The sequence below is a fragment of the Lissotriton vulgaris genome, chromosome 11 (genome assembly GCF_964263255.1).
Source record: "Lissotriton vulgaris chromosome 11, aLisVul1.2, whole genome shotgun sequence".
Classification (NCBI taxonomy): Eukaryota; Metazoa; Chordata; class Amphibia; order Caudata; family Salamandridae; genus Lissotriton; species Lissotriton vulgaris.
In genome coordinates this window covers 780,574,939-780,718,520 of record NC_141699.1, presented here as the reverse complement: position 1 = coordinate 780,718,520, position 143,582 = coordinate 780,574,939, and positions in this window count along the sequence as shown.

The window sequence follows — 143,582 nt, the reverse complement described above, 5'->3', positions numbered from 1 at the left end:
CTGCTCGATATGTCGGCTGCGTTCGACACGGTCAGCCATGCAATCCTGGTCAGGGGACTGACGGAGGCTGGGGTGTCGGGCTTGGCCCTTGAATGGCTGGTGTCATATCTCGATCAAAGGCACCAGGTAGTTGCCATGCCACCCTTTAAATCCAACATCAGGAGGGTTGGTCAGGGAGTATCCCAGGGCTCGGCCATCAGCCCCATTCTTTTCAATCTTTACCTCCGTCCCTGATCACGCTGATTAAATCTTTTGGCATAACAGTCACCAACTACGCCGATGACACCCAACTTATCTTCTTGTTTGAGGGTAAGGACGGGGTGTCACAGGAGGTCTTCCATCGATGCATGAGCACCACGGCAGAATGGCTGGGTAACAACTCCCTACAATTTAACAGCTCGAAAACCGAGGTGCTACATTGCTCTATGGATCGGACCCCCAGACCCCTACCGCAGGGTTTTTGGCCTCCTGATTTCCAAGGTACTAGTCTGCCTGCCGAATCGGATCAGAATTTGGGGGTAATGTTTAGTTCCGACTTACAGCTGGACACATCAGTGAACAAAACGGTGGCCACTTGTATGGCATTACTTGGATCATTGCGAAAGATTCTACCCTTGCTCCCGGTACAGGCCAGACCAGAGGTAATGCGGAGCATAATTTTAAGTTGTCTCGACTACTGCAACGCACTGCTGCTGGGGGCACCAGTTACTCTGCTAGGAAAACTCAGAGTACAGAATTTTGCTGCCAAACTGGCACTCTCGCGATGCCGCCTGGACTCTTCTGCCAAGGCACTTAGGGACCTTCATTGGTTGCCAATCTCTCAACGGGTGAACTTCAAAGCTTTGTGTTTGGTTTTTAGGGCTCTACACGGACAAGGCCCGTCTCCTCTGCAGGACCTTTTCTCATGGTACATCCCTCCAAGACCACTCCGGTCAGCCTCGGCTTACTTGGTGGTAGTACCCAAGTTTCTGAGGTCCCGGATGGGTGGTCGGTCCTTCAGGTTTACCGCAGCGCGGCTGTGGAATTCTCTACCGGTAGGCCTGAGGGGCCTGGAAGATTTTTCTTCCTTTAAAAAAGCATTAAAGACCCATCTGTTCCCCAGAACAATGTAAATAGATTGGAAGCTGGAAACATCATGTATTGGGTCATAACAGTCTAAGCGCCAGGATGCCAGTCGGGTGACAGTTATAGTGCTATAAAAGAACGCCTATACATACATACATACATACATATCACATGTAAATTATTCTTAAGTATTTAAATGTTGCCTGTCTCTGCCGGCTTCGGAGTGAGGGGGATTTCGTTAAGGAGGCGGGTTTCAGAGGGGTGAAGAAGAAGCTCTCTAGTCTGGGGGTTGAGGTGGTTTGTGTTGCGCCACATGCCGGGACTCCTTTACCCTGTCACCCGGGATGCTCAGCTCATGCATGCCTCCTTGTGCGCCGGCTCGGGTCCGTTGGCAGTGGCGTGCCGGTGCTTGGTGCTTCTATGGATGTTCTGAGCTCTTCTTGCGGCTGGGTTTGGCAACCCGTGCCTGACTGTGATGGGGCAGGTGGGACTGCGATGTCGCCGTGCCACCTGCCCTTGCTCTGGGAAGAGATGGTCCTGTGCAGTGAGAGCGCTCACGCCTGATTCTTAGTTTCCCGTTCTGACTTCCTTCCCATGTGGTGAGTGCCATTGTGCATGTGCATACATAATAATTAAAAATGAAAACAATATAACATCGAATAAACTCTGAAGACTGTACATTGTTGGCACGTTCCTTGGGTTGCCTTAAATAAGGGCCTCTGTGACTGTGTGTAAATGAGTTGTAACATGTAACCCAATTCAGCCGAAAATACAGTCATGCTTTGCATTCTGTATAAAAGTTCAGAGTAAATAAAGTGCGAGTTTCTCTCATCCGTTTGTGGCAGTAGTTTGTATGTTTGTTTCCATCTCTCATAGTCATAGTGCCAGTAAGCAGGCACAAACGCGTGTCTCGTTAATTCACTGACACAAGAGAACTGGCGTTCCCCTGCACACCGAACAAGTAGGGACATCAGAGGAGTGACTGGCCTCTGACTAGACACGAACTTGTCAGCACCAGCACCTTCGTCACTCGCCTGATTCACACAGTTTAGCTCAGTCATGCTGGTGCCAAATTGTATATTTGGGAGTGAGAGGATAAGGAGGGGTTGACGATCGACGGAGTGTTAAAAACAGTATCTACGATAGGTTAAACATTAATTAAAATAAGTTTAAATGGCGTCACTGGAGTCAATTGAGAGGGCTGCTACGGTTTGCACGGCGAGCACGTTATGTAAACAGCTCCGTGTGAGTGCACCTCTGACCCAGCAAGAACTCCCTCAGTTCGGAGTGACACTGGACCAACAGGGCAATTGGAGCCACTGGGGGTTGAGTCATGTGTTATTTATTGATAAATTCACTCGGAATACGTGGAACAGCCAGGGTCGGACTAGCACAGCAAATACATCTGGGCATTAAAATTAACCCTGGGCGTCCGAATCGGCTACGCCCACGGAGTAGGCGTAGTGTTGCCTCCTACGCATTTTGCGTAGACAGCGTAGCCGGCAACACTACGCCCACTCCGTGTGCGTAGCCGAGTCGGCCGCCACCCGCCTCCCTCCCGCCCTCCCCTACATACATTATTTAAGCAAAATACCCTAAATAAACAAGTTTAAAGCAGTTACCGTGTCCGGGGCTCCCTATTGGAATAGCGTCCCGTCATAGATACCAATGCGCATGCGCGGCCGCCCGCGCATGCGCATTGGTATCTATGACGGGACGCTATTCCAATAGGGAGCCCCGGACACGGTAACTGCTTTAAACTTGCTTATTTAGGGTATTTTGCTTAAATAATGTATGTAGAGGAGAGCGGGAGGGAGGTGCGTAGTGGGGCTACGCGGAGTGCGGGAGTGGGCGTAACTTCTCGCCCATTCCGCGTAGCTCCGCGGAGCCCCACTACGCCCACTATGCCCGGGGTTAATTAAAATGAAAGTGGCCCTCATTAGCGTGTTTCAGCTGAAAAAAAAAGTATCCCACATTTTCAAATCTGGCCAGTGTTCATCTCATAAATTTACCCTGTATATGTATTTGCAAGGTATGGAATATACAATGCATTGGTGCCCACTGCAGGCAAAATTTGCTGTAATACCTGTTTTGTGTTTTCATTCTATTTGAAGCTACTCATAAGCTAAGCCTCTAACACTGCATGATGGTTTCACGAAATGAATATTTTCTAGAATATGTGATCACTTTATGAACATGCTGAGTTCACTTTCACATAGCGCGCTGCATTAGTTTTGATGTGGGGTTGGTTTCTATTCTTTGTATGGTACTGTGTGGTGTTTGTTCCTGTATTTTTTTCTCCACCGCCAATTTTACGCCACACCAATTTCAAATGTCACCAGCCGCCACTGGTGACTCTGTCCGCAGATCGCGAACTATTACAGCTACGACAAGGGAATAGAGACCTTATTTCCTATTTGTCACATTTCAATAGGTTAATTGCAGAAACCTTGTGGCCTGAAGAAAAGAGGGCAGCACTCTTTTATCAAGGGTTAAAAGATGATCTGAAAGACGTTCTTGCGCAAATCAATCCTCAACCAACTACTTGTTCAGAGTTAGTCAATATAACTTTACGTCTGTGTGAGAAGTTGGCCTGATATATAATGTTCACTATTCTAGTGAGCACTTTGTATCAGTCCAAACAACCCTTATTGATGATTGGTTGTAAGTCAACCTTATAGACCAGCTATCCTAGTAGCATGGATACGAGCAGTCTTCGGGCTAAACTCTAAAGGGCGTGTTAAGCCAGCTGTTATACCATCACATATACCCCTTGAACACCAAGTGAAAGGACACCACACAAGTGTTATGAAAATAAACAGTGTATTTATTTAGATCACAACAGCCCTGTACTCTTTATGAGGACAGGGTACTAAGCACACAACAAAACTCTTACGAAAATACTTTAAGTTGCACAATTTACACAAATGCCCGAGGGGCACGAAAAACCATATACTCTAAAAGTGGAATGCGAAATTACTAGCAGGTAAGTACTAATCTCATAGGGTTTGGAATCGCTAGGACTGGACTACTGAACCTTCAGATTACTAGCAGGAGGCCTAGGGGACTCGGGTGCAGAGTGTGCACTCTCACGCGGGATGCGGGACAAAGTCTATGGATACTAGTAATTACAAAGTTAGTGATATCGGACGAATCCGACTAGGTAGAGCTGAAACGAAAAAGGATCTGGACCCTTGGATAGTGAGGCTATGCTGTAGCACCGAAATGCTGAGTTTACCTAGCCCAGGGGCTGCGGGTGCATAGGTCTGGAAAGACGTCGGGAATCCTCGTTGCAGTCTATGGAGCCTGAAAGAAGAAGTTGCTGGCAGGCGACCAGTGAAGAGATTCGGAGGGATCCAAGCCTGGATCGGAGATGGAAGACACCTGTAAGCAGAGGGGACCAAGTTCTGAATCACTAGCCAGTGATTAGATGGGCACCAGGATGGCACCGGCTGAAGTCACCTCGACCAGGTGAGTGGGCGACGCTGGGCTCTGCAGTCTCACGGACCAGGAGGCGTTGTCGGCGACCAGGATGGAGGTGCGAGCTGTCCCACGACGGTATCTGCTGTCGACGTCGCTGGACCCAGGATTGGGGCAACAAGTCTTGGCAAATGCAAGCCCACGCGGTGGACTCAAAATGGCGTCTGGAGTGGACCAGGAGGGTCCGGGGGGCTCCTCTTTTGAAGGGGAGCAAGGGCCAGTCTGGAGCAGCCAGACCAGCAGTGGTGATGTCGTCGTTCGTCGTCGGGAGGGCCACAAGCCAGCGGGCTAGTAGCCAGACAACGCGGTGAGCAGCAAAAAGCAGAAGGGCCCCACGCAGATCTGGTGGATGCTGGAGGGATGAACTTCGGTGCTGGAGCTGCTCAGGGTTGGGGCTTCTCGGACCCCAAAGCACTCACTCGAGGATCCCTCGGCGGTCGTGCTGGGCAAGAGTCGTGCAGTCTTGAAGATGGCCGGTCCCTCGAGGTCTCGTCGCACCCACGGATCTCAGCCGACGATGTGGGTAGAGGTCAGAGGTGCCAGGGAAGCCGGGTCTCGTCGTGCTGGTCAGTCGGATTCCGGAGGAAGGACGTGCAGCAAACCGCAGTGTTCTTGGATGGTGCCTGCGGGTGCAGGGTGACTACTCCTTAGTCACAAGGGAGAAATCTTGAGAAGAAGTCGAGAGTTCCTTTCGTAGAAAGTAGTTTCAGGATTCAAAGATGATCTAATCTGGAAGGGGGCCCGCTCCTATCTTTATACTAGGAAAAGGGGCTGGCACGCGACTAGGTCCTGCCCATGGGTGGGACCAGGAAGGGGGGTGGTTACACCCCTCTCCCATGCCGGACTTTCCCCAGCTCAGGGGCTGGTGTGCCCCTGGATCTGGTTCTAGCCGGCAGATGCATAGTGAGGACCGGGGTGCCACTTGCAGTCACCTTCCTCTAAAGCCCTGCCTACCCAGGATACACAAAACCCTGTCTGGGATGGTGCTAGCACCGCCCCTGACAGGAAACCCCTTTGTCCAGGCCTCCCTCGCTGGAAGGACTCCCAGCAGCAGGTCAGACTTGTGTCTGTGGTGGCAGCATCCATTTTGTGATGCTGAGGCTTGAGTTAACTTTAACCGGGGTTCACAGTTACATACATGTCGTGTCCCTCTAGAAGGGTGGAATGCAAACCCCGTCGCCAGAATTGGCGAGGGGTTAGTATTCCAATTCGTATGACACCTTACTCGACATGTTTTGATAAAGCGATACCAAAGATAGCATATAACCGCGAGGATTATAATGCACTTAAGAGTATGTGGTATGCGTTATCATGGAACAGCTATTAGGACTTGGTTCCGCAAGCTGCAAACGTGCTCAGCTCATGCCAGAGCACCATCTCACATGATTCCAAGCACTCTGCCTTCAGGATTGTCAAGGCCTGCCATAGGAGTGACTGATAGGAATCTGTGTGTCCATTTTAGGGTTAGATATAGGTATACTATATCTAAAGCAAAGGGTGATTACACCACCTTGCCCCAGCTGTCGTGCAGCCAGTTGTGTCAGATTTAGATGGCCAGCCAGGGGTGGCATAGTACATGCTGCAGCCCCTGGTAGGCCCTGGGTACACCTATGCCCTGGGTACCTAAGGTACACTGTACAGGGACTGATAAGGTGACTCAGTATCCAATTAGATATGTACCTAAGGTACATGGAATCCATTTTATAGAGAGAGCAGTAGGCCTGGGGCCCTGGATAGCAGGGTCCCAGGTCATCTAAGTCGGAAAACCAGCAAAACACCAGGCAAAAAGTTGGGGGCAACCATAGTCAGGTATCCACCTTCCTACACCATCCTGGATGCATTTGCGAAGGCCTCTGGCTTTAAGGTGAACATGATGAAATCAGTAGCACTTGACCTTTCCTTGGAGGCACACACGCGGGCCTCCCTAGAAGCACAATTCCCCTTCCAATGGGCGGACGGTGCAGTCCCCCACCTGGGCATACAATTGGCGGCCACGCTACAAGAAACGGTGCATCTCAACTACGCTAACCTTAGTCGCACTATCCGCGCGGAGGTCGGGCGGTGGCGGCACCTCCCACTATCTTGGCTGGGCCGAGTGGCAGCAGTAAAGATGACAATCCTCCCGCAAGTTTTATACGTTTTTCGGGCTAGCCCGTTCCGTCCCCCGGAGGGATGGATTCGCCGCACGCAATCGGAGCTGGCTCAGTTTGTGTTGAACGGGAAAAGGCCCAGACTCAAGCTGAGGCTAGGGATGCTTCCCCGGAGAGTGGTGGGCTGAGCCTGCCAGATTTGCGTCACTATTACCAGGTGACCCAACTCAGAACCCTAGTGGAATGGAGCAAATGGGAATCGGAGCGCCATTGGTTGTTCCAGGACCAAGCGGTCGCGGGGCGTCCACTCCAGGAGGTGCCTTTCCTACGGCAACAACACCGGCCCCCTAACCTATACGCCTCCATCGTCACGAGGGTACCGCAAGAGGTATGGGATCGAACATGCGTCTTACACGACCTGACGACCTTCCCGTCTCCCCTCACACCCCTGTTAGAGAACCCTGACTTCGGCCCGGGTAGGGATGTCCAGGCCTTTGCACGGTGGCGCCCAGCAGGATGCCGATGCCTCTTTCACATGTATTCAGGTGCGGGAGTGACGCCTTTTGAGGAATTCCGGAAGACCTATGACCTCCCGGAGGCTGAACACCTTAGGTATCTACAGGTCCGACATTGGGCGCTTCAACCCCAGATCCGTGGAGACGCTACACGCAAGCTCAGTAAATATGAATACTGGCTTCTCTCGCGCACCACAGATAAGCGACTCATTTCAGACATAAATCGGCGCCTCTTGGACAGATACTCGCGCGTTTATAATGCAGGACGGGCTAGATGGGAGAGGGAACTGGGGCGGACTCTGCGCAAAAAAGAATGGGAGGACATTTACCACCGCGCCAGACACTCACGAGATGCGTGAGGTTTGGCACCTCACGCGAGATGCGTGCGATTCGGTATCTCACGCGAGATGCGTGAGATTCGGTATCTCACGCGAGATGCGTGATGATTGGCACCTCACCCGAGATGCGTGAGGTTTGGCACCTAACCCGAGATGCGTGCGGTTTAGCACCTCACCCGAGATGCGTGAGGATTGGCACCTCACGCGAGATGCGTGAGGATTGGCACCTCACCCGAGATGCGTGAGGATTGGCACCTCACCCGAGATGCGTGAGGTTTGGCACCTCACTCGAGATGCGTGAGGTTTGGCACCTCACCCGAGATGCGTGAGGTTTGGCACCTCACCCGAGATGCGTGAGGTTTGGCATGTCACGCGAGATGCGTGAGGTTTGGCACCTCACCCGAGATGCGTGAGGTTTGGCACCTCACCCAAAATGCGTGAGGTTTGGCACCTCACCCGAAATGCGTGAGGTTTAACACCTCACCCGTAATGCGTGAGGTTTGGCACCTCACGCGAGATGCGTGCGGTTTGGCAGCTCACGTGAGATGCGTGAGGTTTGGCACCTCACCCGAAATGCGTGAGGTTTGGCACCTCACCCGTAATGCGTGAGGTTTGGCACCTCACGCGAGATGCGTGTGGTTTGGCACCTCAAGCGAGATGCGTGAGGTTTGGCACCTCAAGCGAGATGCGTGAGGATTGGCACCTCACGCGAGATGCGTGAGGATTGGCACCTCACTCGAGATGCGTGAGGATTGGAACCTCACTCGAGATGCGTGTGGTTTGGCACCTCACTCGAGATGCGTGAGGTTTGACACCTCACGCGAGATGCGTGAGGTTTGGCACGGGGCGTGCCTACGATGTCAGCGGCCGCACCCAGTTCCCCGTGCTCACTATTCAGCGTCTTTTGGTGAAGGAGGAAGAGGATCTTGGGGCTCCGTTTCTCTGCAAGGCCAGCTTTGTTCTTTTGATCGGTGGAGAGTTCTGGGTGCCTGAAATCTGCTACAACGCTCGCTGAGCTGCAGGAGGAGTTTAGAATCTGCAGAGACTTCTCTTCTTGATGGGCTCACGGTGAGGCTAGGTTTTGGGGGGGATTACCTGTCACTAACCCAGATTCAGAAGTAGAGTCAATCCATCAATCAGGAGTTTGTTAAAGCGCAACTACTCACCCGTAAGGGTCTCAAGGCGCTAGGGGTGGGGGGCGCAGGTTCCATTCCAACAAGGAGGGGGTCTGTCGAAGAGCCAAGTTTTGAGGTTTCTTGCGAAGATGGGGAGCGATGTTGTCTGTCTGAGGTGGAGTGTAAGGGCGTTCCATGCTTTGGCGGCGAGGAAGGAGAAGGAGCGGCCTCCCGATTTGGTCTTTCTGGTGCGGGGGACCACGGCGTAGGAGAGATGGGCTGATCGTAGGGTCCTTTGGGAGTGCCTGGAATTTGAGCCGGCTGTTCAGGTATGCCGGTCCGGTGCCGTGGAGGGCCTTGTGTGCGTGGGTGAGCATCTTAAAGGTGATTCTCGCCTCGACGGGGAGCCAGTGGAGTGTGCGCAGGTGCTGCGAGATGTGGCAGTGTTTTGGCAGGTTGAGGACCAGTCTTGCGGCGGCGTTCTGGATGTTCTGTAGCTTGCGGATGATGTTTTTGTTTATTCCGACATAGAGTGCGTTGCCGTAGTAGAGTCTGCTGGTGACCAGGGCGTGAGTGACTGTCTTTCGGTGTTCGAGGGGGATCCATTTGAAGGTCTTACGAAGGAGGCGGAGGGTGTGGAAGCAGGAAGATGAGACAGAGTTGATCTGGCGGTCCATTTTGAGCTCGGAGTCCAGGATGATTCCCAGGTTGCGTGCGTGGTCTGTGGGGGTTGGCGGGTTTCCAAGGGCGGTGGGCCACCAGTTGTCGCTCCACGCGTCGGGGTTTGGGCCCATGATGAGTGCTTTTGTTTTGTTGGTGTTTAGTTGTAGGCAGCTGTTTTTCATCCATTTGGCGACTGCTTTCATGCCTTCTCGAAAGTTGCGTCTGGCGGTGTTGGGCTCGTTGGATAGGGAGAAGATGAGCTTGGTGTTGTCTGCGTATGACACGATGTTGAGTCCGTAGGTTCTGACGATGGGGGCAAGTGGAGCCATGTAGACGTTGAAGAGCGTCGGGCTGAGGGAGGAGCCCTGGGGGACTCCGCAGGTGGTAGGTGTGGGGTCTGAGAGGAAAGGGGGGAGTCTGACCCGTTGCGTCCTGCCGGAGAGGAAGGGCAGATCCAGTCGAGGGCCTTGTCCTGGATTCCTGCGTCGTAGAGTCTGCGTATTAGGGTGCGGTGGGAGACTGTGTCGAACGCCGCTGATAGGTCTAGGAGGATGAGGGCTACTGTTTCTCCTTTGTCCAGTTGGGTGCGGATGTTGTCTGTTGCGGCGAGGAGGGCGGTTTCCGTACTGTGGTTTTTTCTGAAGCCGGATTGGGAGGAGTCGAGGATGTTGTGTTCTTCAATGAATGTGGCGAGTTGGCTGTTGATGGCTTTCTCTATGACTTTCGCTGGGAAAGGGAGCAGGGAGATGGGTCTGTAGTTTTTGAGGTCGGTGGGGTCCGCTGAGGGTTTCTTTAGGAGGGGGTTGACCTCCGCGTGTTTCCAGTCGTCGGGGACGGAGTCGGTCGCCAGGGAGCGGTTGATGGGGTGGTGGAGCATGGGTGCGATGGTATCGGTGGCTCTGTTGAAGATGTGGTGGGGGCAGGGGTCCGTGGTGGCCCCTGAGTGGATTGACTTCATTGTCTTCAGTGTGTCTTCGATGGTGAGGGCTGTCCAGTCATCAATCGCTGGTTTCCGGGAGTCGGGGGTGGTTCGTGAGGGTTCAGTGTGTTGGTTGTCTTTGTCGAAGTTGTCGTAGATGCTCTTGATTTTGTGGTGGAAAAAGGTGCTGAGTTTGTCGCAGAGGTCTTGTGAGGGAGGGATGTCAGTAGACTCGCTGGTGGGTTGGGCGAACTCCTTGATGATGCTGATGAGTTTCTTGCTGTTGTGTGCGTGGGTGGAGATTCTGTCTTCAATCTCTTTTTTCCTCGTTTCTCTGATGAGTTGATGGTGGGCGTTGGTGGCGGCTCTGAAGTTGTTGTGGGCTTCTGTGGATTTGGTGTTTCTCCAGGACTTTTCGAGGCGGCGGCATGTGCGCCTGGACTCTCGAAGTTCGGTGGTAAACCATCGGGCTTTCTTGGCACGGGTATTGTTGTTTTTCTTGAGGGGGGGCTATGGTGTTGGTGCTGTCCGAGATCCATCTATGCAGGGTTCGAGCTGCGTTGTTGGGGTCGTCGTTTTCCGCAATGGTTGGGGTGGAGTTGTTGAGTGAGGAGGTGAGCTGGTCGTTGGTTATTTTGGTCCAGTTTCTTTCTGGAAGCAGGTGCTGGTGTCTGTGGATGGTGTGTGTTCTGAAGGTGAAGTGGACGCAACGATAGTCGGTCCATGGGAGTTCGGTGGTGTGGCTAAAGGTGATGGAGTTTCCTGTAGTGAAGAGGGGGTCAAGGGTGTGTCCTGCTGAGTGCGTGGGCTCTGTCACGATCTGGCAGAGTCCAATGTTGTGGAGGTTGGCCAGGAGGCATGTGGTGTTGGGGTCCAGTTGATTGTCGAGGTGGAAGTTGAGGTTTCCCAGCAGGGTGTAGTTGGTGGATGCGATGGCCTGCTGGGAGATAATGTCCGTGATGGAGTTGGCGAAGGGTCCGCGGGGTCCAGGGGGTCGGTAGATGAGGGTTCCTCGGAGGGCGGCGCTGGGGCTGGCCAGTATCTTGAAGTGAGGGTGTTCCATCAGTTTTGTGGACTCGTCAGGTAGTGTGCTCAGGCGGAGGCTGGATTTGTGGACGATGGCGATTCCTCCTCCTGGGTGGGTGGGGTGGTCCTTCCTGGAGATCTTGTATCCTTGCGGGATGGCGATGGCGATGTCCGGTCCCGAGGTGGCATTGGTCCAGGTTTCGGTGAAGAATGCTACGTCCGGGGTGGTGCTGTCGAGGAGGTCCCAGATTTCTGTGGCATGTTTGTGGAGGGATCGGACGTTGAGGAGGATGCATTGCAGGGTCTTCGGTTTGGTTGTGTTCTTGGGGGCGGGTTGTGCTGGATCCGTGTTCTTGGCGGTGCTGCAGGTGTCCCGGCAGCGGTGACAGCTGAAAGGTCCATGGGTGTCGGCTGGTGATGCTAGCTTGCAGTTGTTGTTGCAGCCTGGGTTGAGTGCGTGGAGTGCTGCTGGGTCGTAGCGTTGGCGGGGCGGAGGTCCAGGGTTCCTGGTGCTGGTCGCGGACGGGCGCAGATGTGCTAGCCTTTGACGCGCCTTCGGTGCACCAGTGGCCGCCATTAAGTAGGGGTCGGGGAGGGCTGGACAGCTGGGAGGCGGGAGCGGGGAGAGGAGCTGGATTGGGCCGTCGCGCTGGGGGGGGAGGGGCCGCGGGGGCAGCAGCGGCGGGGAAAGGTAAAGGGTGGAAAGAAGGGATAAAGAAAAAAGGGAAAATAAGCAGAAATAAGGCACAAAAGAGTAGAGATGCAGGAAAGGGCAGAAAGGTGAAAGATGGAAAGGGTAGAAAAACGAGTGAAAACGAGTGAAGGAGCGAAAGGGAAAATGGGCAGAAATAAGGCACAAAAGAGCAGAGGTGCAGATAGGTGAAAGATAGAAAGGGTAGAAAAACGAGTGAAGGAGCAGAGGGAGAGAAAGGGAAAATGGGCAGAAATAACGCACAAAAGAGCAGAGATGCAGAAAGGTGAAAGATAGAAAGGATAGAAAAACGAGTGAAGGAGCAGAGTGAGAGAAAGGAGACAGAGGTCCACTCTACAGGTAAGATTGCGAATCTTGTTAAAACCATTTCAGTGATTTATTAGGAACATTCAATTTGATTTTCAAGATCATTTACCATATTCACGAGTGCGATTCTTGTTCTATAGTAGTTCCATGAATGTTTTTGGGAACACATTTAAGTCACATAAAATAAGGAAATATAAGACACTGATTGTTTAGGTGATTGAAAACCTAGTCATAGAAAGACCTAAACCAAATTCTGCCGCTTATGCCTTTGAGCAGTTGATACTGAAGTGAAGTATTATCGCCACAATATAGCGGATCTAAGAAAGGTCAACTAAGAGTCTTATTGTCTGAATAAACGCAAGCCACAAAGCTCTTAAGCTAGTTCCTGATTGAAGGACAGAATCTGATGTCCTAATTTACGTCTTTGTGCGAAGGAAAGTGCGTGTATTTTTGTTTGCGAGTAACTTTTCCTTTTCAGATCTCCTTCCCAGCTGGTCCCTTCCTAATTCCCTTTCCCCCGCTTAATCACTTCAATACTCTGTGTAATCATTACAATCAGAGTTGGAGGTATTGAGAGGTGGGCCCCTTATATCATCACTCCGGACCCTGAGGAAGAAGCAACCTGACAGAATAGTGAGCCCACGAATAATATTCCTCCCGGTCTGAGAGTTTTGACTTTATGGCCACCATGGATGATTTAATGAGGGTTATTGTTCAGATGCAAACAGATTTAACTGAAGCTAGGAATGCCACTGCAATGCTCTCTGATAAAGTAGATAGGATACAGCGATTAAGTACTCCGCTTCCTCCTCTCCGTTCTCTGCAGCATACAGACTGAGAGAAATGACGCTGTTGGGGCAGCCGTCCGAACCAAGCGGTGCTGGCTGCGGTGGAGGGGAGGGAGGTTGCCTGCAGCCTTCCTGTTGACGAGAGCCCAGACCACGTCAGACGCATTCAAAATCCAGGACGGCGGGAGTCGGAAGTCTGCAGTCTCGGGAGTCAGCGCGGGAAGCCAAGGTAAGTTTTATATAATATTTTATTATGTATTATCGCATATCGCAGACTTACATGACCATTGCGCGCTGCAGAATCTATTGCCGCATTGCTGTTTTAATTATTTTAAAATTAATCTACTTTACTGCGGGCTCGCTCTGTCGATCTTGGCGCTAGGCGCTACCTCTCTCATAGCGTGTTATTAGTACCTCTCTTACCCGCACTATAATTGTGACCTCATTCCGTACTTTGCGGGAATTTGAGCGCTTCAGGGCACCTTAGGGCTCCTGGGGACATCGCGCTGCGGTTTTGGTAGCCGCCATCTTGGGTGAGGGAGGGAACCAGGGAGTGCCGAATTGCTGGCGCCATCTTGGTTGGGGGGCTAGTGATCGCACTACAGGACTCTTGCGTCTGGAAGTGCATAAAAGCAGAACTTCCCCATCGACAGGTCAGACTTACATGACCATTGCGCGCTGCAGAATCTATTGCTGCATTGCTGTTTTAATTATTTTAAAATTAATCTACTTTACTGCGCGCTCGCGCTGTCGATCTTGGCGCTAGGCGCTACCTCTCTCATAGCGTGTTATTAGTACCACTCTTACCCGCACTATAATTGTGACCTCATTCCGCACTTTGCGGGAATTTGAGCGCTTCAGGGCACCTTAGGGCTCCTGGGGACATCGCGCTGCGGTTTTGGTAGCCGCCATCTTGGGTGAGGGAGGGAACCAGGGAGTGCCGAATTGCAGGCGCCATCTTGGTTGGGGGGCTAGTGATCGCACTACTGGAATCTTGCGTATACGGCTATATATGATGGACACCCCTAAAGCGTGCAGCGTAGGCGCGCAGCAGGCGCGCCGGCGGAGCGCCGGAGGTGCGCCAGAGTTAAGCCCGTTTGCGCCCGTTCGCGCCGGGCGCCGAAAGTTCTGCCTCTCGGAACCAAGATGTAGCTTCTTACTCTTATTCCCGCGATGAACTTTTACGCCTTAATCTCGGTTCACTCAGTAACCGAAAGTATATCACCACCAGTAAGCACCCAGTTGCCTTGTCCTGTGGCTTGTTAAATGTGAGATCTCTCATCAAACACTGTGAAGAAATTGCGTTACTTATCGATTCTTACCATCTAGACGTACTCTTCATGACAGAGACTTGGACAACACCGACTAGCTCGGTGGAACTGGGGACAGCTTGTCCCACTGGCTTCAAAATAAGGCATAATCCCAGGATGGGAGCCAGAGGAGGTGGAACTGGATTAATTTTTAGGCAGACTCCTGACGTCTCCCAGCTTATCATCAAGGCAATCGCTGGGTGCGAAACATTGGGTTTCTCCATCAAGGACCAAGGAGGCGTGCTATTCACGGGTCTACTATGTTATAGACCCCCGGCTAGCTCGTTATCTGCTGTACCTGAGCTCATAGACTTAATATAAGATCTCTCCCACACAAAGTTGATGGTGTGAGGGGATTTCAATCTTTGGTCAGAGAGACCGACCAAGACGGCCTATGTAGAGCTGGTCCAAGCTTGTCATAATATTGAGCTACAACAACTGGTACTCTCCAAAACCCATTCAAAGGGCCATATTCTTGATCTACTTTTTGCTGACGCTTGTCGAACGGCTATACGTGACGTCCTGCCTCAGTGTTGGACGGATCACGCCCTCGTCCAGTTCTCCCTCTCGTGCACTAGTGCTCCATTAAAGAAAGGGAGTGTGGGGGGCACTAGAATGGGGAGACAATGGTCTAGACTCCTCAAACAAACGATCTTGCCCTCTCTGCTGCCAGATGGCTTTGTATTGGGAGCGAATGTGGACGTAAGTTACGAGACTCTCTGTCAGCGAATCTCGGCTTCTCTGGACTCTTTGGCCCCGCTGCGAAAAATCAAAGATAGGACTAATCTTGCTATGCCATGGTACTCGGAAGAACTTCGGCAGCTCAAGCTCCAATGTAAACAGGCTGAGCGGACCTGGAGGAAACAGTACCTGGAATCACATAGAGTCCTCTTCAAACAAGCACTGGCGTCCTATAAAATCCAGATCAAGCTTGCCAAAGCTAGATTCTTAGAAGAATCTTTGATGGCAGCTGTAAATAAATCTCAGGCCTTATTTAAGATCGTAAAGGACCTGGCCCATCCTGGCTGTACAAAAATTGTCATCCCGGCCTCTCAAGCTCTCTGTGATTCGCTAGCACAGGCCTTTGAGGATTAGATTGCCAACATCTTAAACAATCTTCCCTCGTCAACTGGCTGTGCTGTGCACGATTCCATCTCGTTTGAGAATAGGAAGGAGTGTACTAAATCAGGTGAGCCGAGCAACTTTCCTCTACCATCTTTTGAGGACTTCTGCTCTTTGGCTGACGGGGTGTCCTCTGGCTCACCTTCTGATCCTCTTCCACCCAAATTCTGGAAACTTTTTCGTGAAGAGCTGTTTCCCCCACTTTTTTCCATCTGTCGCCAGTCTCTCACTTCAGCACGGGTTCCAGATTGCTGGAAATTGGCGGTGGTCTCCCCACTGCTTAAAAAGGAGAATCTGGACCCCACATGCCCAGCCAACTTTAGGCCCATCTCCCTCTTGCCATTCCCTATTAAAATTCTAGAGAAACTGGCCACAAAACATCTCTCCAACTTTCTTGAGACTACTGATTGTTTGGATGTGGCTCAGTTTGGGTTTAGACCGGCACATGGGACAGAGTCGGCATTGGTGACTGTTCTCGATGACCTTCAAACGCGTGCCGACCAGGGTCGAGCAGCCTTTTTAGTGCTGCTCGATATGTCGGCTGCGTTCGACACGGTCAGCCATGCAATCCTGGTCAGGGGACTGACGGAGGCTGGGGTGTCGGGCTTGGCCCTTGAATGGCTGGTGTCATATCTCGATCAAAGGCACCAGGTAGTTGCCCTGCCACCCTTTAAATCCAACATCAGGAGGGTTGGTCAGGGAGTATCCCAGGGCTCGGCCATCAGCCCCATTCTTTTCAATCTTTACCTCCGTCCCCTGATCACGCTGATTAAATCTTTTGGCATAACAGTCACCAACTACGCCGATGACACCCAACTTATCTTCTCGTTTGAGGGTAAGGACGGGGTGTCACAGGAGGTCTTCCATCGATGCATGAGCACCACGGCAGAATGGCTGGGTAACAACTCCCTACAATTTAACAGCTCGAAAACCGAGGTGCTACATTGCTCTATGGATCGGACCCCCAGACCCCTACCGCAGGGTTTTTGGCCTCCTGATTTCCAAGGTACTAGTCTGCCTGCCGAATCGGATCAGAATTTGGGGGTAATGTTTAGTTCCGACTTACAGCTGGACACATCAGTGAACAAAACGGTGGCCACTTGTATGGCATTACTTGGATCATTGCGAAAGATTCTACCCTTGCTCCCGGTACAGGCCAGACCAGAGGTAATGCGGAGCATAATTTTAAGTTGTCTCGACTACTGCAACGCACTGCTGCTGGGGGCACCAGTTACTCTGCTAGGAAAACTCAGAGTACAGAATTTTGCTGCCAAACTGGCACTCTCGCGATGCCGCCTGGACTCTTCTGCCAAGGCACTTAGGGACCTTCATTGGTTGCCAATCTCTCAACGGGTGAACTTCAAAGCTTTGTGTTTGGTTTTTAGGGCTCTACACGGACAAGGCCCGTCTCCTCTGCAGGACCTTTTCTCATGGTACATCCCTCCAAGACCACTCCGGTCAGCCTCGGCTTACTTGGTGGTAGTACCCAAGTTTCTGAGGTCCCGGATGGGTGGTCGGTCCTTCAGGTTTACCGCAGCGCGGCTGTGGAATTCTCTACCGGTAGGCCTGAGGGGCCTGGAAGATTTTTCTTCCTTTAAAAAAGCATTAAAGACCCATCTGTTCCCCAGAACAATGTAAATAGATTGGAAGCTGGAAACATCATGTATTGGGTCATAACAGTCTAAGCGCCAGGATGCCAGTCGGGTGACAGTTATAGTGCTATAAAAGAACGCCTATACATACATACATACATACATATCGCATGTAAATTATACTTAAGTATTTAAATGTTGCCTGTCTCTGCCGGCTTCGGAGTGAGGGGGATTTCGTTAAGGAGGCGGGTTTCAGAGGGGTGAAGAAGAAGCTCTCTAGTCTGGGGGTTGAGGTGGTTTGTGTTGCGCCACATGCCGGGACTCCTTTACCCTGTCACCCGGGATGCTCAGCTCATGCATGCCTTCTTGTGCGCCGGCTCGGGTCCGTTGGCAGTGGCGTGCCGGTGCTTGGTGCTTCTATGGATGTTCTGAGCTCTTCTTGCGGCTGGGTTTGGCAACCCGTGCCTGACTGTGATGGGGCAGGTGGGACTGCGATGTCGCCGTGCCACCTGCCCTTGCTCTGGGAAGAGATGGTCCTGTGCAGTGAGAGCGCTCACGCCTGATTCTTGGTTTCCCGTTCCGACTTCCTTCCCATGTGGTGAGTGCCATTGTGCATGTGCATACATAATAATTAAAAATGAAAACAATATAACATCGAATAAACTCTGAAGACTGTACATTGTTGGCACGTTCCTTGGGTTGCCTTAAATAAGGGCCTCTGTGACTGTGTGTAAATGAGTTGTAACATGTAACCCAATTCAGCCGAAAATACAGTCATGCTTTGCATTCTGTATAAAAGTTCCGAGTAAATAAAGTGCGAGTTTCTCTCATCCGTTTGTGGCAGTAGTTTGTATGTTTGTTTCCATCTCTCATAGTCATAGTGCCAGTAAGCAGGCACAAACGCGTGTCTCGTTAATTCACTGACACAAGAGAACTGGCGTTCCCCTGCACACCGAACAAGTAGGGACATCAGAGGAGTGACTGGCCTCTGACTAGACACGAACTTGTCAGCACCAGCACCTTCGTCACTCGCCTGATTCACACAGTTTAGCTCAGTCATGCTGGTGCCAAATTGTATATTTGGGAGTGAGAGGATAAGGAGGGGTTGACGATCGACGGAGTGTTAAAAACAGTATCTACGATAGGTTAAACATTAATTAAAATAAGTTTAAATGGCGTCACTGGAGTCAATTGAGAGGGCTGCTACGGTTTGCACGGCGAGCACGTTATGTAAACAGCTCCGTGTGAGTGCACCTCTGACCCAGCAAGAGCTCCCTCAGTTCGGAGTGACACTGGACCAACAGGGCAATTGGAGCCACTGGGGGTTGAGTCATGTGTTATTTATTGATAAATTCACTCGGAATACGTGGAACAGCCAGGGTCGGACTAGCACAGCAAATACATCTGGGCATTTAAATTAACCCTGGGCGTCCGAATCGGCTACGCCCACGGAGTAGGCGTAGTGTTGCCTCCTACGCATTTTGCGTAGACAGCGTAGCCGGCAACACTACGCCCACTCCGTGTGCGTAGCCGAGTCGGCCGCCACCCGCCTCCCTCCCGCCCTCCCCTACATACATTATTTAAGCAAAATACCCTAAATAAACAAGTTTAAAGCAGTTACCGTGTCCGGGGCTCCCTATTGGAATAGCGTCCCGTCATAGATACCAATGCGCATGCGCAGCCGCCCGCGCATGCGCATTGGTATCTATGACGGGACGCTATTCCAATAGGGAGCCCCGGACACGGTAACTGCTTTAAACTTGTTTATTTAGGGTATTTTGCTTAAATAATGTATGTAGAGGAGAGCGGGAGGGAGGTGCGTAGTGGGGCTACGCGGAGTGCGGGAGTGGGCGTAACTTCTCGCCCATTCCGCGTAGCTCCGCGGAGCCCCACTACGCCCACTATGCCCGGGGTTAATTAAAATGAAAGTGGCCCTCATTAGCGTGTTTCAGCTGAAAAAAAAAGTATCCCACATTTTCAAATCTGGGCAGTGTTCATCTCATAAATTTACCCTGTATATGTATTTGCAAGGTATGGAATATACAATGCATTGGTGCCCACTGCAGGCAAAATTTGCTGTAATACCTGTTTTGTGTTTTCATTCTATTTGAAGCTACTCATAAGCTAAGCCTCTAACACTGCATGATGGTTTCACGAAATGAATATTTTCTAGAATATGTGATCACTTTATGAACATGCTGAGTTCACTTTCACATAGCGCGCTGCATTAGTTTTGATGTGGGGTTGGTTTCTATTCTTTGTATGGTACTGTGTGGTGTTTGTTCCTGTATTTTTTTCTCCACCGCCAATTTTACGCCACACCAATTTCAAATGTCACCAGCCGCCACTGGTGACTCTGTCCGCAGATCGCGAACTATTACAGCTACGACAAGGGAATAGAGACCTTATTTCCTATTTGTCACATTTCAATAGGTTAATTGCAGAAACCTTGTGGCCTGAAGAAAAGAGGGCAGCACTCTTTTATCAAGGGTTAAAAGATGATCTGAAAGACGTTCTTGCGCAAATCAATCCTCAACCAACTACTTGTTCAGAGTTAGTCAATATAACTTTACGTCTGTGTGAGAAGTTGGCCTGATATATAATGTTCACTATTCTAGTGAGCACTTTGTATCAGTCCAAACAACCCTTATTGATGATTGGTTGTAAGTCAACCTTATAGACCAGCTATCCTAGTAGCATGGATACGAGCAGTCTTCGGGCTAAACTCTAAAGGGCGTGTTAAGCCAGCTGTTATACCATCACATATACCCCTTGAACACCAAGTGAAAGGACACCACACAAGTGTTATGAAAATAAACAGTGTATTTATTTAGATCACAACAGCCCTGTACTCTTTATGAGGACAGGGTACTAAGCACACAACAAAACTCTTACGAAAATACTTTAAGTTGCACAATTTACACAAATGCCCGAGGGGCACGAAAAACCATATACTCTAAAAGTGGAATGCGAAATTACTAGCAGGTAAGTACTAATCTCATAGGGTTTGGAATCGCTAGGACTGGACTACTGAACCTTCAGATTACTAGCAGGAGGCCTAGGGGACTCGGGTGCAGAGTGTGCACTCTCACGCGGGATGCGGGACAAAGTCTATGGATACTAGTAATTACAAAGTTAGTGATATCGGACGAATCCGACTAGGTAGAGCTGAAACGAAAAAGGATCTGGACCCTTGGATAGTGAGGCTATGCTGTAGCACCGAAATGCTGAGTTTACCTAGCCCAGGGGCTGCGGGTGCATAGGTCTGGAAAGACGTCGGGAATCCTCGTTGCAGTCTATGGAGCCTGAAAGAAGAAGTTGCTGGCAGGCGACCAGTGAAGAGATTCGGAGGGATCCAAGCCTGGATCGGAGATGGAAGACACCTGTAAGCAGAGGGGACCAAGTTCTGAATCACTAGCCAGTGATTAGATGGGCACCAGGATGGCACCGGCTGAAGTCACCTCGACCAGGTGAGTGGGCGACGCTGGGCTCTGCAGTCTCACGGACCAGGAGGCGTTGTCGGCGACCAGGATGGAGGTGCGAGCTGTCCCACGACGGTATCTGCTGTCGACGTCGCTGGACCCAGGATTGGGGCAACAAGTCTTGGCAAATGCAAGCCCACGCGGTGGACTCAAAATGGCGTCTGGAGTGGACCAGGAGGGTCCGGGGGGCTCCTCTTTTGAAGGGGAGCAAGGGCCAGTCTGGAGCAGCCAGACCAGCAGTGGTGATGTCGTCGTTCGTCGTCGGGAGGGCCACAAGCCAGCGGGCTAGTAGCCAGACAACGCGGTGAGCAGCAAAAAGCAGAAGGGCCCCACGCAGATCTGGTGGATGCTGGAGGGATGAACTTCGGTGCTGGAGCTGCTCAGGGTTGGGGCTTCTCGGACCCCAAAGCACTCACTCGAGGATCCCTCGGCGGTCGTGCTGGGCAAGAGTCGTGCAGTCTTGAAGATGGCCGGTCCCTCGAGGTCTCGTCGCACCCACGGATCTCAGCCGACGATGTGGGTAGAGGTCAGAGGTGCCAGGGAAGCCGGGTCTCGTCGTGCTGGTCAGTCGGATTCCGGAGGAAGGACGTGCAGCAAACCGCAGTGTTCTTGGATGGTGCCTGCGGGTGCAGGGTGACTACTCCTTAGTCACAAGGGAGAAATCTTGAGAAGAAGTCGAGAGTTCCTTTCGTAGAAAGTAGTTTCAGGATTCAAAGATGATCTAATCTGGAAGGGGGCCCGCTCCTATCTTTATACTAGGAAAAGGGGCTGGCACGCGACTAGGTCCTGCCCATGGGTGGGACCAGGAAGGGGGGTGGTTACACCCCTCTCCCATGCCGGACTTTCCCCAGCTCAGGGGCTGGTGTGCCCCTGGATCTGGTTCTAGCCGGCAGATGCATAGTGAGGACCGGGGTGCCACTTGCAGTCACCTTCCTCTAAAGCCCTGCCTACCCAGGATACACAAAACCCTGTCTGGGATGGTGCTAGCACCGCCCCTGACAGGAAACCCCTTTGTCCAGGCCTCCCTCGCTGGAAGGACTCCCAGCAGCAGGTCAGACTTGTGTCTGTGGTGGCAGCATCCATTTTGTGATGCTGAGGCTTGAGTTAACTTTAACCGGGGTTCACAGTTACATACATGTCGTGTCCCTCTAGAAGGGTGGAATGCAAACCCCGTCGCCAGAATTGGCGAGGGGTTAGTATTCCAATTCGTATGACACCTTACTCGACATGTTTTGATAAAGCGATACCAAAGATAGCATATAACCGCGAGGATTATAATGCACTTAAGAGTATGTGGTATGCGTTATCATGGAACAGCTATTAGGACTTGGTTCCGCAAGCTGCAAACGTGCTCAGCTCATGCCAGAGCACCATCTCACATGATTCCAAGCACTCTGCCTTCAGGATTGTCAAGGCCTGCCATAGGAGTGACTGATAGGAATCTGTGTGTCCATTTTAGGGTTAGATATAGGTATACTATATCTAAAGCAAAGGGTGATTACACCACCTTGCCCCAGCTGTCGTGCAGCCAGTTGTGTCAGATTTAGATGGCCAGCCAGGGGTGGCATAGTACATGCTGCAGCCCCTGGTAGGCCCTGGGTACACCTATGCCCTGGGTACCTAAGGTACACTGTACAGGGACTGATAAGGTGACTCAGTATCCAATTAGATATGTACCTAAGGTACATGGAATCCATTTTATAGAGAGAGCAGTAGGCCTGGGGCCCTGGATAGCAGGGTCCCAGGTCAACTAAGTCGGAAAACCAGCAAAACACCAGGCAAAAAATTGGGGGCAACCATAGTCAGGTATCCACCTTCCTACACCATCCTGGATGCATTTGCGAAGGCCTCTGGCTTCAAGGTGAACATGATGAAATCAGTAGCACTTGACCTTTCCTTGGAGGCACACACGCGGGCCTCCCTAGAAGCACAATTCCCCTTCCAATGGGCGGACGGTGCAGTCCCCCACCTGGGCATACAATTGGCGGCCACGCTACAAGAAACGGTGCATCTCAACTACGCTAACCTTAGTCGCACTATCCGTGCGGAGGTCGGGCGGTGGCGGCACCTCCCACTATCTTGGCTGGGCCGAGTGGCAGCAGTAAAGATGACAATCCTCCCGCAAGTTTTATACGTTTTTCGGGCTAGCCCGTTCCGTCCCCCGGAGGGATGGATTCGCCGCACGCAATCGGAGCTGGCTCAGTTTGTGTGGAACGGGAAAAGGCCCAGACTCAAGCTGAGGCTAGGGATGCTTCCCCCGGAGAGTGGTGGGCTGAGCCTGCCAGATTTGCGTCACTATTACCAGGTGACCCAACTCAGAACCCTAGTGGAATGGAGCAAATGGGAATCGGAGCGCCATTGGTTGTTCCAGGACCAAGCGGTCGCGGGGCGTCCACTCCAGGAGGTGCCTTTCCTACGGCAACAACACCGGCCCCCTAACCTATACGCCTCCATCGTCACGAGGGTACCGCAAGAGGTATGGGATCGAACATGCGTCTTACACGACCTGACGACCTTCCCGTCTCCCCTCACACCCCTGTTAGAGAACCCTGACTTCGGCCCGGGTAGGGATGTCCAGGCCTTTGCACGGTGGCGCCCAGCAGGATGCCGATGCCTCTTTCACATGTATTCAGGTGCGGGAGTGACGCCTTTTGAGGAATTCCGGAAGACCTATGACCTCCCGGAGGCTGAACACCTTAGGTATCTACAGGTCCGACATTGGGCGCTTCAACCCCAGATCCGTGGAGACGCTACACGCAAGCTCAGTAAATATGAATACTGGCTTCTCTCGCGCACCACAGATAAGCGACTCATTTCAGACATAAATCGGCGCCTCTTGGACAGATACTCGCGCGTTTATAATGCAGGACGGGCTAGATGGGAGAGGGAACTGGGGCGGACTCTGCGCAAAAAAGAATGGGAGGACATTTACCACCGCGCCAGACACTCACGAGATGCGTGAGGTTTGGCACCTCACGCGAGATGCGTGCGATTCGGTATCTCACGCGAGATGCGTGAGATTCGGTATCTCACGCGAGATGCGTGATGATTGGCACCTCACCCGAGATGCGTGAGGTTTGGCACCTAACCCGAGATGCGTGCGGTTTAGCACCTCACCCGAGATGCGTGAGGATTGGCACCTCACGCGAGATGCGTGAGGATTGGCACCTCACCCGAGATGCGTGAGGATTGGCACCTCACCCGAGATGCGTGAGGTTTGGCACCTCACTCGAGATGCGTGAGGTTTGGCACCTCACCCGAGATGCGTGAGGTTTGGCACCTCACCCGAGATGCGTGAGGTTTGGCATGTCACGCGAGATGCGTGAGGTTTGGCACCTCACCCGAGATGCGTGAGGTTTGGCACCTCACCCAAAATGCGTGAGGTTTGGCACCTCACCCGAAATGCGTGAGGTTTAACACCTCACCCGTAATGCGTGAGGTTTGGCACCTCACGCGAGATGCGTGCGGTTTGGCAGCTCACGTGAGATGCGTGAGGTTTGGCACCTCACCCGAAATGCGTGAGGTTTGGCACCTCACCCGTAATGCGTGAGGTTTGGCACCTCACGCGAGATGCGTGTGGTTTGGCACCTCAAGCGAGATGCGTGAGGTTTGGCACCTCAAGCGAGATGCGTGAGGATTGGCACCTCACGCGAGATGCGTGAGGATTGGCACCTCACTCGAGATGCGTGAGGATTGGAACCTCACTCGAGATGCGTGTGGTTTGGCACCTCACTCGAGATGCGTGAGGTTTGACACCTCACGCGAGATGCGTGAGGTTTGGCACGGGGCGTGCCTACGATGTCAGCGGCCGCACCCAGTTCCCCGTGCTCACTATTCAGCGTCTTTTGGTGAAGGAGGAAGAGGATCTTGGGGCTCCGTTTCTCTGCAAGGCCAGCTTTGTTCTTTTGATCGGTGGAGAGTTCTGGGTGCCTGAAATCTGCTACAACGCTCGCTGAGCTGCAGGAGGAGTTTAGAATCTGCAGAGACTTCTCTTCTTGATGGGCTCACGGTGAGGCTAGGTTTTGGGGGGGATTGCCTGTCACTAACCCAGATTCAGAAGTAGAGTCAATCCATCAATCAGGAGTTTGTTAAAGCGCAACTACTCACCCGTAAGGGTCTCAAGGCGCTAGGGGTGGGGGGCGCAGGTTCCATTCCAACAAGGAGGGGGTCTGTCGAAGAGCCAAGTTTTGAGGTTTCTTGCGAAGATGGGGAGCGATGTTGTCTGTCTGAGGTGGAGTGTAAGGGCGTTCCATGCTTTGGCGGCGAGGAAGGAGAAGGAGCGGCCTCCCGATTTGGTCTTTCTGGTGCGGGGGACCACGGCGTAGGAGAGATGGGCTGATCGTAGGGTCCTTTGGGAGTGCCTGGAATTTGAGCCGGCTGTTCAGGTATGCCGGTCCGGTGCCGTGGAGGGCCTTGTGTGCGTGGGTGAGCATCTTAAAGGTGATTCTCGCCTCGACGGGGAGCCAGTGGAGTGTGCGCAGGTGCTGCGAGATGTGGCAGTGTTTTGGCAGGTTGAGGACCAGTCTTGCGGCGGCGTTCTGGATGTTCTGTAGCTTGCGGATGATGTTTTTGTTTATTCCGACATAGAGTGCGTTGCCGTAGTAGAGTCTGCTGGTGACCAGGGCGTGAGTGACTGTCTTTCGGTGTTCGAGGGGGATCCATTTGAAGGTCTTACGAAGGAGGCGGAGGGTGTGGAAGCAGGAAGATGAGACAGAGTTGATCTGGCGGTCCATTTTGAGCTCGGAGTCCAGGATGATTCCCAGGTTGCGTGCGTGGTCTGTGGGGGTTGGCGGGTTTCCAAGGGCGGTGGGCCACCAGTTGTCGCTCCACGCGTCGGGGTTTGGGCCCATGATGAGTGCTTTTGTTTTGTTGGTGTTTAGTTGTAGGCAGCTGTTTTTCATCCATTTGGCGACTGCTTTCATGCCTTCTCGAAAGTTGCGTCTGGCGGTGTTGGGCTCGTTGGATAGGGAGAAGATGAGCTTGGTGTTGTCTGCGTATGACACGATGTTGAGTCCGTAGGTTCTGACGATGGGGGCAAGTGGAGCCATGTAGACGTTGAAGAGCGTCGGGCTGAGGGAGGAGCCCTGGGGGACTCCGCAGGTGGTAGGTGTGGGGTCTGAGAGGAAAGGGGGGAGTCTGACCCGTTGCGTCCTGCCGGAGAGGAAGGTTAGATCCAGTCGAGGGCCTTGTCCTGGATTCCTGCGTCGTAGAGTCTGCGTATTAGGGTGCGGTGGGAGACTGTGTCGAACGCCGCTGATAGGTCTAGGAGGATGAGGGCTACTGTTTCTCCTTTGTCCAGTTGGGTGCGGATGTTGTCTGTTGCGGCGAGGAGGGCGGTTTCCGTACTGTGGTTTTTTCTGAAGCCGGATTGGGAGGAGTCGAGGATGTTGTGTTCTTCAATGAATGTGGCGAGTTGGCTGTTGATGGCTTTCTCTATGACTTTCGCTGGGAAAGGGAGCAGGGAGATGGGTCTGTAGTTTTTGAGGTCGGTGGGGTCCGCTGAGGGTTTCTTTAGGAGGGGGTTGACCTCCGCGTGTTTCCAGTCGTCGGGGACGGAGTCGGTCGCCAGGGAGCGGTTGATGGGGTGGTGGAGCATGGGTGCGATGGTATCGGTGGCTCTGTTGAAGATGTGGTGGGGGCAGGGGTCCGTGGTGGCCCCTGAGTGGATTGACTTCATTGTCTTCAGTGTGTCTTCGATGGTGAGGGCTGTCCAGTCATCAATCGCTGGTTTCCGGGAGTCGGGGGTGGTTCGTGAGGGTTCAGTGTGTTGGTTGTCTTTGTCGAAGTTGTCGTAGATGCTCTTGATTTTGTGGTGGAAAAAGGTGCTGAGTTTGTCGCAGAGGTCTTGTGAGGGAGGGATGTCAGTAGACTCGCTGGTGGGTTGGGCGAACTCCTTGATGATGCTGAAGAGTTTCTTGCTGTTGTGTGCGTGGGTGGAGATTCTGTCTTCAATCTCTTTTTTCCTCGTTTCTCTGATGAGTTGATGGTGGGCGTTGGTGGCGGCTCTGAAGTTGTTGTGGGCTTCTGTGGATTTGGTGTTTCTCCAGGACTTTTCGAGGCGGCGGCATGTGCGCCTGGACTCTCGAAGTTCGGTGGTAAACCATCGGGCTTTCTTGGCACGGGTATTGTTGTTTTTCTTGAGGGGGGGCTATGGTGTTGGTGCTGTCCGAGATCCATCTATGCAGGGTTCGAGCTGCGTTGTTGGGGTCGTCGTTTTCCGCAATGGTTGGGGTGGAGTTGTTGAGTGAGGAGGTGAGCTGGTCGTTGGTGATTTTGGTCCAGTTTCTTTCTGGAAGCAGGTGCTGGTGTCTGTGGATGGTGTGTGTTCTGAAGGTGAAGTGGACGCAACGATAGTCGGTCCATGGGAGTTCGGTGGTGTGGCTGAAGGTGATGGAGTTTCCTGTAGTGAAGAGGGGGTCAAGGGTGTGTCCTGCTGAGTGCGTGGGCTCTGTCACGATCTGGCAGAGTCCAATGTTGTGGAGGTTGGCCAGGAGGCATGTGGTGTTGGGGTCCAGTTGATTGTCGAGGTGGAAGTTGAGGTTTCCCAGCAGGGTGTAGTTGGTGGATGCGATGGCCTGCTGGGAGATAATGTCCGTGATGGAGTTGGCGAAGGGTCCGCGGGGTCCAGGGGGTCGGTAGATGAGGGTTCCTCGGAGGGCGGCGCTGGGGCTGGCCAGTATCTTGAAGTGAGGGTGTTCCATCAGTTTTGTGGACTCGTCAGGTAGTGTGCTCAGGCGGAGGCTGGATTTGTGGACGATGGCGATTCCTCCTCCTGGGTGGGTGGGGTGGTCCTTCCTGGAGATCTTGTATCCTTGCGGGATGGCGATGGCGATGTCCGGTCCCGAGGTGGCATTGGTCCAGGTTTCGGTGAAGAATGCTACGTCCGGGGTGGTGCTGTCGAGGAGGTCCCAGATTTCTGTGGCATGTTTGTGGAGGGATCGGACGTTGAGGAGGATGCATTGCAGGGTCTTCGGTTTGGTTGTGTTCTTGGGGGCGGGTTGTGCTGGATCCGTGTTCTTGGCGGTGCTGCAGGTGTCCCGGCAGCGGTGACAGCTGAAAGGTCCATGGGTGTCGGCTGGTGATGCTAGCTTGCAGTTGTTGTTGCAGCCTGGGTTGAGTGCGTGGAGTGCTGCTGGGTCGTAGCGTTGGCGGGGCGGAGGTCCAGGGTTCCTGGTGCTGGTCGCGGACGGGCGCAGATGTGCTAGCCTTTGACGCGCCTTCGGTGCACCAGTGGCCGCCATTAAGTAGGGGTCGGGGAGGGCTGGACAGCTGGGAGGCGGGAGCGGGGAGAGGAGCTGGATTGGGCCGTCGCGCTGGGGGGGGAGGGGCCGCGGGGGCAGCAGCGGCGGGGAAAGGTAAAGGGTGGAAAGAAGGGATAAAGAAAAAAGGGAAAATAAGCAGAAATAAGGCACAAAAGAGTAGAGATGCAGGAAAGGGCAGAAAGGTGAAAGATGGAAAGGGTAGAAAAACGAGTGAAGGAGCGAAAGGGAAAATGGGCAGAAATAAGGCACAAAAGAGCAGAGGTGCAGAAAGGTGAAAGATAGAAAGGGTAGAAAAACGAGTGAAGGAGCAGAGGGAGAGAAAGGGAAAATGGGCAGAAAGAACGCACAAAAGAGCAGAGATGCAGAAAGGTGAAAGATAGAAAGGATAGAAAAACGAGTGAAGGAGCAGAGTGAGAGAAAGGAGACAGAGGTCCACTCTACAGGTAAGATTGCGAATCTTGTTAAAACCATTTCAGTGATTTATTAGGAACATTCAATTTGATTTTCAAGATCATTTACCATATTCACGAGTGCGATTCTTGTTCTATAGTAGTTCCATGAATGTTTTTGGGAACACATTTAAGTCACATAAAATAAGGAAATATAAGACACTGATTGTTTAGGTGATTGAAAACCTAGTCATAGAAAGACCTAAACCAAATTCTGCCGCTTATGCCTTTGAGCAGTTGATACTGAAGTGAAGTATTATCGCCACAATATAGCGGATCTAAGAAAGGTCAACTAAGAGTCTTATTGTCTGAATAAACGCAAGCCACAAAGCTCTTAAGCTAGTTCCTGATTGAAGGACAGAATCTGATGTCCTAATTTACGTCTTTGTGCGAAGGAAAGTGCGTGTATTTTTGTTTGCGAGTAACTTTTCCTTTTCAGATCTCCTTCCCAGCTGGTCCCTTCCTAATTCCCTTTCCCCCGCTTAATCACTTCAATACTCTGTGTAATCATTACAATCAGAGTTGGAGGTATTGAGAGGTGGGCCCCTTATATCATCACTCCGGACCCTGAGGAAGAAGCAACCTGACAGAATAGTGAGCCCACGAATAATATTCCTCCCGGTCTGAGAGTTTTGACATTATGGCCACCATGGATGATTTAATGAGGGTTATTGTTCAGATGCAAACAGATTTAACTGAAGCTAGGAATGCCACTGCAATGCTCTCTGATAAAGTAGATAGGATACAGCGATTAAGTACTCCGCTTCCTCCTCTCCGTTCTCTGCAGCATACAGACTGAGAGAAATGACACTGTTGGGGCAGCCGTCCGAACCAAGCGGTGCTGGCTGCGGTGGAGGGGAGGGAGGTTGCCTGCAGCCTTCCTGTTGACGAGAGCCCAGACCACGTCAGACGCATTCAAAATCCAGGACGGCGGGAGTCGGAAGTCTGCAGTCTCGGGAGTCAGCGCGGGAAGCCAAGGTAAGTTTTATATAATATTTTATTATGTATTATCGCATATCGCAGACTTACATGACCATTGCGCGCTGCAGAATCTATTGCCGCATTGCTGTTTTAATTATTTTAAAATTAATCTACTTTACTGCGGGCTCGCTCTGTCGATCTTGGCGCTAGGCGCTACCTCTCTCATAGCGTGTTATTAGTACCTCTCTTACCCGCACTATAATTGTGACCTCATTCCGTACTTTGCGGGAATTTGAGCGCTTCAGGGCACCTTAGGGCTCCTGGGGACATCGCGCTGCGGTTTTGGTAGCCGCCATCTTGGGTGAGGGAGGGAACCAGGGAGTGCCGAATTGCTGGCGCCATCTTGGTTGGGGGGCTAGTGATCGCACTACAGGACTCTTGCGTCTGGAAGTGCATAAAAGCAGAACTTCCCCATCGACAGGTCAGACTTACATGACCATTGCGCGCTGCAGAATCTATTGCTGCATTGCTGTTTTAATTATTTTAAAATTAATCTACTTTACTGCGCGCTCGCGCTGTCGATCTTGGCGCTAGGCGCTACCTCTCTCATAGCGTGTTATTAGTACCACTCTTACCCGCACTATAATTGTGACCTCATTCCGCACTTTGCGGGAATTTGAGCGCTTCAGGGCACCTTAGGGCTCCTGGGGACATCGCGCTGCGGTTTTGGTAGCCGCCATCTTGGGTGAGGGAGGGAACCAGGGAGTGCCGAATTGCAGGCGCCATCTTGGTTGGGGGGCTAGTGATCGCACTACTGGAATCTTGCGTATACGGCTATATATGATGGACACCCCTAAAGCGTGCAGCGTAGGCGCGCAGCAGGCGCGCCGGCGGAGCGCCGGAGGTGCGCCAGAGTTAAGCCCGTTTGCGCCCGTTCGCGCCGGGCGCCGAAAGTTCTGCCTCTCGGAACCAAGATGTAGCTTCTTACTCTTATTCCCGCGATGAACTTTTACGCCTTAATCTCGGTTCACTCAGTAACCGAAAGTATATCACCACCAGTAAGCACCCAGTTGCCTTGTCCTGTGGCTTGTTAAATGTGAGATCTCTCATCAAACACTGTGAAGAAATTGCGTTACTTATCGATTCTTACCATCTAGACGTACTCTTCATGACAGAGACTTGGACAACACCGACTAGCTCGGTGGAACTGGGGACAGCTTGTCCCACTGGCTTCAAAATAAGGCATAATCCCAGGATGGGAGCCAGAGGAGGTGGAACTGGATTAATTTTTAGGCAGACTCCTGACGTCTCCCAGCTTATCATCAAGGCAATCGCTGGGTGCGAAACATTGGGTTTCTCCATCAAGGACCAAGGAGGCGTGCTATTCACGGGTCTACTATGTTATAGACCCCCGGCTAGCTCGTTATCTGCTGTACCTGAGCTCATAGACTTAATATAAGATCTCTCCCACACAAAGTTGATGGTGTGAGGGGATTTCAATCTTTGGTCAGAGAGACCGACCAAGACGGCCTATGTAGAGCTGGTCCAAGCTTGTCATAATATTGAGCTACAACAACTGGTACTCTCCAAAACCCATTCAAAGGGCCATATTCTTGATCTACTTTTTGCTGACGCTTGTCGAACGGCTATACGTGACGTCCTGCCTCAGTGTTGGACGGATCACGCCCTCGTCCAGTTCTCCCTCTCGTGCACTAGTGCTCCATTAAAGAAAGGGAGTGTGGGGGGCACTAGAATGGGGAGACAATGGTCTAGACTCCTCAAACAAACGATCTTGCCCTCTCTGCTGCCAGATGGCTTTGTATTGGGAGCGAATGTGGACGTAAGTTACGAGACTCTCTGTCAGCGAATCTCGGCTTCTCTGGACTCTTTGGCCCCGCTGCGAAAAATCAAAGATAGGACTAATCTTGCTATGCCATGGTACTCGGAAGAACTTCGGCAGCTCAAGCTCCAATGTAAACAGGCTGAGCGGACCTGGAGGAAACAGTACCTGGAATCACATAGAGTCCTCTTCAAACAAGCACTGGCGTCCTATAAAATCCAGATCAAGCTTGCCAAAGCTAGATTCTTAGAAGAATCTTTGATGGCAGCTGTAAATAAATCTCAGGCCTTATTTAAGATCGTAAAGGACCTGGCCCATCCTGGCTGTACAAAAATTGTCATCCCGGCCTCTCAAGCTCTCTGTGATTCGCTAGCACAGGCCTTTGAGGATTAGATTGCCAACATCTTAAACAATCTTCCCTCGTCAACTGGCTGTGCTGTGCACGATTCCATCTCGTTTGAGAATAGGAAGGAGTGTACTAAATCAGGTGAGCCGAGCAACTTTCCTCTACCATCTTTTGAGGACTTCTGCTCTTTGGCTGACGGGGTGTCCTCTGGCTCACCTTCTGATCCTCTTCCACCCAAATTCTGGAAACTTTTTCGTGAAGAGCTGTTTCCCCCACTTTTTTCCATCTGTCGCCAGTCTCTCACTTCAGCACGGGTTCCAGAGTGCTGGAAATTGGCGGTGGTCTCCCCACTGCTTAAAAAGGAGAATCTGGACCCCACATGCCCAGCCAACTTTAGGCCCATCTCCCTCTTGCCATTCCCTATTAAAATTCTAGAGAAACTGGCCACAAAACATCTCTCCAACTTTCTTGAGACTACTGATTGTTTGGATGTGGCTCAGTTTGGGTTTAGACCGGCACATGGGACAGAGTCGGCATTGGTGACTGTTCTCGATGACCTTCAAACGCGTGCCGACCAGGGTCGAGCAGCCTTTTTAGTGCTGCTCGATATGTCGGCTGCGTTCGACACGGTCAGCCATGCAATCCTGGTCAGGGGACTGACGGAGGCTGGGGTGTCGGGCTTGGCCCTTGAATGGCTGGTGTCATATCTCGATCAAAGGCACCAGGTAGTTGCCCTGCCACCCTTTAAATCCAACATCAGGAGGGTTGGTCAGGGAGTATCCCAGGGCTCGGCCATCAGCCCCATTCTTTTCAATCTTTACCTCCGTCCCCTGATCACGCTGATTAAATCTTTTGGCATAACAGTCACCAACTACGCCGATGACACCCAACTTATCTTCTCGTTTGAGGGTAAGGACGGGGTGTCACAGGAGGTCTTCCATCGATGCATGAGCACCACGGCAGAATGGCTGGGTAACAACTCCCTACAATTTAACAGCTCGAAAACCGAGGTGCTACATTGCTCTATGGATCGGACCCCCAGACCCCTACCGCAGGGTTTTTGGCCTCCTGATTTCCAAGGTACTAGTCTGCCTGCCGAATCGGATCAGAATTTGGGGGTAATGTTTAGTTCCGACTTACAGCTGGACACATCAGTGAACAAAACGGTGGCCACTTGTATGGCATTACTTGGATCATTGCGAAAGATTCTACCCTTGCTCCCGGTACAGGCCAGACCAGAGGTAATGCGGAGCATAATTTTAAGTTGTCTCGACTACTGCAACGCACTGCTGCTGGGGGCACCAGTTACTCTGCTAGGAAAACTCAGAGTACAGAATTTTGCTGCCAAACTGGCACTCTCGCGATGCCGCCTGGACTCTTCTGCCAAGGCACTTAGGGACCTTCATTGGTTGCCAATCTCTCAACGGGTGAACTTCAAAGCTTTGTGTTTGGTTTTTAGGGCTCTACACGGACAAGGCCCGTCTCCTCTGCAGGACCTTTTCTCATGGTACATCCCTCCAAGACCACTCCGGTCAGCCTCGGCTTACTTGGTGGTAGTACCCAAGTTTCTGAGGTCCCGGATGGGTGGTCGGTCCTTCAGGTTTACCGCAGCGCGGCTGTGGAATTCTCTACCGGTAGGCCTGAGGGGCCTGGAAGATTTTTCTTCCTTTAAAAAAGCATTAAAGACCCATCTGTTCCCCAGAACAATGTAAATAGATTGGAAGCTGGAAACATCATGTATTGGGTCATAACAGTCTAAGCGCCAGGATGCCAGTCGGGTGACAGTTATAGTGCTATAAAAGAACGCCTATACATACATACATACATACATATCGCATGTAAATTATACTTAAGTATTTAAATGTTGCCTGTCTCTGCCGGCTTCGGAGTGAGGGGGATTTCGTTAAGGAGGCGGGTTTCAGAGGGGTGAAGAAGAAGCTCTCTAGTCTGGGGGTTGAGGTGGTTTGTGTTGCGCCACATGCCGGGACTCCTTTACCCTGTCACCCGGGATGCTCAGCTCATGCATGCCTCCTTGTGCGCCGGCTCGGGTCCGTTGGCAGTGGCGTGCCGGTGCTTGGTGCTTCTATGGATGTTCTGAGCTCTTCTTGCGGCTGGGTTTGGCAACCCGTGCCTGACTGTGATGGGGCAGGTGGGACTGCGATGTCGCCGTGCCACCTGCCCTTGCTCTGGGAAGAGATGGTCCTGTGCAGTGAGAGCGCTCACGCCTGATTCTTGGTTTCCCGTTCCGACTTCCTTCCCATGTGGTGAGTGCCATTGTGCATGTGCATACATAATAATTAAAAATTAAAACAATATAACATCGAATAAACTCTGAAGACTGTACATTGTTGGCACGTTCCTTGGGTTGCCTTAAATAAGGGCCTCTGTGACTGTGTGTAAATGAGTTGTAACATGTAACCCAATTCAGCCGAAAATACAGTCATGCTTTGCATTCTGTATAAAAGTTCCGAGTAAATAAAGTGCGAGTTTCTCTCATCCGTTTGTGGCAGTAGTTTGTATGTTTGTTTCCATCTCTCATAGTCATAGTGCCAGTAAGCAGGCACAAACGCGTGTCTCGTTAATTCACTGACACAAGAGAACTGGCGTTCCCCTGCACACCGAACAAGTAGGGACATCAGAGGAGTGACTGGCCTCTGACTAGACACGAACTTGTCAGCACCAGCACCTTCGTCACTCGCCTGATTCACACAGTTTAGCTCAGTCATGCTGGTGCCAAATTGTATATTTGGGAGTGAGAGGATAAGGAGGGGTTGACGATCGACGGAGTGTTAAAAACAGTATCTACGATAGGTTAAACATTAATTAAAATAAGTTTAAATGGCGTCACTGGAGTCAATTGAGAGGGCTGCTACGGTTTGCACGGCGAGCACGTTATGTAAACAGCTCCGTGTGAGTGCACCTCTGACCCAGCAAGAACTCCCTCAGTTCGGAGTGACACTGGACCAACAGGGCAATTGGAGCCACTGGGGGTTGAGTCATGTGTTATTTATTGATAAATTCACTCGGAATACGTGGAACAGCCAGGGTCGGACTAGCACAGCAAATACATCTGGGCATTAAAATTAACCCTGGGCGTCCGAATCGGCTACGCCCACGGAGTAGGCGTAGTGTTGCCTCCTACGCATTTTGCGTAGACAGCGTAGCCGGCAACACTACACCCACTCCGTGTGCGTAGCCCGGTCGGCCGCCACCCGCCTCCCTCCCGCCCTCCCCTACATACATTATTTAAGCAAAATACCCTAAATAAACAAGTTTAAAGCAGTTACCGTGTCCGGGGCTCCCTATTGGAATAGCGTCCCGTCATAGATACCAATGCGCATGCGCGGCCGCCCGCGCATGCGCATTGGTATCTATGACGGGACGCTATTCCAATAGGGAGCCCCGGACACGGTAACTGCTTTAAACTTGTTTATTTAGGGTATTTTGCTTAAATAATGTATGTAGAGGAGAGCGGGAGGGAGGTGCGTAGTGGGGCTACGCGGAGTGCGGGAGTGGGCGTAACTTCTCGCCCATTCCGCGTAGCTCCGCGGAGCCCCACTACGCCCACTATGCCCGGGGTTAATTAAAATGAAAGTGGCCCTCATTAGCGTGTTTCAGCTGAAAAAAAAAGTATCCCACATTTTCAAATCTGGGCAGTGTTCATTTCATAAATTTACCCTGTATATGTATTTGCAAGGTATGGAATATACAATGCATTGGTGCCCACTGCAGGCAAAATTTGCTGTAATACCTGTTTTGTGTTTTCATTCTATTTGAAGCTACTCATAAGCTAAGCCTCTAACACTGCATGATGGTTTCACGAAATGAATATTTTCTAGAATATGTGATCACTTTATGAACATGCTGAGTTCACTTTCACATAGCGCGCTGCATTAGTTTTGATGTGGGGTTGGTTTCTATTCTTTGTATGGTACTGTGTGGTGTTTGTTCCTGTATTTTTTTCTCCACCGCCAATTTTACGCCACACCAATTTCAAATGTCACCAGCCGCCACTGGTGACTCTGTCCGCAGATCGCGAACTATTACAGCTACGACAAGGGAATAGAGACCTTATTTCCTATTTGTCACATTTCAATAGGTTAATTGCAGAAACCTTGTGGCCTGAAGAAAAGAGGGCAGCACTCTTTTATCAAGGGTTAAAAGATGATCTGAAAGACGTTCTTGCGCAAATCAATCCTCAACCAACTACTTGTTCAGAGTTAGTCAATATAACTTTACGTCTGTGTGAGAAGTTGGCCTGATATATAATGTTCACTATTCTAGTGAGCACTTTGTATCAGTCCAAACAACCCTTATTGATGATTGGTTGTAAGTCAACCTTATAGACCAGCTATCCTAGTAGCATGGATACGAGCAGTCTTCGGGCTAAACTCTAAAGGGCGTGTTAAGCCAGCTGTTATACCATCACATATACCCCTTGAACACCAAGTGAAAGGACACCACACAAGTGTTATGAAAATAAACAGTGTATTTATTTAGATCACAACAGCCCTGTACTCTTTATGAGGACAGGGTACTAAGCACACAACAAAACTCTTACGAAAATACTTTAAGTTGCACAATTTACACAAATGCCCGAGGGGCACGAAAAACCATATACTCTAAAAGTGGAATGCGAAATTACTAGCAGGTAAGTACTAATCTCATAGGGTTTGGAATCGCTAGGACTGGACTACTGAACCTTCAGATTACTAGCAGGAGGCCTAGGGGACTCGGGTGCAGAGTGTGCACTCTCACGCGGGATGCGGGACAAAGTCTATGGATACTAGTAATTACAAAGTTAGTGATATCGGACGAATCCGACTAGGTAGAGCTGAAACGAAAAAGGATCTGGACCCTTGGATAGTGAGGCTATGCTGTAGCACCGAAATGCTGAGTTTACCTAGCCCAGGGGCTGCGGGTGCATAGGTCTGGAAAGACGTCGGGAATCCTCGTTGCAGTCTATGGAGCCTGAAAGAAGAAGTTGCTGGCAGGCGACCAGTGAAGAGATTCGGAGGGATCCAAGCCTGGATCGGAGATGGAAGACACCTGTAAGCAGAGGGGACCAAGTTCTGAATCACTAGCCAGTGATTAGATGGGCACCAGGATGGCACCGGCTGAAGTCACCTCGACCAGGTGAGTGGGCGACGCTGGGCTCTGCAGTCTCACGGACCAGGAGGCGTTGTCGGCGACCAGGATGGAGGTGCGAGCTGTCCCACGACGGTATCTGCTGTCGACGTCGCTGGACCCAGGATTGGGGCAACAAGTCTTGGCAAATGCAAGCCCACGCGGTGGACTCAAAATGGCGTCTGGAGTGGACCAGGAGGGTCCGGGGGGCTCCTCTTTTGAAGGGGAGCAAGGGCCAGTCTGGAGCAGCCAGACCAGCAGTGGTGATGTCGTCGTTCGTCGTCGGGAGGGCCACAAGCCAGCGGGCTAGTAGCCAGACAACGCGGTGAGCAGCAAAAAGCAGAAGGGCCCCACGCAGATCTGGTGGATGCTGGAGGGATGAACTTCGGTGCTGGAGCTGCTCAGGGTTGGGCTTCTCGGACCCCAAAGCACTCACTCGAGGATCCCTCGGCGGTCGTGCTGGGCAAGAGTCGTGCAGTCTTGAAGATGGCGGGTCCCTCGAGGTCTCGTCGCACCCACGGATCTCAGCCGACGATGTGGGTAGAGGTCAGAGGTGCCAGGGAAGCCGGGTCTCGTCGTGCTGGTCAGTCGGATTCCGGAGGAAGGACGTGCAGCAAACCGCAGTGTTCTTGGATGGTGCCTGCGGGTGCAGGGTGACTACTCCTTAGTCACAAGGGAGAAATCTTGAGAAGAAGTCGAGAGTTCCTTTCGTAGAAAGTAGTTTCAGGATTCAAAGATGATCTAATCTGGAAGGGGGCCCGCTCCTATCTTTATACTAGGAAAAGGGGCTGGCACGCGACTAGGTCCTGCCCATGGGTGGGACCAGGAAGGGGGGTGGTTACACCCCTCTCCCATGCCGGACTTTCCCCAGCTCAGGGGCTGGTGTGCCCCTGGATCTGGTTCTAGCCGGCAGATGCATAGTGAGGACCGGGGTGCCACTTGCAGTCACCTTCCTCTAAAGCCCTGCCTACCCAGGATACACAAAACCCTGTCTGGGATGGTGCTAGCACCGCCCCTGACAGGAAACCCCTTTGTCCAGGCCTCCCTCGCTGGAAGGACTCCCAGCAGCAGGTCAGACTTGTGTCTGTGGTGGCAGCATCCATTTTGTGATGCTGAGGCTTGAGTTAACTTTAACCGGGGTTCACAGTTACATACATGTCGTGTCCCTCTAGAAGGGTGGAATGCAAACCCCGTCACCAGAATTGGCGAGGGGTTAGTATTCCAATTTGTATGACACCTTACTCGACATGTTTTGATAAAGCGATACCAAAGATAGCATATAACCACGAGGATTATAATGTACTTAAGAGTATGTGGTATGCGTTATCATGGAACAGCTATTAGGACTTGGTTCCGCAAGCTGCAAACGTGCTCAGCTCATGCCAGAGCACCATCTCACATGATTCCAAGCACTCTGCCTTCAGGATTGTCAAGGCCTGCCATAGGAGTGACTGATAGGAATCTGTGTGTCCATTTTAGGGTTAGATATAGGTATACTATATCTAAAGCAAAGGGTGATTACACCACCTTGCCCCAGCTGTCGTGCAGCCAGTTGTGTCAGATTTAGATGGCCAGCCAGGGGTGGCATAGTACATGCTGCAGCCCCTGGTAGGCCCTGGGTACACCTATGCCCTGGGTACCTAAGGTACACTGTACAGGGACTGATAAGGTGACTCAGTATCCAATTAGATATGTACCTAAGGTACATGGAATCCATTTTATAGAGAGAGCAGTAGGCCTGGGGCCCTGGATAGCAGGGTCCCAGGTCAACTAAGTCGGAAAACCAGCAAAACACCAGGCAAAAAGTTGGGGGCAACCATAGTCAGGTATCCACCTTCCTACACCATCCTGGATGCATTTGCGAAGGCCTCTGGCTTTAAGGTGAACATGATGAAATCAGTAGCACTTGACCTTTCCTTGGAGGCACACACGCGGGCCTCCCTAGAAGCACAATTCCCCTTCCAATGGGCAGACGGTGCAGTCCCCCACCTGGGCATATAATTGGCGGCCACGCTACAAGAAACGGTGCATCTCAACTACGCTAACCTTAGTCGCACTATCCGCGCGGAGGTCGGGCGGTGGCGGCACCTCCCACTATCTTGGCTGGGCCGAGTGGCAGCAGTAAAGATGACAATCCTCCCGCAAGTTTTATACGTTTTTCGGGCTAGCCCGTTCCGTCCCCCGGAGGGATGGATTCGCCGCACGCAATCGGAGCTGGCTCAGTTTGTGTGGAACGGGAAAAGGCCCAGACTCAAGCTGAGGCTAGGGATGCTTCCCCCGGAGAGTGGTGGGCTGAGCCTGCCAGATTTGCGTCACTATTACCAGGTGACCCAACTCAGAACCCTAGTGGAATGGAGCAAATGGGAATCGGAGCGCCATTGGTTGTTCCAGGACCAAGCGGTCGCGGGGCGTCCACTCCAGGAGGTGCCTTTCCTATGGCAACAACACCGGCCCCCTAACCTATACGCCTCCATCGTCACGAGGGTACCGCAAGAGGTATGGGATCGAACATGCGTCTTACACGACCTGACGACCTTCCCGTCTCCCCTCACACCCCTGTTAGAGAACCCTGACTTCGGCCCGGGTAGGGATGTCCAGGCCTTTGCACGGTGGCGCCCAGCAGGATGCCGATGCCTCTTTCACATGTATTCAGGTGCGGGAGTGACGCCTTTTGAGGAATTCCGGAAGACCTATGACCTCCCGGAGGCTGAACACCTTAGGTATCTACAGGTCCGACATTGGGCGCTTCAACCCCAGATCCGTGGAGACGCTACACGCAAGCTCAGTAAATATGAATACTGGCTTCTCTCGCGCACCACAGATAAGCGACTCATTTCAGACATAAATCGGCGCCTCTTGGACAGATACTCGCGCGTTTATAATGCAGGACGGGCTAGATGGGAGAGGGAACTGGGGCGGACTCTGCGCAAAAAAGAATGGGAGGACATTTACCACCGCGCCAGACACTCACGAGATGCGTGAGGTTTGGCACCTCACGCGAGATGCGTGCGATTCGGTATCTCACGCGAGATGCGTGATGATTGGCACCTCACCCGAGATGCGTGAGGTTTGGCACCTCACCCGAGATGCGTGAGGTTTGGCACCTAACCCGAGATGCGTGCGGTTTTGGACCTCACCCGAGATGCGTGAGGATTGGCACCTCACGCGAGATGCGTGAGGATTGGCACCTCACGCGAGATGCGTGAGGATTGGCACCTCACCCGAGATGCGTGAGGTTTGGCACCTCACCCGAGATGCGTGAGGTTTGGCATGTCACGCGAGATGCGTGAGGTTTGGCACCTCACCCGAGATGCGTGAGGTTTGGCACCTCACCCGAAATGCGTGAGGTTTGGCACCTCACCCGAAATGCGTGAGGTTTAACACCTCACCCGTAATGCGTGAGGTTTGGCACCTCACGCGAGATGCGTGCGGTTTGGCAGCTCACGCGAGATGCGTGAGGTTTGGCACCTCACCCGAAATGCGTGAGGTTTGGCACCTCACCCGTAATGCGTGAGGTTTGGCACCTCACACGAGATGCGTGAGGTTTGGCACCTCAAGCGAGATGCGTGAGGTTTGGCACCTCAAGCGAGATGCGTGAGGATTGGCACCTCATGCGAGAGGATTGGCACCTCACTCGAGATGCGTGAGGATTGGCACCTCACTCGAGATGCTTGAGGTTTGGCACCTCACGCGAGATGCATGAGGTTTGGCACCTGACCCGAAATGCGTGAGGTTTGGCACCTCACCCGTAATGCGTGAGGTTTGGCACCTCACGCGAGATGCGTGAGGTTTGGCAGCTCACGCGAAATGCGTGAGGTTTGGCACCTCACGCGAGATGCGTGAGGTTTGACACCTCACGCGAGATGCGTGAGGTTTGGCACGGGGCGTGCCTACGATGTCAGCGGCCGCACCCAGTTCCCCGTGCTCACTATTCAGCGTCTTTTGGTGAAGGAGGAAGAGGATCTTGGGGCTCCGTTTCTCTGCAAGGCCAGCTTTGTTCTTTTGATCGGTGGAGAGTTCTGGGTGCCTGAAATCTGCTACAACGCTCGCTGAGCTGCAGGAGGAGTTTAGAATCTGCAGAGACTTCTCTTCTTGATGGGCTCACGGTGAGGCTAGGTTTTGGGGGGGATTACCTGTCACTAACCCAGATTCAGAAGTAGAGTCAATCCATCAATCAGGAGTTTGTTAAAGCGCAACTACTCACCCGTAAGGGTCTCAAGGCGCTAGGGGTGGGGGGCGCAGGTTCCATTCCATCAAGGAGGGGGTCTGTCGAAGAGCCAAGTTTTGAGGTTTCTTGCGAAGATGGGGAGCGATGTTGTCTGTCTGAGGTGGAGTGTAAGGGCGTTCCATGCTTTGGCGGCGAGGAAGGAGAAGGAGCGGCCTCCCGATTTGGTCTTTCTGGTGCGGGGGACCACGGCGTAGGAGAGATGGGCTGATCGTAGGGTCCTTTGGGAGTGCCTGGAATTTGAGCCGGCTGTTCAGGTATGCCGGTCCGGTGCCGTGGAGGGCCTTGTGTGCGTGGGTGAGCATCTTAAAGGTGATTCTCGCCTCGACGGGGAGCCAGTGGAGTGTGCGCAGGTGCTGCGAGATGTGGCAGTGTTTTGGCAGGTTGAGGACCAGTCTTGCGGCGGCGTTCTGGATGTTCTGTAGCTTGCGGATGATGTTTTTGTTTATTCCGACATAGAGTGCGTTGCCGTAGTAGAGTCTGCTGGTGACCAGGGCGTGAGTGACTGTCTTTCGGTGTTCGAGGGGGATCCATTTGAAGGTCTTACGAAGGAGGCGGAGGGTGTGGAAGCAGGAAGATGAGACAGAGTTGATCTGGCGGTCCATTTTGAGCTCGGAGTCCAGGATGATTCCCAGGTTGCGTGCGTGGTCTATGGGGGTTGGCGGGTTTCCAAGGGCGGTGGGCCACCAGTTGTCGCTCCACGCGTCGGGGTTTGGGCCCATGATGAGTACTTTTGTTTTGTTGGTGTTTAGTTGTAGGCAACTGTTTTTCATCCATTTGGCGACTGCTTTCATGCCTTCTCGAAAGTTGCGTCTGGCGGTGTTGGGCTCGTTGGATAGGGAGAAGATGAGCTGGGTGTTGTCTGCGTATGACACGATGTTGAGTCCGTAGGTTCTGACGATGGGGGCAAGTGGAGCCATGTAGACGTTGAAGAGCGTCGGGCTGAGGGAGGAGCCCTGGGGGACTCCGCAGGTGGTAGGTGTGGGGTCTGAGAGGAAAGGGGGGAGTCTGACCCGTTGCGTCCTGCCGGAGAGGAAGGAGCAGATCCAGTCGAGGGCCTTGTCGTGGATTCCTGCGTCGTAGAGTCTGCGTATTAGGGTGCGGTGGGAGACTGTGTCGAACGCCGCTGATAGGTCTAGGAGGATGAGGGCTACTGTTTCTCCTTTGTCCAGTTGGGTGCGGATGTTGTCTGTTGCGGCGAGGAGGGCGGTTTCCGTACTGTGGTTTTTTCTGAAGCCGGATTGGGAGGAGTCGAGGATGTTGTGTTCTTCAATGAATGTGGCGAGATGGCTGTTGATGACTTTCTCGATGACTTGCGCTGGGAAAGGGAGCAGGGAGATGGGTCTGTAGTTTTTGAGGTCGGTGTGGTCCGCTGAGGGTTTCTTTAGGAGGGGGTTGACCTCCGCGTGTTTCCAGTCGTCGGGGACGGAGTCGGTCGCCAGGGAGCGGTTGATGGGGTGGTGGAGCATGGGTGCGATGGTATCGGTGGCTCTGTTGAAGATGTGGTGGGGGCAGGGGTCCGTGGTGGCCCCTGAGTAGATTGACTTCATTGTCTTCAGTGTGTCTTCGATGGTGAGGGCTGTCCAGTCATCAATCGCTGGTTTCCGGGAGTCGGGGGTGGTTCGTGAGGGTTCAGTGTGTTGGTTGTCTTTGTCGAAGTTGTCGTAGATGCTCTTGATTTTGTGGTGGAAAAAGGTGCTGAGTTTGTCGCAGAGGTCTTGTGAGGGAGGGATGTCAGTAGACTCGCTGGTGGGTTGGGCGAACTCCTTGATGATGCTGAAGAGTTTCTTGCTGTTGTGTGCGTGGGTGGAGATTCTGTCTTCAATCTCTTTTTTCCTCGTTTCTCTGATGAGTTGATGGTGGGCGTTGGTGGCGGCTCTGAAGTTGTTGTGGGCTTCTGTGGATTTGGTGTTTCTCCAGGACTTTTCGAGGCGGCGGCATGTGCGCCTGGACTCTCGAAGTTCGGTGGTAAACCATCTGGCTTTCTTGGCACGGGTATTGTTGTTTTTCTTGAGGGGGGGCTATGGTGTTGGTGCTGTCCGAGATCCATCTATGCAGGGTTCGAGCTGCGTTGTTGGGGTCGTCGTTTTCCGCAATGGTTGGGGTGGAGTTGTTGAGTGAGGAGGTGAGCTGGTCGTTGGTGATTTTGGTCCAGTTTCTTTCTGGAAGCAGGTGCTGGTGTCTGTGGATGGTGTGTGTTCTGAAGGTGAAGTGGACGCAACAATAGTCGGTCCATGGGAGTTCGGTGGTGTGGCTGAAGGTGATGGAGTTTCCTGTAGTGAAGAGGGGGTCGAGGGTGTGTCCTGCTGAGTGCGTGGGCTCTGTCACGATCTGGCAGAGTCCAATGTTGTGGAGGTTGGCCAGGAGGCATGTGGTGTTGGGGTCCAGTTGATTGTCGAGGTGGAAGTTGAGGTTTCCCAGCAGGGTGTAGTTGGTGGATGCGATGGCCTGCTGGGAGATAATGTCCGTGATGGAGTTGGCGAAGGGTCCGCGGGGTCCAGGGGGTTGGTAGATGAGGGTTCCTCGGAGGGCGGCGCTGGGGCTGGCCAGTATCTTGAAGTGAGGGTGTTCCATCAGTTTTGTGGACTCGTCAGGTAGTGTGCTCAGGCGGAGGCTGGATTTGTGGACGATGGCGATTCCTCCTCCTGGGTGGGTGGGGTGGTCCTTCCTGGAGATCTTGTATCCTTGCGGGATGGCGATGGCGATGTCCGGTCCCGAGGTGGCATTGGTCCAGGTTTCGGTGAAGAATGCTACGTCCGGGGTGGTGCTGTCGAGGAGGTCCCAGATTTCTGTGGCATGTTTGTGGAGGGATCGGACGTTGAGGAGGATGCATTGCAGGGTCTTCGGTTTGGTTGTGTTCTTGGGGGCGGGTTGTGCTGGATCCGTGTTCTTGGCGGTGCTGCAGGTGTCCCGGCAGCGGTGACAGCTGAAAGGTCCATGGGTGTCGGCTGGTGATGCTAGCTTGCAGTTGTTGTTGCAGCCTGGGTTGAGTGCGTGGAGTGCTGCTGGGTCGTAGCGTTGGCGGGGCGGAGGTCCAGGGTTCCTGGTGCTGGTCGCGGACGGGCGCAGATGTGCTAGCCTTTGACGCGCCTTCGGTGCACCAGTGGCCGCCATTAAGTAGGGGTCGGGGAGGGCTGGACAGCTGGGAGGCGGGAGCGGGGAGAGGAGCTGGATTGGGCCGTCGCGCTGGGGGGGGAGGGGCCGCGGGGGCAGCAGCGGCGGGGAAAGATAAAGGGTGGAAAGAAGGGATAAAGAAAAAAGGGAAAATAAGCAGAAATAAGGCACAAAAGAGTAGAGATGCAGGAAAGGGCAGAAAGGTGAAAGATGGAAAGGGTAGAAAAACGAGTGAAAACGAGTGAAGGAGCGAAAGGGAAAATGGGCAGAAATAAGGCACAAAAGAGCAGAGGTGCAGAAAGGTGAAAGATAGAAAGGGTAGAAAAACGAGTGAAGGAGCAGAGGGAGAGAAAGGGAAAATGGGCAGAAATAACGCACAAAAGAGCAGAGATGCAGAAAGGTGAAAGATAGAAAGGATAGAAAAACGAGTGAAGGAGCAGAGTGAGAGAAAGGAGACAGAGGTCCACTCTACAGGTAAGATTGCGAATCTTGTTAAAACCATTTCAGTGATTTATTAGGAACATTCAATTTGATTTTCAAGATCATTTACCATATTCACGAGTGCGATTCTTGTTCTATAGTAGTTCCATGAATGTTTTTGGGAACACATTTAAGTCACATAAAATAAGGAAATATAAGACACTGATTGTTTAGGTGATTGAAAACCTAGTCATAGAAAGACCTAAACCAAATTCTGCCGCTTATGCCTTTGAGCAGTTGATACTGAAGTGAAGTATTATCGCCACAATATAGCGGATCTAAGAAAGGTCAACTAAGAGTCTTATTGTCTGAATAAACGCAAGCCACAAAGCTCTTAAGCTAGTTCCTGATTGAAGGACAGAATCTGATGTCCTAATTTACGTCTTTGTGCGAAGGAAAGTGCGTGTATTTTTGTTTGCGAGTAACTTTTCCTTTTCAGATCTCCTTCCCAGCTGGTCCCTTCCTAATTCCCTTTCCCCCGCTTAATCACTTCAATACTCTGTGTAATCATTACAATCAGAGTTGGAGGTATTGAGAGGTGGGCCCCTTATATCATCACTCCGGACCCTGAGGAAGAAGCAACCTGACAGAATAGTGAGCCCACGAATAATATTCCTCCCGGTCTGAGAGTTTTGACATTATGGCCACCATGGATGATTTAATGAGGGTTATTGTTCAGATGCAAACAGATTTAACTAAAGCTAGGAATGCCACTGCAATGCTCTCTGATAAAGTAGATAGGATACAGCGATTAAGTACTCCGCTTCCTCCTCTCCGTTCTCTGCAGCATACAGACTGAGAGAAATGACGCTGTTGGGGCAGCCGTCCGAACCAAGCGGTGCTGGCTGCGGTGGAGGGGAGGGAGGTTGCCTGCAGCCTTCCTGTTGACGAGAGCCCAGACCACGTCAGACGCATTCAAAATCCAGGACGGCGGGAGTCGGAAGTCTGCAGTCTCGGGAGTCAGCGCGGGAAGCCAAGGTAAGTTTTATATAATATTTTATTATGTATTATCGCATATCGCAGACTTACATGACCATTGCGCGCTGCAGAATCTATTGCCGCATTGCTGTTTTAATTATTTTAAAATTAATCTACTTTACTGCGGGCTCGCTCTGTCGATCTTGGCGCTAGGCGCTACCTCTCTCATAGCGTGTTATTGGTACCTCTCTTACCCGCACTATAATTGTGACCTCATTCCGTACTTTGCGGGAATTTGAGCGCTTCAGGGCACCTTAGGGCTCCTGGGGACATCGCGCTGCGGTTTTGGTAGCCGCCATCTTGGGTGAGGGAGGGAACCAGGGAGTGCCGAATTGCTGGCGCCATCTTGGTTGGGGGGCTAGTGATCGCACTACAGGACTCTTGCGTCTGGAAGTGCATAAAAGCAGAACTTCCCCATCGACAGGTCAGACTTACATGACCATTGCGCGCTGCAGAATCTATTGCTGCATTGCTGTTTTAATTATTTTAAAATTAATCTACTTTACTGCGCGCTCGCGCTGTCGATCTTGGCGCTAGGCGCTACCTCTCTCATAGCGTGTTATTAGTACCACTCTTACCCGCACTATAATTGTGACCTCATTCCGCACTTTGCGGGAATTTGAGCGCTTCAGGGCACCTTAGGGCTCCTGGGGACATCGCGCTGCGGTTTTGGTAGCCGCCATCTTGGGTGAGGGAGGGAACCAGGGAGTGCCGAATTGCAGGCGCCATCTTGGTTGGGGGGCTAGTGATCGCTTTACTGGAATCTTGCGTATACGGCTATATATGATGGACACCCCTAAAGCGTGCAGCGTAGGCGCGCAGCAGGCGCGCCGGCGGAGCGCCGGAGGTGTGCCAGAGTTAAGCCCGTTTGCGCCCGTTCGCGCCGGGCGCCGAAAGTTCTGCCTCTCGGAACCAAGATGTAGCTTCTTACTCTTATTCCCGCGATGAACTTTTACGCCTTAATCTCGGTTCACTCAGTAACCGAAAGTATATCACCACCAGTAAGCACCCAGTTGCCTTGTCCTGTGGCTTGTTAAATGTGAGATCTCTCATCAAACACTGTGAAGAAATTGCGTTACTTATCGATTCTTACCATCTAGACATACTCTTCATGACAGAGACTTGGACAACACCGACTAGCTCGGTGGAACTGGGGACAGCTTGTCCCACTGGCTTCAAAATAAGGCATAATCCCAGGATGGGAGCCAGAGGAGGTGGAACTGGATTAATTTTTAGGCAGACTCCTGACGTCTCCCAGCTTATCATCAAGGCAATCGCTGGGTGCGAAACATTGGGTTTCTCCATCAAGGACCAAGGAGGCGTGCTATTCACGGGTCTACTATGTTATAGACCCCCGGCTAGCTCGTTATCTGCTGTACCTGAGCTCATAGACTTAATATAAGATCTCTCCCACACAAAGTTGATGGTGTGAGGGGATTTCAATCTTTGGTCAGAGAGACCGACCAAGACGGCCTATGTAGAGCTGGTCCAAGCTTGTCATAATATTGAGCTACAACAACTGGTACTCTCCAAAACCCATTCAAAGGGCCATATTCTTGATCTACTTTTTGCTGACGCTTGTCGAACGGCTATACGTGACGTCCTGCCTCAGTGTTGGACGGATCACGCCCTCGTCCAGTTCTCCCTCTCGTGCACTAGTGCTCCATTAAAGAAAGGGAGTGTGGGGGGCACTAGAATGGGGAGACAATGGTCTAGACTCCTCAAACAAACGATCTTGCCCTCTCTGCTGCCAGATGGCTTTGTATTGGGAGCGAATGTGGACGTAAGTTACGAGACTCTCTGTCAGCGAATCTCGGCTTCTCTGGACTCTTTGGCCCCGCTGCGAAAAATCAAAGATAGGACTAATCTTGCTATGCCATGGTACTCGGAAGAACTTCGGCAGCTCAAGCTCCAATGTAAACAGGCTGAGCGGACCTGGAGGAAACAGTACCTGGAATCACATAGAGTCCTCTTCAAACAAGCACTGGCGTCCTATAAAATCCAGATCAAGCTTGCCAAAGCTAGATTCTTAGAAGAATCTTTGATGGCAGCTGTAAATAAATCTCAGGCCTTATTTAAGATCGTAAAGGACCTGGCCCATCCTGGCTGTACAAAAATTGTCATCCCGGCCTCTCAAGCTCTCTGTGATTCGCTAGCACAGGCCTTTGAGGATTAGATTGCCAACATCTTAAACAATCTTCCCTCGTCAACTGGCTGTGCTGTGCACGATTCCATCTCGTTTGAGAATAGGAAGGAGTGTACTAAATCAGGTGAGCTGAGCAACTTTCCTCTACCATCTTTTGAGGACTTCTGCTCTTTGGCTGACGGGGTGTCCTCTGGCTCACCTTCTGATCCTCTTCCACCCAAATTCTGGAAACTTTTTCGTGAAGAGCTGTTTCCCCCACTTTTTTCCATCTGTCGCCAGTCTCTCACTTCAGCACGGGTTCCAGATTGCTGGAAATTGGCGGTGGTCTCCCCACTGCTTAAAAAGGAGAATCTGGACCCCACATGCCCAGCCAACTTTAGGCCCATCTCCCTCTTGCCATTCCCTATTAAAATTCTAGAGAAACTGGCCACAAAACATCTCTCCAACTTTCTTGAGACTACTGATTGTTTGGATGTGGCTCAGTTTGGGTTTAGACCGGCACATGGGACAGAGTCGGCATTGGTGACTGTTCTCGATGACCTTCAAACGCGTGCCGACCAGGGTCGAGCAGCCTTTTTAGTGCTGCTCGATATGTCGGCTGCGTTCGACACGGTCAGCCATGCAATCCTGGTCAGGGGACTGACGGAGGCTGGGGTGTCGGGCTTGGCCCTTGAATGGCTGGTGTCATATCTCGATCAAAGGCACCAGGTAGTTGCCCTGCCACCCTTTAAATCCAACATCAGGAGGGTTGGTCAGGGAGTATCCCAGGGCTCGGCCATCAGCCCCATTCTTTTCAATCTTTACCTCCGTCCCCTGATCACGCTGATTAAATCTTTTGGCATAACAGTCACCAACTACGCCGATGACACCCAACTTATCTTCTCGTTTGAGGGTAAGGACGGGGTGTCACAGGAGGTCTTCCATCGATGCATGAGCACCACGGCAGAATGGCTGGGTAACAACTCCCTACAATTTAACAGCTCGAAAACCGAGGTGCTACATTGCTCTATGGATCGGACCCCCAGACCCCTACCGCAGGGTTTTTGGCCTCCTGATTTCCAAGGTACTAGTCTGCCTGCCGAATCGGATCAGAATTTGGGGGTAATGTTTAGTTCCGACTTACAGCTGGACACATCAGTGAACAAAACGGTGGCCACTTGTATGGCATTACTTGGATCATTGCGAAAGATTCTACCCTTGCTCCCGGTACAGGCCGAACCAGAGGTAATGCGGAGCATAATTTTAAGTTGTCTCGACTACTGCAACGCACTGCTGCTGGGGGCACCAGTTACTCTGCTAGGAAAACTCAGAGTACAGAATTTTGCTGCCAAACTGGCACTCTCGCGATGCCGCCTGGACTCTTTTGCCAAGGCACTTAGGGACCTTCATTGGTTGCCAATCTCTCAACGGGTGAACTTCAAAGCTTTGTGTTTGGTTTTTAGGGCTCTACACGGACAAGGCCCGTCTCCTCTGCAGGACCTTTTCTCATGGTACATCCCTCCAAGACCACTCCGGTCAGCCTCGGCTTACTTGGTGGTAGTACCCAAGTTTCTGAGGTCCCGGATGGGTGGTCGGTCCTTCAGGTTTACCGCAGCGCGGCTGTGGAATTCTCTACCGGTAGGCCTGAGGGGCCTGGAAGATTTTTCTTCCTTTAAAAAAGCATTAAAGACCCATCTGTTCCCCAGAACAATGTAAATAGATTGGAAGCTGGAAACATCATGTATTGGGTCATAACAGTCTAAGCGCCAGGATGCCAGTCGGGTGACAGTTATAGTGCTATAAAAGAACGCCTATACATACATACATACATACATATCGCATGTAAATTATACTTAAGTATTTAAATGTTGCCTATCTCTGCCGGCTTCGGAGTGAGGGGGATTTCGTTAAGGAGGCGGGTTTCAGAGGGGTGAAGAAGAAGCTCTCTAGTCTGGGGGTTGAGGTGGTTTGTGTTGCGCCACATGCCGGGACTCCTTTACCCTGTCACCCGGGATGCTCAGCTCATGCATGCCTCCTTGTGCGCCGGCTCGGGTCCGTTGGCAGTGGCGTGCCGGTGCTTGGTGCTTCTATGGATGTTCTGAGCTCTTCTTGCGGCTGGGTTTGGCAACCCGTGCCTGACTGTGATGGGGCAGGTGGGACTGCGATGTCGCCGTGCCACCTGCCCTTGCTCTGGGAAGAGATGGTCCTGTGCAGTGAGAGCGCTCACGCCTGATTCTTGGTTTCCCGTTCCGACTTCCTTCCCATGTGGTGAGTGCCATTGTGCATGTGCATACATAATAATTAAAAATGAAAACAATATAACATCGAATAAACTCTGAAGACTGTACATTGTTGGCACGTTCCTTGGGTTGCCTTAAATAAGGGCCTCTGTGACTGTGTGTAAATGAGTTGTAACATGTAACCCAATTCAGCCGAAAATACAGTCATGCTTTGCAATCTGTATAAAAGTTCCGAGTAAATAAAGTGCGAGTTTCTCTCATCCGTTTGTGGCAGTAGTTTGTATGTTTGTTTCCATCTCTCATAGTCATAGTGCCAGTAAGCAGGCACAAACGCGTGTCTCGTTAATTCACTGACACAAGAGAACTGGCGTTCCCCTGCACACCGAACAAGTAGGGACATCAGAGGAGTGACTGGCCTCTGACTAGACACGAACTTGTCAGCACCAGCACCTTCGTCACTCGCCTGATTCACACAGTTTAGCTCAGTCATGCTGGTGCCAAATTGTATATTTGGGAGTGAGAGGATAAGGAGGGGTTGACGATCGACGGAGTGTTAAAAACAGTATCTACGATAGGTTAAACATTAATTAAAATAAGTTTAAATGACGTCACTGGAGTCAATTGAGAGGGCTGCTACGGTTTGCACGGCGAGCACGTTATGTAAACAGCTCCGTGTGAGTGCACCTCTGACCCAGCAAGAACTCCTTCAGTTCGGAGTGACATTGGACCAACAGGGCAATTGGAGCCACTGGGGGTTGAGTCATGTGTTATTTATTGATAAATTCACTCGGAATACGTGGAACAGCCAGGGTCGGACTAGCACAGCAAATACATCTGGGCATTAAAATTAACCCTGGGCGTCCGAATCGGCTACGCCCACGGAGTAGGCGTAGTGTTGCCTCCTACGCATTTTGCGTAGACAGCGTAGCCGGCAACACTACGCCCACTCCGTGTGCGTAGCCGAGTCGGCCGCCACCCGCCTCCCTCCCGCCCTCCCCTACATACATTATTTAAGCAAAATACCCTAAATAAACAAGTTTAAAGCAGTTACCGTGTCCGGGGCTCCCTATTGGAATAGCGTCCCGTCATAGATACCAATGCGCATGCGCGGCCGCCCGCGCATGCGCATTGGTATCTATGACGGGACGCTATTCCAATAGGGAGCCCCGGACACGGTAACTGCTTTAAACTTGTTTATTTAGGGTATTTTGCTTAAATAATGTATGTAGAGGAGAGCGGGAAGGGAGGTGCGTAGTGGGGCTACGCGGAGTGCGGGAGTGGGCGTAACTTCTCGCCCATTCCGCGTAGCTCCGCGGAGCCCCACTACGCCCACTATGCCCGGGGTTAATTAAAATGAAAGTGGCCCTCATTAGCGTGTTTCAGCTGAAAAAAAAAGTATCCCACATTTTCAAATCTGGGCAGTGTTCATCTCATAAATTTACCCTGTATATGTATTTGCAAGGTATGGAATATACAATGCATTGGTGCCCACTGCAGGCAAAATTTGCTGTAATACCTGTTTTGTGTTTTCATTCTATTTGAAGCTACTCATAAGCTAAGCCTCTAACACTGCATGATGGTTTCACGAAATGAATATTTTCTAGAATATGTGATCACTTTATGAACATGCTGAGTTCACTTTCACATAGCGCGCTGCATTAGTTTTGATGTGGGGTTGGTTTCTATTCTTTGTATGGTACTGTGTGGTGTTTGTTCCTGTATTTTTTTCTCCACCGCCAATTTTACGCCACACCAATTTCAAATGTCACCAGCCGCCACTGGTGACTCTGTCCGCAGATCACGAACTATTACAGCTACGACAAGGGAATAGAGACCTTATTTCCTATTTGTCACATTTCAATAGGTTAATTGCAGAAACCTTGTGGCCTGAAGAAAAGAGGGCAGCACTCTTTTATCAAGGGTTAAAAGATGATCTGAAAGACGTTCTTGCGCAAATCAATCCTCAACCAACTACTTGTTCAGAGTTAGTCAATATAACTTTACGTCTGTGTGAGAAGTTGGCCTGATATATAATGTTCACTATTCTAGTGAGCACTTTGTATCAGTCCAAACAACCCTTATTGATGATTGGTTGTAAGTCAACCTTATAGACCAGCTATCCTAGTAGCATGGATACGAGCAGTCTTCGGGCTAAACTCTAAAGGGCGTGTTAAGCCAGCTGTTATACCATCACATATACCCCTTGAACACCAAGTGAAAGGACACCACACAAGTGTTATGAAAATAAACAGTGTATTTATTTAGATCACAACAGCCCTGTACTCTTTATGAGGACAGGGTACTAAGCACACAACAAAACTCTTACGAAAATACTTTAAGTTGCACAATTTACACAAATGCCCGAGGGGCACGAAAAACCATATACTCTAAAAGTGGAATGCGAAATTACTAGCAGGTAAGTACTAATCTCATAGGGTTTGGAATCGCTAGGACTGGACTACTGAACCTTCAGATTACTAGCAGGAGGCCTAGGGGACTCGGGTGCAGAGTGTGCACTCTCACGCGGGATGCGGGACAAAGTCTATGGATACTAGTAATTACAAAGTTAGTGATATCGGACGAATCCGACTAGGTAGAGCTGAAACGAAAAAGGATCTGGACCCTTGGATAGTGAGGCTATGCTGTAGCACCGAAATGCTGAGTTTACCTAGCCCAGGGGCTGCGGGTGCATAGGTCTGGAAAGACGTCGGGAATCCTCGTTGCAGTCTATGGAGCCTGAAAGAAGAAGTTGCTGGCAGGCGACCAGTGAAGAGATTCGGAGGGATCCAAGCCTGGATCGGAGATGGAAGACACCTGTAAGCAGAGGGGACCAAGTTCTGAATCACTAGCCAGTGATTAGATGGGCACCAGGATGGCACCGGCTGAAGTCACCTCGACCAGGTGAGTGGGCGACGCTGGGCTCTGCAGTCTCACGGACCAGGAGGCGTTGTCGGCGACCAGGATGGAGGTGCGAGCTGTCCCACGACGGTATCTGCTGTCGACGTCGCTGGACCCAGGATAGGGGCAACAAGTCTTGGCAAATGCAAGCCCACGCGGTGGACTCAAAATGGCGTCTGGAGTGGACCAGGAGGGTCCGGGGGGCAACTCTTTTGAAGGGGAGCAAGGGCCAGTCTGGAGCAGCCAGACCAGCAGTGGTGATGTCGTCGTTCGTCGTCGGGAGGGCCACAAGCCAGCGGGCTAGTAGCCAGACAACGCGGTGAGCAGCAAAAAGCAGAAGGGCCCCACGCAGATCTGGTGGATGCTGGAGGGATGAACTTCGGTGCTGGAGCTGCTCAGGGTTGGGGCTTCTCGGACCCCAAAGCACTCACTCGAGGATCCCTCGGCGGTCGTGCTGGGCAAGAGTCGTGCAGTCTTGAAGATGGCCGGTCCCTCGAGGTCTCGTCGCACCCACGGATCTCAGCCGACGATGTGGGTAGAGGTCAGAGGTGCCAGGGAAGCCGGGTCTCGTCGTGCTGGTCAGTCGGATTCCGGAGGAAGGACGTGCAGCAAACCGCAGTGTTCTTGGATGGTGCCTGCGGGTGCAGGGTGACTACTCCTTAGTCACAAGGGAGAAATCTTGAGAAGAAGTCGAGAGTTCCTTTCGTAGAAAGTAGTTTCAGGATTCAAAGATGATCTAATCTGGAAGGGGTATCCAATATATCACAAAGGAGGGGGCCCCCTGAGTAGGATATGAGGCAGATCAGCAGGGGAAATAATCAGAATAGGCGAAGAAAAAGATAGATCTGCCCCGTTTTCAATCAATAATAGGCTCTTCAAGAGTCCAGTTTTTTTTCCCAATAGTCACCCATTTAGCGCTCACCAATGTATCAGTGCCACATTAGATTCAGACAAGAACACATTCAAATTTATAAAAAAATATATCATTTTTATTTTTATTTACTTCATGTTTTAGAGTGCATATAGACATATTCATTTATTCAAACATTTCAATATAACAAGATAAAAAACACCCCATCAACAACCAGCCTTCCTGCATTCAAACTCAAACACATTCATCAATCACTAACAAACATTCTCATACATAATTCATTCGTTCAACTCAGACAGGAATTAAGGAATAATGCTCTGAGAACATCCTGAACATGTCCTCTCAGCCATAGGCCGGAGATCGGTGATTAAAGGTTCAGGGCAAGTTGTTTCAACGCCGACGCGCGTTTCGGTGCCAGGCCCGTAGACTGGCCGCACCTTCGTCAGGGCAAAAGAAAGGGAAGGAGAGGGGGTGGTAGGTAACAGTATCACAAATGCTTCTGATATCCAGGCACTCTTGTATTCAGGCCCGAATTCACTTAAGCAGTCCACCCAAGGGGAAATGATGGCAGGTCACCACCTTTAAACAACAAACAGGGTTTCGGAACCTTCCTGGAACCCTAGGCACAGAAGAGTCCTAATATGCGAATAAAGCAGCGTGGTAGTAGGTTCGGGGCCGGAGACTGAATCGGCTTAATCGCGTTACAAATTAGCGCGTAGCAGCTTTGTTTCACAGAGTTTAGGGTTCAGGCGAGTATCAGCTCTCAGCACGCCCCCGCAGTCAAAATAAAGGGTCTCGTCTTGCGGTGCTTTCAGCAATAAGTACCGTCGGGATACGGACGATCCTTGTGGAGATTCCCCTTGACTCCGCATCCGGCAGCCTATTCTTCGCCTAATCTGGAAGGGGGCCCGCTCCTATCTTTATACTAGGAAAAGGGGCTGGCACGCGACTAGGTCCTGCCCATGGGTGGGACCAGGAAGGGGGGTGGTTACACCCCTCTCCCATGCCAGACTTTCCCCAGCTCAGGGGCTGGTGTGCCCCTGGATCTGGTTCTAGCCGGCAGATGCATAGTGAGGACCGGGGTGCCACTTGCAGTCACCTTCCTCTAAAGCCCTGCCTACCCAGGATACACAAAACCCTGTCTGGGATGGTGCTAGCACCGCCCCTGACAGGAAACCCCTTTGTCCAGGCCTCCCTCGCTGGAAGGACTCCCAGCAGCAGGTCAGACTTGTGTCTGTGGTGGCAGCATCCATTTTGTGATGCTGAGGCTTGAGTTAACTTTAACCGGGGTTCACAGTTACATACATGTCGTGTCCCTCTAGAAGGGTGGAATGCAAACCCCGTCACCAGAATTGGCGAGGGGTTAGTATTCCAATTCGTATGACACCTTACTCGACATGTTTTGATAAAGCGATACCAAAGATAGCATATAACCGCGAGGATTATAATGCACTTAAGAGTATGTGGTATGCGTTATCATGGAACAGCTATTAGGACTTGGTTCCGCAAGCTGCAAACGTGCTCAGCTCATGCCAGAGCACCATCTCACATGATTCCAAGCACTCTGCCTTCAGGATTGTCAAGGCCTGCCATAGGAGTGACTGATAGGAATCTGTGTGTCCATTTTAGGGTTAGATATAGGTATACTATATCTAAAGCAAAGGGTGATTACACCACCTTGCCCCAGCTGTCGTGCAGCCAGTTGTGTCAGATTTAGATGGCCAGCCAGGGGTGGCATAGTACATGCTGCAGCCCCTGGTAGGCCCTGGGTACACCTATGCCCTGGGTACCTAAGGTACACTGTACAGGGACTGATAAGGTGACTCAGTATCCAATTAGATATGTACCTAAGGTACATGGAATCCATTTTACAGAGAGAGCAGTAGGCCTGGGGCCCTGGATAGCAGGGTCCCAGGTCAACTAAGTCGGAAAACCAGCAAAACACCAGGCAAAAAGTTAGGGGCAACCATAGTCAGGTATCCACCTTCCTACACCATCCTGGATGCATTTGCGAAGGCCTCTGGCTTTAAGGTGAACATGATGAAATCAGTAGCACTTGACCTTTCCTTGGAGGCACACACGCGGGCCTCCCTAGAAGCACAATTCCCCTTCCAATGGGCAGACGGTGCAGTCCCCCACCTGGGCATACAATTGGCGGCCACGCTACAAGAAACGGTGCATCTCAACTACGCTAACCTTAGTCGCACTATCCGCGCGGAGGTCGGGCGGTGGCGGCACCTCCCACTATCTTGGCTGGGCCGAGTGGCAGCAGTAAAGATGACAATCCTCCCGCAAGTTTTATACGTTTTTCGGGCTAGCCCGTTCCGTCCCCCGGAGGGATGGATTCGCCGCACGCAATCGGAGCTGGCGCAGTTTGTGTGGAACGGGAAAAGGCCCAGACTCAAGCTGAGGCTAGGGATGCTTCCCCCGGAGAGTGGTGGGCTGAGCCTGCCAGATTTGCGTCACTATTACCAGGTGACCCAACTCAGAACCCTAGTGGAATGGAGCAAATGGGAATCGGAGCGCCATTGGTTGTTCCAGGACCAAGCGGTCGCGGGGCGTCCACTCCAGGAGGTGCCTTTCCTACGGCAACAACACCGGCCCCCTAACCTATACGCCTCCATCGTCACGAGGGTACCGCAAGAGGTATGGGATCGAACATGCGTCTTACACGACCTGACGACCTTCCCGTCTCCCCTCACACCCCTGTTAGAGAACCCTGACTTCGGCCCGGGTAGGGATGTCCAGGCCTTTGCACGGTGGCGCCCAGCAGGATGCCGATGCCTCTTTCACATGTATTCAGGTGCGGGAGTGACGCCTTTTTAGGAATTCCGGAAGACCTATGACCTCCCGGAGGCTGAACACCTTAGGTATCTACAGGTCCGACATTGGGCGCTTCAACCCCAGATCCGTGGAGACGCTACACGCAAGCTCAGTAAATATGAATACTGGCTTCTCTCGCGCACCACAGATAAGCGACTCATTTCAGACATAAATCGGCGCCTCTTGGACAGATACTCGCACGTTTATAATGCAGGACGGGCTAGATGGGAGAGGGAACTGGGGCGGACTCTGCGCAAAAAAGAATGGGAGGACATTTACCACCGCGCCAGACACTCACGAGATGCGTGAGGTTTGGCACCTCACGCGAGATGCGTGCGATTCGGTATCTCACGCGAGATGCGTGAGATTCGGTATCTCACGCGAGATGCGTGATGATTGGCACCTCACCCGAGATGCGTGAGGTTTGGCACCTAACCCGAGATGCGTGCGGTTTAGCACCTCACCCGAGATGCGTGAGGATTGGCACCTCACGCGAGATGCGTGAGGATTGGCACCTCACCCGAGATGCGTGAGGATTGGCACCTCACCCGAGATGCGTGAGGTTTGGCACCTCACTCGAGATGCGTGAGGTTTGGCACCTCACCCGAGATGCGTGAGGTTTAACACCTCACCCGTAATGCGTGAGGTTTGGCACCTCACGCGAGATGCGTGCGGTTTGGCAGCTCACGCGAGATGCGTGAGGTTTGGCACCTCACGCGAGATGCGTGCGGTTTGGCAGCTCACGCGAGATGCGTGAGGTTTGGCACCTCACCCGAAATGCGTGAGGTTTGGCACCTCACCCGTAATGCATGAGGTTTGGCACCTCACGCGAGATGCGTGAGGTTTGGCACCTCAAGCGAGATGCGTGAGGTTTGGCACCTCAAGCGAGATGCGTGAGGATTGGCACCTCACGCGAGATGCGTGAGGATTGGCACCTCACTCGAGATGCGTGAGGATTGGCACCTCACTCGAGATGCGTGAGGTTTGGCACCTCACCCGAGATGCGTGAGGATTGGCACCTCACGCGAGATGCGTGAGGATTGGCACCTCACCCGAGATGCGTGAGGATTGGCACCTCACCCGAGATGCGTGAGGTTTGGCACCTCACTCGAGATGCGTGAGGTTTGGCACCTCACCCGAGATGCGTGAGGTTTGGCACCTCACCCGAGATGCGTGAGGTTTGGCATGTCACGCGAGATGCGTGAGGTTTGGCACCTCACCCGTAATGCGTGAGGTTTGGCACCTCACGCGAGATGCGTGAGGTTTGGCACCTCAAGCGAGATGCGTGAGGTTTGGCACCTCAAGCGAGATGCGTGAGGATTGGCACCTCACGCGAGATGCGTGAGGATTGGCACCTCACTCGAGATGCGTGAGGATTGGAACCTCACTCGAGATGCGTGAGGTTTGGCACCTCACTCGAGATGCGTGAGGTTTGGCACCTCATGCGAGATGCGTGCGGTTTGGCAGCTCACGCGAAATGCGTGAGGTTTGGCACCTCACCCGAAATGCGTGAGGTTTGGCACCTCACCCGTAATGCGTGAGGTTTGGCACCTCACGCGAGATGCGTGAGGTTTGGCAGCTCACGCGAGATGCGTGAGGTTTGGCACCTCACCCGAGATGCGTGAGGTTTGGCACCTCACCCGAAATGCGTGAGGTTTGGCACCTCACCTGAAATGCGTGAGGTTTAACACCTCACCCGTAATGCGTGAGGTTTGGCACCTCACGCGAGATGCGTGCGGTTTGGCAGCTCACGCGAGATGCGTGAGGTTTGGCACCTCACCCGAAATGCGTGAGGTTTGGCACCTCACCCGTAATGCGTGAGGTTTGGCACCTCACGCGAGATGCGTGAGGTTTGGCACCTCACTCGAGATGCGTGAGGTTTGGCACCTCACGCGAGATGCGTGAGGTTTGGCACCTCAAGCGAGATGCGTGAGGATTGGCACCTCACGCGAGATGCGTGAGGATTGGCACCTCACTCGAGATGCGTGAGGATTGGCACCTCACTCGAGATGCGTGAGGTTTGGCACCTCACTCGAGATGCGTGAGGTTTAGCACCTCACGCGAGATGCGTGCGGTTTGGCAGCTCACGCGAGATGCGTGAGGTTTGGCACCTCACCCGAAATGCGGGAGGTTTGGCACCTCACCCGTAATGCGTGAGGTTTGGCACCTCACGCGAGATGCGTGAGGTTTGGCAGCTCACGCAAACTGCGTGAGGTTTGGCACCTCACGGGGCGTGCCTACGATGTCAGCGGCCGCACCCAGTTCCCCGTGCTCACTATTCAGTGTCTTTTGGTGAAGGAGGAAGAGGATCTTGGGGCTCCGTTTCTCTGCAAGGCCAGCTTTGTTCTTTTGATCGGTGGAGAGTTCTGGGTGCCTGAAATCTGCTACAACGCTCGCTGAGCTGCAGGAGGAGTTTAGAATCTGCAGAGACTTCTCTTCTTGATGGGCTCACGGTGAGGCTAGGTTTTGGGGGGGATTACCTGTCACTAACCCAGATTCAGAAGTGGAGTCAATCCATCAATCAGGAGTTTGTTAAAGCGCAACTACTCACCCGTAAGGGTCTCAAGGCGCTAGGGGTGGGGGGCGCAGGTTCCATTCCATCAAGGAGGGGGTCTGTCGAAGAGCCAAGTTTTGAGGTTTCTTGCGAAGATGGGGAGCGATGTTGTCTGTCTGAGGTGGAGTGTAAGGGCGTTCCATGCTTTGGCGGCGAGGAAGGAGAAGGAGCGGCCTCCCGATTTGGTCTTTCTGGTGCGGGGGACCACGGCGTAGGAGAGATGGGCTGATCGTAGGGTCCTTTGGGAGTGCCTGGAATTTGAGCCAGCTGTTCAGGTATGCCGGTCCGGTGCCGTGGAGGGCCTTGTGTGCGTGGGTGAGCATCTTAAAGGTGATTCTCGCCTCGACGGGGAGCCAGTGGAGTGTGCGCAGGTGCTGCGAGATGTGGCAGTGTTTTGGCAGGTTGAGGACCAGTCTTGCGGCGGCGTTCTGGATGTTCTGTAGCTTGCGGATGATGTTTTTGTTTATTCCGACATAGAGTGCGTTGCCGTAGTAGAGTCTGCTGGTGACCAGGGCGTGAGTGACTGTCTTTCGGTGTTCGAGGGGGATCCATTTGAAGGTCTTACGAAGGAGGCGGAGGGTGTGGAAGCAGGAAGATGAGACAGAGTTGATCTGGCGGTCCATTTTGAGCTCGGAGTCCAGGATGATTCCCAGGTTGCGTGCGTGGTCTGTGGGGGTTGGCGGGTTTCCAAGGGCGGTGGGCCACCAGTTGTCGCTCCACGCGTCGGGGTTTGGGCCCATGATGAGTACTTTTGTTTTGTTGGTGTTTAGTTGTAGGCAGCTGTTTTTCATCCATTTGGCGACTGCTTTCATGCCTTCTCGAAAGTTGCGTCTGGCGGTGTTGGGCTCGTTGGATAGGGAGAAGATGAGCTGGGTGTTGTCTGCGTATGACACGATGTTGAGTCCGTAGGTTCTGACGATGGGGGCAAGTGGAGCCATGTAGACGTTGAAGAGCGTCGGGCTGAGGGAGGAGCCCTGGGGGACTCCGCAGGTGGTAGGTGTGGGGTCTGAGAGGAAAGGGGGGAGTCTGACCCGTTGCGTCCTGCCGGAGAGGAAGGAGCAGATCCAGTCGAGGGCCTTGTCCTGGATTCCTGCGTCGTAGAGTCTGCGTATTAGGGTGCGGTGGGAGACTGTGTCGAACGCCGCTGATAGGTCTAGGAGGATGAGGGCTACTGTTTCTCCTTTGTCCAGTTGGGTGCGGATGTTGTCTGTTGCGGCGAGGAGGGCGGTTTCCGTACTGTGGTTTTTTCTGAAGCCGGATTGGGAGGAGTCGAGGATGTTGTGTTCTTCAATGAATGTGGCGAGTTGGCTGTTGATGGCTTTCTCGATGACTTTCGCTGGGAAAGGGAGCAGGGAGATGGGTCTGTAGTTTTTGAGGTCGGTGGGGTCCGCTGAGGGTTTCTTTAGGAGGGGGTTGACCTCCGCGTGTTTCCAGTCGTCGGGGACGGAGTCGGTCGCCAGGGAGCGGTTGATGGGGTGGTGGAGCATGGGTGCGATGGTATCGGTGGCTCTGTTGAAGATGTGGTGGGGGCAGGGGTCCGTGGTGGCCCCTGAGTGGATTGACTTCATTGTCTTCAGTGTGTCTTCGATGGTGAGGGCTGTCCAGTCATCAATCGCTGGTTTCCGGGAGTCGGGGGTGGTTCGTGAGGGTTCAGTGTGTTGGTTGTCTTTGTCGAAGTTGTCGTAGATGCTCTTGATTTTGTGGTGGAAAAAGGTGCTGAGTTTGTCGCAGAGGTCTTGTGAGGGAGGGATGTCAGTAGACTCGCTGGTGGGTTGGGCGAACTCCTTGATGATGCTGAAGAGTTTCTTGCTGTTGTGTGCGTGGGTGGAGATTCTGTCTTCAATCTCTTTTTTCCTCGTTTCTCTGATGAGTTGATGGTGCGCGTTGGTGGCGGCTCTGAAGTTGTTGTGGGCTTCTGTGGATTTGGTGTTTCTCCAGGACTTTTCGAGGCGGCGGCATGTGCGCCTGGACTCTCGAAGTTCGGTGGTAAACCATCTGGCTTTCTTGGCACGGGTATTGTTGTTTTTCTTGAGGGGGGGCTATGGTGTTGGTGCTGTCCGAGATCCATCTATGCAGGGTTCGAGCTGCGTTATTGGGGTCGTCGTTTTCCGCAATGGTTGGGGTGGAGTTGTTGAGTGAGGAGGTGAGCTGGTCGTTGGTGATTTTGGTCCAGTTTCTTTCTGGAAGCAGGTGCTGGTGTCTGTGGATGGTGTGTGTTCTGAAGGTGAAGTGGACGCAACGATAGTCGGTCCATGGGAGTTCGGTGGTGTGGCTGAAGGTGATGGAGTTTCCTGTAGTGAAGAGGGGGTCAAGGGTGTGTCCTGCTGAGTGCGTGGGCTCTGTCACGATCTGGCAGAGTCCAATGTTGTGGAGGTTGGCCAGGAGGCATGTGGTGTTGGGGTCCAGTTGATTGTCGAGGTGGAAGTTGAGGTTTCCCAGCAGGGTGTAGTTGGTGGATGCGATGGCCTGCTGGGAGATAATGTCCGTGATGGAGTTGGCGAAGGGTCCGCGGGGTCCAGGGGGTCGGTAGATGAGGGTTCCTCGGAGGGCGGCGCTGGGGCTGGCCAGTATCTTGAAGTGAGGGTGTTCCATCAGTTTTGTGGACTCGTCAGGTAGTGTGCTCAGGCGGAGGCTGGATTTGTGGACGATGGCGATTCCTCCTCCTGGGTGGGTGGGGTGGTCCTTCCTGGAGATCTTGTATCATTGCGGGATGGCGATGGCGATGTCCGGTCCCGAGGTGGCATTGGTCCAGGTTTCGGTGAAGAATGCTACGTCCGGGGTGGTGCTGTCGAGGAGGTCCCAGATTTCTGTGGCATGTTTGTGGAGGGATCGGACGTTGAGGAGGATGCATTGCAGGGTCTTCGGTTTGGTTGTGTTCTTGGGGGCGGGTTGTGCTGGATCCGTGTTCTTGGCGGTGCTGCAGGTGTGCCGGCAGCGGTGACAGCTGAAAGGTCCATGGGTGTCGGCTGGTGATGCTAGCTTGCAGTTGTTGTTGCAGCCTGGGTTGAGTGCGTGGAGTGCTGCTGGGTCGTAGCGTTGGCGGGGCGGAGGTCCAGGGTTCCTGGTGCTGGTCGCGGACGGGCGCAGATGTGCTAGCCTTTGACGCGCCTTCGGTGCACCAGTGGCCGCCATTAAGTAGGGGTCGGGGAGGGCTGGACAGCTGGGAGGCGGGAGCGGGGAGAGGAGCTGGATTGGGCCGTCGCGCTGGGGGGGGGGAGGGGCCGCGGGGGCAGCAGCGGCGGGGAAAGGTAAAGGGAGGAAAGAAGGGATAAAGAAAAAAGGGAAAATAAGCAGAAATAAGGCACAAAAAAGTAGAGATGCAGAAAAGGGCAGAAAGGTGAAAGATGGAAAGGGTAGAAAAACGAGTGAAAACGAGTGAAGGAGCGAAAGGGAAAATGGGCAGAAATAAGGCACAAAAGAGCAGAGGTGCAGAAAGGTGAAAGATAGAAAGGGTAGAAAAACGAGTGAAGGAGCAGAGGGAGAGAAAGGGAAAATGGGCAGAAATAACGCACAAAAGAGCAGAGATGCAGAAAGGTGAAAGATAGAAAGGATAGAAAAACGAGTGAAGGAGCAGAGTGAGAGAAAGGAGACAGAGGTCCACTCTACAGGTAAGATTGCGAATCTTGTTAAAACCATTTCAGTGATTTATTAGGAACATTCAATTTGATTTTCAAGATCATTTACCATATTCACGAGTGCGATTCTTGTTCTATAGTAGTTCCATGAATGTTTTTGGGAACACATTTAAGTCACATAAAATAAGGAAATATAAGACACTGATTGTTTAGGTGATTGAAAACCTAGTCATAGAAAGACCTAAACCAAATTCTGCCGCTTATGCCTTTGAGCAGTTGATACTGAAGTGAAGTATTATCGCCACAATATAGCGGATCTAAGAAAGGTCAACTAAGAGTCTTATTGTCTGAATAAACGCAAGCCACAAAGCTCTTAAGCTAGTTCCTGATTGAAGGACAGAATCTGATGTCCTAATTTACGTCTTTGTGCGAAGGAAAGTGCGTGTATTTTTGTTTGCGAGTAACTTTTCCTTTTCAGATCTCCTTCCCAGCTGGTCCCTTCCTAATTCCCTTTCCCCCGCTTAATCACTTCAATACTCTGTGTAATCATTACAATCAGAGTTGGAGGTATTGAGAGGTGGGCCCCTTATATCATCACTCCGGACCCTGAGGAAGAAGCAACCTGACAGAATAGTGAGCCCACGAATAATATTCCTCCCGGTCTGAGAGTTTTGACATTATGGCCACCATGGATGATTTAATGAGGGTTATTGTTCAGATGCAAACAGATTTAACTGAAGCTAGGAATGCCACTGCAATGCTCTCTGATAAAGTAGATAGGATACAGCGATTAAGTACTCCGCTTCCTCCTCTCCGTTCTCTGCAGCATACAGACTGAGAGAAATGACGCTGTTGGAGCAGCCGTCCGAACCAAGCGGTGCTGGCTGCGGTGGAGGGGAGGGAGGTTGCCTGCAGCCTTCCTGTTGACGAGAGCCCAGACCACGTCAGACGCATTCAAAATCCAGGACGGCGGGAGTCGGAAGTCTGCAGTCTCGGGAGTCAGCGCGGGAAGCCAAGGTAAGTTTTATATAATATTTTATTATGTATTATCGCATATCGCAGACTTACATGACCATTGCGCGCTGCAGAATCTATTGCCGCATTGCTGTTTTAATTATTTTAAAATTAATCTACTTTACTGCGGGCTCGCTCTGTCGATCTTGGCGCTAGGCGCTACCTCTCTCATAGCGTGTTATTAGTACCTCTCTTACCCGCACTATAATTGTGACCTCATTCCGTACTTTGCGGGAATTTGAGCGCTTCAGGGCACCTTAGGGCTCCTGGGGACATCGCGCTGCGGTTTTGTTAGCCGCCATCTTGGGTGAGGGAGGGAACCAGGGAGTGCCGAATTGCTGGCGCCATCTTGGTTGGGGGGCTAGTGATCGCACTACAGGACTCTTGCGTCTGGAAGTGCATAAAAGCAGAACTTCCCCATCGACAGGTCAGACTTACATGACCATTGCGCGCTGCAGAATCTATTGCTGCATTGCTGTTTTAATTATTTTAAAATTAATCTACTTTACTGCGCGCTCGCGCTGTCGATCTTGGCGCTAGGCGCTACCTCTCTCATAGCGTGTTATTAGTACCACTCTTACCCGCACTATAATTGTGACCTCATTCCGCACTTTGCGGGAATTTGAGCGCTTCAGGGCACCTTAGGGCTCCTGGGGACATCGCGCTGCGGTTTTGGTAGCCGCCATCTTGGGTGAGGGAGGGAACCAGGGAGTGCCGAATTGCAGGCGCCATCTTGGTTGGGGGGCTAGTGATCGCACTACTGGAATCTTGCGTATACGGCTATATATGATGGACACCCCTAAAGCGCGCAGCGTAGGCGCGCAGCAGGCGCGCCGGCGGAGCGCCGGAGGTGCGCCAGAGGTAAGCCCGTTTGCGCCCGTTCGCGCCGGGCGCCGAAAGTTCTGCCTCTCGGAACCAAGATGTAGCTTCTTACTCTTATTCCCGCGATGAACTTTTACGCCTTAATCTCGGTTCACTCAGTAACCGAAAGTATATCACCACCAGTAAGCACCCAGTTGCCTTGTCCTGTGGCTTGTTAAATGTGAGATCTCTCATCAAACACTGTGAAGAAATTGCGTTACTTATCGATTCTTACCATCTAGACGTACTCTTCATGACAGAGACTTGGACAACACCGACTAGCTCGGTGGAACTGGGGACAGCTTGTCCCACTGGCTTCAAAATAAGGCATAATCCCAGGATGGGAGCCAGAGGAGGTGGAACTGGATTAATTTTTAGGCAGACTCCTGACGTCTCCCAGCTTATCATCAAGGCAATCGCTGGGTGCGAAACATTGGGTTTCTCCATCAAGGACCAAGGAGGCGTGCTATTCACGGGTCTACTATGTTATAGACCCCCGGCTAGCTCGTTATCTGCTGTACCTGAGCTCATAGACTTAATATAAGATCTCTCCCACACAAAGTTGATGGTGTGAGGGGATTTCAATCTTTGGTCAGAGAGACCGACCAAGACGGCCTATGTAGAGCTGGTCCAAGCTTGTCATAATATTGAGCTACAACAACTGGTACTCTCCAAAACCCATTCAAAGGGCCATATTCTTGATCTACTTTTTGCTGACGCTTGTCGAACGGCTATACGTGACGTCCTGCCTCAGTGTTGGACGGATCACGCCCTCGTCCAGTTCTCCCTCTCGTGCACTAGTGCTCCATTAAAGAAAGGGAGTGTGGGGGGCACTAGAATGGGGAGACAATGGTCTAGACTCCTCAAACAAACGATCTTGCCCTCTCTACTGCCAGATGGCTTTGTATTGGGAGCGAATGTGGACGTAAGTTACGAGACTCTCTGTCAGCGAATCTCGGCTTCTCTGGACTCTTTGGCCCCGCTGCGAAAAATCAAAGATAGGACTAATCTTGCTATGCCATGGTACTCGGAAGAACTTCGGCAGCTCAAGCTCCAATGTAAACAGGCTGAGCGGACCTGGAGGAAACAGTACCTGGAATCACATAGAGTCCTCTTCAAACAAGCACTGGCGTCCTATAAAATCCAGATCAAGCTTGCCAAAGCTAGATTCTTAGAAGAATCTTTGATGGCAGCTGTAAATAAATCTCAGGCCTTATTTAAGATCGTAAAGGACCTGGCCCATCCTGGCTGTACAAAAATTGTCATCCCGGCCTCTCAAGCTCTCTGTGATTCGCTAGCACAGGCCTTTGAGGATTAGATTGCCAACATCTTAAACAATCTTCCCTCGTCAACTGGCTGTGCTGTGCACGATTCCATCTCGTTTGAGAATAGGAAGGAGTGTACTAAATCAGGTGAGCTGAGCAACTTTCCTCTACCATCTTTTGAGGACTTCTGCTCTTTGGCTGACGGGGTGTCCTCTGGCTCACCTTCTGATCCTCTTCCACCCAAATTCTGGAAACTTTTTCGTGAAGAGCTGTTTCCCCCACTTTTTTCCATCTGTCGCCAGTCTCTCACTTCAGCACGGGTTCCAGATTGCTGGAAATTGGCGGTGGTCTCCCCACTGCTTAAAAAGGAGAATCTGAACCCCACATGCCCAGCCAACTTTAGGCCCATCTCCCTCTTGCCATTCCCTATTAAAATTCTAGAGAAACTGGCCACAAAACATCTCTCCAACTTTCTTGAGACTACTGATTGTTTGGATGTGGCTCAGTTTGGGTTTAGACCGGCACATGGGACAGAGTCGGCATTGGTGACTGTTCTCGATGACCTTCAAACGCGTGCCGACCAGGGTCGAGCAGCCTTTTTAGTGCTGCTCGATATGTCGGCTGCGTTCGACACGGTCAGCCATGCAATCCTGGTCAGGGGACTGACGGAGGCTGGGGTGTCGGGCTTGGCCCTTGAATGGCTGGTGTCATATCTCGATCAAAGGCACCAGGTAGTTGCCATGCCACCCTTTAAATCCAACATCAGGAGGGTTGGTCAGGGAGTATCCCAGGGCTCGGCCATCAGCCCCATTCTTTTCAATCTTTACCTCCGTCCCTGATCACGCTGATTAAATCTTTTGGCATAACAGTCACCAACTACGCCGATGACACCCAACTTATCTTCTCGTTTGAGGGTAAGGACGGGGTGTCACAGGAGGTCTTCCATCGATGCATGAGCACCACGGCAGAATGGCTGGGTAACAACTCCCTACAATTTAACAGCTCGAAAACCGAGGTGCTACATTGCTCTATGGATCGGACCCCCAGACCCCTACCGCAGGGTTTTTGGCCTCCTGATTTCCAAGGTACTAGTCTGCCTGCCGAATCGGATCAGAATTTGGGGGTAATGTTTAGTTCCGACTTACAGCTGGACACATCAGTGAACAAAACGGTGGCCACTTGTATGGCATTACTTGGATCATTGCGAAAGATTCTACCCTTGCTCCCGGTACAGGCCAGACCAGAGGTAATGCGGAGCATAATTTTAAGTTGTCTTGACTACTGCAACGCACTGCTGCTGGGGGCACCAGTTACTCTGCTAGGAAAACTCAGAGTACAGAATTTTGCTGCCAAACTGGCACTCTCGCGATGCCGCCTGGACTCTTCTGCCAAGGCACTTAGGGACCTTCATTGGTTGCCAATCTCTCAACGGGTGAACTTCAAAGCTTTGTGTTTGGTTTTTAGGGCTCTACACGGACAAGGCCCGTCTCCTCTGCAGGACCTTTTCTCATGGTACATCCCTCCAAGACCACTCCGGTCAGCCTCGGCTTACTTGGTGGTAGTACCCAAGTTTCTGAGGTCCCGGATGGGTGGTCGGTCCTTCAGGTTTACCGCAGCGCGGCTGTGGAATTCTCTACCGGTAGGCCTGAGGGGCCTGGAAGATTTTTCTTCCTTTAAAAAAGCATTAAAGACCCATCTGTTCCCCAGAACAATGTAAATAGATTGGAAGCTGGAAACATCATGTATTGGGTCATAACAGTCTAAGCGCCAGGATGCCAGTCGGGTGACAGTTATAGTGCTATAAAAGAACGCCTATACATACATACATACATACATATCGCATGTAAATTATACTTAAGTATTTAAATGTTGCCTGTCTCTGCCGGCTTCGGAGTGAGGGGGATTTCGTTAAGGAGGCGGGTTTCAGAGGGGTGAAGAAGAAGCTCTCTAGTCTGGGGGTTGAGGTGGTTTGTGTTGCGCCACATGCCGGGACTCCTTTACCCTGTCACCCGGGATGCTCAGCTCATGCATGCCTCCTTGTGCGCCGGCTCGGGTCCGTTGGCAGTGGCGTGCCGGTGCTTGGTGCTTCTATGGATGTTCTGAGCTCTTCTTGCGGCTGGGTTTGGCAACCCGTGCCTGACTGTGATGGGGCAGGTGGGACTGCGATGTCGCCGTGCCACCTGCCCTTGCTCTGGGAAGAGATGGTCCTGTGCAGTGAGAGCGCTCACGCCTGATTCTTGGTTTCCCGTTCCGACTTCCTTTCCATGTGGTGAGTGCCATTGTGCATGTGCATACATAATAATTAAAAATGAAAACAATATAACATCGAATAAACTCTGAAGACTGTACATTGTTGGCACGTTCCTTGGGTTGCCTTAAATAAGGGCCTCTGTGACTGTGTGTAAATGAGTTGTAACATGTAACCCAATTCAGCCGAAAATACAGTCATGCTTTGCATTCTGTATAAAAGTTCCGAGTAAATAAAGTGCGAGTTTCTCTCATCCGTTTGTGGCAGTAGTTTGTATGTTTGTTTCCATCTCTCATAGTCATAGTGCCAGTAAGCAGGCACAAACGCGTGTCTCGTTAATTCACTGACACAAGAGAACTGGCGTTCCCCTGCACACCGAACAAGTAGGGACATCAGAGGAGTGACTGGCCTCTGACTAGACACGAACTTGTCAGCACCAGCACCTTCGTCACTCGCCTGATTCACACAGTTTAGCTCAGTCATGCTGGTGCCAAATTGTATATTTGGGAGTGAGAGGATAAGGAGGGGTTGACGATCGACGGAGTGTTAAAAACAGTATCTACGATAGGTTAAACATTAATTAAAATAAGTTTAAATGGCGTCACTGGAGTCAATTGAGAGGGCTGCTACGGTTTGCACGGCGAGCACGTTATGTAAACAGCTCCGTGTGAGTGCACCTCTGACCCAGCAAGAACTCCCTCAGTTCGGAGTGACACTGGACCAACAGGGCAATTGGAGCCACTGGGGGTTGAGTCATGTGTTATTTATTGATAAATTCACTCGGAATACGTGGAACAGCCAGGGTCGGACTAGCACAGCAAATACATCTGGGCATTAAAATTAACCCTGGGCGTCCGAATCGGCTACGCCCACGGAGTAGGCGTAGTGTTGCCTCCTACGCATTTTGCGTAGACAGCGTAGCCGGCAACACTACACCCACTCCGTGTGCGTAGCCCGGTCGGCCGCCACCCGCCTCCCTCCCGCCCTCCCCTACATACATTATTTAAGCAAAATACCCTAAATAAACAAGTTTAAAGCAGTTACCGTGTCCGGGGCTCCCTATTGGAATAGCGTCCCGTCATAGATACCAATGCGCATGCGCGGCCGCCCGCGCATGCGCATTGGTATCTATGACGGGACGCTATTCCAATAGGGAGCCCCGGACACGGTAACTGCTTTAAACTTGTTTATTTAGGGTATTTTGCTTAAATAATGTATGTAGAGGAGAGCGGGAGGGAGGTGCGTAGTGGGGCTACGCGGAGTGCGGGAGTGGGCGTAACTTCTCGCCCATTCCGCGTAGCTCCGCGGAGCCCCACTACGCCCACTATGCCCGGGGTTAATTAAAATGAAAGTGGCCCTCATTAGCGTGTTTCAGCTGAAAAAAAAAGTATCCCACATTTTCAAATCTGGCCAGTGTTCATCTCATAAATTTACCCTGTATATGTATTTGCAAGGTATGGAATATACAATGCATTGGTGCCCACTGCAGGCAAAATTTGCTGTAATACCTGTTTTGTGTTTTCATTCTATTTGAAGCTACTCATAAGCTAAGCCTCTAACACTGCATGATGGTTTCACGAAATGAATATTTTCTAGAATATGTGATCACTTTATGAACATGCTGAGTTCACTTTCACATAGCGCGCTGCATTAGTTTTGATGTGGGGTTGGTTTCTATTCTTTGTATGGTACTGTGTGGTGTTTGTTCCTGTATTTTTTTCTCCACCGCCAATTTTACGCCACACCAATTTCAAATGTCACCAGCCGCCACTGGTGACTCTGTCCGCAGATCGCGAACTATTACAGCTACGACAAGGGAATAGAGACCTTATTTCCTATTTGTCACATTTCAATAGGTTAATTGCAGAAACCTTGTGGCCTGAAGAAAAGAGGGCAGCACTCTTTTATCAAGGGTTAAAAGATGATCTGAAAGACGTTCTTGCGCAAATCAATCCTCAACCAACTACTTGTTCAGAGTTAGTCAATATAACTTTACGTCTGTGTGAGAAGTTGGCCTGATATATAATGTTCACTATTCTAGTGAGCACTTTGTATCAGTCCAAACAACCCTTATTGATGATTGGTTGTAAGTCAACCTTATAGACCAGCTATCCTAGTAGCATGGATACGAGCAGTCTTCGGGCTAAACTCTAAAGGGCGTGTTAAGCCAGCTGTTATACCATCACATATACCCCTTGAACACCAAGTGAAAGGACACCACACAAGTGTTATGAAAATAAACAGTGTATTTATTTAGATCACAACAGCCCTGTACTCTTTATGAGGACAGGGTACTAAGCACACAACAAAACTCTTACGAAAATACTTTAAGTTGCACAATTTACACAAATGCCCGAGGGGCACGAAAAACCATATACTCTAAAAGTGGAATGCAAAATTATTAGCAGGTAAGTACTAATCTCATAGGGTTTGGAATCGCTAGGACTGGACTACTGAACCTTCAGATTACTAGCAGGAGGCCTAGGGGACTCGGGTGCAGAGTGTGCACTCTCACGCGGGATGCGGGACAAAGTCTATGGATACTAGTAATTACAAAGTTAGTGATATCGGACTAATCCGACTAGGTAGAGCTGAAACGAAAAAGGATCTGGACCCTTGGATAGTGAGGCTATGCTGTAGCACCGAAATGCTGAGTTTACCTAGCCCAGGGGCTGCGTGTGCATAGGTCTGGAAAGACGTCGGGAATCCTCGTTGCAGTCTATGGAGCCTGAAAGAAGAAGTTGCTGGCAGGCGACCAGTGAAGAGATTCGGAGGGATCCAAGCCTGGATCGGAGATGGAAGACATCTGTAAGCAGAGGGGACCAAGTTCTGAATCACTAGCCAGTGATTAGATGGGCACCAGGATGGCACCGGCTGAAGTCACCTCGACCAGGTGAGTGGGCGACGCTGGGCTCTGCAGTCTCACGGACCAGGAGGCGTTGTCGGCGACCAGGATGGAGGTTGCGAGCTGTCCCACGACGGTATCTGCTGTCGACGTCGCTGGACCCAGGATTGGGGCAACAAGTCTTGGCAAATGCAAGCCCACGCGGTGGACTCAAAATGGCGTCTGGAGTGGACCAGGAGGGTCCGGGGGGCTCCTCTTTTGAAGGGGAGCAAGGGCCAGTCTGGAGCAGCCAGACCAGCAGTGGTGATGTCGTCGTTCGTCGTCGGGAGGGCCACAAGCCAGCGGGCTAGTAGCCAGACAACGCGGTGAGCAGCAAAAAGCAGAAGGGCCCCACGCAGATCTGGTGGATGCTGGAGGGATGAACTTCGGTGCTGGAGCTGCTCAGGGTTGGGGCTTCTCGGACCCCAAAGCACTCACTCGAGGATCCCTCGGCGGTCGTGCTGGGCAAGAGTCGTGCAGTCTTGAAGATGGCCGGTCCCTCGAGGTCTCGTCGCACCCACGGATCTCAGCCGACGATGTGGGTAGAGGTCAGAGGTGCCAGGGAAGCCGGGTCTCGTCGTGCTGGTCAGTCGGATTCCGGAGGAAGGACGTGCAGCAAACCGCAGTGTTCTTGGATGGTGCCTGCGGGTGCAGGGTGACTACTCCTTAGTCACAAGGGAGAAATCTTGAGAAGAAGTCGAGAGTTCCTTTCGTAGAAAGTAGTTTCAGGATTCAAAGATGATCTAATCTGGAAGGGGGCCCGCTCCTATCTTTATACTAGGAAAAGGGGCTGGCACGCGACTAGGTCCGGCCCATGGGTGGGACCAGGAAGGGGGGTGGTTACACCCCTCTCCCATGCCGGACTTTCCCCAGCTCAGGGGCGGTGTGCCCCTGGATCTGGTTCTAGCCGGCAGATGCATAGTGAGGACCGGGGTGCCACTTGCAGTCACCTTCCTCTAAAGCCCTGCCTACCCAGGATACACAAAACCCTGTCTGGGATGGTGCTAGCACCGCCCCTGACAGGAAACCCCTTTGTCCAGGCCTCCCTCGCTGGAAGGACTCCCAGCAGCAGGTCAGACCTGTGTCTGTGGTGGCAGCATCCATTTTGTGATGCTGAGGCTTGAGTTAACTTTAACCGGGGTTCACAGTTACATACATGTCGTGTCCCTCTAGAAGGGTGGAATGCAAACCCCGTCGCCAGAATTGGCGAGGGGTTAGTATTCCAATTCGTATGACACCTTACTCGACATGTTTTGATAAAGCGATACCAAAGATAGCATATAACCGCGAGGATTATAATGCACTTAAGAGTATGTGGTATGCGTTATCATGGAACAGCTATTAGGACTTGGTTCCGCAAGCTGCAAACGTGCTCAGCTCATGCCAGAGCACCATCTCACATGATTCCAAGCACTCTGCCTTCAGGATTGTCAAGGCCTGCCATAGGAGTGACTGATAGGAATCTGTGTGTCCATTTTAGGGTTAGATATAGGTATACTATATCTAAAGCAAAGGGTGATTACACCACCTTGCCCCAGCTGTCGTGCAGCCAGTTGTGTCAGATTTAGATGGCCAGCCAGGGGTGGCATAGTACATGCTGCAGCCCCTGGTAGGCCCTGGGTACACCTATGCCCTGGGTACCTAAGGTACACTGTACAGGGACTGATAAGGTGACTCAGTATCCAATTAGATATGTACCTAAGGTACATGGAATCCATTTTATAGAGAGAGCAGTAGGCCTGGGGCCCTGGATAGCAGGGTCCCAGGTCAACTAAGTCGGAAAACCAGCAAAACACCAGGCAAAAAGTTGGGGGCAACCATAGTCAGGTATCCACCTTCCTACACCATCCTGGATGCATTTGCGAAGGCCTCTGGCTTTAAGGTGAACATGATGAAATCAGTAGCACTTGACCTTTCCTTGGAGGCACACACGCGGGCCTCCCTAGAAGCACAATTCCCCTTCCAATGGGCAGACGGTGCAGTCCCCCACCTGGGCATACAATTGGCGGCCACGCTACAAGAAACGGTGCATCTCAACTACGCTAACCTTAGTCGCACTATCCGCGCGGAGGTCGGGCGGTGGCGGCACCTCCCACTATCTTGGCTGGGCCGAGTGGCAGCAGTAAAGATGACAATCCTCCCGCAAGTTTTATACGTTTTTCGGGCTAGCCCGTTCCGTCCCCAGGAGGGATGGATTCGCCGCACGCAATCGGAGCTGGCTCAGTTTGTGTGGAACGGGAAAAGGCCCAGACTCAAGCTGAGGCTAGGGATGCTTCCCCCGGAGAGTGGTGGGCTGAGCCTGCCAGATTTGCGTCACTATTACCAGGTGACCCAACTCAGAACCCTAGTGGAATGGAACAAATGGGAATCGGAGCGCCATTGGTTGTTCCAGGACCAAGCGGTCGCGGGGCGTCCACTCCAGGAGGTGCCTTTCCTACGGCAACAACACCGGCCCCCTAACCTATACGCCTCCATCGTCACGAGGGTACCGCAAGAGGTATAGGATCGAACATGCGTCTTACACGACCTGACGACCTTCCCGTCTCCCCTCACACCCCTGTTAGAGAACCCTGACTTCGGCCCGGGTAGGGATGTCCAGGCCTTTGCACGGTGGCGCCCAGCAGGATGCCGATGCCTCTTTCACATGTATTCAGGTGCGGGAGTGACGCCTTTTGAGGAATTCCGGAAGACCTATGACCTCCCGGAGGCTGAACACCTTAGGTATCTACAGGTCCGACATTGGGCGCTTCAACCCCAGATCCGTGGAGACGCTACACGCAAGCTCAGTAAATATGAATACTGGCTTCTCTCGCGCACCACAGATAAGCGACTCATTTCAGACATAAATCGGCGCCTCTTGGACAGATACTCGCGCGTTTATAATGCAGGACGGGCTAGATGGGAGAGGGAACTGGGGCGGACTCTGCGCAAAAAAGAATGGGAGGACATTTACCACCGCGCCAGACACTCACGAGATGCGTGAGGTTTGGCACCTCACGCGAGATGCGTGCGATTCGGTATCTCACGCGAGATGCGTGAGATTCGGTATCTCACGCAAGATGCGTGAGGATTGGCACCTCACCCGAGATGCGTGAGGTTTGGCACCTAACCCGAGATGCGTGCGGTTTAGCACCTCACCCGAGATGCGTGAGGATTGGCACCTCACCCGAGATGCGTGAGGTTTGGCACCTCACTCGAGATGCGTGAGGTTTGGCACCTCACCAGAGATGCGTGAGGTTTGGCACCTCACCCGAGATGCGTGAGGTTTGGCATGTCACGCGAGATGCGTGAGGTTTGGCACCTCACCCGAGATGCGTGAGGTTTGGCACCTCACCCGAAATGCGTGAGGTTTGGCACCTCACCCGAGATGCGTGAGGTTTGGCATGTCACGCGAGATGCGTGAGGTTTGGCACCTCACGCGAGATGCGTGAGGTTTGGCACGGGGCGTGCCTACGATGTCAGCGGCCGCTCCCAGTTCCCCGTGCTCACTATTCAGCGTCTTTTGGTGAAGGAGGAAGAGGATCTTGGGGCTCCGTTTCTCTGCAAGGCCAGCTTTGTTCTTTTGATCGGTGGAGAGTTCTGGGTGCCTGAAATCTGCTACAACGCTCGCTGAGCTGCAGGAGGAGTTTAGAATCTGCAGAGACTTCTCTTCTTGATGGGCTCACGGTGAGGCTAGGTTTTGGGGGGGATTACCTGTCACTAACCCAGATTCAGAAGTAGAGTCAATCCATCAATCAGGAGTTTGTTAAAGCGCAACTACTCACCCGTAAGGGTCTCAAGGCGCTAGGGGTGGGGGGTGCAGGTTCCATTCCATCAAGGAGGGGGTCTGTCGAAGAGCCAAGTTTTGAGGTTTCTTGTGAAGATGGGGAGCGATGTTGTCTGTCTGAGGTGGAGTGTAAGGGCGTTCCATGCTTTGGCGGCGAGGAAGGAGAAGGAGCGGCCTCCCGATTTGGTCTTTCTGGTGCGGGGGACCACGGCGTAGGAGAGATGGGCTGATCGTAGGGTCCTTTGGGAGTGCCTGGAATTTGAGCCGGCTGTTCAGGTATGCCGGTCCGGTGCCGTGGAGGGCCTTGTGTGCGTGGGTGAGCATCTTAAAGGTGATTCTCGCCTCGACGGGGAGCCAGTGGAGTGTGCGCAGGTGCTGCGAGATGTGGCAGTGTTTTGGCAGGTTGAGGACCAGTCTTGCGGCGGCGTTCTGGATGTTCTGTAGCTTGCGGATGATGTTTTTGTTTATTCCGACATAGAGTGCGTTGCCGTAGTAGAGTCTGCTGGTGACCAGGGCGTGAGTGACTGTCTTTCGGTGTTCGAGGGGGATCCATTTGAAGGTCTTACGAAGGAGGCGGAGGGTGTGGAAGCAGGAAGATGAGACAGAGTTGATCTGGCGGTCCATTTTGAGCTCGGAGTCCAGGATGATTCCCAGGTTGCGTGCGTGGTCTGTGGGGGTTGGCGGGTTTCCAAGGGCGGTGGGCCACCAGTTGTCGCTCCACGCGTCGGGGTTTGGGCCCATGATGAGTACTTTTGTTTTGTTGGTGTTTAGTTGTAGGCAACTGTTTTTCATCCATTTGGCGACTGCTTTCATGCCTTCTCGAAAGTTGCGTCTGGCGGTGTTGGGCTCGTTGGATAGGGAGAAGATGAGCTGGGTGTTGTCTGCGTATGACACGATGTTGAGTCCGTAGGTTCTGACGATGGGGGCAAGTGGAGCCATGTAGACGTTGAAGAGCGTCGGGCTGAGGGAGGAGCCCTGGGGGACTCCGCAGGTGGTAGGTGTGGGGTCTGAGAGGAAAGGGGGGAGTCTGACCCGTTGCGTCCTGCCGGAGAGGAAGGAGCAGATCCAGTCGAGGGCCTTGTCCTGGATTCCTGCGTCGTAGAGTCTGCGTATTAGGGTGCGGTGGGAGACTGTGTCGAACGCCGCTGATAGGTCTAGGAGGATGAGGGCTACTGTTTCTCCTTTGTCCAGTTGGGTGCGGATGTTGTCTGTTGCGGCGAGGAGGGCGGTTTCCGTACTGTGGTTTTTTCTGAAGCCGGATTGGGAGGAGTCGAGGATGTTGTGTTCTTCAATGAATGTGGCGAGTTGGCTGTTGATGACTTTCTCGATGACTTTCGCTGGGAAAGGGAGCAGGGAGATGGGTCTGTAGTTTTTGAGGTCGGTGGGGTCCGCTGAGGGTTTCTTTAGGAGGGGGTTGACCTCCGCGTGTTTCCAGTCGTCGGGGACGGAGTCGGTCGCCAGGGAGCGGTTGATGGGGTGGTGGAGCATGGGTGCGATGGTATCGGTGGCTCTGTTGAAGATGTGGTGGGGGCAGGGGTCCGTGGTGGCCCCTGAGTAGATTGACTTCATTGTCTTCAGTGTGTCTTCGATGGTGAGGGCTGTCCAGTCATCAATCGCTGGTTTCCGGGAGTCGGGGGTGGTTCGTGAGGGTTCAGTGTGTTGGTTGTCTTTGTCGAAGTTGTCGTAGATGCTCTTGATTTTGTGGGGGAAAAAGGTGCTGAGTTTGTCGCAGAGGTCTTGTGAGGGAGGGATGTCAGTAGACTCGCTGGTGGGTTGGGCGAACTCCTTGATGATGCTGAAGAGTTTCTTGCTGTTGTGTGCGTGGGTGGAGATTCTGTCTTCAATCTCTTTTTTCCTCGTTTCTCTGATGAGTTGATGGTGGGCGTTGGTGGCGGCTCTGAAGTTGTTGTGGGCTTCTGTGGATTTGGTGTTTCTCCAGGACTTTTCGAGGCGGCGGCATGTGCGCCTGGACTCTCGAAGTTCGGTGGTAAACCATCTGGCTTTCTTGGCACGGGTATTGTTGTTTTTCTTGAGGGGGGGCTATGGTGTTGGTGCTGTCCGAGATCCATCTATGCAGGGTTCGAGCTGCGTTGTTGGGGTCGTCGTTTTCCGCAATGGTTGGGGTGGAGTTGTTGAGTGAGGAGGTGAGCTGGTCGTTCGTGATTTTGGTCCAGTTTCTTTCTGGAAGCAGGTGCTGGTGTCTGTGGATGGTGTGTGTTCTGAAGGTGAAGTGGACGCAACGATAGTCGGTCCATGGGAGTTCGGTGGTGTGGCTGAAGGTGATGGAGTTTCCTGTAGTGAAGAGGGGGTCGAGGGTGTGTCCTGCTGAGTGCGTGGGCTCTGTCACGATCTGGCAGAGTCCAATGTTGTGGAGGTTGGCCAGGAGGCATGTGGTGTTGGGGTCCAATTGATTGTCGAGGTGGAAGTTGAGGTTTCCCAGCAGGGTGTAGTTGGTGGATGCGATGGCCGGCTGGGAGATAAAGTCCGTGATGGAGTTGGCGAAGGGTCCGCGGGGTCCAGGGGGTCGGTAGATGAGGGTTCCTCGGAGGGCGGCGCTGGGGCTGGCCAGTATCTTGAAGTGAGGGTGTTCCATCAGTTTTGTGGACTCGTCAGGTAGTGTGCTCAGGCGGAGGCTGGATTTGTGGACGATGGCGATTCCTCCTCCTGGGTGGGTGGGGTGGTCCTTCCTGGAGATCTTGTATCCTTGCGGGATGGCGATGGCGATGTCCGGTCCCGAGGTGGCATTGGTCCAGGTTTCGGTGAAGAATGCTACGTCCGGGGTGGTGCTGTCGAGGAGGTCCCAGATTTCTGTGGCATGTTTGTGGAGGGATCGGACGTTGAGGAGGATGCATTGCAGGGTCTTCGGTTTGGTTGTGTTCTTGGGGGCGGGTTGTGCTGGATCCGTGTTCTTGGCGGTGCTGCAGGTGTGCCGGCAGCGGTGACAGCTGAAAGGTCCATGGGTGTCGGCTGGTGATGCTAGCTTGCAGTTGTTGTTGCAGCCTGGGTTGAGTGCGTGGAGTGCTGCTGGGTCGCAGCGTTGGCGGGGCGGAGGTCCAGGGTTCCTGGTGCTGGTCGCGGACGGGCGCAGATGTGCTAGCCTTTGACGCGCCTTCGGTGCACCAGTGGCCGCCATTAAGTAGGGGTCGGGGAGGGCTGGACAGCTGGGAGGCGGGAGAGGGGAGAGGAGCTGGATTGGGCCGTCGCGCTGGGGGGGGAGGGGCCGCGGGGGCAGCAGCGGCGGGGAAAGGTAAAGGGAGGAAAGAAGGGATAAAGAAAAAAGGGAAAATAAGCAGAAATAAGGCACAAAAGAGTAGAGATGCAGGAAAGGGCAGAAAGGTGAAAGATGGAAAGGGTAGAAAAACGAGTGAAAACGAGTGAAGGAGCGAAAGGGAAAATGGGCAGAAATAAGGCACAAAAGAGCAGAGGTGCAGAAAGGTGAAAGATAGAAAGGGTAGAAAAACGAGTGAAGGAGCAGAGGGAGAGAAAGGGAAAATGGGCAGAAATAACGCACAAAAGAGCAGAGATGCAGAAAGGTGAAAGATAGAAAGGATAGAAAAACGAGTGAAGGAGCAGAGTGAGAGAAAGGAGACAGAGGTCCACTCTACAGGTAAGATTGCGAATCTTGTTAAAACCATTTCAGTGATTTATTAGGAACATTCAATTTGATTTTCAAGATCATTTACCATATTCACGAGTGCGATTCTTGTTCTATAGTAGTTCCATGAATGTTTTTGGGAACACATTTAAGTCACATAAAATAAGGAAATATAAGACACTGATTGTTTAGGTGATTGAAAACCTAGTCATAGAAAGACCTAAACCAAATTCTGCCGCTTATGCCTTTGAGCAGTTGATACTGAAGTGAAGTATTATCGCCACAATATAGCGGATCTAAGAAAGGTCAACTAAGAGTCTTATTGTCTGAATAAACGCAAGCCACAAAGCTCTTAAGCTAGTTCCTGATTGAAGGACAGAATCTGATGTCCTAATTTACGTCTTTGTGCGAAGGAAAGTGCGTGTATTTTTGTTTGCGAGTAACTTTTCCTTTTCAGATCTCCTTCCCAGCTGGTCCCTTCCTAATTCCCTTTCCCCCGCTTAATCACTTCAATACTCTGTGTAATCATTACAATCAGAGTTGGAGGTATTGAGAGGTGGGCCCCTTATATCATCACTCCGGACCCTGAGGAAGAAGCAACCTGACAGAATAGTGAGCCCACGAATAATATTCCTCCCGGTCTGAGAGTTTTGACATTATGGCCACCATGGATGATTTAATGAGGGTTATTGTTCAGATGCAAACAGATTTAACTGAAGCTAGGAATGCCACTGCAATGCTCTCTGATAAAGTAGATAGGATACAGCGATTAAGTACTCCGCTTCCTCCTCTCCGTTCTCTGCAGCATACAGACTGAGAGAAATGACGCTGTTGGGGCAGCCGTCCGAACCAAGCGGTGCTGGCTGCGGTGGAGGGTAGGGAGGTTGCCTGCAGCCTTCCTGTTGACGAGAGCCCAGACCACGTCAGACGCATTCAAAATCCAGGACGGCGGGAGTCGGAAGTCTGCAGTCTCGGGAGTCAGCGCGGGAAGCCAAGGTAAGTTTTATATAATATTTTATTATGTATTATCGCATATCGCAGACTTACATGACCATTGCGCGCTGCAGAATCTATTGCCGCATTGCTGTTTTAATTATTTTAAAATTAATCTACTTTACTGCGGGCTCGCTCTGTCGATCTTGGCGCTAGGCGCTACCTCTCTCATAGCGTGTTATTAGTACCTCTCTTACCCGCACTATAATTGTGACCTCATTCCGTACTTTGCGGGAATTTGAGCGCTTCAGGGCACCTTAGGGCTCCTGGGGACATCGCACTGCGGTTTTGGTAGCCACCATCTTGGGTGAGGGAGGGAACCAGGGAGTGCCGAATTGCTGGCGCCATCTTGGTTGGGGGGCTAGTGATCGCACTACAGGACTCTTGCGTCTGGAAGTGCATAAAAGCAGAACTTCCCCATCGACAGGTCAGACTTACATGACCATTGCGCGCTGCAGAATCTATTGCTGCATTGCTGTTTTAATTATTTTAAAATTAATCTACTTTACTGCGCGCTCGCGCTGTCGATCTTGGCGCTAGGCGCTACCTCTCTCATAGCGTGTTATTAGTACCACTCTTACCCGCACTATAATTGTGACCTCATTCCGCACTTTGCGGGAATTTGAGCGCTTCAGGGCACCTTAGGGCTCCTGGGGACATCGCGCTGCGGTTTTGGTAGCCGCCATCTTGGGTGAGGGAGGGAACCAGGGAGTGCCGAATTGCAGGCGCCATCTTGGTTGGGGGGCTAGTGATCGCACTACTGGAATCTTGCGTATACGGCTATATATGATGGACACCCCTAAAGCGCGCAGCGTAGGCGCGCAGCTGGCGCGCCGGCGGAGCGCCGGAGGTGCGCCAGAGGTAAGCCCGTTTGCGCCCGTTCGCGCCGGGCGCCGAAAGTTCTGCCTCTCGGAACCAAGATGTAGCTTCTTACTCTTATTCCTGCGATGAACTTTTACGCCTTAATCTCGGTTCACTCAGTAACCGAAAGTATATCACCACCAGTAAGCACCCAGTTGCCTTGTCCTGTGGCTTGTTAAATGTGAGATCTCTCATCAAACACTGTGAAGAAATTGCGTTACTTATCGATTCTTACCATCTAGACGTACTCTTCATGACAGAGACTTGGACAACACCGACTAGCTCGGTGGAACTGGGGACAGCTTGTCCCACTGGCTTCAAAATAAGGCATAATCCCAGGATGGGAGCCAGAGGAGGTGGAACTGGATTAATTTTTAGGCAGACTCCTGACGTCTCCCAGCTTATCATCAAGGCAATCGCTGGGTGCGAAACATTGGGTTTCTCCATCAAGGACCAAGGAGGCGTGCTATTCACGGGTCTACTATGTTATAGACCCCCGGCTAGCTCGTTATCTGCTGTACCTGAGCTCATAGACTTAATATAAGATCTCTCCCACACAAAGTTGATGGTGTGAGGGGATTTCAATCTTTGGTCAGAGAGACCGACCAAGACGGCCTATGTAGAGCTGGTCCAAGCTTGTCATAATATTGAGCTACAACAACTGGTACTCTCCAAAACCCATTCAAAGGGCCATATTCTTGATCTACTTTTTGCTGACGCTTGTCGAACGGCTATACGTGACGTCCTGCCTCAGTGTTGGACGGATCACGCCCTCGTCCAGTTCTCCCTCTCGTGCACTAGTGCTCCATTAAAGAAAGGGAGTGTGGGGGGCACTAGAATGGGGAGACAATGGTCTAGACTCCTCAAACAAACGATCTTGCCCTCTCTGCTGCCAGATGGCTTTGTATTGGGAGCGAATGTGGACGTAAGTTACGAGACTCTCTGTCAGCGAATCTCGGCTTCTCTGGACTCTTTGGCCCCGCTGCGAAAAATCAAAGATAGGACTAATCTTGCTATGCCATGGTACTCGGAAGAACTTCGGCAGCTCAAGCTCCAATGTAAACAGGCTGAGCGGACCTGGAGGAAACAGTACCTGGAATCACATAGAGTCCTCTTCAAACAAGCACTGGCGTCCTATAAAATCCAGATCAAGCTTGCCAAAGCTAGATTCTTAGAAGAATCTTTGATGGCAGCTGTAAATAAATCTCAGGCCTTATTTAAGATCGTAAAGGACCTGGCCCATCCTGGCTGTACAAAAATTGTCATCCCGGCCTCTCAAGCTCTCTGTGATTCGCTAGCACAGGCCTTTGAGGATTAGATTGCCAACATCTTAAACAATCTTCCCTCGTCAACTGGCTGTGCTGTGCACGATTCCATCTCGTTTGAGAATAGGAAGGAGTGTACTAAATCAGGTGAGCTGAGCAACTTTCCTCTACCATCTTTTGAGGACTTCTGCTCTTTGGCTGACGGGGTGTCCTCTGGCTCACCTTCTGATCCTCTTCCACCCAAATTCTGGAAACTTTGTCGTGAATAGCTGTTTCCCCCACTTTTTTCCATCTGTCGCCAGTCTCTCACTTCAGCACGGGTTCCAGATTGCTGGAAATTGGCGGTGGTCTCCCCACTGCTTAAAAAGGAGAATCTGGACCCCACATGCCCAGCCAACTTTAGGCCCATCTCCCTCTTGCCATTCCCTATTAAAATTCTAGAGAAACTGGCCACAAAACATCTCTCCAACTTTCTTGAGACTACTGATTGTTTGGATGTGGCTCAGTTTGGGTTTAGACCGGCACATGGGACAGAGTCGGCATTGGTGACTGTTCTCGATGACCTTCAAACGCGTGCCGACCAGGGTCGAGCAGCCTTTTTAGTGCTGCTCGATATGTCGGCTGCGTTCGACACGGTCAGCCATGCAATCCTGGTCAGGGGACTGACGGAGGCTGGGGTGTCGGGCTTGGCCCTTGAATGGCTGGTGTCATATCTCGATCAAAGGCACCAGGTAGTTGCCATGCCACCCTTTAAATCCAACATCAGGAGGGTTGGTCAGGGAGTATCCCAGGGCTCGGCCATCAGTGTGAGAAGTTGGCCCGATATGCAACGTTCGCTATTCTAGCGACCGCTATGTATCGTTCCAACGTCCCTTATGGTGTTTGGTTGTAAGTCAACCTATAGACCAGCTATCCTAGTAGCGTGGATACGAGCAGTCTAAGGCTAAAGACTCGAGAGGGCGCGTTAAGCCAGCTGTTTACCACACATGTACCCCTTGAACACCCAGTGAAAGGACACCACACAAGTGTTACGAAAATAAACAGTATATTTATTAAGAATCACAACAGCCCTGTACTCTTTATGAGGACAGGGTACTAAGCACAAACCAAATCTCTTTAGCAAATACTTCAAGTGCACAATTAAAACAAGTGTCCGAGGACACGGAAAGGTTAAGGTCTCGGGCGGACCCGATAAGGCAAGTCGGAAGCGAGGGACTCGGGACCCTAGAGTAAGGAGGCTATGCAGGCACCGAAATGCCGAGTTACCTAGCCACGAGGGCTGCGGCTGCACAAGTCTTACAGGCGTCGGGGTCTTCGCTGACGAGCCAGGAGCCGGAAGAAAGGAGTTGCTGGCCGGCGACCAGTGCTGAATAGTTCGTAGAGATCCAAGCCTGGATCGGAGATTGATGAAACCTGAAAGCAGAGGGGACCAAGTTCGTACTACTAGCCAGTAGTCAGAGGGTACCAGGAAGGCACCGGTTGGCCGTCACCTCGACCAGGTGAGTGGGCGACGCTAGGCTCTGCAGTCTCACGGTCCAGGAGGCGTTGTCGGCGACCACGGCGGAGGTGCGAGCTGTCCCACGAAGGATGATGCTGTCGGCGTCGCTGGGCCCAGGATGGGGCAACAAGCCTTGGCAGATCTCAGGGCCACGTGGTGGGCCTAAGATGGCGTCTTGAGTGGACCAGGAGGGTCCGGGGTGCTTCTCGCAAAGATGGAAGCAAGGGCCAGTCTGGAGCAACCAGACCAGCAGTGATGATTCTCGGATGTCGTCACAGAAGGGCACAAGCCAGCGGCTAGTGACCAGACAACAGGCTGAGCAGCGAGCAGAAGGGCCCCACGCAGATCGTGGAGATGCTGGGAGACTGCACTTCGGTGCTAGAGCGGCTCAGGGTCGGGGCTTCTCGGACCCCAGAGCACTCACCAGGGAATCGCTTCGATGGTCGTGCTGGTTTAAGAGCGTGCAGGTTCTGATGATGGCCGGTCCCTCGAGGTCTCGTCGCACCCACAGATCACAGCTGAGCTGATGACGTGGGTAGAGGTCAGAGGTGCCAGGGAAGCCGGTTCTCGTCGAGCTGGGCCGTCGGATCCTTGAGGAAGGACTTGCAGCAAACCGCAGAGTTCTTAGATGGTGCCCGCTGATGCAGGGTGACTACTCCTTAGTCACAAGGGAGAAATCTTGAGAAGAGTCTTGAGTGTCCTTTCGTAGAAAGTAGTTCTTGATTCAAAGATGATCTAATTTGAACAGGGGGCCCGCTCCTATCTTTATACTAAAAAAGGGGGCTGACCCGGTGACTAGGTCCTGCCTATGGGTGGGACCAGGAGGGGGGTGGTTACACCCCTCTCCCCTGCCGGACTTCCCCAGGCCAGGGGCTGGTGTGCCCCTGGAACTGGTTCTGACTGGCCTATGCGTAGTGAGCACCGGGGTGCCACTCAGCAGTCACCTTCCTGAAAAGCCCTGCCTACCCAGGATACACAAAACCATGTCTGGGACGGTGCTAGCACCGCCCCGGACAGGAAACCCTTTGTCCAGGCCTCCCTCGCTGGAAGGACTCCCAGCAGCAGGAGGTCAGACTCGTGTCTGTGGTGGCAGCATCCATTTTGTGGAGCTGAGGCTTCAGTTAACTTTAACCGGGGTTCACAGTTACATACATGTCGTGTCCCTCTAGAAGGGTGGAATGCTAACCCCGTCGCCAGAATTGGCGAGGGGTTAGTATTCCAATTCGTATGACACCTTACTCGACATGCTTTGATAAAGCAATACCAAAGTTAGCATTTAACCGCGAGGATTATAATGCACTTAAGAGTATATGGTATGCGATATCATGGAACAGCTATTAGGACTTGGTTCCGCAAGCTGCAGACAGGCTCAGCTCATGCCAGAGCACCATCTCACACGATTCCAAGCACTCTGCCTTCAGGATTGTTAAGGCCTGCCATAGGAGTGACTGATAGGAATCTGTGTGTCCATTTTAGGGTTAGGTATAGGTATACTACACCTACAGCAAAGGGTGATTACACGACTTTGCCCCAGCTGTCATGCAGCCAGTTGTGTCAAATTTAGGAGGCCAGCCAGGGGTGGCATAATACATGCTGCAGCCCCTGGCAGCCCTGGGTACACCTATGCCCTGAGTTACAGGGTCTGATAAGGTGGCCCAGTACCAATTGGAAATGTACCTAGGGTACATGGAATCCATTTTAAAGAGAGAGCAGTAGGCCTGGGGTCCTGATTGGCAGGGTCCCAGGTCGACTATGTCCAAAACCAGCTAAAACACAGGGCAAAAAGTTGGGGGCAACCATAGTCAGGATGTACCTTCCTACACAACCCCCCCCCCAAACGAAAGGAGATAAGGCTATCCTTGTCCAGGTAAGCCTCTATTACCTAAGTGGCCATATAAGGAAGGACCAGCTCTGGCTTGGTTTCCCCCTGTGTCATGGTCCACTAGGCAACCCCTCACCCTAAGGGTGTCTGAGGGTCTCCACCATAGGGAATCTCTGTCTCTGGAGTGTCTTGGGAAAGAAGAAGGCTGATGCTGGGATGGAGTACTGAAGTGAGGCTCCTCTACCTTTGGGCTCAACTTCCTCCAATCACCATTCATCATGTGTGCCTTTCTTTCTTTAGCTGAGATGCACTGAGCTCTCAGGGTCAGCCTCTGGCTACCTAAAGCTGGAGGCTGAGTCCCTCTGTTTGGCTTACTGGAGGGACAGGTCAGGTCTGGGGTTTTTAGGCCCCATGTTTGGCTGTGCCCAACAGTGTCCAGCTGTGGGAGTTCCCTAACTACTTTTAAGGGGGATCCCTCAGGAGTCTGTTCTATTTTCACTTGGCTAGGTTTACCAGCTTCAGTGATCCTAATCTGCTGATTAAGGAGTTCTTTTGGACAGGGGGCCCTTTGGGGTCCACCACTGGCCTCCCTGATCTCTTCAGCCCTGGGCTGACTGAGACAGGGTAGAGAGGTGCAGGTTACCTGCTCCAGACTTGGTCCCACCTGGGAAGGTTCCACTGCCATCAGGGGCTCTGCCAGGCTAGGCCTGACTACCTCTGGGGCAGTTCCTTCAACAGGGGTGGAGTCAGTTCCCTGAGGAGGCTGGCTCTCACCTAGTGTCTGGGAGGGGGAAGACTCTTCTTCCTCCTCAATGCTCTCTGTTTGAGTGGAGTGATCCATTGTTTCAGGCTTCACAACCTCACTATCTGTTTGAGTAGAGGCTGAGACCATTTCAACCTTGCCAACCTTTTCAGGAGGGCACTCAGTTTGTGTTTGGGCTGTGACTGTCACAGCCCTCCTATCCTGTTCTGGAAAGTCTGTCTGAGCCTGGGCAGTGGCTACCACTGCCCTTCCAACCTTTTCAGGGAGGAATGGTGCTTGGACTGGGGCTGTAGCTATTACTGCCCCACTAACCTGTCTGGATAGGCCTATCATTCTGGAGTGAGTTTCTTGCTCCACCTCAGCCCATGCTGAGAGTTCCAGGTCATTCCCCAGTAAGCAATCTACAGGTAGGTTATCTGTCACTGCCACTCTCCTGGGCCCTGTGACATTACCCCAACTGAGCTTGACTACTGCCATGGGATGCCTTCTCTTCACTCCATGAATGTCTGTCACCTGATAAGTAAAACCAGGGGTCAGTTGAGCAGAGGGGACCAGATGGTCACTCACCATGGTGAGGCTGGCCCCTGTGTCTCTGAATGCCTCAACTTTCTGACCATTCACTAAAACTTCTTGTCTATACTTTCCCAAAATGTGGGGTCCAGTAGTGAAGTTGGCAAACCCCATGCCAGTCTCACAGACAAGAGTGTGGTCAGGGAACCTGGCTAGGCCATAGTCCTCCTGATTGCCCAAAGTAATGCCCACCACATTCTTGGGGGCACTCCCACCACCTGGGGGATTACCACTAGTGGTAACAGGAGGTTTAGGAGTATTACCTGGGGGTATGTTTCCCTTATTACCATTTTTAGGGCAACTGACATCACTTTTGTAATGACCCACCTGTTTACAGGTATGGCAATAAGGTTTCTTTTGTTCTGAAGGAGTGTTCTGGGACCCACCACCCTTGTTGGAGTTTTGGGGCCCTTGGGAAGTCTTCTCTGAGGATTTATCCCCACCCTTCTCTTGAGGCTTGGTTGATTCCTTTTTCTGGTCACCACCCTGGTTTTTAGGCCTAACCCTGGTTCTGACCCATTTGTCTGCCCTCTTACCCAATTCCTGTGGAGAGGTCAGATCAGAGTCTACCAGGTGCTGATGTAATAACTGGTTCTGACAATTATTTAAGATTTGCTCCCTCATAATTAGATTATACAATCCTTTAAAATCAGTAACCTTACTACCCAGTAGCCAGCCTTCAAAAGCCTTAGTGGCACAATCAACAAAGTCAGTCCAATCTTGAGACTGAGTTTTCTGGGTGTCTCTGAACAGCATCCTGTATTGTTCAGTGGTTAAACCAAACCCATCAACCAGTACATTCTTCAAGATTTTGTAATTGTTAGCATCCTCCACCCTTGTGGTGAGGAGCTTATCTCTACCTTTACCATCAAAGGAGAGCCACAAGATAGCTGCCCACTGACTTTGGGGAACACCCTGCACAGTGCAGGCTCTCTCCAAAGCAGTAATCCATTTGTGGATGTCATCCCCTTCTTTAAAGGGGGGCACTATCTTATTCAGGTGCTTTTTATCAAAACTCCTTTCCCTATTGCTAGGTACATTGCTGCCACCAGTGGGGACTACCCCACTTAACTGTTGCTCTCTCGCAAAGGCAAGCCTTTCTTTGGCTAGGGCAAGTTCTTCCCTTTCGATCCTCAGATTAGCTGCCCTTTCCTTAGCTTCGTACACTCTCCGCTGAGGGGACGTCATCCCTCTTTGTGAAGAGTTGTGAGAGCCATTGGTTTGAAGGGATCTGCCAGAATCTCTTGACAGAGATCTGGCTCGTCCATTCCCAATGTTAAGCTGACCTGATAGTGGCCCCAGGGGTCCCCCAGTACCGCTATCATGTTTGCTTAAGTTGGACCTGCTTAGTCTGACGACTTCTACCTGTCCCTTATCTGCCTCATCCCCAGAGAGATCCTCATCCTCATCCTCCTCCACATCTTCGTTCTCAGTTGCGAGGTGGATGAGGTCAGGATCGTCTCGGGTTCCCTCGAGGGGAGGCATGTCTCCTTCTGGATTAGAAGAGCTACGAAGTTTCTCAGCTCTTCTGGCATCATAAGTCTCCAAGAGACCAATCAGAAAGGACGTTGTGGGGTTAGACCCCTGCTGAATCTTCCTGGAGTGACACAGTCGTCTTAACTCCTTGAAGCTCAGCACAGTATATCCTGAAGGGATGACCTGTGGAGGGTCAACTGACACAAGGGGAGACCCAGAGTTTCCTCCTTTGTCCGACATACTGCTTCTAGTGTGGTGTAAGTGATGCACCTACCTACACTACGTGTTTTACCTACTGTACCCTTGCTAAGAGTTGTAGCCAAGGTGTGCTAAGCCTTGAGGAGCTACAACAGCTGGTTCAGTAGAACTCAGAGTATTCTAAGCTTTAGTTATATGTACTAACAGTACTTATGCGATCTTTCAACAAGATATTCTTAGGATACGTGTGGCAAAACAACAGCAAGCTCAAATCCCACCCGCTGCTCACCAATGTGAGAAGTTGGCCCGATATGCAACGTTCGCTATTCTAGCGACCGCTATGTATCGTTCCAACGTCCCTTATGGTGTTTGGTTGTAAGTCAACCTATAGACCAGCTATCCTAGTAGCGTGGATACGAGCAGTCTAAGGCTAAAGACTCGAGAGGGCGCGTTAAGCCAGCTGTTTACCACACATGTACCCCTTGAACACCCAGTGAAAGGACACCACACAAGTGTTACGAAAATAAACAGTATATTTATTAAGAATCACAACAGCCCTGTACTCTTTATGAGGACAGGGTACTAAGCACAAACCAAATCTCTTTAGCAAATACTTCAAGTGCACAATTAAAACAAGTGTCCGAGGACACGGAAAGGTTAAGGTCTCGGGCGGACCCGATAAGGCAAGTCGGAAGCGAGGGACTCGGGACCCTAGAGTAAGGAGGCTATGCAGGCACCGAAATGCCGAGTTACCTAGCCACGAGGGCTGCGGCTGCACAAGTCTTACAGGCGTCGGGGTCTTCGCTGACGAGCCAGGAGCCGGAAGAAAGGAGTTGCTGGCCGGCGACCAGTGCTGAATAGTTCGTAGAGATCCAAGCCTGGATCGGAGATTGATGAAACCTGAAAGCAGAGGGGACCAAGTTCGTACTACTAGCCAGTAGTCAGAGGGTACCAGGAAGGCACCGGTTGGCCGTCACCTCGACCAGGTGAGTGGGCGACGCTAGGCTCTGCAGTCTCACGGTCCAGGAGGCGTTGTCGGCGACCACGGCGGAGGTGCGAGCTGTCCCACGAAGGATGATGCTGTCGGCGTCGCTGGGCCCAGGATGGGGCAACAAGCCTTGGCAGATCTCAGGGCCACGTGGTGGGCCTAAGATGGCGTCTTGAGTGGACCAGGAGGGTCCGGGGTGCTTCTCGCAAAGATGGAAGCAAGGGCCAGTCTGGAGCAACCAGACCAGCAGTGATGATTCTCGGATGTCGTCACAGAAGGGCACAAGCCAGCGGCTAGTGACCAGACAACAGGCTGAGCAGCGAGCAGAAGGGCCCCACGCAGATCGTGGAGATGCTGGGAGACTGGACTTCGGTGCTAGAGCGGCTCAGGGTCGGGGCTTCTCGGACCCCAGAGCACTCACCAGGGAATCGCTTCGATGGTCGTGCTGGTTTAAGAGCGTGCAGGTTCTGATGATGGCCGGTCCCTCGAGGTCTCGTCGCACCCACAGATCACAGCTGAGCTGATGACGTGGGTAGAGGTCAGAGGTGCCAGGGAAGCCGGTTCTCGTCGAGCTGGGCCGTCGGATCCTTGAGGAAGGACTTGCAGCAAACCGCAGAGTTCTTAGATGGTGCCCGCTGATGCAGGGTGACTACTCCTTAGTCACAAGGGAGAAATCTTGAGAAGAGTCTTGAGTGTCCTTTCGTAGAAAGTAGTTCTTGATTCAAAGATGATCTAATTTGAACAGGGGGCCCGCTCCTATCTTTATACTAAAAAAGGGGGCTGACCCGGTGACTAGGTCCTGCCTATGGGTGGGACCAGGAGGGGGGTGGTTACACCCCTCTCCCCTGCCGGACTTCCCCAGGCCAGGGGCTGGTGTGCCCCTGGAACTGGTTCTGACTGGCCTATGCGTAGTGAGCACCGGGGTGCCACTCAGCAGTCACCTTCCTGAAAAGCCCTGCCTACCCAGGATACACAAAACCATGTCTGGGACGGTGCTAGCACCGCCCCGGACAGGAAACCCTTTGTCCAGGCCTCCCTCGCTGGAAGGACTCCCAGCAGCAGGAGGTCAGACTCGTGTCTGTGGTGGCAGCATCCATTTTGTGGAGCTGAGGCTTCAGTTAACTTTAACCGGGGTTCACAGTTACATACATGTCGTGTCCCTCTAGAAGGGTGGAATGCTAACCCCGTCGCCAGAATTGGCGAGGGGTTAGTATTCCAATTCGTATGACACCTTACTCGACATGCTTTGATAAAGCAATACCAAAGTTAGCATTTAACCGCGAGGATTATAATGCACTTAAGAGTATATGGTATGCGATATCATGGAACAGCTATTAGGACTTGGTTCCGCAAGCTGCAGACAGGCTCAGCTCATGCCAGAGCACCATCTCACACGATTCCAAGCACTCTGCCTTCAGGATTGTTAAGGCCTGCCATAGGAGTGACTGATAGGAATCTGTGTGTCCATTTTAGGGTTAGGTATAGGTATACTACACCTACAGCAAAGGGTGATTACACGACTTTGCCCCAGCTATCATGCAGCCAGTTGTGTCAAATTTAGGAGGCCAGCCAGGGGTGGCATAATACATGCTGCAGCCCCTGGCAGCCCTGGGTACACCTATGCCCTGAGTTACAGGGTCTGATAAGGTGGCCCAGTACCAATTGGAAATGTACCTAGGGTACATGGAATCCATTTTAAAGAGAGAGCAGTAGGCCTGGGGTCCTGATTGGCAGGGTCCCAGGTCGACTATGTCCAAAACCAGCTAAAACACAGGGCAAAAAGTTGGGGGCAACCATAGTCAGGATGTACCTTCCTACAATCAGCCCCATTCTTTTCAATCTTTACCTCCGTCCCTGATCACGCTGATTAAATCTTTTGGCATAACAGTCACCAACTACGCCGATGACACCCAACTTATCTTCTCGTTTGAGGGTAAGGACGGGGTGTCACAGGAGGTCTTCCATCGATGCATGAGCACCACGGCAGAATGGCTGGGTAACAACTCCCTACAATTTAACAGCTCGAAAACCGAGGTGCTACATTGCTCTATGGATCGGACCCCCAGACCCCTACCGCAGGGTTTTTGGCCTCCTGATTTCCAAGGTACTAGTCTGCCTGCCGAATCGGATCAGAATTTGGGGGTAATGTTTAGTTCCGACTTACAGCTGGACACATCAGTGAACAAAACGGTGGCCACTTGTATGGCATTACTTGGATCATTGCGAAAGATTCTACCCTTGCTCCCGGTACAGGCCAGACCAGAGGTAATGCGGAGCATAATTTTAAGTTGTCTCGACTACTGCAACGCACTGCTGCTGGGGGCACCAGTTACTCTGCTAGGAAAACTCAGAGTACAGAATTTTGCTGCCAAACTGGCACTCTCGCGATGCCGCCTGGACTCTTCTGCCAAGGCACTTAGGGACCTTCATTGGTTGCCAATCTCTCAACGGGTGAACTTCAAAGCTTTGTGTTTGGTTTTTAGGGCTCTACACGGACAAGGCCCGTCTCCTCTGCAGGACCTTTTCTCATGGTACATCCCTCCAAGACCACTCCGGTCAGCCTCGGCTTACTTGGTGGTAGTACCCAAGTTTCTGAGGTCCCGGATGGGTGGTCGGTCCTTCAGGTTTACCGCAGCGCGGCTGTGGAATTCTCTACCGGTAGGCCTGAGGGGCCTGGAAGATTTTTCTTCCTTTAAAAAAGCATTAAAGACCCATCTGTTCCCCAGAACAATGTAAATAGATTGGAAGCTGGAAACATCATGTATTGGGTCATAACAGTCTAAGCGCCAGGATGCCAGTCGGGTGACAGTTATAGTGCTATAAAAGAACGCCTATACATACATACATACATACATATCGCATGTAAATTATACTTAAGTATTTAAATGTTGCCTGTCTCTGCCGGCTTCGGAGTGAGGGGGATTTCGTTAAGGAGGCGGGTTTCAGAGGGGTGAAGAAGAAGCTCTCTAGTCTGGGGGTTGAGGTGGTTTGTGTTGCGCCACATGCCGGGACTCCTTTACCCTGTCACCCGGGATGCTCAGCTCATGCATGCCTCCTTGTGCGCCGGCTCGGGTCCGTTGGCAGTGGCGTGCCGGTGCTTGGTGCTTCTATGGATGTTCTGAGCTCTTCTTGCGGCTGGGTTTGGCAACCCGTGCCTGACTGTGATGGGGCAGGTGGGACTGCGATGTCGCCGTGCCACCTGCCCTTGCTCTGGGAAGAGATGGTCCTGTGCAGTGAGAGCGCTCACGCCTGATTCTTGGTTTCCCGTTCCGACTTCCTTCCCATGTGGTGAGTGCCATTGTGCATGTGCATACATAATAATTAAAAATTAAAACAATATAACATCGAATAAACTCTGAAGACTGTACATTGTTGGCACGTTCCTTGGGTTGCCTTAAATAAGGGCCTCTGTGACTGTGTGTAAATGAGTTGTAACATGTAACCCAATTCAGCCGAAAATACAGTCATGCTTTGCATTCTGTATAAAAGTTCCGAGTAAATAAAGTGCGAGTTTCTCTCATCCGTTTGTGGCAGTAGTTTGTATGTTTGTTTCCATCTCTCATAGTCATAGTGCCAGTAAGCAGGCACAAACGCGTGTCTCGTTAATTCACTGACACAAGAGAACTGGCGTTCCCCTGCACACCGAACAAGTAGGGACATCAGAGGAGTGACTGGCCTCTGACTAGACACGAACTTGTCAGCACCAGCACCTTCGTCACTCGCCTGATTCACACAGTTTAGCTCAGTCATGCTGGTGCCAAATTGTATATTTGGGAGTGAGAGGATAAGGAGGGGTTGACGATCGACGGAGTGTTAAAAACAGTATCTACGATAGGTTAAACATTAATTAAAATAAGTTTAAATGGCGTCACTGGAGTCAATTGAGAGGGCTGCTACGGTTTGCACGGCGAGCACGTTATGTAAACAGCTCCGTGTGAGTGCACCTCTGACCCAGCAAGAACTCCCTCAGTTCGGAGTGACACTGGACCAACAGGGCAATTGGAGCCACTGGGGGTTGAGTCATGTGTTATTTATTGATAAATTCACTCGGAATACGTGGAACAGCCAGGGTCGGACTGGCACAGCAAATACATCTGGGCATTAAAATTAACCGTGGGCGTCCGAATCGGCTACGCCCACGGAGTAGGCGTAGTGTTGCCTCCTACGCATTTTGCGTAGACAGCGTAGCCGGCAACACTACGCCCACTCCGTGAGCGTAGCCGAGTCGGCCGCCACCCGCCTCCCTCCCGCCCTCCCCTACATACATTATTTAAGCAAAATACCCTAAATAAACAAGTTTAAAGCAGTTACCGTGTCCGGGGCTCCCTATTGGAATAGCGTCCCGTCATAGATACCAATGCGCATGCGCGGCCGCCCGCGCATGCGCATTGGTATCTATGACGGGACGCTATTCCAATAGGGAGCCCCGGACACGGTAACTGCTTTAAACTTGTTTATTTAGGGTATTTTGCTTAAATAATGTATGTAGAGGAGAGCGGGAGGGAGGTGCGTAGTGGGGCTACGCGGAGTGCGGGAGTGGGCGTAACTTCTCGCCCATTCCGCGTAGCTCCGCGGAGCCCCACTACGCCCACTATGCCCGGGATTAATTAAAATGAAAGTGGCCCTCATTAGCGTGTGTCAGCTGAAAAAAAAAGTATCCCACATTTTCAAATCTGGGCAGTGTTCATCTCATAAATTTACCCTGTATATGTATTTGCAAGGTATGGAATATACAATGCATTGGTGCCCACTGCAGGCAAAATTTGCTGTAATACCTGTTTTGTGTTTTCATTCTATTTGAAGCTACTCATAAGCTAAGCCTCTAACACTGCATGATGGTTTCACGAAATGAATATTTTCTAGAATATGTGATCACTTTATGAACATGCTGAGTTCACTTTCACATAGCGCGCTGCATTAGTTTTGATGTGGGGTTGGTTTCTATTCTTTGTATGGTACTGTGTGGTGTTTGTTCCTGTATTTTTTCTCCACCGCCAATTTTACGCCACACCAATTTCAAATGTCACCAGCCGCCACTGGTGACTCTGTCCGCAGATCGCGAACTATTACAGCTACGACAAGGGAATAGAGACCTTATTTCCTATTTGTCACATTTCAATAGGTTAATTGCAGAAACCTTGTGGCCTGAAGAAAAGAGGGCAGCACTCTTTTATCAAGGGTTAAAAGATGATCTGAAAGACGTTCTTGCGCAAATCAATCCTCAACCAACTACTTGTTCAGAGTTAGTCAATATAACTTTACGTCTGTGTGAGAAGTTGGCCTGATATATAATGTTCACTATTCTAGTGAGCACTTTGTATCAGTCCAAACAACCCTTATTGATGATTGGTTGTAAGTCAACCTTATAGACCAGCTATCCTAGTAGCATGGATACGAGCAGTCTTCGGGCTAAACTCTAAAGGGCGTGTTAAGCCAGCTGTTATACCATCACATATACCCCTTGAACACCAAGTGAAAGGACACCACACAAGTGTTATGAAAATAAACAGTGTATTTATTTAGATCACAGCAGCCCTGTACTCTTTATGAGGACAGGGTACTAAGCACACAACAAAACTCTCACGAAAATACTTTAAGTTGCACAATTTACACAAATGCCCGAGGGGCACGAAAAACCATATACTCTAAAAGTGGAATGCGAAATTACTAGCAGGTAAGTACTAATCTCATAGGGTTTGGAATCGCTAGGACTGGACTACTGAACCTTCAGATTACTAGCAGGAGGCCTAGGGGACTCGGGTGCAGAGTGTGCACTCTCACGCGGGATGCGGGACAAAGTCTATGGATACTAGTAATTACAAAGTTAGTGATATCGGACGAATCCGACTAGGTAGAGCTGAAACGAAAAAGGATCTGGACCCTTGGATAGTGAGGCTATGCTGTAGCACCGAAATGCTGAGTTTACCTAGCCCAGGGGCTGCGGGTGCATAGGTCTGGAAAGACGTCGGGAATCCTCGTTGCAGTCTATGGAGCCTGAAAGAAGAAGTTGCTGGCAGGCGACCAGTGAAGAGATTCGGAGGGATCCAAGCCTGGATCGGAGATGGAAGACACCTGTAAGCAGAGGGGACCAAGTTCTGAATCACTAGCCAGTGATTAGATGGGCACCAGGATGGCACCGGCTGAAGTCACCTCGACCAGGTGAGTGGGCGACGCTGGGCTCTGCAGTCTCACGGACCAGGAGGCGTTGTCGGCGACCAGGATGGAGGTGCGAGCTGTCCCACGACGGTATCTGCTGTCGACGTCGCTGGACCCAGGATTGGGGCAACAAGTCTTGGCAAATGCAAGCCCACGCGGTGGACTCAAAATGGCGTCTGGAGTGGACCAGGAGGGTCCGGGGGGCTCCTCTTTTGAAGGGGAGCAAGGGCCAGTCTGGAGCAGCCAGACCAGCAGTGGTGATGTCGTCGTTCGTCGTCGGGAGGGCCACAAGCCAGCGGGCTAGTAGCCAGACAACGCGGTGAGCAGCAAAAAGCAGAAGGGCCCCACGCAGATCTGGTGGATGCTGGAGGGATGAACTTCGGTGCTGGAGCTGCTCAGGGTTGGGCTTCTCGGACCCCAAAGCACTCACTCGAGGATCCCTCGGCGGTCGTGCTGGGCAAGAGTCGTGCAGTCTTGAAGATGGCGGGTCCCTCGAGGTCTCGTCGCACCCACGGATCTCAGCCGACGATGTGGGTAGAGGTCAGAGGTGCCAGGGAAGCCGGGTCTCGTCGTGCTGGTCAGTCGGATTCCGGAGGAAGGACGTGCAGCAAACCGCAGTGTTCTTGGATGGTGCCTGCGGGTGCAGGGTGACTACTCCTTAGTCACAAGGGAGAAATCTTGAGAAGAAGTCGAGAGTTCCTTTCGTAGAAAGTAGTTTCAGGATTCAAAGATGATCTAATCTGGAAGGGGGCCCGCTCCTATCTTTATACTAGGAAAAGGGGCTGGCACGCGACTAGGTCCTGCCCATGGGTGGGACCAGGAAGGGGGGTGGTTACACCCCTCTCCCATGCCGGACTTTCCCCAGCTCAGGGGCTGGTGTGCCCCTGGATCTGGTTCTAGCCGGCAGATGCATAGTGAGGACCGGGGTGCCACTTGCAGTCACCTTCCTCTAAAGCCCTGCCTACCCAGGATACACAAAACCCTGTCTGGGATGGTGCTAGCACCGCCCCTGACAGGAAACCCCTTTGTCCAGGCCTCCCTCGCTGGAAGGACTCCCAGCAGCAGGTCAGAATTGTGTCTGTGGTGGCAGCATCCATTTTGTGATGCTGAGGCTTGAGTTAACTTTAACCGGGGTTCACAGTTACATACATGTCGTGTCCCTCTAGAAGGGTGGAATGCAAACCCCGTCGCCAGAATTGGCGAGGGGTTAGTATTCCAATTTGTATGACACCTTACTCGACATGTTTTGATAAAGCGATACCAAAGATAGCATATAACCACGAGGATTATAATGCACTTAAGAGTATGTGGTATGCGTTATCATGGAACAGCTATTAGGACTTGGTTCCGCAAGCTGCAAACGTGCTCAGCTCATGCCAGAGCACCATCTCACATGATTCCAAGCACTCTGCCTTCAGGATTGTCAAGGCCTGCCATAGGAGTGACTGATAGGAATCTGTGTGTCCATTTTAGGGTTAGATATAGGTATACTATATCTAAAGCAAAGGGTGATTACACCACCTTGCCCCAGCTGTCGTGCAGCCAGTTGTGTCAGATTTAGATGGCCAGCCAGGGGTGGCATAGTACATGCTGCAGCCCCTGGTAGGCCCTGGGTACACCTATGCCCTGGGTACCTAAGGTACACTGTACAGGGACTGATAAGGTGACTCAGTATCCAATTAGATATGTACCTAAGGTACATGGAATCCATTTTATAGAGAGAGCAGTAGGCCTCGGGCCTGGATAGCAGGGTCCCAGGTCAACTAAGTCGGAAAACCAGCAAAACACCAGGCAAAAAGTTGGGGGCAACCATAGTCAGGTATCCACCTTCCTACACCATCCTGGATGCATTTGCGAAGGCCTCTGGCTTTAAGGTGAACATGATGAAATCAGTAGCACTTGACCTTTCCTTGGAGGCACACACGCGGGCCTCCCTAGAAGCACAATTCCCCTTCCAATGGGCAGACGGTGCAGTCCCCCACCTGGGCATACAATTGGCGGCCACGCTACAAGAAACGGTGCATCTCAACTACGCTAACCTTAGTCGCACTATCCGCGCGGAGGTCGGGCGGTGGCGGCACCTCCCACTATCTTGGCTGGGCCGAGTGGCAGCAGTAAAGATGACAATCCTCCCGCAAGTTTTATACGTTTTTCGGGCTAGCCCGTTCCGTCCCCCGGAGGGATGGATTCGCCGCACGCAATCGGAGCTGGCTCAGTTTGTGTGGAACGGGAAAAGGCCCAGACTCAAGCTGAGGCTAGGGATGCTTCCCCCGGAGAGTGGTGGGCTGAGCCTGCCAGATTTGCGTCACTATTACCAGGTGACCCAACTCAGAACCCTAGTGGAATGGAGCAAATGGGAATCGGAGCGCCATTGGTTGTTCCAGGACCAAGCGGTCGCGGGGCGTCCACTCCAGGAGGTGCCTTTCCTACGGCAACAACACCGGCCCCCTAACCTATACGCCTCCATCGTCACGAGGGTACCGCAAGAGGTATGGGATCGAACATGCGTCTTACACGACCTGACGACCTTCCCGTCTCCCCTCACACCCCTGTTAGAGAACCCTGACTTCGGCCCGGGTAGGGATGTCCAGGCCTTTGCACGGTGGCGCCCAGCAGGATGCCGATGCCTCTTTCACATGTATTCAGGTGCGGGAGTGACGCCTTTTGAGGAATTCCGGAAGACCTATGACCTCCCGGAGGCTGAACACCTTAGGTATCTACAGGTCCGACATTGGGCGCTTCAACCCCAGATCCGTGGAGACGCTACACGCAAGCTCAGTAAATATGAATACTGGCTTCTCTCGCGCACCACAGATAAGTGACTCATTTCAGACATAAATCGGCGCCTCTTGGACAGATACTCGCGCGTTTATAATGCAGGACGGGCTAGATGGGAGAGGGAACTGGGGCGGACTCTGCGCAAAAAAGAATGGGAGGACATTTACCACCGCGCCAGACACTCACGAGATGCGTGAGGTTTGGCACCTCACGCGAGATGCGTGCGATTCGGTATCTCACGCGAGATGCGTGATGATTGGCACCTCACCCGAGATGCGTGAGGTTTGGCACCTCACCCGAGATGCGTGAGGTTTGGCACCTAACCCGAGATGCGTGCGGTTTAGCACCTCACCCGAGATGCGTGAGGATTGGCACCTCACGCGAGATGCGTGAGGATTGGCACCTCACCCGGGATGCGTGAGGATTGGCACCTCACCCGAGATGCGTGAGGTTTGGCACCTCACTCGAGATGCGTGAGGTTTGGCACCTCACCCAAGATGCGTGAGGTTTGGCACCTCACCCGAGATAGGTGAGGTTTGGCATGTCACGCGAGATGCGTGAGGTTTGGCACCTCACCCGAGATGCGTGAGGTTTGGCACCTCACCCGAGATGCGTGAGGTTTGGCACCTCACCCGAAATGCGTGAGGTTTGGCACCTCACCCGAAATGCGTGAGGTTTAACACCTCACCCGTAATGCGTGAGGTTTGGCACCTCACGCGAGATGCGTGCGGTTTGGCAGCTCACGCGAGATGCGTGAGGTTTGGCACCTCACCCGAAATGCGTGAGGTTTGGCACCTCACCCGTAATGCGTGAGGTTTGGCACATCACGCGAGATGCGTGAGGTTTGGCACCTCAAGCGAGATGCGTGAGGTTTGGCACCTCAAGCGAGATGCGTGAGGATTGGCACCTCACGCGAGATGCGAGAGGATTGGCACCTCACTCGAGATGCGTGAGGATTGGCACCTCACTCGAGATGCGTGAGGTTTGGCACCTCACTCGAGATGCGTGAGGTTTGGCACCTCACGCGAGATGCGTGCGGTTTGGCAGCTCACGCGAGATGCGTGAGGTTTGGCACCTCACCCGAAATGCGTGAGGTTTGGCACCTCACCCGTAATGCGTGAGGTTTGGCACCTCACGCGAGATGCGTGAGGTTTGGCAGCTCACGCGAAATGCGTGAGGTTTGGCACCTCACGCGAGATGCGTGAGGTTTGACACCTCACGCGAGATGCGTGAGGTTTGGCACGGGGCGTGCCTACGATGTCAGCGGCCGCACCCAGTTCCCCGTGCTCACTATTCAGCGTCTTTTGGTGAAGGAGGAAGAGGATCTTGGGGCTCCGTTTCTCTGCAAGGCCAGCTTTGTTCTTTTGATCGGTGGAGAGTTCTGGGTGCCTGAAATCTGCTACAACGCTCGCTGAGCTGCAGGAGGAGTTTAGAATCTGCAGAGACTTCTCTTCTTGATGGGCTCACGGTGAGGCTAGGTTTTGGGGGGGATTACCTGTCACTAACCCAGATTCAGAAGTGGAGTCAATCCATCAATCAGGAGTTTGTTAAAGCGCAACTACTCACCCGTAAGGGTCTCAAGGCGCTAGGGGTGGGGGGCGCAGGTTCCATTCCATCAAGGAGGGGGTCTGTCGAAGAGCCAAGTTTTGAGGTTTCTTGCGAAGATGGGGAGCGATGTTGTCTGTCTGAGGTGGAGTGTAAGGGCGTTCCATGCTTTGGCGGCGAGGAAGGAGAAGGAGCGGCCTCCCGATTTGGTCTTTCTGGTGCGGGGGACCACGGCGTAGGAGAGATGGGCTGATCGTAGGGTCCTTTGGGAGTGCCTGGAATTTGAGCCGGCTGTTCAGGTATGCCGGTCCGGTGCCGTGGAGGGCCTTGTGTGCGTGGGTGAGCATCTTAAAGGTGATTCTCGCCTCGACGGGGAGCCAGTGGAGTGTGCGCAGGTGCTGCGAGATGTGGCAGTGTTTTGGCAGGTTGAGGACCAGTCTTGCGGCGGCGTTCTGGATGTTCTGTAGCTTGCGGATGATGTTTTTGTTTATTCCGACATAGAGTGCGTTGCCGTAGTAGAGTCTGCTGGTGACCAGGGCGTGAGTGACTGTCTTTCGGTGTTCGAGGGGGATCCATTTGAAGGTCTTACGAAGGAGGCGGAGGGTGTGGAAGCAGGAAGATGAGACAGAGTTGATCTGGCGGTCCATTTTGAGCTCGGAGTCCAGGATGATTCCCAGGTTGCGTGCGTGGTCTGTGGGGGTTGGCGGGTTTCCAAGGGCGGTGGGCCACCAGTTGTCGCTCCACGCGTCGGGGTTTGGGCCCATGATGAGTACTTTTGTTTTGTTGGTGTTTAGTTGTAGGCAGCTGTTTTTCATCCATTTGGCGACTGCTTTCATGCCTTCTCGAAAGTTGCGTCTGGCGGTGTTGGGCTCGTTGGATAGGGAGAAGATGAGCTGGGTGTTGTCTGCGTATGACACGATGTTGAGTCCGTAGGTTCTGACGATGGGGGCAAGTGGAGCCATGTAGACGTTGAAGAGCGTCGGGCTGAGGGAGGAGCCCTGGGGGACTCCGCAGGTGGTAGGTGTGGGGTCTGAGAGGAAAGGGGGGAGTCTGACCCGTTGCGTCCTGCCGGAGAGGAAGGAGCAGATCCAGTCGAGGGCCTTGTCCTGGATTCCTGCGTCGTAGAGTCTGCGTATTAGGGTGCGGTGGGAGACTGTGTCGAACGCCGCTGATAGGTCTAGGAGGATGAGGGCTACTGTTTCTCCTTTGTCCAGTTGGGTGCGGATGTTGTCTGTTGCGGCGAGGAGGGCGGTTTCCGTACTGTGGTTTTTTCTGAAGCCGGATTGGGAGGAGTCGAGGATGTTGTGTTCTTCAATGAATGTGGCGAGTTGGCTGTTGATGGCTTTCTCGATGACTTTCGCTGGGAAAGGGAGCAGGGAGATGGGTCTGTAGTTTTTGAGGTCGGTGGGGTCCGCTGAGGGTTTCTTTAGGAGGGGGTTGACCTCCGCGTGTTTCCAGTCGTCGGGGACGGAGTCGGTCGCCAGGGAGCGGTTGATGGGGTGGTGGAGCATGGGTGCGATGGTATCGGTGGCTCTGTTGAAGATGTGGTGGGGGCAGGGGTCCGTGGTGGCCCCTGAGTGGATTGACTTCATTGTCTTCAGTGTGTCTTCGATGGTGAGGGCTGTCCAGTCATCAATCGCTGGTTTCCGGGAGTCGGGGGTGGTTCGTGAGGGTTCAGTGTGTTGGTTGTCTTTGTCGAAGTTGTCGTAGATGCTCTTGATTTTGTGGTGGAAAAAGGTGCTGAGTTTGTCGCAGAGGTCTTGTGAGGGAGGGATGTCAGTAGACTCGCTGGTGGGTTGGGCGAACTCCTTGATGATGCTGAAGAGTTTCTTGCTGTTGTGTGCGTGGGTGGAGATTCTGTCTTCAATCTCTTTTTTCCTCGTTTCTCTGATGAGTTGATGGTGCGCGTTGGTGGCGGCTCTGAAGTTGTTGTGGGCTTCTGTGGATTTGGTGTTTCTCCAGGACTTTTCGAGGCGGCGGCATGTGCGCCTGGACTCTCGAAGTTCGGTGGTAAACCATCTGGCTTTCTTGGCACGGGTATTGTTGTTTTTCTTGAGGGGGGGCTATGGTGTTGGTGCTGTCCGAGATCCATCTATGCAGGGTTCGAGCTGCGTTGTTGGGGTCGTCGTTTTCCGCAATGGTTGGGGTGGAGTTGTTGAGTGAGGAGGTGAGCTGGTCGTTGGTGATTTTGGTCCAGTTTCTTTCTGGAAGCAGGTGCTGGTGTCTGTGGATGGTGTGTGTTCTGAAGGTGAAGTGGACGCAACGATAGTCGGTCCATGGGAGTTCGGTGGTGTGGCTGAAGGTGATGGAGTTTCCTGTAGTGAAGAGGGGGTCAAGGGTGTGTCCTGCTGAGTGCGTGGGCTCTGTCACGATCTGGCAGAGTCCAATGTTGTGGAGGTTGGCCAGGAGGCATGTGGTGTTGGGGTCCAGTTGATTGTCGAGGTGGAAGTTGAGGTTTCCCAGCAGGGTGTAGTTGGTGGATGCGATGGCCTGCTGGGAGATAATGTCCGTGATGGAGTTGGCGAAGGGTCCGCGGGGTCCAGGGGGTCGGTAGATGAGGGTTCCTCGGAGGGCGGCGCTGGGGCTGGCCAGTATCTTGAAGTGAGGGTGTTCCATCAGTTTTGTGGACTCGTCAGGTAGTGTGCTCAGGCGGAGGCTGGATTTGTGGACGATGGCGATTCCTCCTCCTGGGTGGGTGGGGTGGTCCTTCCTGGAGATCTTGTATCATTGCGGGATGGCGATGGCGATGTCCGGTCCCGAGGTGGCATTGGTCCAGGTTTCGGTGAAGAATGCTACGTCCGGGGTGGTGCTGTCGAGGAGGTCCCAGATTTCTGTGGCATGTTTGTGGAGGGATCGGACGTTGAGGAGGATGCATTGCAGGGTCTTCGGTTTGGTTGTGTTCTTGGGGGCGGGTTGTGCTGGATCCGTGTTCTTGGCGGTGCTGCAGGTGTGCCGGCAGCGGTGACAGCTGAAAGGTCCATGGGTGTCGGCTGGTGATGCTAGCTTGCAGTTGTTGTTGCAGCCTGGGTTGAGTGCGTGGAGTGCTGCTGGGTCGTAGCGTTGGCGGGGCGGAGGTCCAGGGTTCCTGGTGCTGGTCGCGGACGGGCGCAGATGTGCTAGCCTTTGACGCGCCTTCGGTGCACCAGTGGCCGCCATTAAGTAGGGGTCGGGGAGGGCTGGACAGCTGGGAGGCGGGAGCGGGGAGAGGAGCTGGATTGGGCCGTCGCGCTGGGGGGGGGGAGGGGCCGCGGGGGCAGCAGCGGCGGGGAAAGGTAAAGGGAGGAAAGAAGGGATAAAGAAAAAAGGGAAAATAAGCAGAAATAAGGCACAAAAAAGTAGAGATGCAGAAAAGGGCAGAAAGGTGAAAGATGGAAAGGGTAGAAAAACGAGTGAAAACGAGTGAAGGAGCGAAAGGGAAAATGGGCAGAAATAAGGCACAAAAGAGCAGAGGTGCAGAAAGGTGAAAGATAGAAAGGGTAGAAAAACGAGTGAAGGAGCAGAGGGAGAGAAAGGGAAAATGGGCAGAAATAACGCACAAAAGAGCAGAGATGCAGAAAGGTGAAAGATAGAAAGGATAGAAAAACGAGTGAAGGAGCAGAGTGAGAGAAAGGAGACAGAGGTCCACTCTACAGGTAAGATTGCGAATCTTGTTAAAACCATTTCAGTGATTTATTAGGAACATTCAATTTGATTTTCAAGATCATTTACCATATTCACGAGTGCGATTCTTGTTCTATAGTAGTTCCATGAATGTTTTTGGGAACACATTTAAGTCACATAAAATAAGGAAATATAAGACACTGATTGTTTAGGTGATTGAAAACCTAGTCATAGAAAGACCTAAACCAAATTCTGCCGCTTATGCCTTTGAGCAGTTGATACTGAAGTGAAGTATTATCGCCACAATATAGCGGATCTAAGAAAGGTCAACTAAGAGTCTTATTGTCTGAATAAACGCAAGCCACAAAGCTCTTAAGCTAGTTCCTGATTGAAGGACAGAATCTGATGTCCTAATTTACGTCTTTGTGCGAAGGAAAGTGCGTGTATTTTTGTTTGCGAGTAACTTTTCCTTTTCAGATCTCCTTCCCAGCTGGTCCCTTCCTAATTCCCTTTCCCCCGCTTAATCACTTCAATACTCTGTGTAATCATTACAATCAGAGTTGGAGGTATTGAGAGGTGGGCCCCTTATATCATCACTCCGGACCCTGAGGAAGAAGCAACCTGACAGAATAGTGAGCCCACGAATAATATTCCTCCCGGTCTGAGAGTTTTGACATTATGGCCACCATGGATGATTTAATGAGGGTTATTGTTCAGATGCAAACAGATTTAACTGAAGCTAGGAATGCCACTGCAATGCTCTCTGATAAAGTAGATAGGATACAGCGATTAAGTACTCCGCTTCCTCCTCTCCGTTCTCTGCAGCATACAGACTGAGAGAAATGACGCTGTTGGAGCAGCCGTCCGAACCAAGCGGTGCTGGCTGCGGTGGAGGGGAGGGAGGTTGCCTGCAGCCTTCCTGTTGACGAGAGCCCAGACCACGTCAGACGCATTCAAAATCCAGGACGGCGGGAGTCGGAAGTCTGCAGTCTCGGGAGTCAGCGCGGGAAGCCAAGGTAAGTTTTATATAATATTTTATTATGTATTATCGCATATCGCAGACTTACATGACCATTGCGCGCTGCAGAATCTATTGCCGCATTGCTGTTTTAATTATTTTAAAATTAATCTACTTTACTGCGGGCTCGCTCTGTCGATCTTGGCGCTAGGCGCTACCTCTCTCATAGCGTGTTATTAGTACCTCTCTTACCCGCACTATAATTGTGACCTCATTCCGTACTTTGCGGGAATTTGAGCGCTTCAGGGCACCTTAGGGCTCCTGGGGACATCGCGCTGCGGTTTTGTTAGCCGCCATCTTGGGTGAGGGAGGGAACCAGGGAGTGCCGAATTGCTGGCGCCATCTTGGTTGGGGGGCTAGTGATCGCACTACAGGACTCTTGCGTCTGGAAGTGCATAAAAGCAGAACTTCCCCATCGACAGGTCAGACTTACATGACCATTGCGCGCTGCAGAATCTATTGCTGCATTGCTGTTTTAATTATTTTAAAATTAATCTACTTTACTGCGCGCTCGCGCTGTCGATCTTGGCGCTAGGCGCTACCTCTCTCATAGCGTGTTATTAGTACCACTCTTACCCGCACTATAATTGTGACCTCATTCCGCACTTTGCGGGAATTTGAGCGCTTCAGGGCACCTTAGGGCTCCTGGGGACATCGCGCTGCGGTTTTGGTAGCCGCCATCTTGGGTGAGGGAGGGAACCAGGGAGTGCCGAATTGCAGGCGCCATCTTGGTTGGGGGGCTAGTGATCGCACTACTGGAATCTTGCGTATACGGCTATATATGATGGACACCCCTAAAGCGCGCAGCGTAGGCGCGCAGCAGGCGCGCCGGCGGAGCGCCGGAGGTGCGCCAGAGGTAAGCCCGTTTGCGCCCGTTCGCGCCGGGCGCCGAAAGTTCTGCCTCTCGGAACCAAGATGTAGCTTCTTACTCTTATTCCCGCGATGAACTTTTACGCCTTAATCTCGGTTCACTCAGTAACCGAAAGTATATCACCACCAGTAAGCACCCAGTTGCCTTGTCCTGTGGCTTGTTAAATGTGAGATCTCTCATCAAACACTGTGAAGAAATTGCGTTACTTATCGATTCTTACCATCTAGACGTACTCTTCATGACAGAGACTTGGACAACACCGACTAGCTCGGTGGAACTGGGGACAGCTTGTCCCACTGGCTTCAAAATAAGGCATAATCCCAGGATGGGAGCCAGAGGAGGTGGAACTGGATTAATTTTTAGGCAGACTCCTGACGTCTCCCAGCTTATCATCAAGGCAATCGCTGGGTGCGAAACATTGGGTTTCTCCATCAAGGACCAAGGAGGCGTGCTATTCACGGGTCTACTATGTTATAGACCCCCGGCTAGCTCGTTATCTGCTGTACCTGAGCTCATAGACTTAATATAAGATCTCTCCCACACAAAGTTGATGGTGTGAGGGGATTTCAATCTTTGGTCAGAGAGACCGACCAAGACGGCCTATGTAGAGCTGGTCCAAGCTTGTCATAATATTGAGCTACAACAACTGGTACTCTCCAAAACCCATTCAAAGGGCCATATTCTTGATCTACTTTTTGCTGACGCTTGTCGAACGGCTATACGTGACGTCCTGCCTCAGTGTTGGACGGATCACGCCCTCGTCCAGTTCTCCCTCTCGTGCACTAGTGCTCCATTAAAGAAAGGGAGTGTGGGGGGCACTAGAATGGGGAGACAATGGTCTAGACTCCTCAAACAAACGATCTTGCCCTCTCTACTGCCAGATGGCTTTGTATTGGGAGCGAATGTGGACGTAAGTTACGAGACTCTCTGTCAGCGAATCTCGGCTTCTCTGGACTCTTTGGCCCCGCTGCGAAAAATCAAAGATAGGACTAATCTTGCTATGCCATGGTACTCGGAAGAACTTCGGCAGCTCAAGCTCCAATGTAAACAGGCTGAGCGGACCTGGAGGAAACAGTACCTGGAATCACATAGAGTCCTCTTCAAACAAGCACTGGCGTCCTATAAAATCCAGATCAAGCTTGCCAAAGCTAGATTCTTAGAAGAATCTTTGATGGCAGCTGTAAATAAATCTCAGGCCTTATTTAAGATCGTAAAGGACCTGGCCCATCCTGGCTGTACAAAAATTGTCATCCCGGCCTCTCAAGCTCTCTGTGATTCGCTAGCACAGGCCTTTGAGGATTAGATTGCCAACATCTTAAACAATCTTCCCTCGTCAACTGGCTGTGCTGTGCACGATTCCATCTCGTTTGAGAATAGGAAGGAGTGTACTAAATCAGGTGAGCTGAGCAACTTTCCTCTACCATCTTTTGAGGACTTCTGCTCTTTGGCTGACGGGGTGTCCTCTGGCTCACCTTCTGATCCTCTTCCACCCAAATTCTGGAAACTTTTTCGTGAAGAGCTGTTTCCCCCACTTTTTTCCATCTGTCGCCAGTCTCTCACTTCAGCACGGGTTCCAGATTGCTGGAAATTGGCGGTGGTCTCCCCACTGCTTAAAAAGGAGAATCTGAACCCCACATGCCCAGCCAACTTTAGGCCCATCTCCCTCTTGCCATTCCCTATTAAAATTCTAGAGAAACTGGCCACAAAACATCTCTCCAACTTTCTTGAGACTACTGATTGTTTGGATGTGGCTCAGTTTGGGTTTAGACCGGCACATGGGACAGAGTCGGCATTGGTGACTGTTCTCGATGACCTTCAAACGCGTGCCGACCAGGGTCGAGCAGCCTTTTTAGTGCTGCTCGATATGTCGGCTGCGTTCGACACGGTCAGCCATGCAATCCTGGTCAGGGGACTGACGGAGGCTGGGGTGTCGGGCTTGGCCCTTGAATGGCTGGTGTCATATCTCGATCAAAGGCACCAGGTAGTTGCCATGCCACCCTTTAAATCCAACATCAGGAGGGTTGGTCAGGGAGTATCCCAGGGCTCGGCCATCAGCCCCATTCTTTTCAATCTTTACCTCCGTCCCTGATCACGCTGATTAAATCTTTTGGCATAACAGTCACCAACTACGCCGATGACACCCAACTTATCTTCTCGTTTGAGGGTAAGGACGGGGTGTCACAGGAGGTCTTCCATCGATGCATGAGCACCACGGCAGAATGGCTGGGTAACAACTCCCTACAATTTAACAGCTCGAAAACCGAGGTGCTACATTGCTCTATGGATCGGACCCCCAGACCCCTACCGCAGGGTTTTTGGCCTCCTGATTTCCAAGGTACTAGTCTGCCTGCCGAATCGGATCAGAATTTGGGGGTAATGTTTAGTTCCGACTTACAGCTGGACACATCAGTGAACAAAACGGTGGCCACTTGTATGGCATTACTTGGATCATTGCGAAAGATTCTACCCTTGCTCCCGGTACAGGCCAGACCAGAGGTAATGCGGAGCATAATTTTAAGTTGTCTTGACTACTGCAACGCACTGCTGCTGGGGGCACCAGTTACTCTGCTAGGAAAACTCAGAGTACAGAATTTTGCTGCCAAACTGGCACTCTCGCGATGCCGCCTGGACTCTTCTGCCAAGGCACTTAGGGACCTTCATTGGTTGCCAATCTCTCAACGGGTGAACTTCAAAGCTTTGTGTTTGGTTTTTAGGGCTCTACACGGACAAGGCCCGTCTCCTCTGCAGGACCTTTTCTCATGGTACATCCCTCCAAGACCACTCCGGTCAGCCTCGGCTTACTTGGTGGTAGTACCCAAGTTTCTGAGGTCCCGGATGGGTGGTCGGTCCTTCAGGTTTACCGCAGCGCGGCTGTGGAATTCTCTACCGGTAGGCCTGAGGGGCCTGGAAGATTTTTCTTCCTTTAAAAAAGCATTAAAGACCCATCTGTTCCCCAGAACAATGTAAATAGATTGGAAGCTGGAAACATCATGTATTGGGTCATAACAGTCTAAGCGCCAGGATGCCAGTCGGGTGACAGTTATAGTGCTATAAAAGAACGCCTATACATACATACATACATACATATCGCATGTAAATTATACTTAAGTATTTAAATGTTGCCTGTCTCTGCCGGCTTCGGAGTGAGGGGGATTTCGTTAAGGAGGCGGGTTTCAGAGGGGTGAAGAAGAAGCTCTCTAGTCTGGGGGTTGAGGTGGTTTGTGTTGCGCCACATGCCGGGACTCCTTTACCCTGTCACCCGGGATGCTCAGCTCATGCATGCCTCCTTGTGCGCCGGCTCGGGTCCGTTGGCAGTGGCGTGCCGGTGCTTGGTGCTTCTATGGATGTTCTGAGCTCTTCTTGCGGCTGGGTTTGGCAACCCGTGCCTGACTGTGATGGGGCAGGTGGGACTGCGATGTCGCCGTGCCACCTGCCCTTGCTCTGGGAAGAGATGGTCCTGTGCAGTGAGAGCGCTCACGCCTGATTCTTGGTTTCCCGTTCCGACTTCCTTTCCATGTGGTGAGTGCCATTGTGCATGTGCATACATAATAATTAAAAATGAAAACAATATAACATCGAATAAACTCTGAAGACTGTACATTGTTGGCACGTTCCTTGGGTTGCCTTAAATAAGGGCCTCTGTGACTGTGTGTAAATGAGTTGTAACATGTAACCCAATTCAGCCGAAAATACAGTCATGCTTTGCATTCTGTATAAAAGTTCCGAGTAAATAAAGTGCGAGTTTCTCTCATCCGTTTGTGGCAGTAGTTTGTATGTTTGTTTCCATCTCTCATAGTCATAGTGCCAGTAAGCAGGCACAAACGCGTGTCTCGTTAATTCACTGACACAAGAGAACTGGCGTTCCCCTGCACACCGAACAAGTAGGGACATCAGAGGAGTGACTGGCCTCTGACTAGACACGAACTTGTCAGCACCAGCACCTTCGTCACTCGCCTGATTCACACAGTTTAGCTCAGTCATGCTGGTGCCAAATTGTATATTTGGGAGTGAGAGGATAAGGAGGGGTTGACGATCGACGGAGTGTTAAAAACAGTATCTACGATAGGTTAAACATTAATTAAAATAAGTTTAAATGGCGTCACTGGAGTCAATTGAGAGGGCTGCTACGGTTTGCACGGCGAGCACGTTATGTAAACAGCTCCGTGTGAGTGCACCTCTGACCCAGCAAGAACTCCCTCAGTTCGGAGTGACACTGGACCAACAGGGCAATTGGAGCCACTGGGGGTTGAGTCATGTGTTATTTATTGATAAATTCACTCGGAATACGTGGAACAGCCAGGGTCGGACTAGCACAGCAAATACATCTGGGCATTAAAATTAACCCTGGGCGTCCGAATCGGCTACGCCCACGGAGTAGGCGTAGTGTTGCCTCCTACGCATTTTGCGTAGACAGCGTAGCCGGCAACACTACACCCACTCCGTGTGCGTAGCCCGGTCGGCCGCCACCCGCCTCCCTCCCGCCCTCCCCTACATACATTATTTAAGCAAAATACCCTAAATAAACAAGTTTAAAGCAGTTACCGTGTCCGGGGCTCCCTATTGGAATAGCGTCCCGTCATAGATACCAATGCGCATGCGCGGCCGCCCGCGCATGCGCATTGGTATCTATGACGGGACGCTATTCCAATAGGGAGCCCCGGACACGGTAACTGCTTTAAACTTGTTTATTTAGGGTATTTTGCTTAAATAATGTATGTAGAGGAGAGCGGGAGGGAGGTGCGTAGTGGGGCTACGCGGAGTGCGGGAGTGGGCGTAACTTCTCGCCCATTCCGCGTAGCTCCGCGGAGCCCCACTACGCCCACTATGCCCGGGGTTAATTAAAATGAAAGTGGCCCTCATTAGCGTGTTTCAGCTGAAAAAAAAAGTATCCCACATTTTCAAATCTGGCCAGTGTTCATCTCATAAATTTACCCTGTATATGTATTTGCAAGGTATGGAATATACAATGCATTGGTGCCCACTGCAGGCAAAATTTGCTGTAATACCTGTTTTGTGTTTTCATTCTATTTGAAGCTACTCATAAGCTAAGCCTCTAACACTGCATGATGGTTTCACGAAATGAATATTTTCTAGAATATGTGATCACTTTATGAACATGCTGAGTTCACTTTCACATAGCGCGCTGCATTAGTTTTGATGTGGGGTTGGTTTCTATTCTTTGTATGGTACTGTGTGGTGTTTGTTCCTGTATTTTTTTCTCCACCGCCAATTTTACGCCACACCAATTTCAAATGTCACCAGCCGCCACTGGTGACTCTGTCCGCAGATCGCGAACTATTACAGCTACGACAAGGGAATAGAGACCTTATTTCCTATTTGTCACATTTCAATAGGTTAATTGCAGAAACCTTGTGGCCTGAAGAAAAGAGGGCAGCACTCTTTTATCAAGGGTTAAAAGATGATCTGAAAGACGTTCTTGCGCAAATCAATCCTCAACCAACTACTTGTTCAGAGTTAGTCAATATAACTTTACGTCTGTGTGAGAAGTTGGCCTGATATATAATGTTCACTATTCTAGTGAGCACTTTGTATCAGTCCAAACAACCCTTATTGATGATTGGTTGTAAGTCAACCTTATAGACCAGCTATCCTAGTAGCATGGATACGAGCAGTCTTCGGGCTAAACTCTAAAGGGCGTGTTAAGCCAGCTGTTATACCATCACATATACCCCTTGAACACCAAGTGAAAGGACACCACACAAGTGTTATGAAAATAAACAGTGTATTTATTTAGATCACAACAGCCCTGTACTCTTTATGAGGACAGGGTACTAAGCACACAACAAAACTCTTACGAAAATACTTTAAGTTGCACAATTTACACAAATGCCCGAGGGGCACGAAAAACCATATACTCTAAAAGTGGAATGCAAAATTATTAGCAGGTAAGTACTAATCTCATAGGGTTTGGAATCGCTAGGACTGGACTACTGAACCTTCAGATTACTAGCAGGAGGCCTAGGGGACTCGGGTGCAGAGTGTGCACTCTCACGCGGGATGCGGGACAAAGTCTATGGATACTAGTAATTACAAAGTTAGTGATATCGGACTAATCCGACTAGGTAGAGCTGAAACGAAAAAGGATCTGGACCCTTGGATAGTGAGGCTATGCTGTAGCACCGAAATGCTGAGTTTACCTAGCCCAGGGGCTGCGTGTGCATAGGTCTGGAAAGACGTCGGGAATCCTCGTTGCAGTCTATGGAGCCTGAAAGAAGAAGTTGCTGGCAGGCGACCAGTGAAGAGATTCGGAGGGATCCAAGCCTGGATCGGAGATGGAAGACATCTGTAAGCAGAGGGGACCAAGTTCTGAATCACTAGCCAGTGATTAGATGGGCACCAGGATGGCACCGGCTGAAGTCACCTCGACCAGGTGAGTGGGCGACGCTGGGCTCTGCAGTCTCACGGACCAGGAGGCGTTGTCGGCGACCAGGATGGAGGTTGCGAGCTGTCCCACGACGGTATCTGCTGTCGACGTCGCTGGACCCAGGATTGGGGCAACAAGTCTTGGCAAATGCAAGCCCACGCGGTGGACTCAAAATGGCGTCTGGAGTGGACCAGGAGGGTCCGGGGGGCTCCTCTTTTGAAGGGGAGCAAGGGCCAGTCTGGAGCAGCCAGACCAGCAGTGGTGATGTCGTCGTTCGTCGTCGGGAGGGCCACAAGCCAGCGGGCTAGTAGCCAGACAACGCGGTGAGCAGCAAAAAGCAGAAGGGCCCCACGCAGATCTGGTGGATGCTGGAGGGATGAACTTCGGTGCTGGAGCTGCTCAGGGTTGGGGCTTCTCGGACCCCAAAGCACTCACTCGAGGATCCCTCGGCGGTCGTGCTGGGCAAGAGTCGTGCAGTCTTGAAGATGGCCGGTCCCTCGAGGTCTCGTCGCACCCACGGATCTCAGCCGACGATGTGGGTAGAGGTCAGAGGTGCCAGGGAAGCCGGGTCTCGTCGTGCTGGTCAGTCGGATTCCGGAGGAAGGACGTGCAGCAAACCGCAGTGTTCTTGGATGGTGCCTGCGGGTGCAGGGTGACTACTCCTTAGTCACAAGGGAGAAATCTTGAGAAGAAGTCGAGAGTTCCTTTCGTAGAAAGTAGTTTCAGGATTCAAAGATGATCTAATCTGGAAGGGGGCCCGCTCCTATCTTTATACTAGGAAAAGGGGCTGGCACGCGACTAGGTCCGGCCCATGGGTGGGACCAGGAAGGGGGGTGGTTACACCCCTCTCCCATGCCGGACTTTCCCCAGCTCAGGGGCGGTGTGCCCCTGGATCTGGTTCTAGCCGGCAGATGCATAGTGAGGACCGGGGTGCCACTTGCAGTCACCTTCCTCTAAAGCCCTGCCTACCCAGGATACACAAAACCCTGTCTGGGATGGTGCTAGCACCGCCCCTGACAGGAAACCCCTTTGTCCAGGCCTCCCTCGCTGGAAGGACTCCCAGCAGCAGGTCAGACTTGTGTCTGTGGTGGCAGCATCCATTTTGTGATGCTGAGGCTTGAGTTAACTTTAACCGGGGTTCACAGTTACATACATGTCGTGTCCCTCTAGAAGGGTGGAATGCAAACCCCGTCGCCAGAATTGGCGAGGGGTTAGTATTCCAATTCGTATGACACCTTACTCGACATGTTTTGATAAAGCGATACCAAAGATAGCATATAACCGCGAGGATTATAATGCACTTAAGAGTATGTGGTATGCGTTATCATGGAACAGCTATTAGGACTTGGTTCCGCAAGCTGCAAACGTGCTCAGCTCATGCCAGAGCACCATCTCACATGATTCCAAGCACTCTGCCTTCAGGATTGTCAAGGCCTGCCATAGGAGTGACTGATAGGAATCTGTGTGTCCATTTTAGGGTTAGATATAGGTATACTATATCTAAAGCAAAGGGTGATTACACCACCTTGCCCCAGCTGTCGTGCAGCCAGTTGTGTCAGATTTAGATGGCCAGCCAGGGGTGGCATAGTACATGCTGCAGCCCCTGGTAGGCCCTGGGTACACCTATGCCCTGGGTACCTAAGGTACACTGTACAGGGACTGATAAGGTGACTCAGTATCCAATTAGATATGTACCTAAGGTACATGGAATCCATTTTATAGAGAGAGCAGTAGGCCTGGGGCCCTGGATAGCAGGGTCCCAGGTCAACTAAGTCGGAAAACCAGCAAAACACCAGGCAAAAAGTTGGGGGCAACCATAGTCAGGTATCCACCTTCCTACACCATCCTGGATGCATTTGCGAAGGCCTCTGGCTTTAAGGTGAACATGATGAAATCAGTAGCACTTGACCTTTCCTTGGAGGCACACACGCGGGCCTCCCTAGAAGCACAATTCCCCTTCCAATGGGCAGACGGTGCAGTCCCCCACCTGGGCATACAATTGGCGGCCACGCTACAAGAAACGGTGCATCTCAACTACGCTAACCTTAGTCGCACTATCCGCGCGGAGGTCGGGCGGTGGCGGCACCTCCCACTATCTTGGCTGGGCCGAGTGGCAGCAGTAAAGATGACAATCCTCCCGCAAGTTTTATACGTTTTTCGGGCTAGCCCGTTCCGTCCCCAGGAGGGATGGATTCGCCGCACGCAATCGGAGCTGGCTCAGTTTGTGTGGAACGGGAAAAGGCCCAGACTCAAGCTGAGGCTAGGGATGCTTCCCCCGGAGAGTGGTGGGCTGAGCCTGCCAGATTTGCGTCACTATTACCAGGTGACCCAACTCAGAACCCTAGTGGAATGGAACAAATGGGAATCGGAGCGCCATTGGTTGTTCCAGGACCAAGCGGTCGCGGGGCGTCCACTCCAGGAGGTGCCTTTCCTACGGCAACAACACCGGCCCCCTAACCTATACGCCTCCATCGTCACGAGGGTACCGCAAGAGGTATAGGATCGAACATGCGTCTTACACGACCTGACGACCTTCCCGTCTCCCCTCACACCCCTGTTAGAGAACCCTGACTTCGGCCCGGGTAGGGATGTCCAGGCCTTTGCACGGTGGCGCCCAGCAGGATGCCGATGCCTCTTTCACATGTATTCAGGTGCAGGAGTGACGCCTTTTGAGGAATTCCGGAAGACCTATGACCTCCCGGAGGCTGAACACCTTAGGTATCTACAGGTCCGACATTGGGCGCTTCAACCCCAGATCCGTGGAGACGCTACACGCAAGCTCAGTAAATATGAATACTGGCTTCTCTCGCGCACCACAGATAAGCGACTCATTTCAGACATAAATCGGCGCCTCTTGGACAGATACTCGCGCGTTTATAATGCAGGACGGGCTAGATGGGAGAGGGAACTGGGGCGGACTCTGCGCAAAAAAGAATGGGAGGACATTTACCACCGCGCCAGACACTCACGAGATGCGTGAGGTTTGGCACCTCACGCGAGATGCGTGCGATTCGGTATCTCACGCGAGATGCGTGAGATTCGGTATCTCACGCAAGATGCGTGAGGATTGGCACCTCACCCGAGATGCGTGAGGTTTGGCACCTAACCCGAGATGCGTGCGGTTTAGCACCTCACCCGAGATGCGTGAGGATTGGCACCTCACCCGAGATGCGTGAGGTTTGGCACCTCACTCGAGATGCGTGAGGTTTGGCACCTCACCAGAGATGCGTGAGGTTTGGCACCTCACCCGAGATGCGTGAGGTTTGGCATGTCACGCGAGATGCGTGAGGTTTGGCACCTCACCCGAGATGCGTGAGGTTTGGCACCTCACCCGAAATGCGTGAGGTTTGGCACCTCACCCGAGATGCGTGAGGTTTGGCATGTCACGCGAGATGCGTGAGGTTTGGCACCTCACGCGAGATGCGTGAGGTTTGGCACGGGGCGTGCCTACGATGTCAGCGGCCGCACCCAGTTCCCCGTGCTCACTATTCAGCGTCTTTTGGTGAAGGAGGAAGAGGATCTTGGGGCTCCGTTTCTCTGCAAGGCCAGCTTTGTTCTTTTGATCGGTGGAGAGTTCTGGGTGCCTGAAATCTGCTACAACGCTCGCTGAGCTGCAGGAGGAGTTTAGAATCTGCAGAGACTTCTCTTCTTGATGGGCTCACGGTGAGGCTAGGTTTTGGGGGGGATTACCTGTCACTAACCCAGATTCAGAAGTAGAGTCAATCCATCAATCAGGAGTTTGTTAAAGCGCAACTACTCACCCGTAAGGGTCTCAAGGCGCTAGGGGTGGGAGGTGCAGGTTCCATTCCATCAAGGAGGGGGTCTGTCGAAGAGCCAAGTTTTGAGGTTTCTTGTGAAGATGGGGAGCGATGTTGTCTGTCTGAGGTGGAGTGTAAGGGCGTTCCATGCTTTGGCGGCGAGGAAGGAGAAGGAGCGGCCTCCCGATTTGGTCTTTCTGGTGCGGGGGACCACGGCGTAGGAGAGATGGGCTGATCGTAGGGTCCTTTGGGAGTGCCTGGAATTTGAGCCGGCTGTTCAGGTATGCCGGTCCGGTGCCGTGGAGGGCCTTGTGTGCGTGGGTGAGCATCTTAAAGGTGATTCTCGCCTCGACGGGGAGCCAGTGGAGTGTGCGCAGGTGCTGCGAGATGTGGCAGTGTTTTGGCAGGTTGAGGACCAGTCTTGCGGCGGCGTTCTGGATGTTCTGTAGCTTGCGGATGATGTTTTTGTTTATTCCGACATAGAGTGCGTTGCCGTAGTAGAGTCTGCTGGTGACCAGGGCGTGAGTGACTGTCTTTCGGTGTTCGAGGGGGATCCATTTGAAGGTCTTACGAAGGAGGCGGAGGGTGTGGAAGCAGGAAGATGAGACAGAGTTGATCTGGCGGTCCATTTTGAGCTCGGAGTCCAGGATGATTCCCAGGTTGCGTGCGTGGTCTGTGGGGGTTGGCGGGTTTCCAAGGGCGGTGGGCCACCAGTTGTCGCTCCACGCGTCGGGGTTTGGGCCCATGATGAGTACTTTTGTTTTGTTGGTGTTTAGTTGTAGGCAACTGTTTTTCATCCATTTGGCGACTGCTTTCATGCCTTCTCGAAAGTTGCGTCTGGCGGTGTTGGGCTCGTTGGATAGGGAGAAGATGAGCTGGGTGTTGTCTGCGTATGACACGATGTTGAGTCCGTAGGTTCTGACGATGGGGGCAAGTGGAGCCATGTAGACGTTGAAGAGCGTCGGGCTGAGGGAGGAGCCCTGGGGGACTCCGCAGGTGGTAGGTGTGGGGTCTGAGAGGAAAGGGGGGAGTCTGACCCGTTGCGTCCTGCCGGAGAGGAAGGAGCAGATCCAGTCGAGGGCCTTGTCCTGGATTCCTGCGTCGTAGAGTCTGCGTATTAGGGTGCGGTGGGAGACTGTGTCGAACGCCGCTGATAGGTCTAGGAGGATGAGGGCTACTGTTTCTCCTTTGTCCAGTTGGGTGCGGATGTTGTCTGTTGCGGCGAGGAGGGCGGTTTCCGTACTGTGGTTTTTTCTGAAGCCGGATTGGGAGGAGTCGAGGATGTTGTGTTCTTCAATGAATGTGGCGAGTTGGCTGTTGATGACTTTCTCGATGACTTTCGCTGGGAAAGGGAGCAGGGAGATGGGTCTGTAGTTTTTGAGGTCGGTGGGGTCCGCTGAGGGTTTCTTTAGGAGGGGGTTGACCTCCGCGTGTTTCCAGTCGTCGGGGACGGAGTCGGTCGCCAGGGAGCGGTTGATGGGGTGGTGGAGCATGGGTGCGATGGTATCGGTGGCTCTGTTGAAGATGTGGTGGGGGCAGGGGTCCGTGGTGGCCCCTGAGTAGATTGACTTCATTGTCTTCAGTGTGTCTTCGATGGTGAGGGCTGTCCAGTCATCAATCGCTGGTTTCCGGGAGTCGGGGGTGGTTCGTGAGGGTTCAGTGTGTTGGTTGTCTTTGTCGAAGTTGTCGTAGATGCTCTTGATTTTGTGGGGGAAAAAGGTGCTGAGTTTGTCGCAGAGGTCTTGTGAGGGAGGGATGTCAGTAGACTCGCTGGTGGGTTGGGCGAACTCCTTGATGATGCTGAAGAGTTTCTTGCTGTTGTGTGCGTGGGTGGAGATTCTGTCTTCAATCTCTTTTTTCCTCGTTTCTCTGATGAGTTGATGGTGGGCGTTGGTGGCGGCTCTGAAGTTGTTGTGGGCTTCTGTGGATTTGGTGTTTCTCCAGGACTTTTCGAGGCGGCGGCATGTGCGCCTGGACTCTCGAAGTTCGGTGGTAAACCATCTGGCTTTCTTGGCACGGGTATTGTTGTTTTTCTTGAGGGGGGGCTATGGTGTTGGTGCTGTCCGAGATCCATCTATGCAGGGTTCGAGCTGCGTTGTTGGGGTCGTCGTTTTCCGCAATGGTTGGGGTGGAGTTGTTGAGTGAGGAGGTGAGCTGGTCGTTCGTGATTTTGGTCCAGTTTCTTTCTGGAAGCAGGTGCTGGTGTCTGTGGATGGTGTGTGTTCTGAAGGTGAAGTGGACGCAACGATAGTCGGTCCATGGGAGTTCGGTGGTGTGGCTGAAGGTGATGGAGTTTCCTGTAGTGAAGAGGGGGTCGAGGGTGTGTCCTGCTGAGTGCGTGGGCTCTGTCACGATCTGGCAGAGTCCAATGTTGTGGAGGTTGGCCAGGAGGCATGTGGTGTTGGGGTCCAATTGATTGTCGAGGTGGAAGTTGAGGTTTCCCAGCAGGGTGTAGTTGGTGGATGCGATGGCCGGCTGGGAGATAAAGTCCGTGATGGAGTTGGCGAAGGGTCCGCGGGGTCCAGGGGGTCGGTAGATGAGGGTTCCTCGGAGGGCGGCGCTGGGGCTGGCCAGTATCTTGAAGTGAGGGTGTTCCATCAGTTTTGTGGACTCGTCAGGTAGTGTGCTCAGGCGGAGGCTGGATTTGTGGACGATGGCGATTCCTCCTCCTGGGTGGGTGGGGTGGTCCTTCCTGGAGATCTTGTATCCTTGCGGGATGGCGATGGCGATGTCCGGTCCCGAGGTGGCATTGGTCCAGGTTTCGGTGAAGAATGCTACGTCCGGGGTGGTGCTGTCGAGGAGGTCCCAGATTTCTGTGGCATGTTTGTGGAGGGATCGGACGTTGAGGAGGATGCATTGCAGGGTCTTCGGTTTGGTTGTGTTCTTGGGGGCGGGTTGTGCTGGATCCGTGTTCTTGGCGGTGCTGCAGGTGTGCCGGCAGCGGTGACAGCTGAAAGGTCCATGGGTGTCGGCTGGTGATGCTAGCTTGCAGTTGTTGTTGCAGCCTGGGTTGAGTGCGTGGAGTGCTGCTGGGTCGCAGCGTTGGCGGGGCGGAGGTCCAGGGTTCCTGGTGCTGGTCGCGGACGGGCGCAGATGTGCTAGCCTTTGACGCGCCTTCGGTGCACCAGTGGCCGCCATTAAGTAGGGGTCGGGGAGGGCTGGACAGCTGGGAGGCGGGAGAGGGGAGAGGAGCTGGATTGGGCCGTCGCGCTGGGGGGGGAGGGGCCGCGGGGGCAGCAGCGGCGGGGAAAGGTAAAGGGAGGAAAGAAGGGATAAAGAAAAAAGGGAAAATAAGCAGAAATAAGGCACAAAAGAGTAGAGATGCAGGAAAGGGCAGAAAGGTGAAAGATGGAAAGGGTAGAAAAACGAGTGAAAACGAGTGAAGGAGCGAAAGGGAAAATGGGCAGAAATAAGGCACAAAAGAGCAGAGGTGCAGAAAGGTGAAAGATAGAAAGGGTAGAAAAACGAGTGAAGGAGCAGAGGGAGAGAAAGGGAAAATGGGCAGAAATAACGCACAAAAGAGCAGAGATGCAGAAAGGTGAAAGATAGAAAGGATAGAAAAACGAGTGAAGGAGCAGAGTGAGAGAAAGGAGACAGAGGTCCACTCTACAGGTAAGATTGCGAATCTTGTTAAAACCATTTCAGTGATTTATTAGGAACATTCAATTTGATTTTCAAGATCATTTACCATATTCACGAGTGCGATTCTTGTTCTATAGTAGTTCCATGAATGTTTTTGGGAACACATTTAAGTCACATAAAATAAGGAAATATAAGACACTGATTGTTTAGGTGATTGAAAACCTAGTCATAGAAAGACCTAAACCAAATTCTGCCGCTTATGCCTTTGAGCAGTTGATACTGAAGTGAAGTATTATCGCCACAATATAGCGGATCTAAGAAAGGTCAACTAAGAGTCTTATTGTCTGAATAAACGCAAGCCACAAAGCTCTTAAGCTAGTTCCTGATTGAAGGACAGAATCTGATGTCCTAATTTACGTCTTTGTGCGAAGGAAAGTGCGTGTATTTTTGTTTGCGAGTAACTTTTCCTTTTCAGATCTCCTTCCCAGCTGGTCCCTTCCTAATTCCCTTTCCCCCGCTTAATCACTTCAATACTCTGTGTAATCATTACAATCAGAGTTGGAGGTATTGAGAGGTGGGCCCCTTATATCATCACTCCGGACCCTGAGGAAGAAGCAACCTGACAGAATAGTGAGCCCACGAATAATATTCCTCCCGGTCTGAGAGTTTTGACATTATGGCCACCATGGATGATTTAATGAGGGTTATTGTTCAGATGCAAACAGATTTAACTGAAGCTAGGAATGCCACTGCAATGCTCTCTGATAAAGTAGATAGGATACAGCGATTAAGTACTCCGCTTCCTCCTCTCCGTTCTCTGCAGCATACAGACTGAGAGAAATGACGCTGTTGGGGCAGCCGTCCGAACCAAGCGGTGCTGGCTGCGGTGGAGGGGAGGGAGGTTGCCTGCAGCCTTCCTGTTGACGAGAGCCCAGACCACGTCAGACGCATTCAAAATCCAGGACGGCGGGAGTCGGAAGTCTGCAGTCTCGGGAGTCAGCGCGGGAAGCCAAGGTAAGTTTTATATAATATTTTATTATGTATTATCGCATATCGCAGACTTACATGACCATTGCGCGCTGCAGAATCTATTGCCGCATTGCTGTTTTAATTATTTTAAAATTAATCTACTTTACTGCGGGCTCGCTCTGTCGATCTTGGCGCTAGGCGCTACCTCTCTCATAGCGTGTTATTAGTACCTCTCTTACCCGCACTATAATTGTGACCTCATTCCGTACTTTGCGGGAATTTGAGCGCTTCAGGGCACCTTAGGGCTCCTGGGGACATCGCGCTGCGGTTTTGGTAGCCACCATCTTGGGTGAGGGAGGGAACCAGGGAGTGCCGAATTGCTGGCGCCATCTTGGTTGGGGGGCTAGTGATCGCACTACAGGACTCTTGCGTCTGGAAGTGCATAAAAGCAGAACTTCCCCATCGACAGGTCAGACTTACATGACCATTGCGCGCTGCAGAATCTATTGCTGCATTGCTGTTTTAATTATTTTAAAATTAATCTACTTTACTGCGCGCTCGCGCTGTCGATCTTGGCGCTAGGCGCTACCTCTCTCATAGCGTGTTATTAGTACCACTCTTACCCGCACTATAATTGTGACCTCATTCCGCACTTTGCGGGAATTTGAGCGCTTCAGGGCACCTTAGGGCTCCTGGGGACATCGCGCTGCGGTTTTGGTAGCCGCCATCTTGGGTGAGGGAGGGAACCAGGGAGTGCCGAATTGCAGGCGCCATCTTGGTTGGGGGGCTAGTGATCGCACTACTGGAATCTTGCGTATACGGCTATATATGATGGACACCCCTAAAGCGCGCAGCGTAGGCGCGCAGCTGGCGCGCCGGCGGAGCGCCGGAGGTGCGCCAGAGGTAAGCCCGTTTGCGCCCGTTCGCGCCGGGCGCCGAAAGTTCTGCCTCTCGGAACCAAGATGTAGCTTCTTACTCTTATTCCTGCGATGAACTTTTACGCCTTAATCTCGGTTCACTCAGTAACCGAAAGTATATCACCACCAGTAAGCACCCAGTTGCCTTGTCCTGTGGCTTGTTAAATGTGAGATCTCTCATCAAACACTGTGAAGAAATTGCGTTACTTATCGATTCTTACCATCTAGACGTACTCTTCATGACAGAGACTTGGACAACACCGACTAGCTCGGTGGAACTGGGGACAGCTTGTCCCACTGGCTTCAAAATAAGGCATAATCCCAGGATGGGAGCCAGAGGAGGTGGAACTGGATTAATTTTTAGGCAGACTCCTGACGTCTCCCAGCTTATCATCAAGGCAATCGCTGGGTGCGAAACATTGGGTTTCTCCATCAAGGACCAAGGAGGCGTGCTATTCACGGGTCTACTATGTTATAGACCCCCGGCTAGCTCGTTATCTGCTGTACCTGAGCTCATAGACTTAATATAAGATCTCTCCCACACAAAGTTGATGGTGTGAGGGGATTTCAATCTTTGGTCAGAGAGACCGACCAAGACGGCCTATGTAGAGCTGGTCCAAGCTTGTCATAATATTGAGCTACAACAACTGGTACTCTCCAAAACCCATTCAAAGGGCCATATTCTTGATCTACTTTTTGCTGACGCTTGTCGAACGGCTATACGTGACGTCCTGCCTCAGTGTTGGACGGATCACGCCCTCGTCCAGTTCTCCCTCTCGTGCACTAGTGCTCCATTAAAGAAAGGGAGTGTGGGGGGCACTAGAATGGGGAGACAATGGTCTAGACTCCTCAAACAAACGATCTTGCCCTCTCTGCTGCCAGATGGCTTTGTATTGGGAGCGAATGTGGACGTAAGTTACGAGACTCTCTGTCAGCGAATCTCGGCTTCTCTGGACTCTTTGGCCCCGCTGCGAAAAATCAAAGATAGGACTAATCTTGCTATGCCATGGTACTCGGAAGAACTTCGGCAGCTCAAGCTCCAATGTAAACAGGCTGAGCGGACCTGGAGGAAACAGTACCTGGAATCACATAGAGTCCTCTTCAAACAAGCACTGGCGTCCTATAAAATCCAGATCAAGCTTGCCAAAGCTAGATTCTTAGAAGAATCTTTGATGGCAGCTGTAAATAAATCTCAGGCCTTATTTAAGATCGTAAAGGACCTGGCCCATCCTGGCTGTACAAAAATTGTCATCCCGGCCTCTCAAGCTCTCTGTGATTCGCTAGCACAGGCCTTTGAGGATTAGATTGCCAACATCTTAAACAATCTTCCCTCGTCAACTGGCTGTGCTGTGCACGATTCCATCTCGTTTGAGAATAGGAAGGAGTGTACTAAATCAGGTGAGCTGAGCAACTTTCCTCTACCATCTTTTGAGGACTTCTGCTCTTTGGCTGACGGGGTGTCCTCTGGCTCACCTTCTGATCCTCTTCCACCCAAATTCTGGAAACTTTGTCGTGAATAGCTGTTTCCCCCACTTTTTTCCATCTGTCGCCAGTCTCTCACTTCAGCACGGGTTCCAGATTGCTGGAAATTGGCGGTGGTCTCCCCACTGCTTAAAAAGGAGAATCTGGACCCCACATGCCCAGCCAACTTTAGGCCCATCTCCCTCTTGCCATTCCCTATTAAAATTCTAGAGAAACTGGCCACAAAACATCTCTCCAACTTTCTTGAGACTACTGATTGTTTGGATGTGGCTCAGTTTGGGTTTAGACCGGCACATGGGACAGAGTCGGCATTGGTGACTGTTCTCGATGACCTTCAAACGCGTGCCGACCAGGGTCGAGCAGCCTTTTTAGTGCTGCTCGATATGTCGGCTGCGTTCGACACGGTCAGCCATGCAATCCTGGTCAGGGGACTGACGGAGGCTGGGGTGTCGGGCTTGGCCCTTGAATGGCTGGTGTCATATCTCGATCAAAGGCACCAGGTAGTTGCCATGCCACCCTTTAAATCCAACATCAGGAGGGTTGGTCAGGGAGTATCCCAGGGCTCGGCCATCAGTGTGAGAAGTTGGCCCGATATGCAACGTTCGCTATTCTAGCGACCGCTATGTATCGTTCCAACGTCCCTTATGGTGTTTGGTTGTAAGTCAACCTATAGACCAGCTATCCTAGTAGCGTGGATACGAGCAGTCTAAGGCTAAAGACTCGAGAGGGCGCGTTAAGCCAGCTGTTTACCACACATGTACCCCTTGAACACCCAGTGAAAGGACACCACACAAGTGTTACGAAAATAAACAGTATATTTATTAAGAATCACAACAGCCCTGTACTCTTTATGAGGACAGGGTACTAAGCACAAACCAAATCTCTTTAGCAAATACTTCAAGTGCACAATTAAAACAAGTGTCCGAGGACACGGAAAGGTTAAGGTCTCGGGCGGACCCGATAAGGCAAGTCGGAAGCGAGGGACTCGGGACCCTAGAGTAAGGAGGCTATGCAGGCACCGAAATGCCGAGTTACCTAGCCACGAGGGCTGCGGCTGCACAAGTCTTACAGGCGTCGGGGTCTTCGCTGACGAGCCAGGAGCCGGAAGAAAGGAGTTGCTGGCCGGCGACCAGTGCTGAATAGTTCGTAGAGATCCAAGCCTGGATCGGAGATTGATGAAACCTGAAAGCAGAGGGGACCAAGTTCGTACTACTAGCCAGTAGTCAGAGGGTACCAGGAAGGCACCGGTTGGCCGTCACCTCGACCAGGTGAGTGGGCGACGCTAGGCTCTGCAGTCTCACGGTCCAGGAGGCGTTGTCGGCGACCACGGCGGAGGTGCGAGCTGTCCCACGAAGGATGATGCTGTCGGCGTCGCTGGGCCCAGGATGGGGCAACAAGCCTTGGCAGATCTCAGGGCCACGTGGTGGGCCTAAGATGGCGTCTTGAGTGGACCAGGAGGGTCCGGGGTGCTTCTCGCAAAGATGGAAGCAAGGGCCAGTCTGGAGCAACCAGACCAGCAGTGATGATTCTCGGATGTCGTCACAGAAGGGCACAAGCCAGCGGCTAGTGACCAGACAACAGGCTGAGCAGCGAGCAGAAGGGCCCCACGCAGATCGTGGAGATGCTGGGAGACTGCACTTCGGTGCTAGAGCGGCTCAGGGTCGGGGCTTCTCGGACCCCAGAGCACTCACCAGGGAATCGCTTCGATGGTCGTGCTGGTTTAAGAGCGTGCAGGTTCTGATGATGGCCGGTCCCTCGAGGTCTCGTCGCACCCACAGATCACAGCTGAGCTGATGACGTGGGTAGAGGTCAGAGGTGCCAGGGAAGCCGGTTCTCGTCGAGCTGGGCCGTCGGATCCTTGAGGAAGGACTTGCAGCAAACCGCAGAGTTCTTAGATGGTGCCCGCTGATGCAGGGTGACTACTCCTTAGTCACAAGGGAGAAATCTTGAGAAGAGTCTTGAGTGTCCTTTCGTAGAAAGTAGTTCTTGATTCAAAGATGATCTAATTTGAACAGGGGGCCCGCTCCTATCTTTATACTAAAAAAGGGGGCTGACCCGGTGACTAGGTCCTGCCTATGGGTGGGACCAGGAGGGGGGTGGTTACACCCCTCTCCCCTGCCGGACTTCCCCAGGCCAGGGGCTGGTGTGCCCCTGGAACTGGTTCTGACTGGCCTATGCGTAGTGAGCACCGGGGTGCCACTCAGCAGTCACCTTCCTGAAAAGCCCTGCCTACCCAGGATACACAAAACCATGTCTGGGACGGTGCTAGCACCGCCCCGGACAGGAAACCCTTTGTCCAGGCCTCCCTCGCTGGAAGGACTCCCAGCAGCAGGAGGTCAGACTCGTGTCTGTGGTGGCAGCATCCATTTTGTGGAGCTGAGGCTTCAGTTAACTTTAACCGGGGTTCACAGTTACATACATGTCGTGTCCCTCTAGAAGGGTGGAATGCTAACCCCGTCGCCAGAATTGGCGAGGGGTTAGTATTCCAATTCGTATGACACCTTACTCGACATGCTTTGATAAAGCAATACCAAAGTTAGCATTTAACCGCGAGGATTATAATGCACTTAAGAGTATATGGTATGCGATATCATGGAACAGCTATTAGGACTTGGTTCCGCAAGCTGCAGACAGGCTCAGCTCATGCCAGAGCACCATCTCACACGATTCCAAGCACTCTGCCTTCAGGATTGTTAAGGCCTGCCATAGGAGTGACTGATAGGAATCTGTGTGTCCATTTTAGGGTTAGGTATAGGTATACTACACCTACAGCAAAGGGTGATTACACGACTTTGCCCCAGCTGTCATGCAGCCAGTTGTGTCAAATTTAGGAGGCCAGCCAGGGGTGGCATAATACATGCTGCAGCCCCTGGCAGCCCTGGGTACACCTATGCCCTGAGTTACAGGGTCTGATAAGGTGGCCCAGTACCAATTGGAAATGTACCTAGGGTACATGGAATCCATTTTAAAGAGAGAGCAGTAGGCCTGGGGTCCTGATTGGCAGGGTCCCAGGTCGACTATGTCCAAAACCAGCTAAAACACAGGGCAAAAAGTTGGGGGCAACCATAGTCAGGATGTACCTTCCTACACAACCCCCCCCCCAAACGAAAGGAGATAAGGCTATCCTTGTCCAGGTAAGCCTCTATTACCTAAGTGGCCATATAAGGAAGGACCAGCTCTGGCTTGGTTTCCCCCTGTGTCATGGTCCACTAGGCAACCCCTCACCCTAAGGGTGTCTGAGGGTCTCCACCATAGGGAATCTCTGTCTCTGGAGTGTCTTGGGAAAGAAGAAGGCTGATGCTGGGATGGAGTACTGAAGTGAGGCTCCTCTACCTTTGGGCTCAACTTCCTCCAATCACCATTCATCATGTGTGCCTTTCTTTCTTTAGCTGAGATGCACTGAGCTCTCAGGGTCAGCCTCTGGCTACCTAAAGCTGGAGGCTGAGTCCCTCTGTTTGGCTTACTGGAGGGACAGGTCAGGTCTGGGGTTTTTAGGCCCCATGTTTGGCTGTGCCCAACAGTGTCCAGCTGTGGGAGTTCCCTAACTACTTTTAAGGGGGATCCCTCAGGAGTCTGTTCTATTTTCACTTGGCTAGGTTTACCAGCTTCAGTGATCCTAATCTGCTGATTAAGGAGTTCTTTTGGACAGGGGGCCCTTTGGGGTCCACCACTGGCCTCCCTGATCTCTTCAGCCCTGGGCTGACTGAGACAGGGTAGAGAGGTGCAGGTTACCTGCTCCAGACTTGGTCCCACCTGGGAAGGTTCCACTGCCATCAGGGGCTCTGCCAGGCTAGGCCTGACTACCTCTGGGGCAGTTCCTTCAACAGGGGTGGAGTCAGTTCCCTGAGGAGGCTGGCTCTCACCTAGTGTCTGGGAGGGGGAAGACTCTTCTTCCTCCTCAATGCTCTCTGTTTGAGTGGAGTGATCCATTGTTTCAGGCTTCACAACCTCACTATCTGTTTGAGTAGAGGCTGAGACCATTTCAACCTTGCCAACCTTTTCAGGAGGGCACTCAGTTTGTGTTTGGGCTGTGACTGTCACAGCCCTCCTATCCTGTTCTGGAAAGTCTGTCTGAGCCTGGGCAGTGGCTACCACTGCCCTTCCAACCTTTTCAGGGAGGAATGGTGCTTGGACTGGGGCTGTAGCTATTACTGCCCCACTAACCTGTCTGGATAGGCCTATCATTCTGGAGTGAGTTTCTTGCTCCACCTCAGCCCATGCTGAGAGTTCCAGGTCATTCCCCAGTAAGCAATCTACAGGTAGGTTATCTGTCACTGCCACTCTCCTGGGCCCTGTGACATTACCCCAACTGAGCTTGACTACTGCCATGGGATGCCTTCTCTTCACTCCATGAATGTCTGTCACCTGATAAGTAAAACCAGGGGTCAGTTGAGCAGAGGGGACCAGATGGTCACTCACCATGGTGAGGCTGGCCCCTGTGTCTCTGAATGCCTCAACTTTCTGACCATTCACTAAAACTTCTTGTCTATACTTTCCCAAAATGTGGGGTCCAGTAGTGAAGTTGGCAAACCCCATGCCAGTCTCACAGACAAGAGTGTGGTCAGGGAACCTGGCTAGGCCATAGTCCTCCTGATTGCCCAAAGTAATGCCCACCACATTCTTGGGGGCACTCCCACCACCTGGGGGATTACCACTAGTGGTAACAGGAGGTTTAGGAGTATTACCTGGGGGTATGTTTCCCTTATTACCATTTTTAGGGCAACTGACATCACTTTTGTAATGACCCACCTGTTTACAGGTATGGCAATAAGGTTTCTTTTGTTCTGAAGGAGTGTTCTGGGACCCACCACCCTTGTTGGAGTTTTGGGGCCCTTGGGAAGTCTTCTCTGAGGATTTATCCCCACCCTTCTCTTGAGGCTTGGTTGATTCCTTTTTCTGGTCACCACCCTGGTTTTTAGGCCTAACCCTGGTTCTGACCCATTTGTCTGCCCTCTTACCCAATTCCTGTGGAGAGGTCAGATCAGAGTCTACCAGGTGCTGATGTAATAACTGGTTCTGACAATTATTTAAGATTTGCTCCCTCATAATTAGATTATACAATCCTTTAAAATCAGTAACCTTACTACCCAGTAGCCAGCCTTCAAAAGCCTTAGTGGCACAATCAACAAAGTCAGTCCAATCTTGAGACTGAGTTTTCTGGGTGTCTCTGAACAGCATCCTGTATTGTTCAGTGGTTAAACCAAACCCATCAACCAGTACATTCTTCAAGATTTTGTAATTGTTAGCATCCTCCACCCTTGTGGTGAGGAGCTTATCTCTACCTTTACCATCAAAGGAGAGCCACAAGATAGCTGCCCACTGACTTTGGGGAACACCCTGCACAGTGCAGGCTCTCTCCAAAGCAGTAATCCATTTGTGGATGTCATCCCCTTCTTTAAAGGGGGGCACTATCTTATTCAGGTGCTTTTTATCAAAACTCCTTTCCCTATTGCTAGGTACATTGCTGCCACCAGTGGGGACTACCCCACTTAACTGTTGCTCTCTCGCAAAGGCAAGCCTTTCTTTGGCTAGGGCAAGTTCTTCCCTTTCGATCCTCAGATTAGCTGCCCTTTCCTTAGCTTCGTACACTCTCCGCTGAGGGGACGTCATCCCTCTTTGTGAAGAGTTGTGAGAGCCATTGGTTTGAAGGGATCTGCCAGAATCTCTTGACAGAGATCTGGCTCGTCCATTCCCAATGTTAAGCTGACCTGATAGTGGCCCCAGGGGTCCCCCAGTACCGCTATCATGTTTGCTTAAGTTGGACCTGCTTAGTCTGACGACTTCTACCTGTCCCTTATCTGCCTCATCCCCAGAGAGATCCTCATCCTCATCCTCCTCCACATCTTCGTTCTCAGTTGCGAGGTGGATGAGGTCAGGATCGTCTCGGGTTCCCTCGAGGGGAGGCATGTCTCCTTCTGGATTAGAAGAGCTACGAAGTTTCTCAGCTCTTCTGGCATCATAAGTCTCCAAGAGACCAATCAGAAAGGACGTTGTGGGGTTAGACCCCTGCTGAATCTTCCTGGAGTGACACAGTCGTCTTAACTCCTTGAAGCTCAGCACAGTATATCCTGAAGGGATGACCTGTGGAGGGTCAACTGACACAAGGGGAGACCCAGAGTTTCCTCCTTTGTCCGACATACTGCTTCTAGTGTGGTGTAAGTGATGCACCTACCTACACTACGTGTTTTACCTACTGTACCCTTGCTAAGAGTTGTAGCCAAGGTGTGCTAAGCCTTGAGGAGCTACAACAGCTGGTTCAGTAGAACTCAGAGTATTCTAAGCTTTAGTTATATGTACTAACAGTACTTATGCGATCTTTCAACAAGATATTCTTAGGATACGTGTGGCAAAACAACAGCAAGCTCAAATCCCACCCGCTGCTCACCAATGTGAGAAGTTGGCCCGATATGCAACGTTCGCTATTCTAGCGACCGCTATGTATCGTTCCAACGTCCCTTATGGTGTTTGGTTGTAAGTCAACCTATAGACCAGCTATCCTAGTAGCGTGGATACGAGCAGTCTAAGGCTAAAGACTCGAGAGGGCGCGTTAAGCCAGCTGTTTACCACACATGTACCCCTTGAACACCCAGTGAAAGGACACCACACAAGTGTTACGAAAATAAACAGTATATTTATTAAGAATCACAACAGCCCTGTACTCTTTATGAGGACAGGGTACTAAGCACAAACCAAATCTCTTTAGCAAATACTTCAAGTGCACAATTAAAACAAGTGTCCGAGGACACGGAAAGGTTAAGGTCTCGGGCGGACCCGATAAGGCAAGTCGGAAGCGAGGGACTCGGGACCCTAGAGTAAGGAGGCTATGCAGGCACCGAAATGCCGAGTTACCTAGCCACGAGGGCTGCGGCTGCACAAGTCTTACAGGCGTCGGGGTCTTCGCTGACGAGCCAGGAGCCGGAAGAAAGGAGTTGCTGGCCGGCGACCAGTGCTGAATAGTTCGTAGAGATCCAAGCCTGGATCGGAGATTGATGAAACCTGAAAGCAGAGGGGACCAAGTTCGTACTACTAGCCAGTAGTCAGAGGGTACCAGGAAGGCACCGGTTGGCCGTCACCTCGACCAGGTGAGTGGGCGACGCTAGGCTCTGCAGTCTCACGGTCCAGGAGGCGTTGTCGGCGACCACGGCGGAGGTGCGAGCTGTCCCACGAAGGATGATGCTGTCGGCGTCGCTGGGCCCAGGATGGGGCAACAAGCCTTGGCAGATCTCAGGGCCACGTGGTGGGCCTAAGATGGCGTCTTGAGTGGACCAGGAGGGTCCGGGGTGCTTCTCGCAAAGATGGAAGCAAGGGCCAGTCTGGAGCAACCAGACCAGCAGTGATGATTCTCGGATGTCGTCACAGAAGGGCACAAGCCAGCGGCTAGTGACCAGACAACAGGCTGAGCAGCGAGCAGAAGGGCCCCACGCAGATCGTGGAGATGCTGGGAGACTGCACTTCGGTGCTAGAGCGGCTCAGGGTCGGGGCTTCTCGGACCCCAGAGCACTCACCAGGGAATCGCTTCGATGGTCGTGCTGGTTTAAGAGCGTGCAGGTTCTGATGATGGCCGGTCCCTCGAGGTCTCGTCGCACCCACAGATCACAGCTGAGCTGATGACGTGGGTAGAGGTCAGAGGTGCCAGGGAAGCCGGTTCTCGTCGAGCTGGGCCGTCGGATCCTTGAGGAAGGACTTGCAGCAAACCGCAGAGTTCTTAGATGGTGCCCGCTGATGCAGGGTGACTACTCCTTAGTCACAAGGGAGAAATCTTGAGAAGAGTCTTGAGTGTCCTTTCGTAGAAAGTAGTTCTTGATTCAAAGATGATCTAATTTGAACAGGGGGCCCGCTCCTATCTTTATACTAAAAAAGGGGGCTGACCCGGTGACTAGGTCCTGCCTATGGGTGGGACCAGGAGGGGGGTGGTTACACCCCTCTCCCCTGCCGGACTTCCCCAGGCCAGGGGCTGGTGTGCCCCTGGAACTGGTTCTGACTGGCCTATGCGTAGTGAGCACCGGGGTGCCACTCAGCAGTCACCTTCCTGAAAAGCCCTGCCTACCCAGGATACACAAAACCATGTCTGGGACGGTGCTAGCACCGCCCCGGACAGGAAACCCTTTGTCCAGGCCTCCCTCGCTGGAAGGACTCCCAGCAGCAGGAGGTCAGACTCGTGTCTGTGGTGGCAGCATCCATTTTGTGGAGCTGAGGCTTCAGTTAACTTTAACCGGGGTTCACAGTTACATACATGTCGTGTCCCTCTAGAAGGGTGGAATGCTAACCCCGTCGCCAGAATTGGCGAGGGGTTAGTATTCCAATTCGTATGACACCTTACTCGACATGCTTTGATAAAGCAATACCAAAGTTAGCATTTAACCGCGAGGATTATAGTGCACTTAAGAGTATATGGTATGCGATATCATGGAACAGCTATTAGGACTTGGTTCCGCAAGCTGCAGACAGGCTCAGCTCATGCCAGAGCACCATCTCACACGATTCCAAGCACTCTGCCTTCAGGATTGTTAAGGCCTGCCATAGGAGTGACTGATAGGAATCTGTGTGTCCATTTTAGGGTTAGGTATAGGTATACTACACCTACAGCAAAGGGTGATTACACGACTTTGCCCCAGCTATCATGCAGCCAGTTGTGTCAAATTTAGGAGGCCAGCCAGGGGTGGCATAATACATGCTGCAGCCCCTGGCAGCCCTGGGTACACCTATGCCCTGAGTTACAGGGTCTGATAAGGTGGCCCAGTACCAATTGGAAATGTACCTAGGGTACATGGAATCCATTTTAAAGAGAGAGCAGTAGGCCTGGGGTCCTGATTGGCAGGGTCCCAGGTCGACTATGTCCAAAACCAGCTAAAACACAGGGCAAAAAGTTGGGGGCAACCATAGTCAGGATGTACCTTCCTACAATCAGCCCCATTCTTTTCAATCTTTACCTCCGTCCCTGATCACGCTGATTAAATCTTTTGGCATAACAGTCACCAACTACGCCGATGACACCCAACTTATCTTCTCGTTTGAGGGTAAGGACGGGGTGTCACAGGAGGTCTTCCATCGATGCATGAGCACCACGGCAGAATGGCTGGGTAACAACTCCCTACAATTTAACAGCTCGAAAACCGAGGTGCTACATTGCTCTATGGATCGGACCCCCAGACCCCTACCGCAGGGTTTTTGGCCTCCTGATTTCCAAGGTACTAGTCTGCCTGCCGAATCGGATCAGAATTTGGGGGTAATGTTTAGTTCCGACTTACAGCTGGACACATCAGTGAACAAAACGGTGGCCACTTGTATGGCATTACTTGGATCATTGCGAAAGATTCTACCCTTGCTCCCGGTACAGGCCAGACCAGAGGTAATGCGGAGCATAATTTTAAGTTGTCTCGACTACTGCAACGCACTGCTGCTGGGGGCACCAGTTACTCTGCTAGGAAAACTCAGAGTACAGAATTTTGCTGCCAAACTGGCACTCTCGCGATGCCGCCTGGACTCTTCTGCCAAGGCACTTAGGGACCTTCATTGGTTGCCAATCTCTCAACGGGTGAACTTCAAAGCTTTGTGTTTGGTTTTTAGGGCTCTACACGGACAAGGCCCGTCTCCTCTGCAGGACCTTTTCTCATGGTACATCCCTCCAAGACCACTCCGGTCAGCCTCGGCTTACTTGGTGGTAGTACCCAAGTTTCTGAGGTCCCGGATGGGTGGTCGGTCCTTCAGGTTTACCGCAGCGCGGCTGTGGAATTCTCTACCGGTAGGCCTGAGGGGCCTGGAAGATTTTTCTTCCTTTAAAAAAGCATTAAAGACCCATCTGTTCCCCAGAACAATGTAAATAGATTGGAAGCTGGAAACATCATGTATTGGGTCATAACAGTCTAAGCGCCAGGATGCCAGTCGGGTGACAGTTATAGTGCTATAAAAGAACGCCTATACATACATACATACATACATATCGCATGTAAATTATACTTAAGTATTTAAATGTTGCCTGTCTCTGCCGGCTTCGGAGTGAGGGGGATTTCGTTAAGGAGGCGGGTTTCAGAGGGGTGAAGAAGAAGCTCTCTAGTCTGGGGGTTGAGGTGGTTTGTGTTGCGCCACATGCCGGGACTCCTTTACCCTGTCACCCGGGATGCTCAGCTCATGCATGCCTCCTTGTGCGCCGGCTCGGGTCCGTTGGCAGTGGCGTGCCGGTGCTTGGTGCTTCTATGGATGTTCTGAGCTCTTCTTGCGGCTGGGTTTGGCAACCCGTGCCTGACTGTGATGGGGCAGGTGGGACTGCGATGTCGCCGTGCCACCTGCCCTTGCTCTGGGAAGAGATGGTCCTGTGCAGTGAGAGCGCTCACGCCTGATTCTTGGTTTCCCGTTCCGACTTCCTTTCCATGTGGTGAGTGCCATTGTGCATGTGCATACATAATAATTAAAAATGAAAACAATATAACATCGAATAAACTCTGAAGACTGTACATTGTTGGCACGTTCCTTGGGTTGCCTTAAATAAGGGCCTCTGTGACTGTGTGTAAATGAGTTGTAACATGTAACCCAATTCAGCCGAAAATACAGTCATGCTTTGCATTCTGTATAAAAGTTCCGAGTAAATAAAGTGCGAGTTTCTCTCATCCGTTTGTGGCAGTAGTTTGTATGTTTGTTTCCATCTCTCATAGTCATAGTGCCAGTAAGCAGGCACAAACGCGTGTCTCGTTAATTCACTGACACAAGAGAACTGGCGTTCCCCTGCACACCGAACAAGTAGGGACATCAGAGGAGTGACTGGCCTCTGACTAGACACGAACTTGTCAGCACCAGCACCTTCGTCACTCGCCTGATTCACACAGTTTAGCTCAGTCATGCTGGTGCCAAATTGTATATTTGGGAGTGAGAGGATAAGGAGGGGTTGACGATCGACGGAGTGTTAAAAACAGTATCTACGATAGGTTAAACATTAATTAAAATAAGTTTAAATGGCGTCACTGGAGTCAATTGAGAGGGCTGCTACGGTTTGCACGGCGAGCACGTTATGTAAACAGCTCCGTGTGAGTGCACCTCTGACCCAGCAAGAACTCCCTCAGTTCGGAGTGACACTGGACCAACAGGGCAATTGGAGCCACTGGGGGTTGAGTCATGTGTTATTTATTGATAAATTCACTCGGAATACGTGGAACAGCCAGGGTCGGACTAGCACAGCAAATACATCTGGGCATTAAAATTAACCCTGGGCGTCCGAATCGGCTACGCCCACGGAGTAGGCGTAGTGTTGCCTCCTACGCATTTTGCGTAGACAGCGTAGCCGGCAACACTACACCCACTCCGTGTGCGTAGCCCGGTCGGCCGCCACCCGCCTCCCTCCCGCCCTCCCCTACATACATTATTTAAGCAAAATACCCTAAATAAACAAGTTTAAAGCAGTTACCGTGTCCGGGGCTCCCTATTGGAATAGCGTCCCGTCATAGATACCAATGCGCATGCGCGGCCGCCCGCGCATGCGCATTGGTATCTATGACGGGACGCTATTCCAATAGGGAGCCCCGGACACGGTAACTGCTTTAAACTTGTTTATTTAGGGTATTTTGCTTAAATAATGTATGTAGAGGAGAGCGGGAGGGAGGTGCGTAGTGGGGCTACGCGGAGTGCGGGAGTGGGCGTAACTTCTCGCCCATTCCGCGTAGCTCCGCGGAGCCCCACTACGCCCACTATGCCCGGGGTTAATTAAAATGAAAGTGGCCCTCATTAGCGTGTTTCAGCTGAAAAAAAAAGTATCCCACATTTTCAAATCTGGCCAGTGTTCATCTCATAAATTTACCCTGTATATGTATTTGCAAGGTATGGAATATACAATGCATTGGTGCCCACTGCAGGCAAAATTTGCTGTAATACCTGTTTTGTGTTTTCATTCTATTTGAAGCTACTCATAAGCTAAGCCTCTAACACTGCATGATGGTTTCACGAAATGAATATTTTCTAGAATATGTGATCACTTTATGAACATGCTGAGTTCACTTTCACATAGCGCGCTGCATTAGTTTTGATGTGGGGTTGGTTTCTATTCTTTGTATGGTACTGTGTGGTGTTTGTTCCTGTATTTTTTTCTCCACCGCCAATTTTACGCCACACCAATTTCAAATGTCACCAGCCGCCACTGGTGACTCTGTCCGCAGATCGCGAACTATTACAGCTACGACAAGGGAATAGAGACCTTATTTCCTATTTGTCACATTTCAATAGGTTAATTGCAGAAACCTTGTGGCCTGAAGAAAAGAGGGCAGCACTCTTTTATCAAGGGTTAAAAGATGATCTGAAAGACGTTCTTGCGCAAATCAATCCTCAACCAACTACTTGTTCAGAGTTAGTCAATATAACTTTACGTCTGTGTGAGAAGTTGGCCTGATATATAATGTTCACTATTCTAGTGAGCACTTTGTATCAGTCCAAACAACCCTTATTGATGATTGGTTGTAAGTCAACCTTATAGACCAGCTATCCTAGTAGCATGGATACGAGCAGTCTTCGGGCTAAACTCTAAAGGGCGTGTTAAGCCAGCTGTTATACCATCACATATACCCCTTGAACACCAAGTGAAAGGACACCACACAAGTGTTATGAAAATAAACAGTGTATTTATTTAGATCACAACAGCCCTGTACTCTTTATGAGGACAGGGTACTAAGCACACAACAAAACTCTTACGAAAATACTTTAAGTTGCACAATTTACACAAATGCCCGAGGGGCACGAAAAACCATATACTCTAAAAGTGGAATGCAAAATTATTAGCAGGTAAGTACTAATCTCATAGGGTTTGGAATCGCTAGGACTGGACTACTGAACCTTCAGATTACTAGCAGGAGGCCTAGGGGACTCGGGTGCAGAGTGTGCACTCTCACGCGGGATGCGGGACAAAGTCTATGGATACTAGTAATTACAAAGTTAGTGATATCGGACTAATCCGACTAGGTAGAGCTGAAACGAAAAAGGATCTGGACCCTTGGATAGTGAGGCTATGCTGTAGCACCGAAATGCTGAGTTTACCTAGCCCAGGGGCTGCGTGTGCATAGGTCTGGAAAGACGTCGGGAATCCTCGTTGCAGTCTATGGAGCCTGAAAGAAGAAGTTGCTGGCAGGCGACCAGTGAAGAGATTCGGAGGGATCCAAGCCTGGATCGGAGATGGAAGACATCTGTAAGCAGAGGGGACCAAGTTCTGAATCACTAGCCAGTGATTAGATGGGCACCAGGATGGCACCGGCTGAAGTCACCTCGACCAGGTGAGTGGGCGACGCTGGGCTCTGCAGTCTCACGGACCAGGAGGCGTTGTCGGCGACCAGGATGGAGGTTGCGAGCTGTCCCACGACGGTATCTGCTGTCGACGTCGCTGGACCCAGGATTGGGGCAACAAGTCTTGGCAAATGCAAGCCCACGCGGTGGACTCAAAATGGCGTCTGGAGTGGACCAGGAGGGTCCGGGGGGCTCCTCTTTTGAAGGGGAGCAAGGGCCAGTCTGGAGCAGCCAGACCAGCAGTGGTGATGTCGTCGTTCGTCGTCGGGAGGGCCACAAGCCAGCGGGCTAGTAGCCAGACAACGCGGTGAGCAGCAAAAAGCAGAAGGGCCCCACGCAGATCTGGTGGATGCTGGAGGGATGAACTTCGGTGCTGGAGCTGCTCAGGGTTGGGGCTTCTCGGACCCCAAAGCACTCACTCGAGGATCCCTCGGCGGTCGTGCTGGGCAAGAGTCGTGCAGTCTTGAAGATGGCCGGTCCCTCGAGGTCTCGTCGCACCCACGGATCTCAGCCGACGATGTGGGTAGAGGTCAGAGGTGCCAGGGAAGCCGGGTCTCGTCGTGCTGGTCAGTCGGATTCCGGAGGAAGGACGTGCAGCAAACCGCAGTGTTCTTGGATGGTGCCTGCGGGTGCAGGGTGACTACTCCTTAGTCACAAGGGAGAAATCTTGAGAAGAAGTCGAGAGTTCCTTTCGTAGAAAGTAGTTTCAGGATTCAAAGATGATCTAATCTGGAAGGGGGCCCGCTCCTATCTTTATACTAGGAAAAGGGGCTGGCACGCGACTAGGTCCGGCCCATGGGTGGGACCAGGAAGGGGGGTGGTTACACCCCTCTCCCATGCCGGACTTTCCCCAGCTCAGGGGCGGTGTGCCCCTGGATCTGGTTCTAGCCGGCAGATGCATAGTGAGGACCGGGGTGCCACTTGCAGTCACCTTCCTCTAAAGCCCTGCCTACCCAGGATACACAAAACCCTGTCTGGGATGGTGCTAGCACCGCCCCTGACAGGAAACCCCTTTGTCCAGGCCTCCCTCGCTGGAAGGACTCCCAGCAGCAGGTCAGACTTGTGTCTGTGGTGGCAGCATCCATTTTGTGATGCTGAGGCTTGAGTTAACTTTAACCGGGGTTCACAGTTACATACATGTCGTGTCCCTCTAGAAGGGTGGAATGCAAACCCCGTCGCCAGAATTGGCGAGGGGTTAGTATTCCAATTCGTATGACACCTTACTCGACATGTTTTGATAAAGCGATACCAAAGATAGCATATAACCGCGAGGATTATAATGCACTTAAGAGTATGTGGTATGCGTTATCATGGAACAGCTATTAGGACTTGGTTCCGCAAGCTGCAAACGTGCTCAGCTCATGCCAGAGCACCATCTCACATGATTCCAAGCACTCTGCCTTCAGGATTGTCAAGGCCTGCCATAGGAGTGACTGATAGGAATCTGTGTGTCCATTTTAGGGTTAGATATAGGTATACTATATCTAAAGCAAAGGGTGATTACACCACCTTGCCCCAGCTGTCGTGCAGCCAGTTGTGTCAGATTTAGATGGCCAGCCAGGGGTGGCATAGTACATGCTGCAGCCCCTGGTAGGCCCTGGGTACACCTATGCCCTGGGTACCTAAGGTACACTGTACAGGGACTGATAAGGTGACTCAGTATCCAATTAGATATGTACCTAAGGTACATGGAATCCATTTTATAGAGAGAGCAGTAGGCCTGGGGCCCTGGATAGCAGGGTCCCAGGTCAACTAAGTCGGAAAACCAGCAAAACACCAGGCAAAAAGTTGGGGGCAACCATAGTCAGGTATCCACCTTCCTACACCATCCTGGATGCATTTGCGAAGGCCTCTGGCTTTAAGGTGAACATGATGAAATCAGTAGCACTTGACCTTTCCTTGGAGGCACACACGCGGGCCTCCCTAGAAGCACAATTCCCCTTCCAATGGGCAGACGGTGCAGTCCCCCACCTGGGCATACAATTGGCGGCCACGCTACAAGAAACGGTGCATCTCAACTACGCTAACCTTAGTCGCACTATCCGCGCGGAGGTCGGGCGGTGGCGGCACCTCCCACTATCTTGGCTGGGCCGAGTGGCAGCAGTAAAGATGACAATCCTCCCGCAAGTTTTATACGTTTTTCGGGCTAGCCCGTTCCGTCCCCAGGAGGGATGGATTCGCCGCACGCAATCGGAGCTGGCTCAGTTTGTGTGGAACGGGAAAAGGCCCAGACTCAAGCTGAGGCTAGGGATGCTTCCCCCGGAGAGTGGTGGGCTGAGCCTGCCAGATTTGCGTCACTATTACCAGGTGACCCAACTCAGAACCCTAGTGGAATGGAACAAATGGGAATCGGAGCGCCATTGGTTGTTCCAGGACCAAGCGGTCGCGGGGCGTCCACTCCAGGAGGTGCCTTTCCTACGGCAACAACACCGGCCCCCTAACCTATACGCCTCCATCGTCACGAGGGTACCGCAAGAGGTATAGGATCGAACATGCGTCTTACACGACCTGACGACCTTCCCGTCTCCCCTCACACCCCTGTTAGAGAACCCTGACTTCGGCCCGGGTAGGGATGTCCAGGCCTTTGCACGGTGGCGCCCAGCAGGATGCCGATGCCTCTTTCACATGTATTCAGGTGCAGGAGTGACGCCTTTTGAGGAATTCCGGAAGACCTATGACCTCCCGGAGGCTGAACACCTTAGGTATCTACAGGTCCGACATTGGGCGCTTCAACCCCAGATCCGTGGAGACGCTACACGCAAGCTCAGTAAATATGAATACTGGCTTCTCTCGCGCACCACAGATAAGCGACTCATTTCAGACATAAATCGGCGCCTCTTGGACAGATACTCGCGCGTTTATAATGCAGGACGGGCTAGATGGGAGAGGGAACTGGGGCGGACTCTGCGCAAAAAAGAATGGGAGGACATTTACCACCGCGCCAGACACTCACGAGATGCGTGAGGTTTGGCACCTCACGCGAGATGCGTGCGATTCGGTATCTCACGCGAGATGCGTGAGATTCGGTATCTCACGCAAGATGCGTGAGGATTGGCACCTCACCCGAGATGCGTGAGGTTTGGCACCTAACCCGAGATGCGTGCGGTTTAGCACCTCACCCGAGATGCGTGAGGATTGGCACCTCACCCGAGATGCGTGAGGTTTGGCACCTCACTCGAGATGCGTGAGGTTTGGCACCTCACCAGAGATGCGTGAGGTTTGGCACCTCACCCGAGATGCGTGAGGTTTGGCATGTCACGCGAGATGCGTGAGGTTTGGCACCTCACCCGAGATGCGTGAGGTTTGGCACCTCACCCGAAATGCGTGAGGTTTGGCACCTCACCCGAGATGCGTGAGGTTTGGCATGTCACGCGAGATGCGTGAGGTTTGGCACCTCACGCGAGATGCGTGAGGTTTGGCACGGGGCGTGCCTACGATGTCAGCGGCCGCACCCAGTTCCCCGTGCTCACTATTCAGCGTCTTTTGGTGAAGGAGGAAGAGGATCTTGGGGCTCCGTTTCTCTGCAAGGCCAGCTTTGTTCTTTTGATCGGTGGAGAGTTCTGGGTGCCTGAAATCTGCTACAACGCTCGCTGAGCTGCAGGAGGAGTTTAGAATCTGCAGAGACTTCTCTTCTTGATGGGCTCACGGTGAGGCTAGGTTTTGGGGGGGATTACCTGTCACTAACCCAGATTCAGAAGTAGAGTCAATCCATCAATCAGGAGTTTGTTAAAGCGCAACTACTCACCCGTAAGGGTCTCAAGGCGCTAGGGGTGGGAGGTGCAGGTTCCATTCCATCAAGGAGGGGGTCTGTCGAAGAGCCAAGTTTTGAGGTTTCTTGTGAAGATGGGGAGCGATGTTGTCTGTCTGAGGTGGAGTGTAAGGGCGTTCCATGCTTTGGCGGCGAGGAAGGAGAAGGAGCGGCCTCCCGATTTGGTCTTTCTGGTGCGGGGGACCACGGCGTAGGAGAGATGGGCTGATCGTAGGGTCCTTTGGGAGTGCCTGGAATTTGAGCCGGCTGTTCAGGTATGCCGGTCCGGTGCCGTGGAGGGCCTTGTGTGCGTGGGTGAGCATCTTAAAGGTGATTCTCGCCTCGACGGGGAGCCAGTGGAGTGTGCGCAGGTGCTGCGAGATGTGGCAGTGTTTTGGCAGGTTGAGGACCAGTCTTGCGGCGGCGTTCTGGATGTTCTGTAGCTTGCGGATGATGTTTTTGTTTATTCCGACATAGAGTGCGTTGCCGTAGTAGAGTCTGCTGGTGACCAGGGCGTGAGTGACTGTCTTTCGGTGTTCGAGGGGGATCCATTTGAAGGTCTTACGAAGGAGGCGGAGGGTGTGGAAGCAGGAAGATGAGACAGAGTTGATCTGGCGGTCCATTTTGAGCTCGGAGTCCAGGATGATTCCCAGGTTGCGTGCGTGGTCTGTGGGGGTTGGCGGGTTTCCAAGGGCGGTGGGCCACCAGTTGTCGCTCCACGCGTCGGGGTTTGGGCCCATGATGAGTACTTTTGTTTTGTTGGTGTTTAGTTGTAGGCAACTGTTTTTCATCCATTTGGCGACTGCTTTCATGCCTTCTCGAAAGTTGCGTCTGGCGGTGTTGGGCTCGTTGGATAGGGAGAAGATGAGCTGGGTGTTGTCTGCGTATGACACGATGTTGAGTCCGTAGGTTCTGACGATGGGGGCAAGTGGAGCCATGTAGACGTTGAAGAGCGTCGGGCTGAGGGAGGAGCCCTGGGGGACTCCGCAGGTGGTAGGTGTGGGGTCTGAGAGGAAAGGGGGGAGTCTGACCCGTTGCGTCCTGCCGGAGAGGAAGGAGCAGATCCAGTCGAGGGCCTTGTCCTGGATTCCTGCGTCGTAGAGTCTGCGTATTAGGGTGCGGTGGGAGACTGTGTCGAACGCCGCTGATAGGTCTAGGAGGATGAGGGCTACTGTTTCTCCTTTGTCCAGTTGGGTGCGGATGTTGTCTGTTGCGGCGAGGAGGGCGGTTTCCGTACTGTGGTTTTTTCTGAAGCCGGATTGGGAGGAGTCGAGGATGTTGTGTTCTTCAATGAATGTGGCGAGTTGGCTGTTGATGACTTTCTCGATGACTTTCGCTGGGAAAGGGAGCAGGGAGATGGGTCTGTAGTTTTTGAGGTCGGTGGGGTCCGCTGAGGGTTTCTTTAGGAGGGGGTTGACCTCCGCGTGTTTCCAGTCGTCGGGGACGGAGTCGGTCGCCAGGGAGCGGTTGATGGGGTGGTGGAGCATGGGTGCGATGGTATCGGTGGCTCTGTTGAAGATGTGGTGGGGGCAGGGGTCCGTGGTGGCCCCTGAGTAGATTGACTTCATTGTCTTCAGTGTGTCTTCGATGGTGAGGGCTGTCCAGTCATCAATCGCTGGTTTCCGGGAGTCGGGGGTGGTTCGTGAGGGTTCAGTGTGTTGGTTGTCTTTGTCGAAGTTGTCGTAGATGCTCTTGATTTTGTGGGGGAAAAAGGTGCTGAGTTTGTCGCAGAGGTCTTGTGAGGGAGGGATGTCAGTAGACTCGCTGGTGGGTTGGGCGAACTCCTTGATGATGCTGAAGAGTTTCTTGCTGTTGTGTGCGTGGGTGGAGATTCTGTCTTCAATCTCTTTTTTCCTCGTTTCTCTGATGAGTTGATGGTGGGCGTTGGTGGCGGCTCTGAAGTTGTTGTGGGCTTCTGTGGATTTGGTGTTTCTCCAGGACTTTTCGAGGCGGCGGCATGTGCGCCTGGACTCTCGAAGTTCGGTGGTAAACCATCTGGCTTTCTTGGCACGGGTATTGTTGTTTTTCTTGAGGGGGGGCTATGGTGTTGGTGCTGTCCGAGATCCATCTATGCAGGGTTCGAGCTGCGTTGTTGGGGTCGTCGTTTTCCGCAATGGTTGGGGTGGAGTTGTTGAGTGAGGAGGTGAGCTGGTCGTTCGTGATTTTGGTCCAGTTTCTTTCTGGAAGCAGGTGCTGGTGTCTGTGGATGGTGTGTGTTCTGAAGGTGAAGTGGACGCAACGATAGTCGGTCCATGGGAGTTCGGTGGTGTGGCTGAAGGTGATGGAGTTTCCTGTAGTGAAGAGGGGGTCGAGGGTGTGTCCTGCTGAGTGCGTGGGCTCTGTCACGATCTGGCAGAGTCCAATGTTGTGGAGGTTGGCCAGGAGGCATGTGGTGTTGGGGTCCAATTGATTGTCGAGGTGGAAGTTGAGGTTTCCCAGCAGGGTGTAGTTGGTGGATGCGATGGCCGGCTGGGAGATAAAGTCCGTGATGGAGTTGGCGAAGGGTCCGCGGGGTCCAGGGGGTCGGTAGATGAGGGTTCCTCGGAGGGCGGCGCTGGGGCTGGCCAGTATCTTGAAGTGAGGGTGTTCCATCAGTTTTGTGGACTCGTCAGGTAGTGTGCTCAGGCGGAGGCTGGATTTGTGGACGATGGCGATTCCTCCTCCTGGGTGGGTGGGGTGGTCCTTCCTGGAGATCTTGTATCCTTGCGGGATGGCGATGGCGATGTCCGGTCCCGAGGTGGCATTGGTCCAGGTTTCGGTGAAGAATGCTACGTCCGGGGTGGTGCTGTCGAGGAGGTCCCAGATTTCTGTGGCATGTTTGTGGAGGGATCGGACGTTGAGGAGGATGCATTGCAGGGTCTTCGGTTTGGTTGTGTTCTTGGGGGCGGGTTGTGCTGGATCCGTGTTCTTGGCGGTGCTGCAGGTGTGCCGGCAGCGGTGACAGCTGAAAGGTCCATGGGTGTCGGCTGGTGATGCTAGCTTGCAGTTGTTGTTGCAGCCTGGGTTGAGTGCGTGGAGTGCTGCTGGGTCGCAGCGTTGGCGGGGCGGAGGTCCAGGGTTCCTGGTGCTGGTCGCGGACGGGCGCAGATGTGCTAGCCTTTGACGCGCCTTCGGTGCACCAGTGGCCGCCATTAAGTAGGGGTCGGGGAGGGCTGGACAGCTGGGAGGCGGGAGAGGGGAGAGGAGCTGGATTGGGCCGTCGCGCTGGGGGGGGAGGGGCCGCGGGGGCAGCAGCGGCGGGGAAAGGTAAAGGGAGGAAAGAAGGGATAAAGAAAAAAGGGAAAATAAGCAGAAATAAGGCACAAAAGAGTAGAGATGCAGGAAAGGGCAGAAAGGTGAAAGATGGAAAGGGTAGAAAAACGAGTGAAAACGAGTGAAGGAGCGAAAGGGAAAATGGGCAGAAATAAGGCACAAAAGAGCAGAGGTGCAGAAAGGTGAAAGATAGAAAGGGTAGAAAAACGAGTGAAGGAGCAGAGGGAGAGAAAGGGAAAATGGGCAGAAATAACGCACAAAAGAGCAGAGATGCAGAAAGGTGAAAGATAGAAAGGATAGAAAAACGAGTGAAGGAGCAGAGTGAGAGAAAGGAGACAGAGGTCCACTCTACAGGTAAGATTGCGAATCTTGTTAAAACCATTTCAGTGATTTATTAGGAACATTCAATTTGATTTTCAAGATCATTTACCATATTCACGAGTGCGATTCTTGTTCTATAGTAGTTCCATGAATGTTTTTGGGAACACATTTAAGTCACATAAAATAAGGAAATATAAGACACTGATTGTTTAGGTGATTGAAAACCTAGTCATAGAAAGACCTAAACCAAATTCTGCCGCTTATGCCTTTGAGCAGTTGATACTGAAGTGAAGTATTATCGCCACAATATAGCGGATCTAAGAAAGGTCAACTAAGAGTCTTATTGTCTGAATAAACGCAAGCCACAAAGCTCTTAAGCTAGTTCCTGATTGAAGGACAGAATCTGATGTCCTAATTTACGTCTTTGTGCGAAGGAAAGTGCGTGTATTTTTGTTTGCGAGTAACTTTTCCTTTTCAGATCTCCTTCCCAGCTGGTCCCTTCCTAATTCCCTTTCCCCCGCTTAATCACTTCAATACTCTGTGTAATCATTACAATCAGAGTTGGAGGTATTGAGAGGTGGGCCCCTTATATCATCACTCCGGACCCTGAGGAAGAAGCAACCTGACAGAATAGTGAGCCCACGAATAATATTCCTCCCGGTCTGAGAGTTTTGACATTATGGCCACCATGGATGATTTAATGAGGGTTATTGTTCAGATGCAAACAGATTTAACTGAAGCTAGGAATGCCACTGCAATGCTCTCTGATAAAGTAGATAGGATACAGCGATTAAGTACTCCGCTTCCTCCTCTCCGTTCTCTGCAGCATACAGACTGAGAGAAATGACGCTGTTGGGGCAGCCGTCCGAACCAAGCGGTGCTGGCTGCGGTGGAGGGGAGGGAGGTTGCCTGCAGCCTTCCTGTTGACGAGAGCCCAGACCACGTCAGACGCATTCAAAATCCAGGACGGCGGGAGTCGGAAGTCTGCAGTCTCGGGAGTCAGCGCGGGAAGCCAAGGTAAGTTTTATATAATATTTTATTATGTATTATCGCATATCGCAGACTTACATGACCATTGCGCGCTGCAGAATCTATTGCCGCATTGCTGTTTTAATTATTTTAAAATTAATCTACTTTACTGCGGGCTCGCTCTGTCGATCTTGGCGCTAGGCGCTACCTCTCTCATAGCGTGTTATTAGTACCTCTCTTACCCGCACTATAATTGTGACCTCATTCCGTACTTTGCGGGAATTTGAGCGCTTCAGGGCACCTTAGGGCTCCTGGGGACATCGCGCTGCGGTTTTGGTAGCCACCATCTTGGGTGAGGGAGGGAACCAGGGAGTGCCGAATTGCTGGCGCCATCTTGGTTGGGGGGCTAGTGATCGCACTACAGGACTCTTGCGTCTGGAAGTGCATAAAAGCAGAACTTCCCCATCGACAGGTCAGACTTACATGACCATTGCGCGCTGCAGAATCTATTGCTGCATTGCTGTTTTAATTATTTTAAAATTAATCTACTTTACTGCGC